General features: G+C 40.1%; 10 protein-coding genes, 1 non-coding gene and 1 pseudogene across 13 annotated transcripts; 8 read left to right on the forward strand and 4 right to left on the reverse strand.

Annotated features, from left to right (window-relative positions):
* Positions 1 to 3,695: 3,695 nt before the first annotated feature.
* Positions 3,696 to 5,020, forward strand: LOC104454844 (L10-interacting MYB domain-containing protein-like). Its single transcript, XM_010069732.2, has 3 exons — positions 3,696 to 4,052; positions 4,143 to 4,412; positions 4,952 to 5,020. Exons 1-3 carry the CDS (start codon positions 3,696 to 3,698, stop codon positions 5,018 to 5,020), a joined length of 696 nt encoding a protein of 231 aa, XP_010068034.2.
* Positions 5,021 to 7,457: 2,437 nt separating this feature from the next.
* LOC104435335 (membrane metalloprotease ARASP, chloroplastic) lies at positions 7,458 to 9,417 on the forward strand. Its single transcript, XM_010048110.3, has one exon. It carries the CDS (start codon positions 7,656 to 7,658, stop codon positions 9,021 to 9,023), a length of 1,368 nt encoding a protein of 455 aa, XP_010046412.1. The 5' UTR covers positions 7,458 to 7,655; the 3' UTR covers positions 9,024 to 9,417.
* Positions 9,418 to 12,312: 2,895 nt separating this feature from the next.
* Positions 12,313 to 14,914, forward strand: LOC104454855 (transcription factor MYB101). Its single transcript, XM_010069741.2, has 3 exons — positions 12,313 to 12,684; positions 13,154 to 13,946; positions 14,652 to 14,914. Exons 1-3 carry the CDS (start codon positions 12,313 to 12,315, stop codon positions 14,912 to 14,914), a joined length of 1,428 nt encoding a protein of 475 aa, XP_010068043.2.
* Positions 14,915 to 18,179: 3,265 nt separating this feature from the next.
* Positions 18,180 to 18,253, reverse strand: TRNAN-GUU. The gene has a single exon. It is a non-coding gene; the product is annotated as a tRNA-Asn (tRNA).
* A 9,243-nt stretch (positions 18,254 to 27,496) lies between these two features.
* Positions 27,497 to 32,718, reverse strand: LOC104435346 (probable beta-1,3-galactosyltransferase 2). Its single transcript, XM_010048115.3, has 11 exons — positions 32,281 to 32,718; positions 31,027 to 31,120; positions 30,799 to 30,872; positions 30,469 to 30,680; positions 30,307 to 30,370; positions 29,307 to 29,379; positions 29,083 to 29,203; positions 28,774 to 28,861; positions 28,533 to 28,658; positions 28,285 to 28,394; positions 27,497 to 28,023 (listed from the first exon to the last, which is right to left on the reverse strand). Exons 1-11 carry the CDS (start codon positions 32,388 to 32,390, stop codon positions 27,872 to 27,874), a joined length of 1,224 nt encoding a protein of 407 aa, XP_010046417.2. The 5' UTR covers positions 32,391 to 32,718; the 3' UTR covers positions 27,497 to 27,871.
* A 7,864-nt stretch (positions 32,719 to 40,582) lies between these two features.
* On the forward strand, positions 40,583 to 48,549 carry LOC104435356 (protein RRP6-like 3). 2 transcript variants are annotated; one of them, XM_010048123.3, is made up of 12 exons: positions 40,583 to 40,884; positions 41,657 to 41,898; positions 42,006 to 42,104; positions 42,462 to 42,545; positions 42,736 to 42,822; positions 42,952 to 43,072; positions 43,362 to 43,540; positions 43,618 to 43,662; positions 45,536 to 46,041; positions 46,123 to 46,621; positions 47,059 to 47,669; positions 48,172 to 48,549. In XM_010048123.3, exons 1-12 carry the CDS (start codon positions 40,656 to 40,658, stop codon positions 48,242 to 48,244), a joined length of 2,775 nt encoding a protein of 924 aa, XP_010046425.2. In that variant the 5' UTR covers positions 40,583 to 40,655; the 3' UTR covers positions 48,245 to 48,549. The 2 variants fall into 2 exon arrangements, with proteins under 2 accessions (XP_010046425.2, XP_039168932.1); XM_039312998.1 differs by lacking the exon at positions 43,618 to 43,662.
* Positions 48,550 to 49,212: 663 nt separating this feature from the next.
* On the reverse strand, positions 49,213 to 51,935 carry LOC104454864 (annotated as a pseudogene).
* Positions 51,936 to 52,062: 127 nt separating this feature from the next.
* LOC120286549 (aconitate hydratase, cytoplasmic-like) lies at positions 52,063 to 54,088 on the forward strand. Its single transcript, XM_039298829.1, has 6 exons — positions 52,063 to 52,191; positions 52,598 to 52,677; positions 52,816 to 52,891; positions 53,443 to 53,628; positions 53,744 to 53,811; positions 53,908 to 54,088. Exons 1-6 carry the CDS (start codon positions 52,063 to 52,065, stop codon positions 54,086 to 54,088), a joined length of 720 nt encoding a protein of 239 aa, XP_039154763.1.
* A 16,967-nt stretch (positions 54,089 to 71,055) lies between these two features.
* On the forward strand, positions 71,056 to 77,670 carry LOC104435390 (putative aconitate hydratase, cytoplasmic). Its single transcript, XM_039298832.1, is given in 12 exon segments — positions 71,056 to 71,272; positions 71,342 to 71,473; positions 71,717 to 71,775; positions 73,425 to 73,484; positions 73,566 to 73,654; positions 73,656 to 73,924; positions 73,927 to 73,980; positions 75,909 to 75,967; positions 76,713 to 76,811; positions 76,897 to 76,934; positions 76,966 to 77,170; positions 77,386 to 77,670. Coding segments are annotated over 12 exon segments (1,350 nt in total). The 3' UTR covers positions 77,455 to 77,670.
* Positions 77,671 to 81,685: 4,015 nt separating this feature from the next.
* LOC104435401 (beta-bisabolene synthase-like) lies at positions 81,686 to 85,099 on the forward strand. Its single transcript, XM_010048160.3, has 7 exons — positions 81,686 to 81,919; positions 82,490 to 82,751; positions 82,834 to 83,209; positions 83,311 to 83,526; positions 83,833 to 83,971; positions 84,152 to 84,400; positions 84,560 to 85,099. The coding sequence occupies exons 1-7, from the start codon at positions 81,686 to 81,688 to the stop codon at positions 84,860 to 84,862; spliced, it is 1,779 nt and encodes a 592-aa protein (XP_010046462.1). The 3' UTR covers positions 84,863 to 85,099.
* Positions 85,100 to 94,657: 9,558 nt separating this feature from the next.
* On the reverse strand, positions 94,658 to 103,832 carry LOC104435410 (NEDD8-activating enzyme E1 regulatory subunit AXR1). Of its 2 annotated transcripts, none has more exons than XM_010048186.3 (16): positions 103,729 to 103,832; positions 103,359 to 103,555; positions 102,626 to 102,694; positions 102,380 to 102,543; positions 102,102 to 102,212; positions 101,829 to 101,908; positions 101,491 to 101,641; positions 101,309 to 101,402; positions 100,229 to 100,317; positions 97,140 to 97,213; positions 96,884 to 97,046; positions 96,448 to 96,533; positions 95,630 to 95,713; positions 95,348 to 95,528; positions 95,087 to 95,189; positions 94,658 to 94,981 (listed from the first exon to the last, which is right to left on the reverse strand). In XM_010048186.3, the coding sequence occupies exons 3-15, from the start codon at positions 102,627 to 102,629 to the stop codon at positions 95,106 to 95,108; spliced, it is 1,365 nt and encodes a 454-aa protein (XP_010046488.1). In that variant the 5' UTR covers positions 102,630 to 102,694; positions 103,359 to 103,555; positions 103,729 to 103,832; the 3' UTR covers positions 94,658 to 94,981; positions 95,087 to 95,105. The 2 variants fall into 2 exon arrangements, with proteins under 2 accessions (XP_010046488.1, XP_010046470.1); XM_010048168.3 differs by having other exon boundaries at positions 102,626 to 102,798.
* A 6,001-nt stretch (positions 103,833 to 109,833) lies between these two features.
* On the forward strand, positions 109,834 to 118,959 carry LOC104435440 (aconitate hydratase, cytoplasmic). The gene is made up of 20 exons (XM_010048195.3): positions 109,834 to 110,401; positions 111,183 to 111,287; positions 111,643 to 111,803; positions 111,878 to 111,970; positions 112,066 to 112,251; positions 113,064 to 113,225; positions 113,731 to 113,875; positions 113,965 to 114,107; positions 114,188 to 114,244; positions 114,358 to 114,437; positions 114,577 to 114,652; positions 115,205 to 115,390; positions 115,506 to 115,573; positions 115,670 to 115,788; positions 115,922 to 116,043; positions 116,554 to 116,652; positions 116,734 to 117,213; positions 117,958 to 118,056; positions 118,141 to 118,383; positions 118,600 to 118,959. Exons 1-20 carry the CDS (start codon positions 110,104 to 110,106, stop codon positions 118,666 to 118,668), a joined length of 2,991 nt encoding a protein of 996 aa, XP_010046497.1. The 5' UTR covers positions 109,834 to 110,103; the 3' UTR covers positions 118,669 to 118,959.
* The last annotated feature ends 20,786 nt before the right edge of the window (positions 118,960 to 139,745 follow it).

A 139,745-nucleotide genomic window follows, 5' to 3' on the forward strand; every position in this document is an offset into this window, starting at 1 on the left:
ATCGAAAGGTTAAGAATTTAATTGGCAAGTTGTTAAAGGTCTAAGACTAAATTAGTATATTCGAAAGATTTAGGATTAATTAACCACCGTACACTAGATTTAGGACTTTTTGGGATAATTTTCCCATTTTATTGTATATCATTTCATACCGCCTTACCAAACATATGCACGGAGTGTGAATTTGGCAAAGATAAAGAGTACTAGAAGGCCAGCTTCTTTGGCACAACACAAAAGGCCCGTTTATGAAACAACCTTCAATCAAAATTAAGGAGTAATTTAAAATTAAAAAAAAAAATCGTGAATAGTGTGAATGAATGCAAATGACCTCAATTGTCTATGTGAAAAGGGATTTATTATAAATTCAATTTGTTCGTTATTAAATGAAATTCACATGTTAAGCATTGAAAACTTAGAGTATAACCAATTCATAAACAACCTTCATTCATGTTAAATTTATCGAGACTGGCTAATAAAATTGATTGACTTCAGTCTATGAAGAAATTTTGTAAAATATATTTGTTTCACGAAAAATATTTTCCTCATTTTCCTAAGTTTGATTTGCTTAGAAAAATGAGTTGACGAAAAATGTTTTCATATCAAAACTTAAATTCAGGAAAATGATTTATTCTTTATAAGAACTGAAAAACGATTTCTAAAATATAACTAGTTATTGATGCTTGAACCCGACATTCTACGCTTGAACATGAAAATCTCAAAGTTATTAACAAGTCATAGCATTTAGGAACAAGTCTTACAACGGCCAAGGACCCCAATACTTAGGCTTGGGCCCTTGGCACCTATGCTTGGGTCCACCAAGGTCAGGCCCAACCCCTATTGCACCCAAACTTAGGTTCATAAAAGCCATGCTTGGGTCTGCAATGTTGGCACTCTAGTCCCAACACTTAATCCTAGGTTCACAAAGATTGTGCGGGTTCTTGACACTCGGGCTCAAGTCCATGGTTAACAAAACTTTGTTCTTATAAAAATATTTTTAAAAACGATTTTGTAATCATTTTTATTTATTTATTTATTTATTTATTTATTTGTCGGTCTACTTTATTTTTACTCTACACTCATTCTCAGACTTTTGTCCTACCTCCTGCAAACCGTGGGAGTCGAAACCCACTCCTGAAACTTACGTGTCCTCACCCCATCCCCCCCTAAGGATGCGTTTGGATGGGCATTTAAAAAGCCCATCCAAGCTCGAAAGCCCTTTCACCCTAAATAGGGGTGTTTGGCAATCATTCCCAATGGGCTTTCAAGTGAAAGTTTATCCTTGGGAATGCTGAAGGCTTCCATTTAATGAAAATATTAAGTTGCCTATTCTACCCCCAAAACTTTCTTGAAAACCCACCGTTGCCCATTTTGAAAACAAAAAAACCCTAGATCTCATCCGCACTCCTCTCTTCCATCGCTCTCTCCCTTGTGACAATCTCTTCTCGCTCGACTGGCACTCTTCGCTCGACTAGGTCTTCGCTCGACTGCGCTTTTCTTTGCTCATCCTCTACAATTTGTCTCTCCTCTCTCCCCCTCGTTCCCGAAGCCCGGTGTTCCCGGTGAGAAAGGAGGGAGGTCTTGGACTAACGGCCGCAGAGCTCCCCGGTATCGCAAATCGCCGAAGAAATCCAGCGTTTCTCACGGTCCGTATGGTTTCTCCTTCATTTCTCGTGGTTTTTCTCTCCTCCCCTGTCGTTGAGAGCATTTTTTTGCCTGGGCTCCGGTGGCTGGGGACTGCAGATGCCGTGCTTCGAGTTTGCCTTTTTTTGTCTTTTGCCGTTTGTCGTGACGTTCACGGTCGCTGGAATTGCTGATTTGCGCTTAGTCTTTAGTTCCAATTTGATGCTTCGTTGCGTGCGTCGGCTTGCGCTGATAATTTTTTCCCGTTTTGGGTTGTTTGTTTTTTAACTTCTTTTCGACTTGGATCGCATGCTTGAGCGCAGAGCCTAACCGTGGATGACGGTGCGCAATTTCCTATTTTGAGAGTCTAGGCACCTTTGGACTGTTGATGCGCTGTTACTAATCCCAATTGCTGCTTACCATGTGTTTGTTGAAATGGCCGAACCAAGTTAGCGTATATGGATGGCGAGGATGGGGAGAGGGATGCGGTGGGGGAAGGATTTAAGGAAAATGTTGTTAACCGTTGAAGGAGAGGAGGGGTTGTTGGGGGCAAGGAACCGTGAAACCGCCAAACCTTTGACATAATCACTTCATGAGTCGCAACAAGAAAAAGCGTTTGTGTTTGTTTCTGTTTCTGTTCTTATTGCCCCTACCCCAATTGATTGCATCATTGTCATCATCTTCTTCTCCTTTGCACGAGAGAGAGATGGGAGTTGGGATCTAGGCAGAGATTTTGGGCAGAGGGGAGAGGAGTTATTAAACTTCCTCCAAATTTCAACTGATTCCCACTTAAGTAACGGCTAATGTAGGCAAATTACACATCACATGTTTCATGTCTCTGCAGTTGGGTTTTGGTCTGTTATCATCCTAATCTTCGTTTTTTTTTTTTTTTTTTTTTTTTTTTTTTTTTTTTTTTTTTTTTTTTTTTTCTGTCCTTCCAATATTCATTGGATTTGCACCATTTGTTTTCGGTTTCATAATTATGAGTGCGATAAAAAATATAATGATTGTTATCTAAGTTTGATCGCTTGACGACTTATCTCATTAACATTGTCTCATAATCTTTTATTACCTTCAAGCACCATGGCTGTCTCCTTACAAGCTTTTGACTTGTCTGATTCTTTGATTCTTAATTTTGTTATGGGGTTGATGCTTGCTCCTCAAATGAGTATGAGGGGAACACCTAAACTTGTCATCACCTTTGTTGCAGCATTCTCATTCTGTTCAAGATTCATTTCTTGAAATTGCATTGACCTTTACTATCCATTTTTGTCATTTAGACATCAATTTTGCCTGACTCTACTGAGTCCTACTTATTTTAGCATGATCTCCAATAATAACTATTTCACGTGGCAACACTCCCTTTCGTATCTCATAACACTGGCTCAATTGAGTTTGATGCTCTTCTGATCTTCCTTATCACCTTTATTGCTTTTCTTCTTTTGGATATTTATATTCTTCTTCCCATGGATCCTTATCATCTTTATTACTTTTATGTAGTTATTGCTAGCCCGAATACTTGTAATTTGAACTCAATTGCTTACTTTAAAAAAAAAAAAACAGATACACTGCTCAAGAGGTGGCGATAAGCTCATTTAGGGTTCTGAATAGCAATCTCTTCTTCTAGAGCCAAAAAGGTTAGTCCCAATTCGATCTTTTTCTTCTGGGGTTTCTATAGGGTTCTGAACAGCAATCTGTTGTAGTTCAAAAGTGGCATCAGTGAATGATTTTCATTATATTTAGATGCTTTTGTTCCTGAAGTTTGTTTGTTTTTTTTTTTTTGGTTTTCATGTCTGCACAACTTGTCAATTAAACATTTTCTCTCCAAATGTTGACCCATAAGTTCAAGTTGACATCTTTTAAAGCTATTTTCTCTTGACTACTCACTGATATTTATTTAAAACCAACCTTTAATAGTAAATTTCTTCATCATATTTCGTTAGTGTGTGGTGCTACAGCCACATGATCAATATATATGCTGTGTATTCACGTTCCTTGATGTTTGGTGTCGGTTTTACTTGCTGTTTGGTGATTGAAAGTTATCTTAAATGGTGAACTAAGTATGAAGTCCACACCACATGTCTCACCTGCATTTGTTTATATTGCATTTATTAGTAGATGGCAAGTTCATCAAGGAAAAGGCATTTTGGAGCCCTGAAGATGTTGAAACATTTTGTAAGTTATGCGTTGAACAAATTGACAATGACAATCGTCCTGCAAACAACAAAATAGATGGATGGACGGTTATAATTAAGAAGTTTGAGGACCTAAAGGGCAAAAAGTATGATAAAGGTCAAATGAAGAGTAAGTGGGATAATCTTAAGGAAGATTGGAAAAGATTGAGGACATTGATCCTTAAGGAAACTGGATTAGGATGGGATCCAAAAAAGAATACCATTGATGCAAGTGATGAATGGTGGGAGAGGAAAATTCAGGTTTTTTCCATTCTTTTTTTTTTTTTTTTTTTTTTTTTTTTTAAATTCATCTTTTTACTATAAAACTCATGAAAATGTTTATTACAACAGGAAAATCTTAAGGTTAGACATTTTAGAATGAAAGGCATACATCCAGATCTTCAAGTTTTATTGGATAGAATGTTTGGAGATACTGTTGCCACTGGGAGCATCACATGGAATCCTACACAAGGCTTACATATTGATGAGAATGTTGTCGCCGCACAATTTGACATCGGTGGTTCAGCAGGAGCAGGATTTACTGATGATAATATAGAGGATGATGTGGGTGAAAAGAGCAGTGAACAACATCGAAGTGATAAAAGAACGTCGCAGAGTTCGGTGAGACAATCTCAAGGAAAGAAACAAAAGAAAAGTACGGCTGATAAGTTAGCAACGCAAATGGAGAAGATTTGTTCAGCTATTGAAAGTAGAAGTTATGCCAAAGAGGTTGATCCTTACAAGGAACTCATGGAGACGTTGAAAGCTATACCTGAGATAAAGCAAAATCAAGAGTTATGTTTTTTTGCACTAGATTATTTTTCAGAAAAAAAAATAATAGGCAAATCTTTATGAACTTAGATGATGATCAAGAAAAAGTCACGTGGCTCAAGTATAAGTTCGCACAACGTAGGGCTCACTAGGATATTTGTTATTTATATTTTTCACGTGTAATGTTATTGTAATGTAATATATATTTGCACTACTTATTTGTATTAGTTGGTGAGACATATTTATGCTACGTTATCAGATTTGTTTTTAATTGGTGTTTTTTTATCGAATGGAGTTTGCATATATATGATAAGTGTTTTTTTGTTGATGAATGATTTAAATAATTCATTATATATCTTATTCTAATTCTATTTTGTTACTTTAATCAGTTATGGATGGCTCTTCTGAAAGAGAAAACCATGAAAAAGAGGAAGAAGAATATTGGCAACTTTGTGTAGCTGTACATACTTGCGGTCTTAGTGTTTATCAGGCAATATATGGTCAAAAAATACCGTGCATGACCTCATCATATACATGAAATGCATGGTTGAGAGAGTTGATGCATATAGATGCTAATCCAAAAAAGTTTTATCGAATGTTTAGAATGGATAGAATTGTGTTTAAGAATTTAATAAATGATTTAGTGACACGATATGGTTTGAAAGGAACTAGAAATATTGATATTGCAAAAATGTTATGATTATTTCTTCATATTTTAGGATATAATATAGGTAATAGGTTAGCACAAGAGCGTTTTCAGCATTCTGGGGAAACCATATACAGGCTATTTAGCTTAGTTTTGGATAAAATATGTGAAATGGGAGCAGATTTGATCAAACCATCTGATCGACAATTAAAGAAAGTTCCAAAGAAAATCAGGAATAATACAAGATTTTTTCCACAATTTAAAGTAAGTTATGATTATACAATAGAAAATATGAATTAAATATAAATAAAATAATATTCTTCTTCTTGTTTTAGGATTGTATTTGAGCTATAGATGGTACTCATATTCCAGCGGTGGTACCTACGAGTGAGCAGCTTCGTTTTATTGGTTGAAAAGGAACACCGACGCAAAATGTGATGGCCATGTGTAATTTTAACATGGAATTTACTTACGTGTAGGCCGGTTGGGAGGAAACAGCTCATGACACTTGTATCTTTTATGAAGCCATCATGAGACATGATTTACAATTTCCTCATCCTCCAAAAGGTTAGTTAATTAATAGTTTTTATGCATTAATATATGTATGTGTTATATGTTGATTAAATTTACAATTTTTTTTTTTGTGTAGGTAAATATTATTTGATCGATGCTGGATATCCAAATCCCACAGGTTATTTGGGGCCATATAAAGAAGTTAGATATCATTTACCTGAGTTTCAACGAGGTCCTCAACCGACATGATATAAAGAAGTGTTCAATTGAGCGAGCTTTTGGCGTATTGAAAAAGAAGTTGAAAATTTTAAAGGGTATGCCAAGTTATCCATATACAAAGCAAGTGAAAATTGTGATAGCAACGATGGCTTTGCACAATTATATACGAAGAAATGCCCTGAATGATACACATTTTGCTAGAGTAGATTTGGATCACAATTTATATACAATGGATCCTGATAATGTAAATGGGGAGGGTAATGCTTCAAATGATGATGTAGCATCTGATATGGCACGTTTACGTGATCAAATAACTATGAATTTATGAAGTAATTAAGGATATTTGTAATTTTTAAGGATAATGAACTTATTTCCTCAAAGCATATGTTATCATGTTTTTATTGTAATGAAAGTATTTTTATTTTAATTGAGAAAGAGAGCACGTAAATTTTTTCCATTTGATGTTTTTAGTAAAAAAATGAGTTTTAATTTTAATAAAATTGTTTACACAACATCTTTAAAATTGTTATCAAATATAAATTAAAAATGTTACAAACATTATTTTCTTAATTTTAAACAAATAAAAATAAAAACATTTAGATTAATCACCAAATGGGCTTTGCAAATGTGTTTTCTACCAAACATCATTTATCTCAAAGTTACTTTTCAAAGCAGAATTTACCAAACAGTCTTTACATTCCCTCCAAAGCCCTTTAGGCTAAACTGCTTTATATTTTCCCAATGGACTTTCCAAATGCCGAACCAAACGCACCCTAAGAAGGTGGAAATTTGAACCTCTCATCTCCCCATTCCATGTTGAAAGGGTGGCCACTGGGGCGAATCCCAATGGTTTCATTTTTATTTATTTAAAATATTGAAAATTTTATAATTTTATTTCTTTTTGTTTCTTTGTTTTTTCTTTCCTTTTCCTTTTCTTCTTTTCTCTCTTCTTTTTTTTTTTTTTTTTAATCCTTTCTCCTTCTTCCTCCTTTTCCACCGGCCCATGCCTAAGCGACGACCTGTAGCCCAACGACCACCTATGATGCAAGCCGACAAGCTTGAGTTTGCCTATGGCCGTCACTGGGTGTCACTAAGGATTAGTGACCAATGAATGGAGAAGGAAAAAGGTAAAAGAAAGAGCAAAATAAAATAAAATATAAATAATTTTTAAAAATAGAGTTTTTTAGCCTAAAATAAAATCATGAGATCGAAATTATCTTCCGAATGAGAACCAAATATCAAAAAAAAAAAAATCCGACCACACATCAACAAAAAAGAAAAAGAGAAAAACTAACAATTTTCCCAAACAAATAAAATTTTCAATCATATATTTATATACCATTGAGTTTTCCCTCGACAAGGCACCCTAATCCAAATCATATCTTCGATGTTAACACCAAAATGTGATTTGGCTGTCGACATTTGCGGTTGCAGAGCATCGACCTCAGCGGCCACCTCCTGACAAAATCACAAGCCGTGTAGCTCGAACTCACAGTTCTTGGACACGGCAGGATCCACACGGTCCCAAAAGCCCAAGTCTCTGTGAAGAGGAGTGGGGGGACACTTCGGTGGCTTCCCATCCACACAGAACCCAAAAGCCATGGATTATCCAATCACCAATCTCTCCTCTTCATTCCTTCCCTCCTCCCGCTAACCCAATCTTTTTCCCCCCCACATTAATCCTTTACCAGCAGAAGAGAAGAATCCAAGAAGCCATGCTTATAAACCTCTCGGCATGCCCGCCATCATCATCTTCCTCCTACTCCTTCACCAGATTGGTCGGCCCCAAGTCCCTCCTCTCCGAATGCCCCCTGAAGCCCAGAACCCACTTCTCAAAATCTCTTCTTGCTCCCTCCCCTCTCTGCTCTCTCTCCTGGGCGCAACCTAATTCCGACGGCAAGAACAGGGTGTCCTTCGGGAAGGGCGGGTCTCCGCGCGGGAAGAGGCTCGATTCGAGGGCGTTCGCCGCTCCCGGGTTCGATTTGGGCAACTTCGAGTCGGTCCTGGAGGCTGCTGGAGTCCTCACCGCCATTATCGTGGTACACGAGAGCGGTCATTTCTTGGCTGCTTATCTTCAGGGCATTCATGTAAGTAAGTTCGCTATCGGGTTCGGCCCGGTTTTAGCTAAGTTTAACGCGAACAATGTAGAGTACTCTGTTAGAGCTTTCCCTTTAGGTGGATTCGTAGGATTTCCGGACAATGATCCTGACTCTGAAATTCCGGTAGATGATGTGAATTTGCTCAAGAATAGGCCGATATGGGACAGGGTGCTAGTTGTTTCAGCCGGGGTGATCGCCAATATAGTTTTTGCGTATGTTATAATCTTTGTTCAAGTGTTGTCTGTTGGATTGCCTGTGCAAGAGGCTTTCCCCGGGGTGCTCGTGCCTGAGGTCCGGGCATTTTCAGCAGCCTCTCGAGATGGGTTGCTTCCTGGTGATGTGATTCTTGCTGTTAATGGAAATAAATTATCAAGACAAGGGCCAACTGCAGTTTCCGAGCTAGTAGATGTAATTAAGAAAAGTCCGAGGAGGAATGTGTTCCTTAAGGTTGAGAGAGGGAAGGAGGATTTTGACATTGGCGTGACCCCAGATGAAAACTTCGATGGGACTGGTAAAATTGGAGTGCAATTATCGCCGAATGTTAGAATATTGAAGGCCATACCGAAAGATATTTTCGAAGCCTTTAACTTTACTGGCAAGGAATTTTGGGGTCTGTCATCCAATGTGCTCGACAGCTTAAGACAGACTTTTATGAACTTCTCGCAAACTGCTGGCAAAGTTTCTGGTCCTGTAGCTATCATTGCTGTAGGGGCAGAAGTTGCTAGATCGAATATCGATGGACTTTACCAATTTGCGGCTGTGTTAAATATAAATCTGGCAGTCATAAATCTACTTCCATTGCCTGCATTGGATGGAGGCACGTTGGCCTTAATTCTCGTGGAGGCGGCAAGGGGTGGAAGGAAGCTTCCTCTGGAAGTGGAACAGCGTATCATGTCCTCAGGAATCGTGTTTGTCATATTCATCGGGCTATTTCTCATTGTTCGGGATACACTCAACCTTGACTTCATCAAAGACATGTTGTGACTGCCAACTGGACCCTTTTGCTGGAAAAAAATTCCACATGTATCTTAGCACATCGTTGACCTTCTGTTGATCATGATATCAGGAGGAACGGGAAACATGATGTGAGTGGACGTATCTGGCTCTTTTCTCTCAGGAAGTAAAAGGAAAGATGGTATTTGGCTTCTTCCTTTTCGAAGTTTGTACATCTGCCGCTGTTCTTGGTCATAGACCTGGAAGGCGTAATTCTTGTGGAATTATATTTAAAATACTTGCATGGGTTGCATACCCAACATCCTGTCTATTCCTTGATAGATTCATGTTATCTATACCTCATTCTAATGGTCCTGTCTAATTTGGCTCTTTTGAGACTTCTATTTGCGTAAGGTGATTGTTAACTATTGATCTTTTGATTTTATCTTGAAGTTTTGCATCGTAAATTTCTCATTTAAGTGGTTTTGAGAATTCGTAGAAAAAGACTTTTTTGGCTGATGTAGAATCACATAGAATATGCAACCATTAAATGCTCATTACAATATTAGGTCCCTAGTACTTGTAGTGGGGGCTTTTGCTACTCCAATCCTCCTCCATTCAATTCGTCTGTTTTGTTATTTTGAAAGTGCATTCCCTTTATAGCAGAGCTTTTGTTGATGCAAAATATAGTTTGTGTAAATAGGTTAGAATGCTTCAATTACAGCTTCTCTAAGGTCACAATGGGATATCTGGGTGATGCAATGTTGATCATGTACATTATTTCACATTTTTCGTGCCAATTTTGGAATGTATTCTGTAAACTGTTGTTGCTCTGCAGCCAATCAGCAGCCTTTCCTATTTTAGGCCTGTAGTCAGACTTAAAATTCCCTCATCAGGGCAAAATGCAGGACAGCATAGAGGGGTAGATTGGCCTGATTTTATGATCTTTAGTCTGTTGTGGTTGCTTCTGTTTAAAACCAGATGGTTACTTCTGTTTAAAACCAGAGTACGTTTACAGAAAACAGTTGAACCGCTTTGCACAGGAAAGTGACCTAAAAGAGGGGATTAATCGGAGCTGATGCCCTTCGTATGTACTTTCTATCTGTATGAAGACCTGATAAGCGCTCTTGAAGATCCCTGAGGGAGGTCTATAGGAACAAAAAAAAAAAAATTCTACATATGGCGGTTGCAATGTTTCTCCATCATCGTGTGACCTTTAACATCAGTAGCAGAACAAAAACTAAGGTGTATCGGATTCATATGAGCTCAGTACACCAAACCTTCGATTTTCATAGATTTCACGTGGGGTTTTCATGATCCGACGGGAAGTTAACTGACAATAGTTCGTTCTAGACTGTGGACGGTTATGTATTCGGAATCTTCTCTGAGTCAATGCTGTTGCAATGCGTGAGAATTCATCCCACTTTTGGGTGGTGAGTGAGCATTTGAGCCGCTTCAGAGCAATGACCTTTGAGCAAAATTTTGGTCAGAAAAGCGGGGGTAGGATGGGCGTTTATCAAGCTATTTACCGTTAGTTTCGAGCCTGCTCTAATCACTAATGGTGGATGTAATCCGTACTGCTAAGGGAAATGTGCGAAAATTCGTGCGGATAAGGGTGGAAAACAGAGAGAATCAAGCATATTCAATGTAGTGAGCAAAGTGGAGAGAATTGGAAGCCCACGCCTTGGAATTGTCCTCTAAATTGTTCGGAGCAAATGTATTCTACTCTCATTTCGCATAACAATATAAGCTGTAATCTAGCTGTGACAATGTAATTCACATTTTTAGTGCGCATAAATTTTCATGCGCTGTAAAAATACACACACACACACACACATATTTAACTTTCTCGTTAATATTTAGTGAAGTATTTCATGAGAACCCTTTAAAACCTAAAAAGTTTAGGGATTTCATTCATAGAAATTTTGCAACGAAATTGAGAACAAATAGTGTATTTCTTCTTTCGAAGTACACATTTAGAGTTTGTACGGACATATCATTTAGAAATATATCAAGCGCAGAAAATTCAAAAATTAGTCAAACGAAATTCAAGAATAGTAAAGGCGGTGTATTTGACCAAACCAATAAAGAAAATAGCAATAAAGGAAGGGGCAAATGACCCAAATCCATCGAGATATCGTATGCGAATTGCCTTTTATACCGTAAATCACGAACCCCATATTCTCAACGAAAAACAGTAAGTACAGTCAGAATCATAGTCTATTGACCAAGGTAATTATTTCATGTGCAAGAACAAATAGAGATCAATAAGAAGCGATGAATGGTAAAAGCGCAAACAGAAATTAATAAGAAAAGCAACGTCGAAACACTCAAAAATATACAGCAGTGCAATATACAAAATACACGCTAAAAGTGCGAATCGAGTGCTGGAACGGTGATACTGCAAAAGGTCTCTTATGCAGGATTATCTGTATTGTTAAGAAGCAGGAACAAAATCGTGGTTTTCCTAGCTCCTTAAGCGCGGAAATTAATTGAAGACACTAGACATGATGGAGAAGTTTTCGGGGGAGATTTATCTCGAGATTTCTTTCGCAAAAACAATTGCTGAGAGTACGCAGAATCATGCTCCAGAAAAGGCATGAAAACGCATCAAGTAAAAAATTAAAATTCGATGAATCTGTTCGACATAGGGATGGTTGGCGGTTTTACCATCGATCGCATGCACGGATAGGCACTCGTGCGGATCTCTATGCCTTCGAGGGAAACAGAGGAGTGCCAACTGCATATATTCACAAATAGAAATCCTGTTATGTTCAAGCGATTATCATCACTTTCCTAACCAGAAGGCTGAGATACGGAGGAAATGTACGGAGCATACGGCCGATCTGCGTGCGCGCAGAAATCGGGCTGCAAGGAGAGGGTGACAACGCGAGGGAGCGAAGCGCCCCCTCGCCCACGTAAGCTTGCGAGGCCGAGCGAAATGGAAGCTCGCGCCTCTAAACACTTCCTCAGTTTCCTCCACCCTCAAACCCTAGGCCCCAGCAAATAAGCATGACGCCAAAAAAGAAGCACCCGATCTGTCTGTCTGCCTGTCTCCCTCTCCCTCCCTCTCTCTCTCTCTCTCTCTGTGTCGAATTTTCCCAGTTAACCTTGGAGAGGAGAGATGAGATCCTCGTCCTGATTAGCAAAAACCCAGTTCGTGCCTAGGAGGTTTTTCCTTTTATGATTTTTCTTTTTGTCCTTGTTTCCTTCCGAAACCAGGAACATTTTGTAGGAACGCAGCCTTCTTCGTTTTGCCGTGTCTTTTCTTGTTTTTCTTTACATACGTAAACAAAAAAAACCAAAAAACATCTCCTTGCGTTGGACAGAAGCACGTCGGATGGTGATCAACACGAACTTCGATGGGGCGGAGAAAACCGGTTTGGAGGCACAGGGAGAGGGTGACGACCGCACGAGCGGTGGCGGCAGCGGCGGCAATGGAGGGCAAGGACAAGGGGCGTTGAAGAAGGGGCCGTGGTCAGCCGGGGAGGACGCGGTGCTGATCGAATACGTGAAGGCGCACGGCGAGGGTAACTGGAATGCCATCAGGAGGAAGACCGGGTTGATGCGGTGTGGGAAGAGCTGCAGGCTGAGATGGGCAAACCACCTGAGGCCGAACCTCAAGAAAGGCGCTTTCTCGCCCGAGGAAGAGGCCAAGATCATCCAGCTTCATGCCCGCCTCGGCAACAGGTGGGCTCGCATGGCCGCTCAGGTAACGATCATGCCTCTTTCATTATCGTAGCAAGAAATACATTTGTTTTGTTTGAACGTTATCATCTTTCTAATTTGCGCTTTGAGTATTTGGTTGTGCGGTGTTGTCGCAAGGAGAGGATCCTGGGGTTGATTTCTTCTGTCATTCCTGCGAATGGATTCATTTGCGTTTCGATCGTGCCCTAATCTTTCAATAGGCCTCTCTCTCTCTCTCTCTCTCTCTCTCTCTCGATCTCGACCTGGAAGCCTCTTTCCGTCTTTCTCCGACCAACCCTCTTCTCATAGAAATTGATCTGCATGATTTTAGGCCAATACTGACGCAAGGGAAAGTCGCATGAACGTCATATTAACTTCGATAAAAGCAAATAAATGAATACACATAAGGTTTAAGCTGTGATTGACTTCATCTTGGGCGAACTTTTAGCACTTTCTCCTGTCTATGATCGTTTATTCTCTCTCTTGAGATCCAGTTGCCTGGAAGGACGGACAATGAGATCAAGAACTTCTGGAACACGAGAATGAAGAGGCGCCAGAGAGCAAATGAACCTCTCTATCCTCAGCAAGTTCAACCGGAAGCCACCGTCGCCTACGATATGAATCTCCAGCCACAGCCCGTCCCTACTTCCTCTCTCCACTCTCTACTTGCCCCACCACCACAACAACAACCGACTCTCTCTGCTAATGTTTATCACTCAGTTGATCCTCTCTCATACCCCAAACCCTATCACCACCCAGAGAACATCATGAACGGCATCTTGCCCGCGCCCTCAGTCGTCCCTCCTCATTCTTTATCATCGCTGCCGCCATTCCTATTCGACTTGGGGGCTTCCGATCTGAACCTCGTCCTGGACACATTCAATAGTGGAGTTGCTTCAGTTGAGCGCAAGCCCATCATCACCGACAGGCAGAGAGAGACCAGCATGGCGGCAGCAGCAACCCCGGGGATGACGGCCTCGAGCAACTCTTCCGTGATGGGTGGCAATTACATGATGGGAGCTTCTGCTGGCGGTGCCGCCTCCAGTTGCTGCGCGAACAATTTTGAGGCTACGCCAACATCGGCAGTGCCGTCATTGACGGTACCCAAAAACAGTGTTTTACTGGGCGCGCTCTTTGAGGAAGCTAGAGCTGCGTCGTCGCAGAAAGTGAAGGGAAGTATGGTGGGTGGAGCGAATGTGGGAAGAGCTGAGAGAGGAAGCCATCAGGGCATGCAGGACAACCAGCGTTGGGAGAATATTTGCTCCGCTCCGGCATCATCTCTCAGTGGTAAGTGACTTGAGCATATTTAATACTTCTTCCTGTTCCTTTATTTCTTTATCTCTGCATTTGCTGGTTTAGAATGAATATCTGGAGGTAGTTCGAGCATCCATTTGGAGTCTTTTTGTTAGTTGATCCATACATTTCAAGAAAATTTCGGAGCCATCTACCCTCTTGTGTAACTTCTGTGAGGACCTCAGGATAGATCATAACATTCTAGTTAATAGAATAGTAAAGTTGGCAATTCTAATTTCAAAAGAACATTCACATACGATACGTCCTTAAGAGCCTGCAAAATCAGAGTGTTTTTAAGGTTGCGGATGACATGACAGTAACTTAACCATTAAATTCTGCACCTAGATTTATAGAGCTTTCTCTTTACTGGAACTTTTGACCATTTTGTGATCAGATGACAATCCATGTAGATTTATATGTTATTACATCAACCAACGATTTTAACAATAGCAGTTAAAAAGTGACGCAATTTACGTTCCAACACAACATTAGCCCATAGTTTTGGCTATTGTTATAGAACGCCCCAATATTAATTTCGTTGCCGACACTTTGATTTTACCTAATCGCTTAGGAAGTATTTTACATCAGCTTACCAGGATGCCAACACTATTTTAAGCTAAGACACCTTGTGAAATCTAACTTCATGTCTGAATCGAAACTAATAGTATACTACAGTAATCTCATCGGTGTTTTACACAGGAATGATAAGACCTTTGGAAGAGGTAGACGACGATCTCTCAAGTCTTCTCATGAACTTCCCCTCATCTGCAATCTCGGAGCCTGACTGGTTCCGGGGCGCCTACTTAACCCCGCAGTCATCTGGCCCGAACAACGGTGGTATCCTGATTGACGGCCCCAGAGGCCCGCTGCCATTGCCCTCTCAAGTTTCGACTGTGCCGGCCACTGAACTGGAATTGAACTTGTGCACGCCATGTTGGAACAACATGCCCGGCATCTGTTGACAGCCAAGGTGGACTCGAAAAGCAATCAAATCTAAAACTACTATAGTATTCTAGTGCTCCATGAAGGGCCAGATGGGGAGTTGACATGTGACTCAAGCGATGGCTGCCACCTCACTTCCTGTCGCTTTTTTTATTTTTTCCCCTTATTAATATCTAAGAAACAACTTATCATCAATAAAAATATATTTATCTATATATTATGTGGGTACAACTTCACCTCACGTGATTTTACCTTTTCTATTTCTTATTCCGCTTTGAATTTAAAAAAGAATTCTTTATCCACGATGAAGTTATATTGGTTATAATAAAATAAAAACAATATCTAGATATCATCAAAATGGTCACCATGCATGGAAATGTTCAAAACAACACAAGATATATTATCCGTTTTCCTTTTTCCTTTTATCATTTAATATGAGATATTGAATTAAAATCAATAATAAAAAAACTTAGTTAATCAAATAACTTAATGTACATGATATGTAACATGATAATCTCTTATCCTATAATCTGAGGTATATAGACATACTTTTTTTCCACATCGATATCACCTCATTCGAACATAACTTGTTAAGATAAGACTAGAAAGACTATCGGATAATCTTGAATATATACATAGAAAATATACTTCAACTCAGTCCAACTATAACTTCATAAATAATAGGACATATATCATATTCTACAAATCTTCTCTAATTTATTTCAAAAATGATATCTTTTACTATATTTACATTATCTCATACTAAATGTGTTTTAATTCATTTGATATTAAATTCATTTACTTTCCTTTTTATTTTATCGATTTCTAAAATGATTTTGGTTCAGTTTAACTAAATCATGAGATATAAAATGTATAATGTACTACAATCTAAAAATCTCCCGAGCATACTCGGCAGCAACTCCTTGGAAAAAAAAAAAAAAAAAAAAAAAAACCTTGCAAAGAGGATTTTCTATTTTTAGGGCTATGTAGAAGTCTAGAAGATCTCTCGTTTGGAATGATATTATGGAAAGAATAGCCAGCTAAAAGGGGATAATTATTCAAATGTCCTAAACCTATTGTACAGCAGTGAATTCAACCATGAACATTTTAATTATATCAATTTAATCATAAACCTTTAGACAATTTGTCAATTTATTCTCAAACTTGTCATTGGTGCCGATTAGTCTAAACATTTTGAAGATTTGCTAATTTAGCCATAAACATTTTGACAACTAACCAATTTAGTCATTTTAGCTAGTTTTGGCCAAATTTGCTGAGGTGGATATCGACTAGCTATTGGCTATCCTCCTATATGCCATGGCCAATGCTAAGATGGATAATCTTTTCATTTTTTAAATTTTTTCTTTCTCTTTTTTTTTTCCTTTTCTTTTTCCTTTGACCTACGGTCGGTGCTCGGCGTGGGCTAACAATCGATCACAAAACACAAGTGATGGCTTGACCCTCGCGGCCTGGGTGAATGCCAAGCAGCCAAGCAGGCTAGATCTGACAAGAAGTCGATACTCATGACCTAGGCAAGGGAGACCCTCAACTAGAGTTCTCGCTCACGCCACGAGAGTCAAGCCCTTGCTAGGGCCACCATTGTCCATGGTAGGTGAGGCCACAACGCCCTCATTGACTCTTGCTTGTGGCTAGTCGCCAATTATGGCCGAGTACTAGCCACACGCCAAAGGGGAAGAAAAGGAAAAAAGAGAGAAAGGATTGTAAAAAAACAAAAAAAAACAAAATGTAGAATTTGTGCATGTCAACGTTGGCCAAAACATGTTGGATAGTTGATGTCCACATTAGTGATTTTCTGTCAAATTTGGCTAGAAAAACTATACTAGCAACTTTTCAAAATGTTTAGGTTTAAATTAGCAAATCTTCAAAAGATTTAAGACTAAATAAGCAAAATTGAAAAGTTTGGAACTAAATTGACAAGTTGTTAAAAGATTTAAGACTAAAATGGCACAATTGAAAGATTTAGAACTGAATTGACTATCGTACAATAAAGGTAAGGCTTTTGGACAATTTTCCAATTTTATGTGGCTTGATAGGCAAGATTATACTTGTAGTTTGTTTTATATCCGTTGATTAGGTTTAATTCTATTTTAGCATGTAAAGCAAACGTTTGAAAGACATTTATTGTTTTGAATGTCATGATATTTGTATTAAGGGGTAGTTTAGATTTTGTGAAATTAAAGGTGTTCTCATGGTCTCTAGTACCGAGCTATGGAAGTTTTGTCCCAATTAATGTTACAAGGCTTTGAAACTTCCACTCTAAAATATAGACTTAGCATCTCTCTAGAATTTAACATAACGTGCAGTCTCTATTATATGATATGTCGCTAGTTAATTAGGCCTTCTCAAGTGACCACCATTCTCACATAGTCATGACTCGTTGACTCGTGAGGAGGTAGGAAGTTTAGAACTCCCCTCCTCCGAATAGAGAGGGTTTATGGGATTTCCCCAGGTGAGCACACTAAGCTCCTTTTTGAAGAGTTCTTAAGTTTAGGAGTGCCTTTTGTCGACCAAAAAAGAAAAATTAGCTAATTCATCGGACAACTAGATCATATAAAAAAGCAACCAATACGCAAATTTGATTGCCTAGAGTGGCTAATGTCAAATTGTGATTTTCTTGTCGAAAATATTCAGCTATATATTGACATAATTATAGGGTATAATGCAATTGCTAGGAAATGAAAAATTGGAGCCTTGGGTTATCAAATATACATAGTCGGTGCGGTTGTCTGATGGGTTAGGATTTGGAAATATTGGAATTTGTGATGAGCTTAATTATACTTTAAATTTTTTAAAATTTTCACTAGCATGATTACAATGAAAATCATTGTAGATTATGACTTAGGTTCAACTGTCAAAGAAATGAATCATGATTTGTCGCAATTGATGTCGACTTATTTCACATGTCGCAATTGATGTCGTCTTATTTCACATGGTTAATTAGAAGATTTATTCAAATGGTAATACATACATACATACATACATACATACATTGGAGAGAACAGGCACATGATTATGTAGAAGTAGGGCATGACCAAATCATCAATACTATCAATCCACCAATCACCTACTACCGATGATGTTTTGGGATGAAATTTAAAAGGAGGAGTTGAATTTTGATTTTCTTTTCAACTTTTAGGATCCTAAGGTTCTACATTTGAGTGTGCTAGACCCTGCCCTTGCTAGAAATTATACTAATAAGTCAAAAGTAGTTTACTATTATTGAAAACAAGAAAGAAAATAAAAAATAAAAAGTACAAGTCGGATCGCTAGAAGGAGGGCTTGAACCTCCGACCTTGTGGTTAACAGCCACACGCTCTAACCAACTGAGCTATTCCAGCGTTGGCACTTAACTGTTGCATTAAATTTATAAAGTCCCATTCTCTCTTTCATAGACATCTCACCACCTTTGAATCATTGACCAAGTCTATGAAGTAATCATACCAGAAGGGGCTTCCTAGACCTTTCCAGGAGAGTAGAGTCTCGCCCACTTGTGCAACTTGATTAGATAAAATAATTGTATCGGATCAGCTAATAATCTTTTGTTTGTAAAGATATATAAAAAGGGGTTTTTGAGGACTATGTGTCACCCTCTTAAGCCCTCCTTCTAATGTTATTTGTTTAACTTTACGTTGGCCTAGAGTTGGCAAATTTCACGACCCTTTTCTTTACTTAATTTCAGGGTGGGTCAGATATGGATTGCTTCAGAATTTATAAACAGCTTAAATTGGGTTCACAGCATCGAAACCCAACCACACGCGGGTTTTAGCGGGTTTGAAAACGAACTCACTTAAGCCTAAAAGGGTTAAATAGCTGAAGAAAAAAGGAACGAATAACTGTCCATGCCAAAGAAAAGAGGGCGAGAGGGCGAAGAGCTCGCTGTCGGCGATGACGTTCTCCGTCGCCGGCGCACCTCGGGAGCTGCCTGCCACTGTTGCTACTCAACAGCGATGTCCCCGAGTAGTTGCCACACGTGAACCCGTAGAAGTTCACTGTAGGTTTCTCTTCGATTCGCACGATCCTTCGCCTGGGAAAAGATCAGCCCTCCAGTGGCCTCCAACAAATTCGCCTCAGATTCCTCGGATCTGTCGAGAAGCTTCGATTCGGAGCCCTCTCCATGTCCGTCCCCGACCCTCTGCTCAGCGTTGCGGTTTCGTAGGTTGTCCGAGAGAGGAACCTCAAGCGTTCTTCCTCGTCCATGATTTGGTAAAATAGACGCCTGCATATTCGCTTATCGCTGATGTGAATTGTTAATAAATCGAATGGGGCTGGTCGAGTTTTCGTTTAATGGTGATATCCGTTGTTTTCGGTCTGTGCAGCTTCTTACGAAAGAGGGAGTGTTGGAGGTCTATGAGGACATGGTTTTCATTTCTTTTTAAAAATTTTATATCTTTTTGTTGTTTTTATTTTTCATTTTTCATTTTTCATTTAACTTTGCAGACTTCTTTTACTTTTTGTTTATTTATTTTTAGAGTTATGTTGGGCCTTTTTCTCTGTTTGTTAAGTGAGTTATGTGGGTGTGCGTAAGTTAAATTTAGGTTGAGTATGAGCCATCCAAATTATTTAGTCAATGTGAATAAAATGGATGACTTCGAGTCGAACCCATGTATGACCCGTCCGAATCCAACTTGATCTATCCATTTGTCATTCCTACATTCACCTAATTGACCTAAACCTTTTCGTTTACTCAATTTTTATTTTAAAGTGACAAGTTAATTTTATACCTTTATCACAATCTTGAATTACCATTTCTTAACATCTTTTTTCTTCAACTTAAGCATGGCTTTTTTTCTTTTTTTTTTATAAGAGCATAATAGAAATTTTATTTATCATAGAAAAGAATATCTAACTATTGAAATGTAGTAAAAGTTTCAAAGTTATTTCTGGATCTTGATGTTTATGCATCTTTATAAAATTTATGATCATAAAAATTATTGATCCCTTAGGAAATCAAATATGATGAATTTTAAGCCTAACAAATAAAATGACAGTAGTACATTGAAAGAGGGTCATGAAAAATTGCTAACCTGGTCACGTATCTAATTGGATAGTCAAATCTAAAACTTTAAGGTTTCATGTGTATATATTAGTAGATGTCAGTTCAATTGAGGTGATTATGTAGATTTCCCTCGATTAACAAGATTAAGTTTCTGATCAATTTAAGATAACAAAGAGCAATGGTACATCCAGATTGATTGCCAAAAACTTGAACCTTAGGTTTTATATACTTCAGTTTAATATTATCATGTTTAATGTACTCAATATTTATAAGTTATTATGGTATATTCATATTATTATTTTTTTTCCTTTTACAAAGAATATGATATTGTACTTATCATTTTAGTCACTTATATGTTGTCATGTTACATGAATAACAAGACAATTTATTCATTTTGGCAATTTAAATTTGGGAAGTTAATATTCCCAACTATAGATTCATAGCTTTGGTTAATCATTATAAAATGCCATAAAGAAACGTTTCAAGCAGCCTGGTGAAAGAAATGATCGGATTTTAAAAATATTCATTTATTTATAAATATATTACAAAAAAAAATCTTTAGTGTTATAACAGTTTTGTTATTTAGTAACTTACTCATTGTCTTAAAAACATGGATCAAAAGAAGTTAAGCACTCTCGAAACAAAAATTCTTTATTTATAGTACGTTTATTTCATGGAAAACTCAATATTTGAAAAAATTCTTTATAAAAAGATTAGTCATATCGGTTAGAAAAAAATAATTAACAAAAAATGTTATTATTGATCAAGGCTTAATCCTTAAGTATTTTCTTAAACGATGAAGTTCATTCATTTACTTTTGTAAACAATAAATGTCATCATTTTCCAAAAAAAATATAGATAAATTGAAACCTTGAATTTTTGTCAAAATTTTGAATTTTTCTAGAAACAAACATATTCGAATTTCATTAATTTTATCATTTTGGTTTATAGCCGGAACGACTTCATTGGATGTAATTCTTCGTGCAATTTATCCATCTCTTATCTCCCACTTTCTGATACCCCGATTTGGTGAGAGCGACAAAGCCCATGTACCTAGTGGCGGAGAAGCATAGCGAAACAGACACGTCCTCCACTTGAATGTGCTGCCAAATGAGTACGGAAGCCACCTACCATGCAATAATTGTAATAGATTTTTTCTGAACTCAGATTTTGCTCTTTTAACTGGACGTGTAAATTTTAGTCCCTTTTTTTTTTTTCTTTTCTCATGGGGTAGTTTTTCTCCATGTGACGGGTCACTAAAGTAATGAAAAATGACACGATCTAAGGCTAAATCTATATCACGAAAAATTTGACATTTCCAAAGAATATTTTTAAAAAGATCATATTTAAGAAAAATAATAATACTTTTCCATATTTTGGCTGAAATTAAAAATAAACTGAAAATTATTTTCTATCGGTTGATAATGAAAAGTTAATTTTAAAGTTTTCCAAACAGGGGATACCTAATCCCCGAGATCTTATTCACATAAGCCAAGGTTTGTCGAGCTCAACCACTACAAACCCAAGCAAAGACATTGGGGACTCAAGGCCGGCCTTGATGAACTCAGGCTCGAGTGTTAATGACTTGAGCATGGGAGCCATCCTAACATAGCTGTTGGGGACTTAGGCACAAGCACTAAGTTTTGGACCTAGCCATCGAGGAACTAAGTTCGAGAGCCAATAACTTAAGCAAGGGAGCTGAGTACTAGAGCATAGCCATCGAAGACCCTATCACAAGGAACTTGGGTCTTGAGCTTGGGTTTCGTGGACCCAAACACAAACACCAGGGTCTTAGGCCTAGCCTTTGTAGGCATCGGTGACTTGGGAAGAGCCACGTACCCCAAGCATGATCATTGGGGACCTGGCATGAACACCAAGGTCTTGAACCCAACCTCTATGGACCTAGGCCCAAGTGCTCGTGACTAGGGCATGGAAGCCGTGAATTGAGGCATGACTGTTAAGTACCCGGGCATGGCTATTGAGAACCCTAGCATGGGTATTGGTATCCTGAGCCCTACCTCCATGGCTATTGAGAACCTAGGTTTGGCCACTGTGGACCTAGTTCCCAAGCATAACCATCGAGCAAGCACAAGCATCAAGGTCCCAAGCTCAACTTATGTGGACCTAGGCTTACCTTGATGGGCCCAACCCTAAGTTCACAAAGGTCGGGACGAATGACTTGAGTGCTGAAGTTAGGTACTTAAGCACTTGACGCAGAGATCTTGGGCTCAATCTCTGAGGACATGAGCCTAAGCACTAGTGACTTGGGTGCAGAAGCTAGGTACCTAAGCATAGGAATCGAGGCTTGGGGCTCAGGCTCGAGAGACTTAAGCCTCGCTGAGGAACCGATCCTAGCCTCAATGGACTCACGACCTAGAGACAAGTACTTGAATGTGGCAGCTAGAGACCTGAGTACAAGCAACGAAATCTCAAACATTGTGGCTAGATCTGGGCACAAGCACCGAGGTCCGAAATGCGCATTGAGGAGCATTGAGATCTCTAGTCCAAGTGACCTTATCTAGTCAAGTTATGGAAAATGATTTCTAATTCTTTTAGGTCCAAGCAATGAGGTCTTATTATGTATATCATGATTTTTTATTTTTAAAAAAGGAAACATTTTCCCTGAATTAAATATTGGTTTCTCCATTGACTTTGAAAAGATTTACCGTTTAATTCATTTTTCTAAACAATCCAAATATTGGAAAATAAGAAAAGTGTTTTCCAACAGAAAATTTTTAGAGAAACAAACAGAGTCTAAGTATACTTCTATTTTCTTATAACCGGTAAAAGTCAAATTGCAACGGCGGCAAAAATGAAATGGAAAGAAAAGGATGAAGTTTAACCAAAAATAGCTAATATCTCATTTCAAATGTGTCTTCAGACAGGGAAAAAAGAACTACCAAGGAATTTACGTAGACTATCATACTCTTCACCCGAATATTCTCTCGACAATTATATCGAAGCAAGTTGACGGATGGAGGTCATCACAGTCTCCATCCAAGTCGGAAACGACCCAACCCAAAAGTTCTCGAGGGCTCTGGTAGGATTTGACTGATCCTTTTCATACTTCTTGCGTTGCTTTTTCCTTGAAGGGAATGGAAAGGCCAAACCAGACGGGGGGGAATTTGAACAGATCTCTTTTCCACCTGAAAGAGCCGGTCGGGTTAACGTGTACGGTCCTCGAAGGAGGACTCCACTTGGAAGCAAGACGTGTCGCGAGACGCCATGGACGCATTTAGCGAAATTATTACCCAGACTTAGCTCTCTGCATAGCTAAATTTGGCGGAAGTCCTGTCTAAACTCGACAAACCCCAATTGGAGAACGCCTAGTGTTGGGCTCCCTAAGGTCCAGTCAATCGTCGGACTCGACCCGTCGTTCCTGGCCCATAATGGGCCACCAGGATAGGCCCAGTGGGCCCTCACCGTGTCTGCCCACCATGCCTTGCGTGACCTTTTCCCCCTCATGTTATTTCCCCATCGAACAGGAGCCAGAGGCAGGACGTTTCAGTGAGTTTGTCCGGTTTCTCTGGACATCTCTCATTTTTCTAGAAACGTCTCAATTCGTTATATAAGCGATACGCACCATTCTAGGGAACTCGCACTACTGGCCTTTAATTCGAACTAAGAGAGAAATCAAGAGGAGGGCGAGCGGAGAAATGCGTCAGTGCGGGGCTCGGCCATTGATGAAGTGGAGTTCGAGCTTGGCTAGGCGGTGCATGGCGGTCGTGAAAGAGCAAAGGATAAGGTTATACATAGTCAGGAAGTGTGTGCTCATGTTGTTGAGTTGGGACAAGTACGGAGAGCAATAGAGAGATGTTTGTAAGCCCATAGGCAAATGCATTACCGTTGTTCATAAGGTTTGTACTCACTAGACTGTGACAGACATAGTAAACCAAAAGAGTGGCTTAGAAGAAGATGCAGGATCAGACTTAGGGTTTCGCCTTTTTTACCGAGATAAATTTCCGTGTTTCCTTGTAAGAAAAGGCATGGATCCATGTAGGTTTTACATTGGTTGTGTATCTTGCTCGACATGTATCGACTTGAAGCAGTGTCCAAACAAATGCAATGTCCGGATGAAATCACCGTTCTTTATCTTTGTACACACAAAAGATTGAAATACGAATGAATCTGATATGAAGGATCGAACATGATGATCAAAGTCCGATACTTTAAACTGGGAAAGAGGTGAGGCATGCAGTCAGTTGTTTTTTGGCGCCAGTTAGCCATAAGTAGGCAATATGCTATTTGCTCTTTGCATTTATGGAGACTGTTGCTTGCTTTACGTTCTGATCTGACAGGAGCTTTTCTACGTTTCAGAAGACAAAGCCAAGCCACATGCTCAAGACAAAGTCTCTTTTTTTGAGGGGTGAAAAAAACAGAGTCGTGCACTCAAAGCACCGGTCGAAACGCTTTGATAGGTACATTGCGTGCACCCATCATTAATGGCAAAGCTTATGGAAATTATTTAGACCAATCCAATGCCATCCCGTTTGACACTTAAAAGAGAGCATCTAGCCACAGTTTCTCGTATAGTGTATCTATAGCTCATTGACTTACCTAAAAATAGGCAATATCAAGATCGCCAAGGATTTTTGTCCTGGTAGCGACTTGTCAAAACGATGCATATGTATAATTTGAGACTCTGCTAGGCGTATCGTCATTCCATACTTGAACAGATCGGTCATGTTGCGCGTATGTTATACATGTCTGATCACCCAAATTAGCTTGAGCGGAAAGCTGTCCGGACTTTGGGCGTTGTTCGAGCATGGAGGTGCAATAAATTGGCCTGTGAAGCGTGGACTATCAAGCGGTTTGACAAGAGGACGCTAAGCTAGGATTGCGAACCCCGAAGAGACGTGAAAAGCTCAGAAGAAACAAATAAAAAAGCTTGAATTGTCACACAGCCCCTACCTCTCTCTCTCTCTCTCTCTCTCTCTCTTTCTCTGTGAGCCTTCTATTCAAATAAATTCTGAGGCTGAACAGAGGACCAACATCCCTCCAGCACCCCACCATAAATGCGATATTAAAAGCTCCAGATTTGTCTCTGCGAGGTTCCCCCGCTCACGATTCTTGTACCTTGTCGAGTTAATGTTCCAACTTCCTTTCTCGTTAGGTGGTTGAAGGAATTCAATGCCAAGAACTATGTTCAAAATGCCTTCTCGTCTATAATAACCAACATGTCTATCGACACCCCCACCATGTGTCCATCTGCTCTGCTTTCTGCTTTCTCTCATGGCCCTCTCCCTTCTTTAAAAGAGGGCAGAGTCGCCTCCTTCATTCCTCACTTTGCTCTTGACTAAAACAAACCCGGGATCGTAGCTTGCTTTCTTGAATTGGGTTTGTCAGCTTCAACCATTAATAACGTCCAGGTTTGTCCATTTCTTGATTTCCCTGAAAGTACCATGTTGTTCACTGCAAGAACCCCCGAGCGAATGGAGCCGACTCGTTCTCTGACTTGCAAGAATAGTGATTTGGGTTTCGGATCGAGTAACGCTTCTCGCTCCGGCTTCTTCGTTTTCTTCATACTAAGTCTCGTCGTTTTAGATTGGTGAGCGTTTCAGATGTCTGTCTGCGCTACCCCGTGGTTGATAATGGGTGGATCAGGTGGACGGGATATTGGTGCGGTTCAATAAGAAAGCCGCGTTTGAAGCGTCTAAAACCCTGCTTTTTTATTGAGCCGTGCCAATATCGCGTGCCATTGTCACTCCCGTTTCGGCTCCTCGGGTCCATCGCAAGACCCGCAAGGTAATTTCTTCTCTTTCTCTCTCTTAGCCTCAGGGGTTCGGCTAGGATCATGTCTAAATGTTTCGGAAGCACAAATTGCTTCGTTTACAAAGTGTTTTCCTTTAAGCTATTAGATTATGCATTCACCAGCAAGATATTGCACCTTCTTCTCATTGCTGATATCTTGAAAACCGAACCATCAGATCTGCTTTTATGTTCTACTCGATGGATAATTAATCTACTGGTTGAGCTACCATCTAAAAACATAACATGGCATTTTGAAGTCGTACTAAGTTCAAATATCTCACACAATCTATAGTAACATTTTCTAGATAACACTATCTGAATCGGATGTGAATAAGTTTAGTACTACACTATCACGAGGGAGTCATCTCTCATTTTTTTTTTTTTTTTTTTGGTAATGGGGACTCATCTCTCAGTTGATGCCTATACAGTGCAAGAAACTTGCTTGGCACTCCAAAAAGGCATGCTTTTCGGATGATTTCTACCCTCATACATTCATTTTGCTTTCCGTACGTGTCTGTTCTCAAGTTCGTTTGGTTGATCCCATGAATATAATTTTCCTTGGGCAAAGCTTTCCTAAATTCCTAACGGTGGTGTGGCCCTTATGCTATGAATTTTGGGATTTGGGTCTGATTTAGGACTCCTAATTTTGTGTGCTCTAATTGAGGAGTCCTAATTAGTTGCACTCCCATGTTATTTGTCCCTAATATGGGTAACTTTGACTCCCAAAAGATGGTTGTGACTAATTAAGCCAGAGTTTCCAATGATATGAGAAGCTGCAAGAGGAGAAGCCCTCGAATGCCGAAGATAAAAGACGAAGATAACTTGCTTGCTGAAGGCATTCCGACGGCAAAGCGACTTTGCTAGTACAAGGGATAGTCTTAGCCTATGTGGCGATTACCAACAATGCCTCCTTTTACTGTATTAATACAGCGTGACATGCTTTCGTGAAATCACCACAATCAAGATTCTTTATTTTGTTTTATATTGGAGAAACTTGATTGGATTAATCATATCATATCAAACTTCGCTAGTACAAGGGATATTCTAGCCTATGTGCGTGATTACCGACAATTCCTCCTTTTACAGTATTTTCGTTAATGCAGCGTGACATACTTTCGTGAAATCACCACAATCAAAGATTATATCTTTTGTTTTATAACGAAGAATACACAACCGCATATCCTAAAATGAGGAAACTTGATTGTTTTAATCATATCATATCAAACACGACAAGCCACATGACAAACACCATTACGCGATGGGATGTCCTTTCTCATCCTGTCGAGATTCGAATTGCAGATCCTATCATAACATCAAGAGGTTCCCCGTCACCGTGTATTTGAGGAGCTTTATTAATTGACAGAAAACCCCAGCGACATCCATGAAGAATTGAAGAAGACATACGCACCGTTAAGCATCTTGTCAAGCATTCAATTTTGGTTCAACGTTGTTGCCCCGCTCTGTTCCTTTGTTGTTTTGAGCAGCTTGATACAGTGTGTTTGGCTACGCGTCTTTACTCGTGCGATGCAATGACCATAGCGATTGTCGAGGTGAGTTACTTTTTACCTTGCAGTAAATTCATAAATTGACAGATCTCGGGTTCGATTTCCACATATTCTATATGTGATTGTATTAGAGTACAATAAAATGAAGCTAAACCACATAGCAACTAGCAAGAATGTGTCCAAAACTAACATGCCCAAGGAGCATGTTTATCCAGTCCTCAAAAATCGACACGTGGTGGAGGCAAATATTGCCCGAAACTAAAGCGTAAGAAACCCACTTCACCGTCAAGGAAGCGGGAGAGAGGTAGAGGACGGAGAAGGTAAAAAGCGAGAGAAGGCAGGCCACAAGAGCCACCACAGAAAGATTTGGTCTTTATTATGAGCTTGAGAACCAGTGGAAATGTAGATTACAAAATGGCCTTCAAGCCATCAAAGAATGAGTGGGGTGGCGACAGGCGACAGCCTCTTGCTCTCTCTTTCCTGCCATTTCGATCGCCACTTCCTTCAATAAAATGGAAGTGATCCACGAAGCAAAGCATCTCTCTCTTTCTCCAATCTACACTTGTCTGTGTAATAGGATTTTTCTATACTCACGGACACAAAAAAGAAAAGAAAAGAAACACCCTAGGAAAAGGACTCGCAAACCTGTGTATAGAACTAGCTCCACATCTTCCTGAGTTGGGAAGATGCTCAAGTCGAGCCTCTTACCGAAAAGTAGCACTCCACAAAGCATTTTCACCTTCACCGCACCGCCGATGGACTTCTTTGATCCTCTCGGCGGATCTGCAGATTCCGCTGCAGCTCCAGTCGAATGAAGCAACGCATATGTTCCCTGCCTGGGCCTTCCATTCACAATCTGCAGGAACAAGTGGCTTTTAATGATAGTTGAAAAACTAACTACACTGCGACATAACTGTGAAGGTTAAATTCCATGCCTGCACGAATAGTAAAAGAGTATTGACAGTTGTTGTAGTACACTAGAGGGCAGACTAAAATTTATGGAGAAGGTAGTAATGACTGCAAAGCATTACGCTAGTGTTGTAAAAACTGTTTTTCGTCCCAGAAGAATGAAACAGATACCATCCTAATGACTTCAGTAAAAATTATTTATTTTTACCAGGTGGAGTGCCACAACATAATCTCCTGTCGTCAATGTGCTCCACGTCAAGTCCTATGAACCAAGATCCCAGTGAAACATCCTCGTTTGCATATTTGTGCAGAACATGCCTAAAATATTGAGGTGAAAAAAATCTTTGATTAGGAATGTTTAGACATACAGTTACTGTCTAGAGGGCAAAGCAGAACTTTCCTATTTATATAATTTGTTCATCTCATATTTACACCTCAAGTATACAGGAATCTTACTGGTTTATGGATATGTATGTGGCTAAATCCTTTGAGATAGCATATAACTGTCCAGTAGCATGACGAAAGTACTTGTTTCCTGACTCGCCAAATTTCCAATGCTCAGGTTCATGGTATCTCACTCCTCTGTGCAGTGAGAGCACAGTTCTTAAGTGTCACCAAGAGGGAAAAACTTCCAAGTAGAAATACAAGAAATACATATAAAAAAAATAAAAATAAAAAAAATAAACAGAGAACTTACTTTTGAGAAAGTACCGGACCAGATTTCATGCAACCAATATATACTCTTCGTTTGGGTCGGTGTCTAACCAGAGTTTCTCCAAGTGTTGCTACAGCAGAATAAAGAGAAGACTTCAACAGTAGCATAATATAGGAAGCAGACTATCATATGCTCAGAATTATGGTACTGAAGTATTCTGCTCCTTCGTCTATCGACCATAATTTTGAGTGAAGGATTCTTTCCCTCATTTTCTCAAAATGAAGACTAAATAGATCCTCTGCCTATTTTTAGTTCTTGAACCTCTCAGACACTAATGATTAGAATATTTACCTATATTCACGTGAACATCATCATCAACTTTGACGTAAAAATCTGCATCCCATGTAGCAACAGCTGTGGCAAAATATATCTTCGTCTTGGCAGACAACTCGAGATATCCTTCAACATGTTCCTGACAAAAAGGGAATGAAGTATCATGCATTTTGTCCACAATCAGAACCATGAAATTTTTAGATGAACAAAGTGTAATGAACCAACAGAAGATCAATGTTTACCAGTCTCAAGAAATCTCCATGTTTTCTGTCCTCCGCTTCAACAGCTCTGTCTAGGATACCCCCTGGCGTAGCACTAGATGGGACAAGGGTTATGTTAAGAATTATTTACTGCATGTTCCTTCTGTAATGTAACCATAATAGCACATTTCACCAAAGCAATATTTATGCAAATTAATGTTCCTATACGGAAACCTACCATTCATAGTATTAGGTATTCCTATGCTGACATCTTACATATACTCATGTCAATATAATGTACTGGCAACACTTTTATGCATGAAAACAAAGACATCATTGGCAATTTACTTTTGCAGTTCATTAACTTCATAAATACAATAATGGCCTGCAGCAGTGCCTCTGAAAACAGTATCCAACTTATGTTGGTGAGTGTGTAGAGAGTAAAGACCTCTTGATAATTGGCTACACCAAATATTTTGTATCTGAGATTCCATAAGAAGGCTAAACCACACATAGAATTAGTTACAGAGCATGTTTCCTTCAGATGTTATCTGACTATATCACAATATTTGCAAGAAAGGTGACAGATTGGCAAGGCACCAGAACACACACACACACACACAAAAGTGCCCCGTAGAGCTAATGCTGCATGGATAAGTAATTGCATTTGTTAGCTATATGCTTCTGTGTATTGCAGAAGGAAAAACCAACTGCTTTCTTGATATCAACTACAGGTGCAATCATAGCATCCACAAAAGTTTACATTTACAAGCTTGCACTCATCAATTAAACACACACACACACAAAAGTGCCCCATGGAGCTAATGCTGCATGCATAAGTAATTGCATTTGTTAGCTATATGCTTCTGTGGATTGCAGAAGGAAAAACCAACTGCTTTCTTAATATCAACTATAGGTGCAATCATAGCATTCATAAAAGTTTACATGTACAAGCTTGCACTCATCAACCAAAAACTAAAAAGTAGACATCATTGAGCATGCTTATCTAGATTATAAGTGCTAAATGAAGACAATTTCCAACCTGTGACCAATGACAAAGCGCGCAATGATTCCCTTCTCTTCTTCCAGCTTTTTCCTTTTCTCACCTGTGATCCCATGTTTTGCAAAAGTATTCAGTCACGTGAAATATCCAGTAATGGTCATGAAGATTAGCCAGGCACGAATAGACAGGAATTGTACCAACCTTGAGGCATCCATGTAGCACGAACTGAATCTCTTCTTTTCCTGCTGCTAAAAGCAGTATTTATTCCTATAACCATAAGATACTTTCTCCTACGGGTGGGTTCATCCATTTTAATGTCTTCCGACAGAGGAGCCCCACTGACAATAGACTCCTGTGCAGCCCTTGCAGCTGCTAATTCCATCTCCAGATTAGAAATGGTCTTGTCCAAAGTGCTAAACACAGAACAGAACATTGTCAAAATAAAAGATATTAGGATGACCTAGGACCCCATCAAATATCAATTACTGATAGCACCAATAAAAAGCTAATAAAATAGTAGGCGGGCCTTACTGTATGGCATTGTGAGTTCTAAAAACTTCCCCAATAATGTCCTTTGAGTCTCGCTTCACGTCCTTCTGATGCAGCTAAAAAAAATATACCGGAAAATCAGGAAATGAACAAAAAGATTAAAAAAACGGACCAGATGAGAGAGACAAAAAAACATTATGATTGGAGCGCTCTGGCCAAAATGTGAAAATTGTGAACTATGAACTGCTAGTCCAAGTTGTGGATACTCACAATTTTGGGATTACAACCTTCAGAAACCAGTTTCAATTTTTCGGCTTCCACAGCAGTGGTCCGTGCAATGCCTTTAGATTCAGGTACCGTCCACCTGTTATCAATTTACACTTGTCATCAGAATTGCAAAATCCTGAGCTGCATGGCTTCCATTCACAAGTTCTATCGAAACGTTGCAAACTATTCTTAAGGCATAATGAATCAGGGTAAAAAAAAAAATCAACAAGACAATTACTTGCTCAAATCGGGTCTCTTCGGCAATGGGAAAAAAAATCCAGTAATAACTCTTCCTAGAATTTTTCCTTCTTTTATGTTAATGCCGTAAGTTTTAGTTTGCCGACAGTTAGTATTCAAACATCGATTTTAAGGTATCCAAGATTAACCATTCAAACTATGGTGGAAGAGAAAATGAAACTGGATCAGAAAAAAGCGATGAAGTTTCACCTAACAGTTGCACTTCCAACTACCGAAGAAACGATAATGAGCATTAAGTTACATCAGATGAGTCCCTTCTGCTCATTAAATGGGGGGTGGGGCAAATTCAGAAGGCCATGAAAGCGTCGGTGGGCCAGAGATCCAAATCACCAACTAAAACAACGAGCATCATTGAACTTGAAAAGCAAATGGCAATTATGCCAAAACTGAGGAGAAAAATTAAGCAATCAGTGCAACAACGAACGTCCGAAAATCATCAGACTTTAGCCATTGGAAGCCATAAAAACATCTCCAGATTGGGAGAGAGATTACAGGGGTGTAAATCCTAAGTTGGATCTACCTCACCCTGTCAATTAATGAGGAAGTCACAAAGTCAATTGAAGCAACCAAAAAAAAAAAAAAAAAAAAAAACAAAAGAACCGAAAAAGAAAGAAAAAGAGGAGAAGTCCAACAGTAGGAACTGCAAAGAAACCCAATTACGATTGCGCAGCCTCAAAACGATTCCAAAAGAACCTCACAATAAAGAAAAACGCATTGAACTTGCATATCTTCAACACTCTCAGAACAGGAAAACGCCAGAATCAGCAAAGAACGAATCTCCCAACAACTGCAAAATTATTCAAAACAAGCCTCCCTCAGTCGAAACAAAACCGAAAATCGGCTCCAAACCCTCTGGCTGAAAACGCGCAAACCGAACCCGTGATCGTTAGCCCCGAGAAACAAGCTACCGAAAAGGCAAAAACAGAAAAGAACAAAAAACCAGCACCGGACGCATCTGAAGATGAAGCAGAATTGTCACATCGGAGCAAAGGGCATCACCTGCTCGTGATGAGCATCCCGGCGCAGAAGCAACCCACGCAGAGCAGCAGGGTCCACTTCCTGGACACGGCGCTCTTGGGAGCTAGCTCTCCCCTGATCTTCATCGACATCCTTCTTTCTCCCTTCCAATTCCGCCCTCTGTTTTTTTCTTTTTTTCTTTTTTTTTTTTTGCTGCCTTTCAGCTCTCCCCCATGCTCAGCGCATACCCACTTGCAGCGGCGGCGAGAGAGAAAGAAGAATCGAATAAAGACCCAGCAAAGGAAGAGCTTCGGGGGGGAATCGGCAGAAGAATGGTATCTTTCCGGAGAGAGATAGGGAGGGAGGGGAATGTGTCTTAACAGAGAGGCTTTCTCTGTTTTTAAATTTGGGTTCTCATTCGTTCTCTCTCTCCCCTTCCATATCTGTCTCTCTCTCCCCTTCTGTTTCTAGTCTCTGCTTCGCAGGCAAGGGAAGTTGAACAGAAGTGAGAAGACCCACTAACTGCTGGAGCTCCCGAACCCGAATTTACCAAACCGTCCCTGTCGACCCAAGCCTTTTTATTTCAATGTCCTCGGCCTTTTTTTTTTTTCCTTTTGTTTTTGCCCCCATTTCCACCGTCATTTTTCTCGTCTTCTTCTTGTCCGAAAAGATTCTTTTTTCTATTTGTTTATTTCTTTTTTCTTTTCCGAAGCTTGTTGCTGATACTAATATTTTTCATTAAGTTATGCTTTTCTTAAGGATTGATATCGTGAAAAACTTTAAATTGGCAAATTTACCCAAAACCGATATGCATATGATGAATTTCTCATTTATTAGTTTTTGTTAAATCCTACTAAGTTTAGTGATATGTGATAGTTGACGAGTATATTTATTTAGTTTTACTCTCTATTTGTCACAAGTGTATTAATTTGCGATTTTTCGTTATATTAATTGAATTTAATGAAAATTAACATATAGTAAATTTATCACTTACGAATGTATTAATTTATGATTTTTTTGTGATCAAAAAATTATTTTTGGTAAATTTAATATAAATATATCAGTTTGAAGTTTTTCATAATATTAATTATTTTCTTAACATTGCAAGAATATTGTATTCAATCAGTTTATGATTTTAGGCAGAACAGAGGTTCGCCATGAAAATTCAATGAGAAAACACAAACACAACTTAACATAAGTAAATGCCAAACTCAACATGGTTCATAGTTTTCAACATGCATTTTAATGGGGTCAAGATATTGGTACACTAAAGAAAGATAAGAAAATGACAAGACATTTATACACACACACACACACATCGGAAACATGCAGCATCTTTCTTTTTCTTTTTTTTTCTTTTTTTTTTTCTTTTTGAACTTGTATAAAACTAGATCGGACAACCAAACGGCCCTATCTAGACCTACCGTCATGTGTTTTTGGGCTTGCCCGTGCCAGTTCTGGAACCAGGGATATTGTCTATTTCAGAGCATGATAAACTCGAATTCAACTTAAATGTTTTGTAATGTAGTTTGCCATGAAGGCATACAACTTTTTTCACTCTAAAAAATATGAACACGGTCTACGAATTTGTGATACTATTATATCTCATGTGAAAGTTTGATGCCTTCATCATTATATAATGTTGTGCATTAAGGTAAACTCAAATTCATTTGTTGTCATTATTTTTTCTATTCGTCTACTATATTGATCTTTTGTATCCTCATCGTATGAATTTCCAATTCTATGGGAAACTTGCAAAGAGATTAGACAACAACATTTTCTAACCAAGATGATGTTCATTTAGTAATTATGGCCCTAATCCATAAGATGGCAACGAAATTAGGTTGTATGTTTCCTCAACTGTTATATTTTGTTTGGTACGCCACATCTACACAAAGTTTGATAGGAGGTATTAGAAAGAGAGGGAAAGGTTTATGAGAATGCGATCTCATTTGGACAAAGAGAAAGGGTTTGGAGGGATTGAAAGAAATTATGAGGCATTGGTAAATTATCTTCACGATCATTTTAAATCCCTTTAAATCTATCCAAATACCAAGAAATTAGAAGGAATTTGTGCATCGATAAACGAAATATGTCATTTTTTTTTTCTCATACCCTTTTCTCTATCTATTTTTCATTACGCAAAAGCAAATTTACGTTATAGTTTGTATTTTCCCCATTCTTTCCCCTAAGTAAGGATCCAAACAATGTGAGAATTCAATCCGTTCAAATCATATCTCTTCCTTTCTCTCATTATTACTCGGACCCCTTTCTTGTCAAATCATTTCAACTCTATTTTCTTAAATCATTTTTCTTCTTTTTCACTGGTAATTATTCAAAATCCCTTCTTCTTCTTTTATCTTTTCAATCGCCCCTACCGAACGTACATTTGATCTTTCATGGGATCTTTAATGCTGGCAGGGCATGTCCCTGGATCAGCACATGAACCTCATGTGGCTAGGGAATAATCCCCAACGTTTACCTCTAATCCTGATCACATGACATGGATTTAAACTAAGGATGTCTTCTGCTGGAACATGCACTGCACTTGAGTAGCACCCGAAAGGGGTTGACATACAAGCATTGTGCATGTGCAACCTGCAACGTACCCCAAAAGAGGAACCGCTGTTTATCAAATTGTAGACCCCAAAAAAAGGCAAAAGAATCGTTAAATAAGCAAAAGTAAAAGGGGAAAAAAGGAAAACAAAAAAAAAAGATGATGTGGAGTCGACTGTCTAGGAGGTCTACGGTCAACGTTCAAGAATGCGATTTGCAATTATTAGATCCCTAGGCATTAGAGGGGTGTCATCCAGGCTAAGGGCTTGAGGCGGTCAGCCATAGAAAATCCCCTGATGCTTTCGGGATTCCACGACAGTGTAGGGAGCAAATCAAATGCTGTGATTAGGGTTGAGACGTTGACCAAAAATATATATTTACGCAACGTAATTTAATGGTGAATTGTCAACGTCCTGAAAGTCTACCTATGGAAAGCTACCGAGATCTTTAAAAAAATTTAATACATGTAAATGTCATATGTGGCAGATGTGAATTTCACCTTAAGTGCAACCACTCTTTTCGTGCATTTACTAATGGGTTTGACATTCTTGTTAACTTGTTGGAATAATGCCTGATAAACTGTCAATGTAGCACTACATAGACGGACTAAAGAATGATCCAAAGATGCTTTCAACTTCTTGATTTTGCCAATAATTAACTTAAGGCTTTTCTCCTTATACGAGTATTCAATCTTGATTGCTAACAAAATTTCCACCAAACTACCCTATGATTCTTTTTATGACAATATCGAAGGTGTGTTTATTTCGCAGAAAAATCTCACAATAAAAGAAAATACTTTTCATGGAAATTATTTTTAAGGAAATTGTTTTCTCATTTTCAAATTTTATTTTCCACCAAACTACTCTTTGTTTTTTATTCGAAAATGATTTTCTGTTAATTATCTTTTCAACAAATCAAATGTATGAATAAAGCTGGAAAGTTAATTCTCAAAAAATTCTTTCATTTAAACAAATACATCCTAACCCTACACTCAATTGAATTCATTAACACTCAAATAAATTAAATTTCGACGTCACTAGAATCATTTTTAGGATATTTTCCAAACGGAATCTCTTAACCATTTCCAAATTTCGAGCAGAGTTCCTCATCATCGAACTGAAATTTTTATAGTTATCCCTAGATTTTCCCCCGCCGGACACTGTGGGTGTGGGGTTAATCCATGTTTAGTAAGGCTCTCGAATTCCGGAAACTAGGCGGCACGTGATCAGATCCAGCAGGCCCAAGACGTGGCGCGTCCCCATTCGCCGCCCTTCTCGGTAGACCCCAAGCCTGTCCATTAATCACGTGACCGGTCACATACCGGCTCACGTGGACGCGCTGCCACAGCCTGCATTCCCGTCGGGCCCCACCTCACGAGCCGACCCGACACGTGCCATGATTTCGCCGACTGCAATTTCATCTTGATCCCTTTTCTTCCTCTCGTTCGATGTCTCTGCAGCCACATGAGGTCCTGACTGGCTTCGGCACCGGCAGCGTCGGACATTCCGCGCGGCCCCCGGAGGGCAACATCGTCATTCGGGTCGCGAAATTAATGCCGAGATTATAAAATGTTGAGGATCAAAAGTTCCCTTGGGAGCATGCGCCTTGGATTAACGTCCAATTGATTTCTTGAAGTTTAGGGTCGTTATAGTGCATGGATATCGACAGAAGCGATTATTAAAAAAAAGAAAAAGAAAAAAGAAGGAAATTTAAGGAAAATAGTTGAGAATTCCAGATCAGGCCTGGAAAATCACGCTCGAACGGGTCGGTTTGTACGGATTGGGATGAATCCAGGCTTTGGAAGAAGGGAATTGATTATTTGATACGGGCTCGTAAACCAGACATTAGGAACAAAATTTGAATATCTGGGAATTATAAGCTGAGATGCTGATCAGCAAGTTGAGGTACTACCATCATCACGGCTTGATCTCAATACAAATGGTGAGTGCGATGAATGCCTAGTGTGTACAGCGGAGATTTTAAGAAGATGTCTTTACTTAGGGCGCATTTGTTCTGGCAAAAATTTATTTAGTGAATTCATTTTATAAATTTTCGTTTGTTTAGTTTGTTGAAAATAATTGGTCAATAAAAAGTCAATTATGGTAAAAAAAAATATAAGTGCTTAAAATTAAGAGGAAAAAGAAAAATATTTTTTCTCAAAATGAATCATCATTTATTATAAATTTTTTCGAAAAACAAAGGCGCCCTTAATATTATATTCTCCCTTGGTGGAGGAGAAAATAATCTTGGGTCGGATATATTTTGCCAAGTAACCGGTTTATGCAGCGAAAGTGACCAAAGGCGTTGCCAAAATAAAACAAAAACTCGATATAAGTGTATAAAGTGGTGGGCAATATTTTTACGGGGGTTATTCTAATTTAATGGGATATAATATGACATAAGGGCATTTTCGATAAAAGTGGCACTTCAGTAAATTTCACGATCACAACAGATGCAGCAAAGGGAACTTTTTTCCAATCAGCAAAGGGGGAACTTGAGGTGCACATTGTTGGATTTGAAAAGTCTGGATGCAAGTTGATACGAGGGTGCGTCTGTTTGGTTGAGCGTATTTTTGATATATTAATTTTTCAGATTTTCACCCATATGGTTTATCGAAATTATCTAGTCAACTAAAAGCACATTCTGATTAATATATTTGCGCATATAATTAGGAAAATAAATTCCTAAATTTTAAAAGATCGAAATGCTTTTTGAATTTTTTTCCTTTTTATTTTCTTTTTCCTTCTCCCTCCATTGAATGCAGGCCTCGATGATGGCGGGCGACAAATCACAAGCGAGGCTCAACCTCACTAGACCGGTTGTCACAGAGGTTCGATGACTAGCAAATAAAGAAGGAAAAAAGGAATTTTTTTTCATAAATAAATTATCATTTTTTAAGCTAAGAGAAAATCATGAGATCGAAATCAATTTTTAAATGAAATTGTTTTTGGTCACACATCACTATACAAAGGAAAATTATAAATTTTCTAAGAAAAAGGATTTTTCGAAAAATATTTTGTTTATGATTAAGTTTTTCCCACCCTAAGAATAGAAATTTGACGAAGACGTTTTAAAATATTCCCCAAATGTCTTCAAAGCCGGCTCAACCGACGGCGCGGACATGGTGAAGCGCGATGTGCACGTACGTGTATTGCAAGCATAGACAGAAGTTATCAAACGTTCGATCCCCAACGAGACCAGCGGGTGGCGACGGATGCATGCGGTTGAGTGCGGTGCGGGGCGATCGAAATTTGGTCGTGGAGATGCGTTGCTTGCAAATAAGTCTCAGCTTCCAAAAGTCGTCCCCGTCGCTTTACTGCACAGGGCAACTTGTCGTCTGTTCAAGCAAGCTCCCGCACCAGCCCTCCCTGCAAAGCTGCCACCGCACACCACTCCCTCCCCCCCTCTCATGGACTCTCTCTCCTGTGCAGCTACAGCTGCAGTTGCAGTTGCGCCTTCCTTTTCAGGCAATTCAAGAATCATGTGGGAAGCCTCCAGAGAATATCTCGCGAAATCAAAATTAGGTGGGGGAGATCTCGCCTTTGCCTCGTGGGGGAAAGCCAGGGGGCGTTTCCGTCCTTTGGGCCACAACCTCTCCAAAATAAGTCTGGCTTTCCAAAGCGTCGGCCATCCGGTAACTATATGTATGGGTGAGCAATCGGGCCAGTTCAACTCGGGAATTTGCGTGAACGAGAATTGTCCGATATGTTCAAGGCCAATTTGCAAGGAGACCGGCCAAGTTCCCAGCTCCAAAAATTGAGAAGCGACCTTGGGCTGGTTCGGTTCCTTGTTCTATAAGTTCTTTTGCTACTTTTTTTTTTTTTTTTGAAATAGAGAATATTTATTGAAATTTAATATGTTTGACATGTCATCCTCAAGCAGAAAACTGTATTTATATATGCCTCATGCATATTTTATATATAATAAAATAAAAAAAGGCCCCAGTTCCTCATTGACCCTGAAACCAATTAATTTGGCTATAGGCCAATTGTGGCCAATTGTAGGGTCTATTCCAAGTTTGGAACCTAAATATAAAAAACATATAAAACTCGTCTCAAAAGGAAAAATATTAACTCTAATACCATGTTAGAAAGTCTATCCTAAAAACTTAGACTGTAATGTGAAGAGAAACCACATGAATATAAAAAATATATAAATACCCGTTTAAGTAATGTGGGACAGTACTTCAACGGAATGAATTACCCCTAACCGCATATTATTTTAACGGGGGGAAAATATTACGCAAAATAGATTCATTTTATATAGATCAATACCATCATCGCCATCCCATGTGTGAACCACGCAACGGGACCCGCATCAATGGCTATAAGCGACGTCGGTCTGCGCGGACTGAACTCGTGTGTAGTGACTAATCCATCGACCCCCCCCTCCAATAAATATTTGCGTCGACATCTGCCGTTCTTCGTCTCTACCTTTCGTTTCTGGGTCTATGCTGGTGCGAAGGAGCTTTTACTTTTAGGGGAGGGGGTCATGATACGAGCATGATTGAGGCTGTGGGTTCCCCCTCTTTTTGTCGACCGGTTCTCTTTCACATGACGCGGGGCCTACAGAAGGGGTTGTGTTTCTACTTCATTCACACGGCCAAACACCAAAATGATAATATATATACCAAGATATATAAAGTATATATATGAAAAAAAAAAAGAAGGAAGGAAAAAAAAAAAGAAGGAAGAAAAGAGAAAGAAGGGGGACAAAAAGCGATGCTTGTTTGAACGTTGAACCATCCTAAGATTCAGATTTAGATAGATCTTGATATTGCCCAGCCCCAGCTACGCTTCGGGCTCCAAAGTGCTTGGGACGCCACCCGTCATGTGGCTTATAAGCAAAGAGGCTGACCAGATAGGGACTTAGGAAGGGGCAGGTGTGGGACCCACTACAGCCACTTGACAACTTCCTTCTTTTCTCCTCTTTTTTCTTTTTTTTTAATTATAATTTTCCCGTTTATTGCATCACGTTCTTAAATATATATATAAAAAAATTTCAATTACCCAATTGACTTCCGGCTCTTGTAATGAAAAAAAAAAAAACCAAATCAGTAAATTTTATCAGAGTGATGAGGTGCAGGTTCCAAAATTTTACCCTCTTAAAATTCAACAGTACAAATAATAAGGGGTGCGTTCTAATAACTTGATTCTTCCTATTTTATTTTATTCTTTTTAAGAATTTCATGTTTTTCATGAGATCTCTCTTGAAAAATTTATGCTTTTGATTTCCCATATCACCAAGAATAATTTCAATTTCAATATATTGGCTTGGGTGTTTTGCTCAAGCCATACATGGTGTTTCATTGATCAACCTAAACTTTTCTGCTTCAGGTGGATTCTCTCATCAACATGGCAAGGAACAAAAATGCAAAAGAAGCGTTGATCACCTTCAATATCATTTTCTTCATAGCGTGCGTAGGGCGCGAAACCATTTTTTGAAACATGACGATATTTTTTCATTTTGTCAAATTCTTTCTTTCTTTCTTAGGAGTAATTTAATCATATATCTAGTGACCAACGCTATAAATTTAGTTTAGAGACAAAAAGAAAATTGCAATACCTAGCTGGACAAAAGATGTATACATTGAAATTTCATTGATTACGGCATCTATCCGATGAAAATTGCCCCAATCATCAAATGGGCCGAGAAGGCGACGGCCCATTACCCTTGTTTTTCTCTACGCCGTCGTCTATCTGGTGGGGGACTCAGGCCCAGCCCAAACTGGGCTGAAGCCCTCTCTTTCTCTCTTTCTCTCTCTCTCTCAAACTCGGCATGTAGCAAATTGACCGACCGAACCTGCAGAGAACGACGAACTTAGAAGAAGAAAGCTCGAGCGTAGGGAAACCGAAAGGAAGATGGAGAGGGATCGGAAGCTGCGAATGGCGATCGCCTTCGCTTCCGTCGCGGCGCTCTCGGCGTTCCTCGCCGTGCATTACCACCGGAGACGGAGGAAGCAGAGGAGCCGCGGCGGCGGCGCGTGTTACCTGCGAGCCGAGTCGAAGCCGCAGCACGGCTTCAGGCGAGTCCTGGCGGATAATTCCTACTCCCCGTTCAAGCACCTGAAGCTCGGGGGCTCCGATGACGGTACGTTCTCTGGAGCTGAGCTCGAACCATTTCTTCTTCGCTTTTGTCATTGCTGTCTCGCCGGTCGGTTGGCGGCGGGGGATTTCGCTTTGGAGTTTAGCGGTAGCGATGATCCGGAAATTTCGAACCTGTGCAAATGCTAGAAATTTTGGAAACAGTTCGAGTCAGATACGCCTTTGTGATGAAACTAAGGTGATCAGATCGTTGTGTTTGTTTAGTGAGAGAATGTACGGGATTCGGTCCTTTGTCGATGGAAGCCGTTAGTAAGATAATCCAGAACCTTCGAGCTTGTGCAAATGCTGAGAAAATTTGGAGTAGTTCGAGTCAGACACGCCTTTATGATGAAACTGAGGTGATCAGGCGGTTGTGTTTGTTTACCGAGAGAACTTATGAGCTGTGTTTTTTCGATTCGTGCCTGTGGTTACTGACGTACGTTATCTGGTCCTTTGTCGATGGAAGACGTTGTAAGATAATCGAACTTTTGACCTGCATTAAGAAGAGAAGCTTGTCTTTGTTGCGTTGTGTGTTGTTTCTGACTGTTAGGATGCTCATTAAAAAGAATCTTACATGAGGTATTGACATGTCATCTACTTAATTGATGGAAAGCTTTCTGCATTTATGTTTATTTGTTAGTAATCAGGATAGAAAAGCCAACTAACTGTGCGATATCTTAGGGTTGGTCATTTTGCTTGGAAGCATTTCTTTGCGTATTTTTCTGATACCTGCACGGAAAGATCTATGAAGCATGGCTTAATATGCTAAAACTTGACAGTGGATTCTTCAAACTCGCATCCATATGAGGCGGAGATTACGGCTCTGTTAGATAGTCCGCGACTAGAATCCACATTTTATCCTGATGATAAGATTCCAATGACTAGTGATGTCTATACTTGGGTGGAAACTGAGCAACAACTGGAGGAACTTGCCAATGTATTGATCAAGGAGAGAGTCTTTGCCGTTGATACAGAACAGCACAGTTTATGTTCATTTTTAGGTTTTACCGCCCTTATGCAGGTGAGTAGACATTTATCACCAGAATGTGCTATTCAATATGCGGCGAGCGCAGCTTGATAATGCTCGTGTCTTTTGCCTCCTCCTTTACTCCTTCCAAAATTTGATAGATCTCCACACAAGATGAGGACTATTTGATTGACACAATAAAGCTGCATGATGCTATGGGAATTCTTCGTCCAGTTTTCAGTGAGCCTAGTATTTGCAAGGTAATTTTTTCCCTCAGCCTGTCACATCATGGGCCCCTTCATTTGGATAAATTTGAATCTTGTTTGCCTTATCTGCTTGTGCTCTTCCACTGCAAATGATTGACGTGTACTTCCACTGCAAATGATTGACGTGTATCTGCATACATGTCTGGGAGCATATACCCATCAATTTCCTTGAGTGTTAAGTTGCTGGCTGATGATATTAATGATAATTAAAAACTAGACTTAATAGACAGCTTTAGTTTCATTTGTTATAAACTTCCTTGAAAATTACGCATTAGTCTTCTTCTTTTCAATCCAAAGTTCCCTTATAGTGAATAACTGCAATACATCAATGCTGATTCAATCTTTATGTAGGTGTTTCATGGAGCTGATAATGACGTTCTCTGGTTGCAAAGGGACTTCCACATTTACGTTGTCAATCTATTTGATACTGCAAAGGTGGACCTGTCTCTATTGAATGCCTTCTTCATGAACTGTATACATAGTAACTTTTCTTGCTTTCTTTTTTCTTTTCTGCCTTTATTGGGAAGAAAAGAGATTTGAGCGGTGGGGAAAGGAGGGGAGAGAGAGTGGTTGGGTGATAAAAACAGTCTTAATGGAAATGTATTTTCATGTCATCCAACTGCAGGCGTGCGACATTCTATCAAAGCCACAGAGATCACTGGCATACTTACTTGAAACTTATTGTGGTGTAACCACCAATAAATTGCTACAGGTTAGAACTGGGCCCATTTTTATGTATATTTTTGAAAGTCATGCAGAGAGCTTCTCAGTTGTTATTACTCATAGGTTATCTTTGAAATAAGCGACATGTCTTTCCTTATATTTTTGAAAAAAAATGCAGCGTGAAGACTGGAGACAACGTCCATTGCCACAAGATATGTTGCGATATGCCAGGACAGATGCGTGCTATCTGCTATATGTTGCTCGCTGTTTGGTTGGAGAGCTAAAACAAAAGGATAATGGTATGATATTTTCAATTGCATTGGTTTTGCCCAAAATAGTTCATTTCCTTCTTTCTTCCTTTTGTGGGGGGAGAATTCTGGCGAAATAAGGAAGTCATGATTTGTCAGAGTATTTCTTTGCAACATAAAGTTCATTAGGATGGCCAGATAGGCGGCATGAACGTTTACTTGTTGCATCTAGTTGTCTGCATGAGGTTTTGGTATTAGAGATCAAAGGTGATGAATGTTTGTTTTGAATTGAGCCAACAATTGCACCAGCACTTTCTGAAAAAAAAAAAAATTGCACCAGAATCTTGTTTCGATGATGAATTGCATTTTGTCCTGGAGGCATGTCGCCGTTCAAATATGATTTGCTTGCAACGATACACGAAAGATATTGAAGCTGCGCCGGGGGAGTCTGCTGCATCATCGATAATTTCCCGACATTCAAATGGTCAAGGAGGTGAATCAGATGCCTACAAAGCCCAGGTGCACCGTCTTTTATGTATCTGCATCCTCCTGCTTCTTTTTGTTGCGGTATATTCTGATGCCATTCCAATCATCAGTTTCAGGATATTGTGAGAAGAGTGTGCGCTTGGAGGGAGTTAATGGTTAGTGTTAGTTTTACAGCAACTTTTTGGTAATGAAAGTTTATCTGTTTTAATAGGAGTGTTTTAGATAGATGAAAAATTCTGGATAGTCATATTAGTTATTATACTTCCAAGATAATAATAAGTGGTACCACTTCACTTGTTACCTTACAACGAAAGCTTGCAGACTTCTCTGTCTGTTCCTAACGTACCTTTCTCACTTGGGTAGGGTCAAAATAAATCGCCAAGGCTCAGAATAATTTGATTTAACTTCTCTATGTCTGTTCTCAGCCTGTTTGGTTACAAGCAATGCTTCCAGGCACCTCTAAGTATCAGTTGAAAGGTCCTTTTTGTTATCTGCACTGATATTTAAAGTACTGGGCCTTTTTGTATTTTGCTTCTTTGCCTTGGTTAGGCCACGGTCTTCTTGATTGCTGTAATTAAATGCGTGTCAGCTCATGAGAAAGTACAATTTTACTAGTCTAAAGTGGAAGATCCCGTCAACTTGCAGCAGAATAAAATCATTCTTGGATCGCATGCTGACACGTGAACCTGCTTGGAATTGCAGTTCAGATTGTTGCTGATTGACAAACTTCACAGGAGCTTTTTTCAAAGACACTTGGCTTGAAAGAAGCCCATGATTTAATATAATGATAACCAGCCCATTTGGTATAGGAAAAATATGTCTATAAGAATAGGAACAAGAAAACAAAACGAATAAAGCAAACCTCAAGGATCAATGATAAAATGAAAACAGATTAGTCACAGCAAAACAAAAATATCATTAAAAAGGAAAAGGAAAAAAAATATCAATCTGAAAATTCAATGGACATGACTTCTCTGCAACCTCATGTACGATGGGAAAGCATCATTGAGGTGTATTCAACGTAAAAAAAATTGGTCTGAAATATTTCCTTTTGTTATTGTTTCCAGATTATATGAAATGTCCTCCCTCCATTAGTATTATGAATGGAAAATGTGGTGACTCAATAGGGCCTATTATTTCCGTTATTATCTACTGCAAATTGATGATTATTTAGAAACTTGATGAGTTTCTAGTCAATTCATATTGTTTTGAATTAACAATTAGATATTCAATGGTTTTGTTATTTGTCAAGTTGAAACTATGGTTTACTAGTTGTGAATCTGTAATCAAACTTACTGTCTTATTTATAGATGTCTTACTTATATAAATGACCTAATGACCTTGTTTTTGTTGATTTTTAGTTATAGTAGCCTTGTTGTGTTAGACTGGACCTTGACCATGCATTTTTAGAGTTATTTTTTAACATTTGAAGATTTCACAAATAAATCTTACTGTCCGATTTCACGACAACCTCACTGATCCTAGACGAAAAAGGGATCTTGACTACCTTATTCTTGTGTGTGTCTGCAATAATCTTTACTTGATAATGTTGTTACTGATTGGAGGGGCGATTGGATAGTTCTGCACCAAACATTCTTTTTTATGGATTTAGTCGCTAGATTTGGAGCTAAACATTGCTGGTTGATGCCATTGTCATGTGGGTTGAACAGGTTCAAGTATTGAGCCGGCTGTTGTATTGTCATTCGGCAATACTGTGCAAACATTGCTAAATTTCATCTAAACTAAACTGCATGAATTGAGTACCATGGTCACTTGCCTTGTCAAACAAGAGAAAGTGGTCAAGGTTTCCAATTTGCCTTCTTATGTCTCCTTTTCTGCTTGTATGTCTTCCTCACAATTCATCAAAGAAACCTAGGCAGAATTCTGATCTTTACTGATGTGTAACTTCCACGTGGGATACTGTATGGTCCTTTATCATGTTTGCCTTCATTCTTTGCTTTTGTTTGGGCAGGTAGTCTGCTTCTTTATAGCTATCTCTACTTACCATGGCTTACGCATTTCTTTCAGGCCCGTGTGCATGATGAAAGCTTAAGATTTGTATTGTCAGATCAAGCTATTGTTGCTCTCGCGAGCAAAGTTCCAACTAATCCAACAGATATATTTGACATCCTAAGGCAGGCTGATTCTAATACAGATGCCCTGAGTTCTTCCATGCCATCTCCATCACCTGTTGTTTGCGGCCACATGGACAGTTTCTGTGATCTATTAGAGGAGAGGATGGACAACCTCGATGAAATCTCTCTGGTTGTTCTTCAAAAGTGCCTTGGTCAAGATGGAACTTGTCCATTATCTGTCTTTAATTATTCTATTCTGGTCAATTTTACTATGAGATCAACTAACAAGGTAGTCTCCAGACAAAATGGTACTAAAAGTTTGAAACAAGTTTCTCGAAAGGCTTCTCGAGAGCTATTTGTTAAAAAGTTCTCTTGCAAATCTCCAGTGTACCATAATTGTAGGATCTACGCAAATGATGGACGCTTGCTTTGTTACTGCGATCGTAGAAAGCTTGAATGGTTCGGAGCTTTCTCAATCAGTTACCTTTTCTTTGTTTACATATTTATGTAAGTGTTGTCATGAATATTCACATGTGACAGGTATCTTCGCCGTGATCTTGCAAAACTTGTTGACAATGATCCTCCTGCTATTATGCTTCTTTTTGAGCCTAAAGGTCGTCCAGAAGATGAAGATAATGAATTTTACATTCAGAGAAAGAAAAATATTTGTGTTGGCTGCGGTGAAGGTAATCATTACTTGCGTTACCGGATTATTCCTTCGTGCTACAGAATGCACTTCCCTGAGCATTTGAAAAGTCATCGTTCTCATGATATAGTCCTCCTTTGCGTGGACTGTCATGAGGTTGCTCATGCTGCGGCTGAGAAGTACAAAAGGAAAATTGCGGAGGAATTTGGTATTCCGCTCTTTGTTCGAAATATTGTTGAACTGAGAGATGATCAAGTTGCATCAGAAACATGTGCAATGGGGATAAATTTTGAACAAGCTGGTATATCTCCTCTAGAATTACGAACGGCTGCAATGGCTCTACTACGCCATGGACAAAGAATGCCTCAGAAGCGCCGTGAAGAACTGACACAGGTCTTGAAGTCTTTTAACTCCGGTGTTTTGACTCACAATTGAACAGCACATTGTTTTCTTTTTTGTCCTCATATTTGCTGTTATCTTGGATCCAACCTAAACTAATTCTACAGATTCAGTTATAAGTCATTCTGGAGTTTCGGCTGAATCAAGTCAGAAGGCTAGTTTGTTCTTTTGGATATTTGAAATTTGATTTTGATCTTCCAGTACATGCACAAAATTCATAGGACAATTTTCTTCATCATTTTGACATGGAAAAACTATATACGTGTGTTCTGAATAAGAATACACTAATGGGGGCCCTCGATTTGTATACTCTTAATCTTTCTGCCATGCAGCTTTGTGTTGGGTATAGATATTCACTTTTTTCATCTGCTTTGACCTCCTAACTCCTTTAAAAGGTGTTGGCTATTAATTCGACTGTCATTAATTTGCAGATTGTGATGAGGTTTTATGGAGGAAGAGATATATCTGATACGGATCTGGAAAGAGCCTTGTTAGTTGGAATGAGTTCTCATGAGAAAAGACGGCTTGAGAAGAAGAGAGGGCTGTCTTCAAAACATTCCAAAGGTGGCGGTATTCCAGATAAAGAGCAAATTGGAAGTACTGAGAAAAGGCTGATATCAAGTACAGTGAATCCATCAAAATTTGAAACAGTTGATGTCTCATTGTCTGAAAAAGATCAGCAATATGTCAATGATGAGATCACGGACCAAGTGAAGACAGAGCCAATCAATTCAGGGATGGAACCAGAAGCTGCTGCTCATGATAGCAACAACGAAAACACAGATTTCTATAATTTGCAAAATGGCAACCTACAAAATGAAGGGTCAGACCTTGGTGATTCTAGAAATGATGAAACACAGCCAATGCACAACTCCAAATTATCGCTATTAGGACATGGACCCCATGGGAAACAAGTTGTCGATCACATATTGAAGGAGTATGGGGAGGATGGCATTAGTGTCTTTTGTCAAAGATGGAGACAAGTATTTATCGAAGCTCTTAAACCTCGTTTCCTTCCTGCTGGATGGGATATAAAGCACAGGTATTCTGCCAAGCACACAGGCTATATAGATATTGTTCATTCTTTGCAAATGGATAATCTGCTTTATATCAACAATTTTATTTTTTTGGTTCTTTTATGCCTCACCCACTTTGAACTAATGGTAGAACAAGTATTTAATAATGATTTTGTGACACATTTGATGATGACTGAATATGCTTGCGTTGATCACTCTATCTCAACATGTGATTTTGGCTCCTGAAACGACTCATGGGTCGCATACACAACTAGCCAATCAGGATTATCTGTTTTCCCTTTGGCACTGCAAGGGCATGATACTGCATGTTAGATCATCTCTCTCTCTCTCTCTCGCTCTGTGTTTGTGTGTGACGCTGTTTCATGGGTGTCGATGGGCAAACTGATTTCTCTGGCATTGCAAGAGCTTGATGTTGCATCTTATTCATTCTCTCTCTCTCTCTCTCTCTCTCTGTTTGCATGTGTGTGGCTGTTCCATTGGTCTGACTTGGCGTGCTGATTTTGCCAGTGGTCGGAGGGACTTTGGGGAATTTAGCGTGTACAATCCAATCAAGAAGGCATTGGCAGATGCTAAGAGTTGAAATCTGCTGTGGTGATGCTATTGCTAGCCACCACAAGGCACAGAACACCAGTGACTCCGGTTGGAACTGTTACTTCATTGGCAGATGCTAAGAGTTGATATCTGCTGTGGTAATGCTGTTGCTAGCCGCTACAAGGCACAGAGCACTAGTGACTCCGGTTAGAACTCTTACCTCAAAGGACTGTCACAGTCGTAGTGGTCCTCGGAATTTTGATTTGGCCAGTAATGTTCTTTACATTATTGAACACTTTAGGGTTTTGATGAAGACTTTGTTATTTATTGGATCGGCTCTGGTTTACCCTTGCACCATCAGTTGGTTAGGGTCCTCTTATTTATTTTTATTTTTTTGGGGGGGGTGTTCCTCGTAAAGATTCCAATGACATCTTCCTCTTACCCGGTTACAAATTATATCGAGTCAAGGCAGTTACTTCTGTTTGATCGACCTGTAATCAGCAATATTGAAGAAAAAACCAAACAAAACAAATGACAAAAAAACTGAGTTTTGGGACACAAACGGCTTAATTCATTTTAAAAAAATCAAATTTAGAACCCAAAACTTCTTTTTCTTAGAAAAAGGGGAAAACTGACACATATGACCTTAGTATTTCAGCCTATTATGCAATTATTGTGCCTAAAGTTAAGAGACCATTTGTATAACTATTCCCATAAAAAAAAAAACACCAACTCTCTCAATTGTAAACTTGTAAACTTTTCAGCCAGTATCCCAATATTAATTGAAAAGTACACATGGAATGGAATGTCGCATCTTTAACGGCATTATCGGATGGAATCATGAGTGGGGCCAGATTTGAGTACCTACTGAAAATTTATGTTTCTTTTTAGACAAAAACAATTAGAGCCAAAATTAGAACCTGAGCTAAAGTTGGTATTTTTTTTTTTATAAGAAAAATTATTTAGGACAGAATTAGGACTTAAGATAAAGGTGATTTTCTTTTTTTGGACCATAAGTAAAACCTGAACTAAAGTTGGTGCCTTTTAAGATAATTGGATCGACACAACGAGATACAAGTCCTCGGAATAAATTAATTCAACAAAACCGGCAGTGATCGCAGGGATTACAAATTCATTTTGAGGGGAGTAGGTCTTATGTTGATTTGGCATCTCTCTTTGTTGCCGTAATTCATCTTCGTACCATCGCACATCAATCCTCTCGAACCAGTTCCCTCTTTTTAATCCCATAAGGGCTTTCACACAAAACTTCTGCTTCTCCACCTTGGCATGTCGTTGGCCCCCACCAGACAATTCTACCGTGCTCTTCTCAAGAAGCGAGGATCTGCAACAACCCAAACGGAGGAAACTGAGTTTCCCTCTAGAAACTGTCGATTGTGTGGAAAAGAATACAGAGGCGAGTGCGACAATTTAGAGCATCAGAAATTACCAGTTCGACGTTGTAATCGCTAAAGGGACAACAATTGAGACTTCTGGTCAATGCCGTTGAAGATGAACGTCCCGGACATGGGAACAAATTGTTTCGTTATGAGCTACAACAAACAGAGAACGTGGCTTTAAAGCAAAATATAGCATCTCGGTTCCGATATATAACCAAAAGAAGAGCTGAGTAATAGCCCGAGCTATTTGGAGCACTCGACATCAACGAATTAACTAACGAAGCTATGGTGAACAGAGATGATGATGCAACCTTGATCACTTCCTGAGACGCAACTCCTCCAATGAAAGCAGCAACAGCGTGAAGCTCTGCAGCACCAAACCGGCACATTTCACTAATAAGATCCTCAGTCAAGGTTTGGCCATTGCAGCCCAAGTCGCTGAGAAGACTGACTGCTGCTGTCTTCAACCGAGATATATCCTCGTCCATCTCACTGCAGTGCATTCACCATGCAGAGAAATGCAGTGATCAGGTAATGACTTTTAAAAAGCTTGCTGGAGGAAAAATGGTAGATTCAATATCGGCAATACTTACCCATCAAACTCTCCAGGAAAGCTGTTATAATTAGCAGCAAACCGGTCAACAGCTCGAAGCAGTATATAGAACCCCACAGCAACACTGATTGACAAGAACCACAGATTTTCAGATGACAGGCAAAAATGATAGTCTTTTCCAGCAATAAAATTTATTTGCTAGTCAACTTGAAAAAATTAGTGGAAGATTGAAACAAGCCATGTGGTTGAGCCAAGATTAACATGGATCAAACCTGCACTAGCCAAGTCCAATTTGATCCAGAAGATACATGAACTTTGACTCAAGCAAGTGTCAGCAGAAAAAGAAAAAAAATTAAAGCCTAATAATGGGAAATAAAATGAATCGTCCGGGGTTAAGAACAGCCCGTGCTGTCAAGGATTAATTCCAAAAGAATAAATGCCATTCCATGTGACTGGTACCAGCTTTACCAATGTACTTTTCTAAGCACACTGACCATTCCATGTCATAACGAAGCATTCACCACATCCCAACAAAGTAACAATAAAAATGTATTTAAGGGAAAAGCTGTTATCATGGAAAAAGATAAGTTAGTGAGGATAATTTTATGATGAGTATCTTCAGAATTTCTGGTAGAACAGATGGACTCTTGAATTTATCTTTCAAGGATGAGGTCCATGACTGATTGATGAGCACCCCAAAAGAGTGCTTAGAAGACCTTGAAGAAATTGTGAACTTATAATTCTTTGTTGGAGAGAGGGGCTCTAGGTCTCACGATCTAAGCATGCGTATGAAGCATTTGCAACTGCATATTTCAGCAGGAAAATAATTTAAGGGATATAAGCTAAAACCTATCTTACATGTATTCTTCATCTGCTAAATACTTCTGAAGTTCTGATGGGACTGGAGAATTAAACTCGTCCTCGACTAGGCGATACCTGCATACCTACAGCTGAAAAATGTTATCTATTCTTTTTCAGGAAAGGAAAAGAAGAGACTTAAGAGAAGTGATAAACAAAAACGAAAAAAACGGATTCTAATAATGCTACATAATTGAATCCAGGATGGAAAAAATCTGAACTAGGCAACAATTTTAGCTTATATGTAGAAACTTACAACAGGAGTCAACAGCAAAACAGTTAAGGAGCACACAAGCAAACTCAGCAGCATCACTAATCTCAATGGACACCAAAGTGACTTTGATACACCATCCTACTCTGAATTTGCTATTTAATGCGGTACGCCAATTTTAAGCATGAACTAAATCATGTAAAAAATAACTCACTTTGAGTTTTCGTGCATTTCTACAGAAGCTTCAAATAGTTTGTTTTGAAATCGTCTTTGTCTCTCTACCAATCTTCTTCAAATGATTCGTCACTCGTTGCTCCATAACAAGAAAGTCAGCCTCTGCCTTAGCTTGGTAGATCTTCTGCAGGTTTACATAATGTCTGCAAAAGAGAAATGATACGGAAGATATGTCACCAAATTCTTCTCACACAATGGAGAACAAAAACAGCATCATTCATTCCCCACTAACTCTGTTGAAGATGTCATATCTGGTATCAAACTCTCAAGGGGTGCCTCTCCAGCACCTTCATTTGCAATAAATTCCTGCAAAGATAAAGCAACATGATACTTGAAATTCCATCTTAGGAATAAAATATATCTTGCTGGAAAGTCATAAGTCAACTAGAAGTTCTACAGGCAGATCAGCACAAATAGCAATTGAAATTTTCCTCAAACAAGGGTAGTAGGAAATGGAACCTAATTATAAATCTAAAACTATTTCCATTGTATTGTAAACATTGTGCTTCTAATTGATGAGGTTCTATTGAACTTCTAATCATAGATCTCAAATCACAGCAACTCAAAGAGACCTGGAAAAGGAAGATCTCTTTTCAGTGTCTACCCACTGAGAGATGATGCAAGCATTCTCCGAAGAAATAAATAACAAGAACGTATCCTCTGGAAATGGAAGAAAGACATGCACGGGTTTAAATGAACAAGTTCCGGGGTTCAGTTCAAACCCTTATGGCATCCTGTTTAATGTATTTGCACTATAATTGTCATTTACGCCATTCAAAGACATGTCAAGTACGATACAACAAGAAATCCATGCGAATTACCAGCTCAGTAAAGATAACTTCCCCCCTCCCCAACTCAAAAGCAGGATCTATTTATATATATATTTGTGATCCCATATTTTCGGACCCACATTTTCTCTTTAAAGTGGCTGTTAACCGACATGTAGTTTTTCCACATTTCATATATTTTCGTGACAACCGCCCATTTGGTAACTGTCTTAATGGGAGACATTATATAAAAGGAACGATATATAATTCCTACGTGCAAATAAGTTGTTTGTTGATTATGATGAGGTAAATCTACGAACTTGCATTCTCAGTGAGTGGAAGTTGTTAGAATTAACAGCTTACTTCCTATTCCCAATTGCAGCGTCGACAAGAACGAGTTTACTCATCTTACCTGGAGCTGAATCTTGAGGATGTTGAACCTTGTATCTCAGGACCTAAGAGGTATAAGTTTCCTGCCGAGGGTCTCCATATCTTGGTTCCACAAATTCATGCCATTTGCATGGTTTAATGATTTTAACCTGCAATCCACATTAGCTTCAGTGTGCAACATCCTTAACTTTCGTCACCTTTTCTTGCCAGACCTCATGATCGGGTTCCTTTGAAGGAAATGAAGGCTGATTGGCATTCTTGTCTTGATAACAAAGTTGGCTTCAAGGTTAGTTTTCTTTTGAACAGCTACCTTTGATTTCATAATCACACGAGGTCATACTAGTTCTTTCTTCTAATTTTGCCTTGACTGGATCATTGACATGGAAAGCTTCCACAATGGTAGAATACGTAGGAAAATAAATTCTCTTGCTGTCAGACCAAGTTAGAGATTTGCTTTGCAGTTCATGTTGCATTTTTTCTTTTTCTGATGAAGTAGAATCTACTATCTTCAATTGAGCGCAGTCATTTTAATCTTATTCTGCAACGTCCTGTGACATCTTGATTAAAAGCCCTTGTCATTTCGTCCACAATAAATTTTGTAGATATAGGCAATAGGCTCTTCTTCCTAATTCACTTTTTTCTGGGAGGCATTATTTTCTCTAATTACAGCCCGCCTAAGTTGTTATCCTGCAGAATCAAACTGATGCAAAATCTTTTTGAATTTCTTTAAAGCTGGGTGAAAATACATAGGATATGATATTATGTTTATTTATTTGAAGCATGGGTGGGAATAGATAGACTATAATATAACGTTGGTTTGTTTTTGTGGTCATACAGGGTTTTGCTGTACCCAAAGAATCACAAGATAAGGTGGCAAAATTTTCATTCCATGGGCAGCCGGCTGAATTCAAGCATGGGAGTGTTGTGATTGCTGCCATTACTAGCTGCACCAACACATCGAATCCCAGCGTCATGCTTGGAGCTGCTCTAGTAGCGAAAAAGGCTTGTGAACTTGGATTACAGGTTCGCTGTGATTATAATCACTGTCCATCTCTATACTCTATACTCTTTCCAGGATCAAGCTTCTTTTTACTGTTACATTGATAATTCTTGTCGGTGACCTGAATTGTGACACCAGGTCAAGCCATGGATCAAAACAAGTCTTGCACCTGGCTCCGGTGTTGTCACTAAGTATCTACTTCAGAGGTACAATTTTGGGATAAGTTAGCATAGTGTAGTAGAATATCTTTATGTTGGCAATGAGGAGGCAACCTGATAACTGTATCTTTGATGTTGATGCAGTGGGCTGCAGAAGTACTTAAATCAGCAGGGATTTAACATTGTGGGATACGGATGCACTACTTGTATTGGAAATTCTGGGGACTTGGATGAATCAGTTGGCTCTGCCATCTCAGAAAATGGCACTGTTAAATGTTCTCTAGCACGGAGACATACTGCCTTGTGTTGGGCTTCCTTTGTTTAACCATTTGCATAAGCAATCGCTTGTGGACGTGTTGACACCTAAAATTTTAAATTAGGTTATTAATTTGGCCTTAGTTTCTTTATTTATGTATTTTTCCCTTTTTTTCGGATAATAAACAAAACAAAAACAAACAAAAAAAGAAGCAGCCCTCGAATGGGCCCTTACGGCCCATTTCCCCTTTCCGCCCGGCCCCACCGGTCGTCTTCTTCCTCGCGCCTCTGCAGCACACGCGCAAAGGACCCGACGCCAGAGAGGCAGGCGGACGGCGACCCACGTGGGAGGGGCAACTGGCGTCGGATGGGACGCCGGTTCAGCCGGCGGAGGCCGCTTGGCGCACGGGGACCGGCGGTTGAAGCTCCGTCGACCGGCTGCCCCTCGCCTATAAATAGGCCCTCGTTTCCGTCGTTGAGAGGCCACGCCGAGAAGGATCGAAGGCCACAGATCCTCGAAACCTCCCACCGAGAGACTTCAGAACGGGGGGCCGAGGATGAGCACGCCGAGATCCAAGGTCGGCCGGAGAAGCGAGCGCAGAGACGCGCGGAGGAAGGAGAAAGGGAGAGGGATCGAGGTCGCGACCCTTGGACACCCCACTGAGAGACTTTAGGAGGGCCGAGGGCTTGCAGCTTCGGATCTGGGCTTTGCCGGAGTAGAGAGAGAGAGGGACGCCGGAGAGAGGGGTTCGCGTAAGGTCTCGCCGTCGCCATCTTCGCCCGTGTCACGCCGTTGCCAAGCAGGTATCGCTCTGTCGCCGTCGCCGTTGCCATCGCCATAGTTTCCCCCCTCCGCAGTCCAACCCTCGTCACTACCGTTGCTATCACCGCCGTCGTTGCCGTTGCCGCCGCCGTCGCCGTCGCCGTCGTCCCCGCTGTTGTGCCTCGGCGCCGCGATTAGGGAACCCTAGGGTTCCCGATTTTCCGGGTCGCGACCCCGGGTTGTCGGGTCGGACCCGGATCGGGAACCGGGTAGGGATTTCGCAAATTGCGGGCGCGGCAGAAGACCGGGTTGCGATTCGGGTCGGATCCGGGTAGGGTTTCGTCGCGGAGCGGGTCGTGGACCCGGTCGTCGGGCCGGGCCGGGCGTCCCCAAACGCCCGGCCACGGCATCGTTTTTAAAATAAAAAGCCCGTTATGCGGGCCCGTTTGCGTTTTAGGGTTGACCGGGTCGGAACCAACCGGCGGATCCGACCCGGGTCGATTTTATTTTATTATCTTAATATATTATAAAAAATAAAAAATAAATATTTTATTTAAAAAAAAATCAAAAAGTGTTTTATTTTCAAAAAAATATAAAAAAATGTTTTAATTTCCAGAAAATCAAAAAATATTAAAAATTGTTGAAAAATGTTTTATTTTCTAAAAAAATCGAGAAAAATCAAAAAATAATTTATTTTCCAAAAATATCAAAAATATTAAAAAATATTTTATTTTTCGAAAAATAAAAAAATAAAATGTATTTTATATTTTCCAAAAAAAGCCAAAAATTCAGAAAAAGCCAAAAAGACTTGTATTTTCCCAAAAATACCAAAAATACCAAAAAATCCCTTTTATGTCCAAAAATGAGAAAAATACTCAAAAATGTTTTTCCTCCAAAAAATGCATGGAAAATCCCTCGAACATCCAAAAAATCTCGGGGTTTAAACAAGATTAGGTACCGAAAGGGCATTAGTGATTAACTAGTGTAATCAAGTCCCCGATCCTAATTTCTCTCGGTTGCGCAGAGTGAGTATTTTTCCCGATACTTCACTTGGGTTTCTAATCAACCCACCCCAAATCGATTAGTGGCGACTCCATTTTAAAAATTGATTTATAGGTTAAAAACTTAAACTATTAAAGTCGTGAATTGGTAGACTTGGGAGAGTCCGGGCTTAATAAATTCAGCCGAGCCATTAGCCTCCTTAGGCGCTCGTACCCGATTGCGAGCGCCGAAAAAAAAAAAGAGGTCGCGACGGCTTGGCGACTCCGCCGGGACTTTTGAGGACTTAGGCCATTTTATCTTTGTTTAAATGCTTTGCTGACTTGGTTTTTTTTTTCTTTTATACAGGGTAATAGCTTAAAGTTTTTTTTATTCTGTTAAAATAAAATGTTTTTGTGATTATAAACTGTTGTGCATGCTTTACTGTTTTAAACACTACACATGGCACACACAACCCGGCCGTCGGACCTGGGCCGCTATAGGATTTCTAGGATGGTGTTAAGAAAGATACGACCTCGAACGCGAGACTGTGATGTAGAGGTTGCCTTTCTTTTCCCCGAATTTCTTAGCCGAGGTTAGGAGGATATGCTGCTAACGCGAGACTACGACGGGCGGATATCCTTTTAATCTCACCAAGCCTTCTGAGTTAGAAATCGAGCCGCACGTCTCACGCACATGTCTCTGTGCTTGCCATTTTTCTTTAAAAAGCAAAAGTAATCCCTTTACTTTTACTCATTCTTTTTATTTGGCCCATGGCAATTTAGGATAAGCTTTTTCAAGTCCCAGTTTATATGCGATGGGGAAAGACGATATCCAGTTCATTCCTGCTCCCAAGGCGGAGCTCTTCAGATGGTGGGGTCAATTAGATCAGTTTGCCCAAGAGCGCGTGAAGGCCAAAGTCGGTCATCTCCTATCGTTGATTCAAATCACTGTTCGTCCCGAAGTCATACAGGCCATGGCACATTTCTAGTGCTTGAAGACGACTACTTTTATGTTTGGTGGGTTTGAGCTAACCCCAACTCTGGAAGAATACAACATCATCACTGGAATGCCTCTCGAGAAAAAGCTTGTTAAGCCATCGACAGGCTTCCTCCCGTGGCAAGGGTTAGCGCGACTTTTAGGAACTGAAATCCATGTCATGAGACAAATTCTTGAAGGCAACCATAATACCTCGCCCACTAGAATTCATGAATGCCTGTTTTCAAAATCAGCCTATGACCCAAAAAAAGCGAGATTTTCCTCCTGGGTTTTTTTGGGTTCATCATTTTCCCCCATCAAAGAAATGTCATAAGTCCTAAGATGGCATGGATAGTTGACCGAATCTTGAGGGGGCAAAATTATGTCAATATGATTTTAACTGAAACATTCTTATCCTTTAATCGTTTTAAAAACAACACGGAGAAAATCATGCGAGCCTCTCCTGAAATTTTACAAGTCTGGTTCTTTTCTCACCTAAGCGAATTCCAAGGCTTCATGCGATCATCCGGAATGAATGACTTCGAAAATCCATTACAAAAATTTATGGTTTTAGGACCATACATTCCCAATCAAAGCTGTTTAAATTGGATAAATTTCCTAAGAGACCCGGCTCCTGAGGCATTCCAATGGTGTGCTGGTTGGTTCTATGAAAAGAGAGCTCGCTTTGCTTTCAAGCGCTGCCATCCAATTCCGTTGCTCGGCCTCACCGATGCTTTTTCCTATTTCCCACAACGGGTGGCACGACAGTATGGAGCCCTTCAGGAGATCCCGCCATCTTTCAAGAAGAGGACCCCTCCACTTCTCTTCACTCATCAAAATTTTGAATACATGGTTGACATTTATGAAGAAGCATGGAACAAGTGCCATCGTAAAAGGATCGTGGTACCTGAAGGGCTTGAGGGAGAAGAAAAAGCCCACCACGCCTCCATGTCCTACATCCACAACCATCGCATCCCGACAAAATGGAAGCCATCGGTCCCTCACTCAATCGGCGAGAGCACCAGCACGAGCAAGCAGAGCTCATGGAGAGGGATTTGGGAATGGACTGGATGCACACCTCAGAGCCAGCCCAAGGAAGCAGGCGTCCTCACAAGAACAAGGCTCCCCGTCGCATATAAATTAGCAATCATGTGCCCCTTAGTGTTAATATTGTGAAGGTTTTGTCCCATTGTTTAGGGACTTTTGTTTAATGTCTAGTATTTCATTCTCGTCTTTTCAATTGCAAGTTCTAGATGTCGAAGTCTGCGGTCTATAAAATCCTCTTTTGATAAATAAGAAAGCGGTTAGACCACCGCCATGGGTCACTCTTTGTTTACTTTCATTGTGCTCATTCATTGTTTTCAACACGAGTAGGTAATTATGAATCGCCGACCACCAATTGCTCGTGAATGGCCTCATGCAATAGGACCCGATCAGAATGATGTACAAAATCGCCTTATTAACATTGAAGACGGCGTAGGACAGATGTCCATTGTCCTTCAACAACTCTCAAGACAAATGAAATCCACTCAAGCTGAGCCCAACTCTATAGTTGCCTCAAACACCGTCATGACACCCGCAAATTTGCTAGAAAATAGCCGATACCATAAACAGTTTGAAAAGATCATGAAAAAGTTAAGCCGGTTGCGGAGCAAATCCCATGGACCTGTCCAATTACACCGGCATTGAGATCCCCGAAAACTCAAAGCACTCCGAATGCGAAAGGTATACTGATATCTCCCGCCCGAGACCTACTTGCGGCCTACCTCGGTTCGAAGGATGATTCAATCATACCAATTGAGCTTGACTAGCCCTGCCTTGCGATGGTACATTGTCAGGAAGATTAGTCTCCTTAAAATCTGGAGGGAACTAATTCATGTTTTTCACCAAGAATATGATATTGACATCAACCCTGACATAGCCTTGCCTTACGAAAAACTGATGATTGCGGAGCATGAGGAACCGTTAGTCGCTGAGATAGGAGAAGATCATGTTAATGAAGCCTTGCATGATAAATGGGCAGCTGAACAACACCCTGTTATTGGAAAATTTCCCACTAGGAAAGGCAAGGAGCCTTTGTACGAGATCAAAGACAAAGAGCCTGTTCAAGACCGGGGCACGACTGGACGACTCCCCAAGCTTACTCCAAGAGCTAGGGTCCAAAGAATACCAACCCCTATCAACTTGGGAAGTGAATCAGATAGTGAAACTCCAATGTCTCTCACTTCCTTTGACAGAATCGAGCTGGCAAAACGAAGGGCCTTACTCAAAAGGTCTGGACCAGAAGCCAAGAAAAGAAAGCCTAAGCAAATCAATGCAGCGTCTGTCGATGAGCCATCACACCCAAGCTTCGAGCATTCCCAAGAATACAACCCCAAGGACTTCCAGCGTTATTTCGACAATGAAACTGGCGATTCATCGTATAACTGTTTCCTAGTCTCATCCGGGGATGAAGGCTCGTCAGAAGAGGAAGCATACGTCTTTATCCGCCACGATCCTAACGAAGTACTAAGCTCTTCCTCTGACCATGAGGATAGCTTCAATACTTTATCCTCATTCGGAAATTTTGACCAAGAAGAAAGCAATGGGATAATCTCGGTAGAATCCAACTTCCCTGAAACAGAAAAATTCACCACTACAACAGATATGTAGTGGGAAAACCAGTGGCCTAACCAAGATACATCAAGCCCGTCTTGCCCCCGTAGGATCATGAGCCCCATAGAAATGTGGATACCCAATCTCCGCAAGTATAACGGCACAGCTTGTCCCGTGGCCCACTTGCAGTATCTCCATGCGGAAATGAGTCGGTACTATGGCCCGATGTCGTTCACAACTCGGGCATTCAAAGAAACTCTTACGGGTCTGCATTGCAATGGTTTATCACAGCAAACATTTATCTTCTAAAGGATTGGAATGAGCTGACTTCCACATTCTTGCATCGGTACCAAAGCCGATCGGGCCGAACGCCTTGTGAGAGCTTGGCTCACTTCACAAGAAAACCAAAGGAAGATTTCCGAGCATACGCAGGGAGGTGGAGGGCTTTCATGATGCAAACCCACCCTCAACTGGCTGAAGAGGAGTTAATGAAGCAGTTCATAGAAGTTTTGTCCTGCAAGCAGCGCTGTTGGCTGCGTGGGTTACACTTCCGTAACTTCAACGAGGTAGTCATCGCATGCGAATACTTCGAGTCTACTGAAGGCGAGGAATTCAAAGACGCTTAGCTTCAAGACCAGTACTATCAAAGCGCTCCTTTACACAGGGGTTTTCATGAGTTTTACTTGTTTTTATAATTTTATGTTTCTCATCTTATCTAGTGTGCTACAGTTGTATTTTCCATTCCAAGTACTCTATTGTACAGTTGTAATATTTTGTTTTAAGAACATGAGGCGGTACTCCAAACCAGCCCGGTGATGTTATCCAACCATGAAAAGAAAATATCATCCAAGGAGAATACTGAGGGCTGGGCTTCCTCATGCTTTTTCTCCCCCAAATACATATTTTGAAAATAAAAATATTTCATCACCCAAAAGCTTTTGTTAAAACAAGATGATCAATGTTTGTCTTTCTGACTCACTCACTTCATGATCATTCCCGTCCCCTTTGACTTAGTGTGACAGGGGGCATTTGAAGCAAGCACATTAGGTGGACTCGCCAAATTCAAAAACACCCTGCCAAGAAGACAGTGGGGCAAATAAAAGATCATCCCACTTCAAAGGAGGTAAGTCTTATTCTCTGAACATAATTTGGAAATGATGTCCTATCTCTTCTATTTACAGGAAACGGAAGATAAGACATAATAGGTGCATGCATACGGTTGAAAATCAAGCCGTCCCTAAGAGCTTTGTGCACTCCACCTCGCTCCTGCCCAACTCCTCCTCAAGCCGGAGCAGCATCTTCTTCCCTCAACGTGCCCGAGCAACTAAATGATACGGTTTCATCAATGGGATTTCCGGCTTTGACAAGCCAAGAAGCGCAGAAAAGGAATTTCTTCTCTTCCTTTGAAGTGACCACTGTCAACAGGGAGGAAATCTAGACAGATGAGACAGTCTCTAGCCCCTTATTTCAAATGATGACTAAGGGCTTAGAAACCTCACTTCGTGCTCTAGACGCATGCTCTCCCAAGAAATAATTTCCTTAAAGACAGAAGGAGAAATTCCACAGAAAGAAGGCGTTGAAGATGAATCAACGACCAGCAATCATGCATACATGGTCACAAGTGAGGAAGGCCAATCGAAAGAAATGTCAAACTATGCCAAGACGAAAAGGCTGTCATCGACATTCAAACATCATCAGGAGTCAGCAAATACAAACTTTGGAGAAGAGTAATTTGGCATCATTTCCAATACTCCCCCTTCTTTGAATTCACTTTTGACATATTCCCCCTATTGACAAGGAGCATCACAACTCAAGAACCAAACTCAATGGTTAGGCAAATCAATATTGGCCAAGCTAGTACGTGGAAATGACCCACATCAAATTCACCTGGCTTCGTGTAAAAAGACATGTCATCCAGAGCTAATTCAAAGAATAATTGACCTAATGAAGCAAGGGACATAGGACTTCATGTCCCCCTCTCACTTCAGTTCACCCAATCATCTGCAAACCAAAGTGAATGGTAAAGTTGTATCGATTCCAGTTATTTGACTCTTGAAAGAGTTCATGACTAACACATTCCCTCTTGTTTGTTGCGGGATCACCGACCGTCAAAAGCAAGGATAACGAATCAATGAGAAGCATGTCTTGTTTGTTGCGGGATTAACTGATCGTAAAAAACAAAGATAACAAATCAATGAGAAGCATGACAAACTCTCCCAAGCAAAATGGCGCCTCAAGTATTGCCAAAGCAAATGACAGAAAATCTTCAGGCCTCAACTCACATTTAATTTTGGCCAAACTAATTGATCTACTTGTACATCTTCTCTTCTACAGGGGCAAAAGCAGAGATGCCCGTTTGATGTTCAAAATCTAACATATTTGGAAACACCATTATGTTAGCCCCTAAAGTTGTCAATAGGGTCTTTTGCGAGTCAAAACCATTCACTTGTTTTGAAGAGTTCAAACTCCATCATATTCAAAATGTTGCATGTCATTTCCGATGAATTATGCATGATGATTTCGTCTGTCTAAGTCACCGATTCCACCGAGGATTATCGAATAGACAGCTAAGTGAAGAATACAAGATTAATTGAGCATGCTGGATGAGGCGTGTCGAATGATGACAGGCAAGCCATATCCTACACACGCTTCCCCCATCTATACACTTGTGAGATGAGTGCAGAAGATTCCATGGCTGCAGGGTAAAGAGTTCTCTCGCGAATGGTACGATAACCAAAATAGTGAGAGGCATTCCATTGCTCACCCCATTGAGCCCCATACATTGGTGAAGCTTCTCTCATACCCCCGTCAAGAGCAACCCCTACACCGGGCGGATTAGAAGCGAAGCAAAGATCACAAGGTGAGAAGAGAGATAGAAATTTTCTTGCTTGCACTTGCATCAATCTTTGGGTGTCTTTATTGCATATGAACACTCACGTTAATTTAAGTGCCCTAGAATGACGAAGAGCAATTCTTTCTCTATGCACTTGTATTCATTGTACAACCCAATTGAGTCTGTAATTTCACCCTCACATGGAGGCAAAACATAAGTTACTGCCATTTAAGCAGCATAGCCCAGAGCGCCTACTGAAGATGAAGACTCAAGAGTCTAATAACGGTGCTTCGATTGAGCTTGTCTAGGCCAGTTCCTCTAATGACAAGAATGAAAAAATAGGGGCATAAAAAAGCAGTGTACCTGGTAAAAGCAAGGTCAATGCCCATAAAAGAAGAACTGGAATAAAAAAATAGGGGCATGAAAAAGCAGTGTGCCTGGTAAAAGCAAGGCCAATGCCCCCCAATCAAAAACGCAGCCAAGAAAAGTTGTTGTTGTGGTCCATAGAACCTCCGTTCGACAAGAAAGACTAGTAACAAATGCCGAGACAGTCACCAACTCTCACCCTCTTACATGTGAATCAAGCCTACTTTGCATCCCATCGTAAAAGTCTCTTCAGACTAGGGGCACTTCAATTAACGTAGGATTTCATGTCTATAAGCATCACTCGAAGAAGTACGAGCAAGAGTACTCTATCTCTTTTCGCAGGATTCTTGACTTGTAAACCCGGAGATGATCGTGCAGCATTTTCGTCCATCAGCTTTAACCTTGATGGTCCCCTTCGATGAGTCACTGACCAAGACTTCATCACAGTTTCAACAAAGACCTCTCACATTGGTAAAGTCGTATCGTTTGCGAGAATACTCGGACCCCTGCTGACATGATGACAGTGAGATAGTGTGGTCCTTATAAATCCTGCATCAATGGTCAGGATAGCCTTTTCCATGAGAGTGAGCGGAAAGTCCTTTCGGATGAAGTCCCTCATCTAGCATGCTCAAGACATCTACATTCTAAATGAAGGTTGTCTTTCAAAATCTTCCCAAAGTGGAAATCAAAAGATGCGGAAATCCGACAAAATTATCATGCATGAATCTCATTTGAACTCATGAATTTATAGCATATACAATCATGTGTGCATATTGTGCAAATAGCGAGATATACTCTCGAGATTAGAGATATTGCTAGGTAAGCATATCCCTATTCGTCTTAAGGTACCTATCACTGTCCAGGTACTCTCCCCTTGACACTCGACTTATTCGAATTGTCTCTTGAGTTTCGATGCTTGCAACTGTCTTAGCATCCCATTGTCTTCGAGTACCGGCCATCGTCCGGATACTCCTTTTTCCTGACACTCGACCTATTCGAGTTGTCCTCGGAGTATTGATACTTGTGATTGACTAAGTATCCCTTTATCGTTAAATACCTACTGCTGTCTAGGTATCCCTATCGTCTTTGAGTACCAGCCACCGTTCGGATACTCCCTTTTTCTGACACTCAACCCGTTTGAGTTGTCCCCAGAGTATTGATACTTATGACTAACCAAGTATCTCTTGGAATACCTACTGCTGTCTAGGTATCCCCATATCGTCAAGTACCCACCGTTGTCTAGGTACTTCCTTTTCATTACACTCAACTTGCCCGAGTTGTCCCCAAATAATAGCAGTCGTTCAAGCATTACATTGCTTTGTGTGCTTGCGCCTACCCAGGTATGCTTTCTTACACTTGGACCAACTGAGTGGTCTCAGGTTGTATCATTAAATACTTGTGTTCATCCAAGTATTCTCGTACTTTGTACACTCGTGGCTATCCAGGTGTTCCACCCCTTTTGAGTGCCTACGGCCATCCAGGTAAGCCTCGTGCTACATTCAAATTCCCAATTACCAGGAGGTGAGAGACCTTCACGAATATCTCAGGCACGTCCTCGATATTCCCATTTACCAGGAGGTGAGAGACTTTCATGAATATCTCAGGTACGTCCTCGATATTCCCCTTTACCAAGAGGTGAGAGACCTTTATGAATAAGTGGGGCATGCCCTCGACATTCCCATACCAAGAGGTGAGAGACCTTCACAAATATCCAGGTATCCCCAAAGAGTTTGTACTTGTGATCATCCAGGTACCCCTTCGATACTTGTGATCATCCAGGTATCCCCAAAGAGTTTGTACCTATGATCGTCCAGGTACCCTTTCGATACTTGTGATCATCCAGGTATCCTCAAAGAGTTTGTACCTGTGATTGTCCAGGTACCCCTCCGATGCTTGTGATCATCCAGGTATCCCCCAAGAATTCATAATTGGGATCATCCAAATACCCTTTCAGTGCCTATGGTCAGCCAAATACACATTTCGACGCTTGCAAAGGCCCAAATATCCTTCATGTTAGTACTTGTGAATATCCAGGTACTCTTTGATATGCTTGTGAATGTCCAGGTATCTTCCAGAATTGATGCCCTGAAAAAGGTCGGCGCATCCTCCCGAGAAGGTTGGGTTCCAACTGGTGTCTTTGACAGAAGTCAGACGCCCCACAAATCGATGCCCTGAAAAAGGTCGGCGCATCCTCCCGAGAAAGGTCGGGTTCCAACTGGTGTCTTCGACAGAAGTCAGACGCCCCACAAATAGATGCCCTGAGAAAGGTCGGCGCATCCTCCCAAGAAAGGTCGGGTTCCAACTGGTGTCTTTGACAGAAGTCAGACGCCCCACAAATCGATGCCCTGAAAAAGGTCGGCGCATCCTCCCGAGAAGGTTGGGTTCCAACTGGTGTCTTTGAGAGAAGTCAGACGCCCCACAAATCGATGCCCTGAAAAAGGTCGTCGCATCCTCCCGAGAAGGTTGGGTTCCAACTGGTGTCTTCGACAGAAGTCAGACGCCCCACAAATCGATGCCCTAAAAAGGTCGGTGCATCCTCTCGAGAAAGGTCGGGTTCCAATTGGTGTCTTTGACAGAAGTCAAACGCCCCACAAATTGATGCCCTGAGAAAGGTCGGTGCATCCTCCCGAGAAAGGTCGGGTTCCAACCAGTGTCTTTGACAGAAGTCAGACACCCCAACAAAATAGATGCTCTAAGAAAGGTCGGCGCATCTCCCGAGAAAGGTCGGGTACCAATTGGTGTCCTCGATACAAATCAGGCACCCACAAATGAGATGCCCTGAGAAAGGTTGGTGCATCTCCCGTCAAGGCGACCGAAGAAAGGTTCGGGTCCTAGACAAATCATGGATTGTTTTAACAGGCGACCGAAGAATGGTTCGGGTCCTGGAAGAGCAGTCTCCCATCACGGCGACCGAAGAATGGTTCGGGTCCTGGAAGAGCAGTCTCCCGTCAAGGCGACCGAAGAAAAGTTCGGGTCCTAGACAAATCATTGATTGTTTTAACAGGTGACCGAAGAATGGTTCGAGCCCTGGAAAAGCAACCTCCTCATATCACCAGGTAAGATGACGCCTTGATACTTGCCAAAACTCGGGGTTCACACCCTATCTCACTCACTCCCAGTAAGTAACTACATGTATCTTCTTATTTATCTTAGTATATGTAAAGTTATATTGCTCTTTTCCTACATAAAATAATAGATCCCAAATAAAATATAATCTACTGCATATGAACGGACAAAATTTAGGTATCAGGTTTGTCTTTGAATGAAACCTCTACGAACTCACCTTCAAAGAGGGGCAACTGTTGACACCTAAAATTTTAAATTATGTTATTAATTTGGCCTTAGTTTCTTTATTTATGTATTTTTCCCTTTTTTTCTGATAATAAACAAAACAAAAAAAACAAAAAAAGAAGCAGCCCTCGAATGGGCCCTTACGGCCCATTTCCCCTTTCGGCCCGGCCCCACCAGTCGTCTTCTTCCTCGCGCCTCTACAGCACACGCGCAGAGGACGCGACGCCGGAGAGGCAGGTGGACGGCGACCCACGTGGGAGGGGCAGCTGGCATCGGATGGGACGCCGGTTCGGCCGGCGGAGGCCGCTTGGCGCACGGGGACCGGCGGTCGAAGCTCCGTCGACCGGCTGCCCCTCACCTATAAATAGGCCCTCGTTTCCGTCATTGAGAGGCCACGTCGAGAAGGATCGAAGGCCGCAGATCCTCGAAACCTCCCACTGAGAGACTTCAGAACGGGGGGCCGAGGACGAGCACGCCGAGATCCAAGGTCGGCCGGAGAAGCGAGCGCAGAGATGCGCGGAGGAAGGAGAAAGGGAGAGGGATCGAGGTCGCGACCCTTGGACACCCCACTGAGAGACTTCAGGGGGGCCGAGGGCTCGCGGCTTCGGATCTGGGCTTCGCCGGAGTAGAGAGAGAGGGACGTCGGAGAGAGGGGTTCGCGTAAGGTCTCGCCGTCGCCATCTTCGCCCGTGTCGCGCCGTTGCCGAGCAGGTATCGCTCTGTCGCCGTCGCCGTTGCCATCGCCATAGTTTCCCCCCTCCGCAGTCCAACCCTCGTCACTACCGTCGCTGTCGCCGCCGTCGTCGCCGTTGCCGCCGCCGTCGCCGTCGCCGTCGTCCCCGCTGTTGTGCCTCGGCGCCGCGATTCGGGAACCCTAGGGTTCCCGATTTTCCGGGTCGCGACCCCGGGTTGTCGGGTCGGACCTGGATCGGGAACCGGGTAAGGATTCCGCAAATTGCGGGCGCGGCGGAAGACCGGGTCGCGATTCGGGTCGGATCCGGGTAGGGTTTCGTCGCGGAGCGGGTCGTGGACCCGGGTCGTCGGGCCGGGCCGGGCGACCCTAAACGCCCGGCCACGGCGTCGTTTTTAAAATAAAAAAAGTCGGGCCCGTTTGCGTTTTAGGGTTGACCCGGGTCGGAACCAACCCGCGGATTCGACCCGAGTCGATTTTATTTTATTATCTTAATATATTATAAAAATAAAAAATAAATATTTTATTTAAAAAAAAATCAAAAAGTGTTTTATTTTCAAAAAAATATAAAAAAAATGTTTTAATTTCCAGAAAATCAAAAAATATTAAAAATTGTTGAAAAATGTTTTATTTTCTAAAAAAATCGAGAAAAATCAAAAAATATTAAAAAATATTTTATTTTTCGAAAAATAAAAAAAAAAAAAATATTTATATTTTCCAAAAAAAGCCAAAAATTCAGAAAAAGCCAAAAAGACTTGTATTTTCCCAAAAAATACCAAAAATACCAAAAAATCCATTTTATGTCCAAAAAATGAGAAAAATACTCAAAAATGTTTTTCCTCCCAAAAATGCATGGAAAATCCCTCGAACATCCAAAAAACCTCGGGGTTTAAACAAGATAAGGTACCGAAAGGGCATTAGTGATTAACTAGTGTAATCAAGTCCCCGATCCTAATTTCTCTAGTTGCGCAGGAGTGAGTATTTCTCCCGATACTTCACTTGGGTTTCTAATCAACCCACCCCAAATCAATTAGTGGAGACTCCATTTTAAAAATTGATTTATAGGTTAAAAACTTAAACTATTAAAGTCGTGAATTGGTGGACTTGGGAGAGTCCGGGCTTAATAAATTCAGCCGAGCCATTAGCCTCCTTAGGCGCTCGTACCCGATTGCGAGCGCCAGAAAAAAAGAGGTCGCGATAGGACGTCATTGATTAGATTATCCAAAACGGCTTATTTACCTGTCATGCAGATATCATTGCTGCTGCCGTGCTCTCTGGAATCGAAACTTTGAAGGGCGTGTTCACCCACTGACTAGGGCTAATTATCTAGCTTCACCTCCTTTAGTAGTTGCCTATGCTCTCGCTGGCACGGTATGAATGATAATTGATGGCAATGTGGAATTTATTAATTTCATGTATATAATGAATAATAACTTGTTAGGGTTTTTGAGTTTATGACATTCTCTGTTTTAATTCGAGAAGGTATATATACCCAATTCTAGTATTTTGCAAATGTTTACAAATAAAATAGGTAAAACTGTTTTCAGGATTGAAGTTATAAATCAAAGTCTTTTTTTTTTCTTTTTGTAAATATTTATTATCTCAAATAAAAACAAGGGAAAATCCTCTTTTAATGTGATTTTTCAGTGTGGAGATCTCTTGCTGGTTTCGGAAATGTTAACACTTGTGCAAATTCTTTTTTTCATTGTCATAATTTTTAGTGTGGATACTACCAGGCACCTTGATTTTCTTCTTAGGTGATTATAGGCCATTATTAGTCCGAATTCTGATCCTAGTTATGATTCTTTGACTGATCATTGACGTGATCCTCTTAAGGATATTTGTACACTGCCAACATTTGATTTTATATCTTGATGCCAGGTTGATATTGACTTCGACAAAGGCCAATTGGAATAGGGAAGGTGTTATAGATGAAGCAAAATATTTGTTTTTAGGGGCTTTTTTTGGTCTTTTCTATCAAATTTGCTTTTAAGTCAAAAGTGATATCTTTATATTAGCGATGGCAAGATGCTAGTCATAAAGACGCTGAAAAAGAAAATAGAGAGGCAAGAAAAAGAGAGAAGAAAAAAGTGAGTTTTTTTCTTTACGAGGGTTCTAAATCTCTTTGTGCCCTGATCTTGAGAGAATATTATCATTGTATTTCAACTTTTTTCGAAGTTTAATGGATTCACAGAGTGCCTCTGCGCGGAGACGTATCCCAGGTTTGGGTGAACTTCGTTAACAAATTTTTTGGCGTGTTCTTCTGATTATATTCTTTTATTATTATATTATGCTCGGTAAATTGTTTGCGAGCATTATTTTTCTAGAATCGACGTGCGATTTCATAACAACTGGTATCAGAGCATGGTTTGGCTAATTGTGAACATCGAGGGTTTTTTCGGTGATGTTCGATTAAAAGCAAACAGCATGGCAAAAGATAAAATCATAATCGATAAGTTCAATGGACAGGATTTCGGATGGTGGAAACTACAAATCGAGGATTATTTTTATAAAAAAGATCTCTATGCACCACTTGAGGGTTGGAAACCCGAGATGGTGGAAGTGGATCCGATAGTAGAAGCCTAATGGAAAATTCTTGATCGAAAGGCATTAGGTGCGATTCGTCTAGGGTTGACGAAAAAGATAGGGTACCACATCACAAAAGCAAAAACTACAAAAGAAGTCATGGATATTCTAACGAATATTTATGAGAAGCCATCCACATCAAATCAAGTATTTTTGCTGAAGAAATTGGTTAATATGAAATTATCTGATAGATGTTTTGTGGCAAAACATATTAATAGTTTCACGCAGGTCACGGGTCAATTGGAATCCGCAGGCATAATTTTAGATATGAAGCTTCAAGCTTTATTGTTTTTATGTTCTTTTCCAGAAAACTACAATATCGTAGTGCAGGGAATTTCGAGCACCGTGAAAGATGATTTAACTGTTGATGATGCTGTGAGTAGTATCATGGATGAAGAGATGCGAAGGAAAGTCTCAGGTGGAGATAATTTTTCCACATCTACATCTTCAACAGCACTCGCAATGGAGAACCGTGGAAGAAGTAAAAGTAGAGGAAAATTTAGCGGGCGTGATAGATCGCAATCAAGGGGTAAGAGACAAGTTGCAAAGATGAGTGTTGGTTTTGTTACAAAATCAGACACCGGAGGTTTCGGTGTGAAGCCTACAAAAAGAAGCAGCAAGATGAGAATCAAGAAGCTAATGTGGTTAGTGATGAATCTTTGCTAGATAACTTGTGTTTGTCAGTAGGGTTTGACTTGACGACAGATAAATGGTTTATTGATTCCAGTACTTCTTTTCATTGCATCTCGCAAAGAGACATTTTTTATGATTATGCCAGTGGAGATTTCGGACAAGTGGTTATGGGAAATAGCCACAGGTGTCCCATTGTTAGGAAATGAACTGTGACTGTGAACATCTCAGGTGGATGACGTTTAGTTTTGCGTGAAACTAGGCATATTTCGGAATTAAAGAAAAATCCGATTTCAACCAGTAAACTTGACCAAGAAGGTTTGGTAATAACCTTTGGCTAGGGAGAGTAGAAGATAACCTCAGGGGCAAGAGTAGTAGCAAAGGGAAAGCGTACGGGTACACTTTACCTTCTCCAAGGAGACAATATTAGTGATATGGTTGTAACTACAATAGCTACAGGTAATTTGTCTACTCTTTGGCATTATCGTTTGAAACATCTTGGCGAAAAAGTGTAAAGCAGTTACACTCGAGGAAATTACTTCCGGGTTTGCAAAAAGTTGAGTTAGATTTTTGTGAGAGTTGCATTTATGAAAAACAGATTGTTAGTTTTCAATTGAATGTGCGACAAAATAAAAGCCATAAACTAGAGTTGGTTCATATTGATATATGAGGACCTGCTTAGGAACTCTCTTATGGCGGTAAGAGATATTTTGTCATTTCATTGATGATGCAACAAGGAAAACTTGGGTCTATGCTCTTAGAGAAAAGTCAGCAGTATTCGGGATGTTCAGAATGTGGAAGACCATGGTAAAAAAAAGAGACAGGTTATCAGATTAAAGCTTTGAAGTCTAATGATGGTGGTGAATACACGAGTAAGGAATTTGCAAAATATTTGAGTTGAGAAGGCATACACGAGTTAAAGACTGTTTCTAGAACTCTTCAAGAGAATGGTGTAGCTAAAAGGATGAACAGAACTATTTTAGAACGTGCGAGATGCATGAGGCTACACATGGGTCTCTTGCTATACTTATGGGCTACCACAGTTGATACAGCTGTTTATCTTAGCAACATAAGCCCATCTAGTGTGTTGGATTGAGAATACCACAAGAACGGAGGTCAGGTAAAAAGATTAATTGTTCACATCTAAAGGTATTTGATTGTATTGCATATGCTTTGATTGACACGGAAGATAAGAAAAAGTTTGATGCTAAGTCCTAGAAGTGTGTCTTTATCAAATACGGTGACGACAAATATGGCTATAGGCTTTGGGATTATGAGAATAACAAAGTCATCCGCAGTCGGAATGTGGTATTCCATGAAGAAAAGATGTATAAGGATTGTCAGACAGAAAATGAGAAGGTAGTAGAACCTGAATATGTTGAATTAGACACAAGGCCCGTGAAAATGTTTTCAGTAGATCAAAGTGCACTTGAAAGAGAGGTTCAAGATGAGCCTATTATCAGTGAAGAGATAGTTCAAGAGGAACGCAGTGATTCGGAGCAAACTAACGACCCTGGAGTACCTGTATTGAGGAGGTCTACACGTGTGAGAAAGCCAAAGGTAATTTTTGATCCATCAGCTAATACTATTATGAGCCATGTCTTATATACAGATTCAGGAGAACCGAAGACTTATGATGAGGCAAAGATAGATACGTCTCACTTGCAATGGGAGTGTGCTATGAAAGATGAGATGAGCTTGTTACTTCATAACAAAACTTGGGAGTTGGCCAAGTTGCCCGCAGGTAAAAATGCTTTATTAAACAAATGGGTGTACATGATTAAGAATGAAGCAAATGGTATTATTAGATACAAGACGGGACTCGTAGTCAATGGCTTTTCTCAAAAAGAAGGGATCGACTACTCCGAGATATTTTCACCTGTAGTGGAATTGACATCAATTAGAGTTCTGCTAAGTATAGTTGCAGTGGAGGATCTTCATCTTGAACAGTTAGACATAAAAACAACGTTTTTACATGATGACTTAGATGAAGAACTGTACATGAAACAACCTAAGGGTTTTGAAGTCAAAGGTAAGGAGCACATGGTATGTTGCTTTGGTTTGAAATAAGCTTCGCGGCAATGGTATCTAAAATTTGATGGTTTCATGAATGAAAAAAGGATTTGCGCACTGTGAATCTAATAACCGCGTTTATTTTTGCAAGTATGATGATGGCAATATCGTGTATCTCTCTTTATATGTGGATGATATGCTGGGGGCTACTTTCAATATGAAGAGAATCGTAGAAGTGAAGAAGATGTTATCATCACAATTTGCTATGAAAGACTTAGGAGAGGTCAACAATATTTTAGGCATAAAAATCATCAGAGATAGGAAAAATAAGAAATTATGGTTGTCGCAGGAAGACTATGTGAACAAGGTGTTAAAGAGATTTAACATGGACAATGCAAAACCAATTGCAACTCCTCTAGCTAATCACTTCAAACTTTCAAACGATATGTGTCCAAGCACTCAAGTTTTGAAAGATGAGATGGCGGTATTTACATATGCATCAGCAATAGGGAGTTTGATATATGTCATGGTGAGCACGAAACCAGACATTGCACAGATAGTGGGAGTTGTGAGTCGATATATGCAGAACCTAGGCAGAGAACATTGGAATGCAGTAAAATGGATATTGAGATATCTAGCAGGTACTTTTAATTACTCACTTTGTTATGGTGGTACATCTCTAAAGTCGTAGGGTTATGTAGATGCAGATCATTCAGGTGATTGAAATAGTGGTAAGAGTACCATTGGATATATCTTTACAGTTGGAGGTACAGCAGTGAGCTGGGTATTTCAACTACAAAAAATAGTGGCTTTATCAATGACAGAGATAGAATATGTGGCAATCACAGAAGCCTCCAAGGAAATCATATGGTTACAAGATTACATGGAGGAGTTAAATCGAAAATAGCCAGTCAGTACACTGTGGAGTGATAGTCAAAGTGCAGTGCACTTAGCAAAGAATACAGCTTATCACTCAAGGACTAAACATATCAAGAAGCGTTATTACTTTATTAGATCAGCATTGAAAGATAATGAGTTAAAGTTACAGAAAATTGATGGCTCGAAGAATCCAGCTGACATGTTGACTAAGGTAGTAGACAGAGAGAAGCATATTTTCTGTACTACTACCATTGGTATTACTCAATGTTAATTGATGAGGAGTATCGCAGAAGCACATGTTTTTCAACTACTAGTTTTTCAAGAAGATGGATGCAAAGTTGCTTGGTGCTTTGGTATATTTGTCTTCAAGTGGGAGATTGTTATAGATGAAGCCAAATATTTGTTTTAGGAGTTTTTTTGTCTTTTCTATCAAATTTGCTTTTAGGTTAAAAGTGATATCTTTATATTAGCGATGGCAAGACTCTAGCCGTAAAGACCCTGAAAAAGAAAATAGAGAGGCAATAAAAAGAGAGAAGAAACGAAGTGAGTTTTTTCTTTACGAGGGTTCTAAATCTCTTTGTGCCCTGATCTTGAGAGAAGATTATTGTTGCATTCCAACTTTTTTCGAAGTCTAGTGGATTCGTAGAGCGCTTCTGTGCGGAGACGTAGCCTAGGTTTGGGTGAACTTCAATAACAAATTTTCTAACGTGTTCTTCTGATTCTGTTTTTTTATTATTATATTATGTCCGACAAATTGTTTGCAAGTGTTATTTTTTTGGAATCGACGTGCGATTTCGTAACAGAAGGATGATAAGAGTGTTTACTTCAAAGATATCTGGCCATCGACAGAGGAAATTGCACAGGTAGATAGTGTGTTATAATTTTGAGTTTGCAAGTAATGTTGGGGTTTGATTGAGTCTAACTAAGGTGTCCCTTGTTATCAGGTTGTCCAATCAAGTGTTTTGCCGGAAATGTTTAAAAGCACTTATGAAGCTATCACAAAGGGCAATCCCATGTGGAACCAGCTCTCTCCTCGCTACGACCATGTAGAAATGGGACCCCAACTCTACCTACGTTCTTGAGCCTCCATACTTTAAGAACATGACCATGTATCCTCCTGGAGCCCATGGAGTGAAAGATGCATATTGCTTGCTGAACTTTGGCGACAAGATACGATCGACCATATTTCCCCAGGGAAGCATCCACAAGGACAGTCCTGCAGCTAAATATCTACTTGAGCGTGGGGTGGATCGCAAAGACTTCAACTCATACGGAAGTCGACGTGGGAACGACGAAGTGATGGCAAGGGAACTTTTGCCAATATTCGTATCGTTAATAAGCTTTTAAATGGCGAAGTGGGTCCCAAGTAGAGGTGAGCGTGGTTCCGGGTAGAACCGGGAACCGGAACCGAACCGGAGGAGGTTCCGGTTCGGTTCCCGGTTCTAAGGGGACCGGTTCCGTTCCCGGTTCTCTTTTCCGGGAACCGGGCGGTTCCGGTTCCGGTTCCGGTTCCCATAGGAACCGGAACCCGAGGAACCGGAACCGGCAAAGTTACAAAATAAAAAACCCTAATTCTTTCCATGCGATTCCCCCTTCCGTTCAACTTTCCCCCTTTCCCTTTCTTTTTCCCTCTCTTTTTCTCCACCTTTTCCTCCTCACGTCACTTCCTGCCCCCACTTTTTTTTTCTTTTCCTCTCTCTCTCTCTCTCTCTCTATTTCCCCCTCTCTCGGCCGAAACCCCCCCCACCTCTTCTTCTTCTTCTTCTTCTTCCTTCCTCTCGCCGGTTGCTGCTTCACCCACCACCACACCGCCGCCCCACGCCCTACTCACCACCACCTCTTGGCCACCAAACCCCCACCACCCACTGCTCGTCCAACAAGCCGTCTCTCCGTTGAGCCCGACGAGCTGTCTTGCCGTCCGCGCCACCGTGAGGCACCGCCGCCGTCCCCAAGCCACCATCACCACCTCTTGCTGCCGCTTGCTCGGCCGTCCGAGCCGTCGTTGCTCCGAACCGTCACCACCTCCGCCCGAACTGAGCTCTTCCCCCCTTGGCCGTGGGTTGAGCCACGGCTGCCGCCGTCTTCAGTGCGCCGTTCATGCAGCTGTTGGTGCCGTGAGTCTCGTGCCTTCGTCGCCGTCGCGCCACCGTCGCCGCGTGCTCGCCGTCTCCGGATCAAGAAGAAGTTGGTGAAGAAGAACCGAACCGAACAGGCCCATCCCACCGGATTCGCATGCGAACCGACAACACTTTCCTTCACGTTTTGTCCAAAAAAAGCCGTCTTTTTATTTTATTTTATTTTTTTGTGGCCTAATTTTTGTCGCCGAAATCGTTCGGTACAACGCGAAGCGTAGGCACCGGCGCCGCACCAAGCTAGGGTTCTGAGGTGTTTTCATGGGAGGAGTTGCTTTTGCTTTGGGTTAGAGCTTTTTAGTTGTTGCGAAAGAGACCTTGATGCTTTTCTGATTATTGCTTTTAAGCGAATTGAAGACTTATGGAAGCAAATAGCTGCTTAGATACAATGCTGCTTTGTTACTCTCGAGCACAAGCATTTTTTATATCCGATGATCTGCGAATTGTGGTAGTTTCTGTTGCTTCATGTGGTTTTGATAGTATCGTAGATGGGATTTTAGTGAATTTTAATGTTGCTTCAACTTTATGTCTTGTTAAGCTTGTTGCTGTTACAACACATTGTGTTCAACGTTCAAAGCCTTTGATCGGTTCTGCTAATGATTGGCCTGATCTTCTTATTTAGATGAGACTTATAGGCTTGTGTTGGACCTGCTTTTCCTGTTCGGTGCTTGTTGAGGTCACGGTGGTGCTTGTTCTCATAGTGTGGTAGTGATTATTAGTGGTCGTCCTTCCAGACATTGGGGAGCTTTTAGTTGTGTCAATTCTGAGGAATTTCAACTTATGTGGTATTGTTTTGCTATCTGCAATGTCTAAATAAGAGTAACATCAGTTTATTGGGCATCTTCAATAGCTTCAAGTCGGTTTAGCATGTGAAGTGTGTTCTAGCATCAGTTGCGGGATTCATGGCTATGTCGTTATTATTGCTGCATTATTTTCCATTTTTTTTTATCTAAAAATGAAAAAAAAATAAAAATAAAGAACCTGTTGGAACCTGTTGGAACCTGGAACCGACCCCGGAACCTCGTGACGGGTAGGTTCCAGTTCTTGGTTCTGACGGGTAGGTTCCAGGTTCCAAAAAATGAGGAACCTGTACCCGAGGGTAGGTTCCAGGTTCCAAGCGGAACCTGTAAGGAACCGGGAACCGCTCACCCCTAGCTCCCAAGAGAGTTCATATCCCTACAGGAGAGAAGCTTTATGTGTTCGACGCAGCAATGGTAAGTTTCTGGGAGTTCTCTGTGCCTTGTAATCTCTTATTTCCTTCATTTGCTTGTGCTTATTTAAGACTATTTTAAAATATGATTGACTATTTGCTTGTAGGTGTTGCTATTTAAATGAAGGGAAAATACCAAACGCGCATCTCATTTTTGATCATTTACATACCTTAAGCAAAACCCTACAATAGAAAGACCAAATTGCCTCTGGCAAACTCATTGTAGGATCTGGGTGGTTTAGTTTTCAGTTGGTTGAGTATTTAAGGTGGCTGTGAGAATTTAGGAATTGGGGTTGAGCATTTTTGGAAAGAAATGGGTGTGTCTAAAAAAGGGGCAGAAATAATTGATTGATGTGAAGATGCAAAATGGTCTCCAAAGGTAAAACTCAGTGAAATATGTGTTGGGTATTTTGAAAAATAGAGATATGGAAATGGTCATTGGGCGAAAAGAAGATATGTTTTTGATATTTTCCCTAAAATGAAATGTCAATGCTTGTGTGTGTCATCCCCAAAAGGATAATATTTTCGCTTCGTATCACAGAGTCATCAGATATTTTGCGACATCTGTAATGAAAAGAAGATGCTGTGCTGCTGTGATTTTGATAGTTGCTGGTAAAATAAGTTCTTTAAGTGCAAAGTGTGAAAACAAGTGAACATATATATCTCGGAATTGTTTGAAATACTTTTGGGCGATTCTGTTCTCAGAATGATGGAAATCTCTTAACCTGTCTTATCTGGTGTAATTTTAGAAATACAAATCTGCCGGACACGATACCATTGTTCTGGCTGGAGCAGAGTATGGTAGCGGGAGCTCCCGAGATTGGGCTGCCAAAGGGCCCATGCTACTGGTGAGGTCACTCGCAGTGTAACAAGCCTATTTCATTTTTCCACTGGCACTGTCTTATCCTCGAGACGTAATTTAATATGCAACAGGGAGTCAAAGCAGTGATTGCAAAAAGTTTCGAGAGAATTTTTTTTTTTGGTCGAAAGTTTCGAGAGAATTCACCGGAGTAATTTGGTGGGTATGGGTATCATTCCACTCTGCTTCAAGGCTGGTGAGGACGCGGACACATTAGGATTGACTGGTCACGAGCGTTACAGTATTGACCTCCCGAGCAATATTAGTGAGATTAGACCTGGCCAAGACGTGACTGTCACAACCGACACAGGCAAATCTTTCATTTGCACTGCCCGCTTCGAGACTGAGGTATTTCCCGCTTCATCTCCTTAATATGTTCTGGTCATTCCTCAGAGGCAGTATTTTGGCCACAAATTAGAAAAGAATATGGAGAGGTAGTGTTTTAACTATATTCTGTACGGAGCTATATAGCCTCTCTAGGTACTTGCCAAGCGAATTCGAAATAGAGAATTTCGGAAACTACTACTGTGTGGTTAAAGCTTCAAAATTTGATCATGTTTCAGGTGGAGCTGGCGTATTTCAACCATGGAGGAATTCTTCCGTACGTCATTAGGAATCTTTTTAACCAATAAGTCAGAATTGTCGGCAGGCGGCTTGCTCCAGCATGGGAGCTGTTTCACTTTGTAAAATTTGAGAAGAAAATAATGTCTCGAATACAAAGAAAAATCCCTGTCACGGGACAATTTTTTGAGAACTTCCGCTTATGCAGGCTTTATTTGATATGCGTTTGGAGTAAGAATTGCGTTTCCCTTTTCTACTTGGGTTAATGGTTTGCCCATGTTCTTAAATGGTGGAGCCCTTGTTGGTTTTCCATTATTGAAAGCCACATCAATTTAAATCTAAGTTATAGATTTGCAATTATAGTTGAGGTCTCTGTATTTGGAGTGCAGATCAGCAATATCAGGTAATTTTAGCAATAAAATAGGCTTTTCGGCAAGTGACGTGACTCATGAGAGCAAGCAGAATCGAAAAGCTTAGCTGATTAGTTCTGTTTTGCCGTCTAGTTCTTGCGACTCGCAAAAGTTTGCCCGCATATATCCTTCCACGTAAAAGCGCGGGAAAATTCAGCTCAATTTTGAAAATCTGGATAGGCGAGAACAGGTAAATTTTATAATGCCAGCCAACACGAGAGAACTTAGTGGGGATAAGAATGGTAGGAATGTCAAACTTTTTGTACGACGCTTATTTGAGTGTAAAGGCTTTCTTTTCTCTCACTTAAGTGTTATATTAGAGTAAAATCAATCATTTGAGTGTCAATTCTGAAAAATCATCATACGTGAAATTTTTTAGATTTTTTTTTAAAAGGCTGGCAAGGGTCATTGGCAACCCTCACTGGCCATGAAACCCTCACTTAGGCCACCTTGCCCTCCCTCATGAAGGCCCTAGGCAAGGCTATTGGGGCCTTGCCGACTCATGGCGAGGTTGTGAGGGCCCTTGTTGGCTCTGGGTGGTTGCGGGCGAGGGCCCTCATAGCCTCGTCCATTGCTAGCAAGGGCCTAAGGCAAACTTTGTGTTCTTTTATGAGATGTTTGAAAGTTTGGAAAGAATCTGATTTTATCATCAGTAAATGTAATTTCACTAAATTGACAATAACAATGGTTGTAGATCTATCCCATTAAAATTGTGACTTAGGTATAGGACCCCTCATTCAACGAATTAATAATGAAGGGAGAGATAGCAAGGAGAGAGAGAAGAGAGGAAATTATGAAAACTCTAATGAGTAGAACTCATTTTTGACATGTGATAATCAATGAGTGGAGTTGGCACGGAAAGCCACAACTATCCAATAGTTTCTCACTTTTATTAAATAATTTATTGAGTGACACAACATCGTTTCGTTTATCCTCAATGCATGTCACCTAAATTTGAGAGGTGTAAGCACATGTAGGCTGACATGCCAAATCTCTAACAACTCCTATGGGTGGATGCTAGAAGGGCAGACTTTTTTGGGTCGAAAGCCAAACTTTGTATTTTTTTGCGAGATGTTTGAAAGTTTGGATGGAATCCGACTTTATCATTAGTAGATGTAATTTAACTAAATTGACAATAACAATGGTTGTAGATCTATCCCCTCAAAATAGTGACTTAGGCATAGGATCCTACGTTCAACGAATTAATAATGGAGGGAGAGATAGTAAAGAGAGAGAAGAGATGAAATTTTGAAAACTCTAATGAGCAGGACTCATTTAGACAAGTCATAATCAGCAAGTGGAGCTGGTGTGGAAAGCCACAACTATCAATAGTTTCTCACTTTTATTAAATAATTTATTGAGTGACACAACATGTCACCTGAATCTAAGAGGTGCAAACACCTTTCAATTGACATGTCGAATCTCTAACAGCTACTATGGATGGATGCTAGAAGGGGGACTTTTTGGGTTGGAAGCCAAATTTCGTGTTCTTTTGTGAGACATTTGAAAGTTCTCAAATAGAATATGACTTTATCATTAGTACATGTAATTTCACTAGATTAACAATAACTACGCTCCTAATTCGTGCTATTAAGATGGTGACTTTTGTGTAGGACCCCTTCCTTAAGCTTCAATTGGAGCTCATCCATGGACAACGACTATGCATTTTGATCATGATTTCTTAGTCTCTATTTGTGGGCGCTATACGACACCACATCCGATGGAGAGGGAGTCTGGTGGAGTCCTAGTTTGAATGGGAGACATATCCTATTATTTGAAGCCACCCTAACCAAACTTGATTTTGTACTAGCGACGCCCCATTTGATTTGGAGCGGTTGAATTTTGGGGGCATTAGTTTTCGCTTCTTCAGGGGATTTCGTGACATTTGCAATTGACAGCAAATGACCTTCAGCTTTGAGAGCGGAGACATGAAAGCATGAGATTGTATTTATTCATGACCTGATGTCACAAAAATGTTCCCTTACCCGACGTCGCAAAAACGTTCTATTATGTTTTTCTTACTGTTTCTTCTTGAAATTTGGCTAATCCTCACTCATTTTCTTTCATATTTTTGCTTTATTTTTTTGTTTATATTTGATGGTCTCCGGGAGAATGTTTTATAATTTGAGATACTGATTTTTTTGAAAAGGAAAATAAAAAGTTAAAGGCTTCTCATTATATTTGGCCTTCAAATTATTTCTACTTTGTCTACTATTGCTAATACTTTTATTAGTTTATCTTAAAGGAGACAAAATTCTTTAATGACTTTTCTTTAAAGAAAAAATTAGAGTCGGAAGATGCGTAGTTGGGGATAATCGGTATAGGACCCCTTCGTTAAGCTTCAATCAGAGCTTCTCCATGGACAACGACTTCGCGTTTTGATTATGATTTGTCAGTATCAAAACAACATCCATCAAAAGTTACATGTGAATAGCATATTTTCTATCTGTGGGCGTTGTACGAGACTACGTACGATAGAAAGGGGGTTTGGTGGAGTCCTACTTTAAGTGGGAAACATGTCCTATTAGTTAAAGCCACTCTAACCAAACTTAAATGGATTTTGTACTAGCGACAACCTATTGATTAGGAGCGGCTGGATTTTGGGGCATTAGTCTTCGCTTCTTCAGGGGATTTTGTGACATTTGCAATCGACAACAAACGACCTTTGGCTTCGAGAGTGGAGATCTGAAAGCATAGAATTGCATTTATTCTTGATCTACCGTCACAAAGACGTTCTATGATGTGTTTTGAGGTGTGAACATCAAGAGTATCAAAACTTGACATAGAAGATACTTAAGTGCTAAAAATTTCAAATTTTATATTTAAATACCAAAATCAGAAAAAAAAATGTAATGCTTTCGTGCCAATGACAAAAAAATCAGCCAAATTGTTGACATGACATTTTTCTGGCAAGATAAGTAGAAAACAACGTTGTTTTTGACGTTGGCATGGCTAGATAAATGCAAAACAATGTCTTTTAGCACCGACGTGGCTAGATAAGTCTAAAACGACGTCGTTTTGACGCTGATGTTGCCTCAAAATTGAATTTTAATATAAATATTAATGAAGATAAATTAAAAAAACTATAAAAAGAAGAAGAAAAGGGAACAAGTTTGAAAAGGGTTGAGGCCCTCGCCACCGCCACCCCACGGTCATGGGAAAGGGCCGATGCTGGTGGGGTGAGGGTCGGCTAGAGTCACTAGCCATTGGGCAATGGCCGGTGACCTTGTCCAAAAGTCGACGAGGGCCTATAGGCCCTCACCTAGATCTAGGGTGGAACGGTTGTTGGGTCGCCCTAGCTAATGATAGCTTGCCGGATCTTGGGGTTGTGAGCTGTTGCCGGTCGTTGGCAAGGGCCACGGTCCCTCACCTAGGCAGCAAGGCTTCTCCAGCCACAATGAAAAAAAAAAAAAGGAGTAAAAATAGTAAAAACTTAGAAAAAATTTAAAAAATTGTTCATGTCAAGTTCGATTGATCACATAAAATGGTGCCCAATGTCAATGTTATTGATTTCTGCAAAAATTGATCGAATAGAGTCAATTGACACATATGCAAAATGTTACCGTATTAGAATTTTCATGAAATTTGGCCATTAAACTATTTCTCTTTTGTCTACTAATGCTGATTTCCTTTTATTAGGAGACAACAGGTTTTATCGACTCATTTTAAAAAAAAAGATTTAGTCGAAAGACGCATAGAGATTTCTAATCACGATGATATTTGAATGCATGCGTGGGATCCTTCGAGAAATTCTGAACAGATCCTAAGCACGAGATCCTTATCATTTCCAAGGCTATAGACTTTTTTCCATGACCGGTGCTTAACAACACCACCATGATCCATCTATATAAAGCGGGGTTAGCATACTAAGAGATTCGCTACGACTTTCGCAATGGCTCTTCCTGCTTTGTTCACAAGCTTCGTCCCCTCCTCAATCAGCCATAACCAACCCTCTCTCTTGTCCTTCAGACACCCTCGCTGCTCCTCCTCCTCCTTCTCCTCAGGCGCTAAATCGGTGACATGCGCCGTGACGATCGAGAATCCAGAGATCGTGAGACGTTCGGCAAATTGGAAACCTACTGTGTGGGACTACGAGTTTCTCCAGTCACTCAAAGTTGATTACACGGTAATGATCCTTTTTGGTTCGGCACAATACCCAGCCTGGCTATGTTCTATGGAAAATGTTCACATCTCGGTCCTGAACTTTGTATTCCTTTTTTTCAATCTTGTCCTTGAACTTGTGGGAATTCCCTATCCAATTTCTGGGTCTATGGTTCTGGAAAATTGAAGCTCATGCGCGTGTCAATGCTAGCGGAAAGTATGATGCAGAAAACTCGGTACAAGTTTTAAGTTCAAGGATCATGTTGAGAAGGGGAAAAAAACAACATAAGTTGAGGATCGTATTATTGCTTTTCCCTACTTTCTTTTTACTTTGATGAGATAGAGTCCACAACACCCAAAATGGCATAGAAACAAAAACGAAACTGTATTCTGAATTAGATATAAGGATGTATACTACTCGAGTACTTTTGTTTACGACCGACCACTGCCACTCTATCAAATACGACCGACATAACAATATTCCATAGAGATACTAATAAACTTGATCAAAATGGCATATTCTCAACAATGCTTACTCTGCTTATGTATTACTTTTGATTAAGATCTCATTTTTCTGAATGGTTTACGTGCCTAGGAGGATAAATATGCCGAGCAAGTCCAAAGGTTGAAGGAAGAAATCAGGGGTCTATTCAACAGGGAGATGAACCAGGTGGCCAAGCTCGAGTTCATTGACGCGGTTCAAAGACTCGGACTAGGATACCATTTTGAGATGGAGACAAAAAATGCTCTTAGTTCCATCTATGACAACACTGGATATGCTCAGCTTTTGAACGATCTCCATGCAGTTTCCCTTGGATTCCGGTTACTCAGACAACATGGATACAAAATACCGCAAGGTATTCGCCATATGGTTACCCTTTTGTAAATCGTGTTGATGCATCAAAAGTTACCTTACCATTCCTTTTTTTGGACATATAGATGTGTTTCAACAATTTATGAACAAGACGGGCACGTTCAATGAATCACTCAATAAGGATGTGAGGGGGCTTCTTAGTCTTTATGAAGCTTCTTTCCATGGATTGGAAGGTGAAACCATACTTGATGAAGCAAGGAACTTTGCTTCTAAGCATCTAAAGGATCTAAACCTAGACAAAGTTCCCACTATGTTAGCGAGCTACGTGAGACATGCATTAGATATGCCGATCCACTGGAGGCCAAATAGGTTGGAGGCTCGGTGGTTCATGGACATGTACGAGAAACAGCAAGACATGATCCCTTCCTTGCTGCGATTGGCTAAATTAGACTTCAATCTAGTGCAATCAGTCCACAAGAAGGAAGTTAGCAATATGGCAAGGTATGTGCATGCACTTTATATATATATATATATTCATGCAAACACCAAACCTGTAGGAGCGCATTTAGATCGACTTAGTTGTTGCATGGTAAATTTCTCAGGTGGTGGGTTGAACTTGGCGCGAACAAGATGACCTTCTTCAGAGACAGATTGGTGGAACACTATTTTTGGTGCTGCGCCATGGTTTTTGAACCTCAATATACAGCTTACAGGGAAATGACGACGAAGCTCACTTGTATGGTGACACTTATCGATGACGTTTATGATGTATATGGGACACAGGAAGAACTTGAGCTCTTAACAGATTTTCTTGTGAGGTTAGTGTAATATGATTACTATCATCATTTTCCCTTGTAACTATTGTTGCCCAGAGAAACGATAAGCAATTAAATAGTCCCTGAATGACACAAGGGATACAACAAATTTTGATAGTTCTATGATATAAATTCTCTGATGTATTTTGAACATATCACTTTTTAAGCTAGATTGTTTTTTTCCTCTATATAATTGATTGGTCTGGGCAATTAAAGTAGTAGTAAGTACTAACCTTCATTGTTATTACTAAAAGTGTATCCGGTGCTGGTAAAATTTACAAAATGTTGAAATGTCGATATCTTATCCAGGTGGGACATCACAGAAATCGACAAGCTTCCTCCAATAATAAGGGATAGTTACATGGCCTTGTACAACACGACCAACGAAATTGGGTATTGGACGATGAGAGAGCTAGGAATCAACACCATTCCTTACATGCAAAAAGTGGTAATCTCGCTGAATCTTTCACCTGATAATTTCTAGCCCGTGCAAGGCAACTCACTTTTCTACTTCTGACTTTCGTAATGAAACTTCTATTTAAACATCTGAGAATTCGAAAAATGTACGAGAGAAGAATGTCCCTCGGCTTTGTCATTGACACACTTTTTTCGAATTTCAATCCTCTAGTGGGCGGATGAATGCAAGGCGTACATAAAGGAGGTCCATTGGTACAACAAGGGCATCAAACCGACACTGAAGGAGTACATGGACAATGCGGTGGATTCAATCGGAGGGCTGATTATGCTGTTGGGCAGCTACTTCCTAACCACGGACAAATTGACAGAAGAGGGGCTTGATTACGTGTCGAAAATTCCGAGTGTCATGCATTGCTCTGCCAAGATCCTTCGACTCAACAATGATCTCAGTACCTCATCGGTAAATTACTTTGACGTTTACCTTTCTCCTTTTATATAATCGCTTATGAAGAGAAAGCACATCATTGATGGATTCAAAAATACGTGCTATTCTTTTTAATATATTCGATGAGAATCCTGAGACTTATGTTTGTGAAACATCAATCTCATTCATGGTCAGTATGAATTGGCACGAGGAGACAACTTCAAGGCTCTAGAATGCTACATGAATGAAACCGGCGCCTCGGAACAGGCCACACGCGAGCATGTCAAGCAAATGGTGCACGAGACCTGGAAGAGGATGAACAAAGACGTGTTTGAGGACTACCCATATTCTGGGTTCGGGCCTTTTCTCGGCGCTTGTCTGAACTTGGCACGAGCTTCTCAGTGCTTTTACCAGTACGGAGACGGACACGGCCTTCCCGACAACGAAACAAAGGACCACCTTGTGAGGGCACTATTCGACCCTGTGCCCCTCGATTAGGGATGCATATTACCGACGGAGGTGTCGTTGTTGGAGAGAGCCTATCGACTTACGTGTTATTATTAGCTTTTGGGGTGGGTGGCTCTGGAAGCCCTGAGACTTTGAAACTGTTGTAATTGAAGCCTATACGATAGATGGGCATTGTACGAGCTCCATAAAATTTGCCGGGGAACCTCATGCTATTCGGGGGTTTGAGTTCTGGTTGATATACATAATTGATATTAAAATTTGTGGTGACTGTTGATGCTTAATTTTTAGTTAACGCGTCAAAAAGGTAAAAAAATCGAGATTTAGATTTCCGATTACGATGGAGCCCGTTTCTCACTAAAAAAATATCGTTTCTCATTTCTTTATTTTGTATTGTTACTTTTAAGCAATTTCCAATTTATTTTCGAGAAAAATCAAAAAGTCGAATGGTTGACTTTCGAGTTGACTTTTAGATCAATTCTTTGATCAAAAGTCAATCCCGAGTTGAAAATCGACTTTTCACCTAAATTTCACTTTCATCAAATCAATTTTTCAAAAATTCAAAGATTTGACCAAAAAATCAACATTTAAAAAAAACCAATCAAGTAAATGGTTGACTTTTGGTGAAATCTTTGATTAAAAAATAAAAAATCCATTAAAGCACTTCTTTTAGCGTCAATTTGATTTGTATGTCGAAAATTTCACAAAATTCAACTTGTTTTCCAAACTTTTCAATTTTAGGTTCTAAATTGTCCAAAAATGAAATTACTTTTATTCTAGTCACGGTTAGGTGTAGTTCCTTTTATGACATGGACTATTTTAAACCTATTTGTTCACTTGATTTTGCAAATTACCACATTGAAAGGCAAGTCGCCATTTTAAGCCCTACTTAGAGAGCTAAAATCTATTCTTCATGATATACGAACAGATAATCGATTTTCACTCACTTTCTTAAGATAGGTTCGAATCCGAGACTAATTTTGAGAAATTCACATTAGAACTCACCGATTTGAGGAATTTTACTCTCTTGAGTATAAGAAAATCAAGCAATTGAGTTTCAATTAGAGAAATTCAAGTTGACCCAGTCAAGTCTATGGTCCAATTGTATGGACCAAGGTCCAATTTTAATATTGGATCTAAGTTCATTTTTGACATGAGCTTAAACACTTCAATTTAAAGCCAATTTGAATACATTAGATGATTCTACACATGGGTAATTAGTCAAATAGGTTTATTGCAACGTTAATTGAAACCAATTTCAAATAATTTGCAATTTTGACCATTAAATGGCAAAATTGTTCATTTTAGCCCTTAAGGCTCAATCTAACGAACCCATAGTCTTAGTTCATTTTTTTTTTTTTTTACAATAATCGCTTAGTTAAGTCAATAGAGGGTCCATAGGTCATATTAATAAAATTTAATTGACTTATTGAAATGAAATTGGAAAATTTCTCCTCAAATCGTGCAAATTTCCTCTCCAATTTGGTCCTTGAGAGACCAAATTCATAAATTTTGAACCCATAAGAGCCACTAATGCATGAACTAGCTAGAACCAGTTTGAACCGATCAAGTACCGGTCAAACTAGCATGACGGTTGCCATACCGGACCCTCCAATGTGTTTTTGCATCTGCCATTCCGGCATTGCAACTAAGAAGCAGCAGAGAGGAGCAGTCTTTCGTTTCGTAACCTCTGAAGCCTTGATAGTTGCTTATATGATGTTCACTCAGCTAGATGCTTATTTCCATCGTGACCCTTGCGCCATCAGTTGGTTAGGGTCCTCTTCTTTTTCTTCTTTTTTGGGGGGGCTTTCCCGGGAGTGTGCTAAGGGTAAATATATATCTCCTCGTAAAGATTCCAATGACATCTTCCTCGTACCCGGTTCCAAATTATATCGAGTCAAGGCAATTACTTCTGTTTGATCGACCTGTAATCAGCAATATTGAAGAAAAAACCAAACAAAACAAATGACAAAAAAACTGAGTTTTGGGACACAAACGGCTTAATTCATTTAAAAAAATCAAATTTAGAACCCAAAACTTCTTTTTCTTAGAAAAAGGGGAAAACTGACACATATGACCTTAGTATTTCAGCCTATTATGCAATTATTGTGCCTAAAGTTAAGAGACCATTTGTATAACTATTCCCATAAAAAAAAACACCAACTCTCTCAATTGTAAACTTTTCAGCCAGTATCCCAATTGATGGATTTTTTCTTTATTGATGGGCCTGAGTTGGCCCGTCCGCCCAAGTTGGGCCCAAAAAGCCCGGCCCACGGGAATAGGGCCCGTGGATGGGGGAAGGTATAAAAGGGAGGAGAGAGAGAGAGAAGACACCCTTTTGGCCATTTTAACGTACGCTTCTCACTCTCTCTTTCCCTCCAAATGCTTAAGGCATGTTGTTTCCCTTTTCAAGGCGAATTGACATCATCGGATCAGAATTTCTTCCTCGATCTTCAACATTGGTGTTTAATCTGTGGCTAACAAGGTACGCTCGAATCCGTGGTGTGCTTTACGATCGGTGATACGTGTTATTCCCGGGCTTCGTCTTCCGCATTGATTTAGGGGTTTGATTTAGTGTCGAATCCGTTTTTCGGGGATCCGTTATTCCCTACATTGGTATCAGAGCCCTAGTTCACGTTTTCCCGATCAATTTGATGTTTTTTGATTGATTTTTCGCAAAAAAAATTTCGGCCGTACGGATCGGGGTGAGAAATCCCGACACCCGAGCGTTGTTCGGCCATTTTTCTGAGTTTTCGTAAGTCGAAATCCTTTTCTGAAAACATGGGGAGAAAGGCGACGTCGAGACGAGTCCGGCGACATGTCGCACGCCGCCGGGAGATGCCGCACGCGCGGCTAGAAGCCGCTGCACGTGGGCGCGACGCGCCCGAAGCGCTGGCAATGGCCAGCGCGTGCGTCACACGCGTCGGTGACGAACCGGCACGTGCGCGCCGGCTACCGGCGAAACAGCACGCGCCGGTCAGTGAACCGACGCGTGCTGACGTCACTCGCTGACGTCGCCCAACAGTCGGTAACCGTCGGGATGACGTCAGCGCCGACAACGGTTGGCCGGCCGGTCACCAGCCGGCAACCCGACCCGACGGCGACCGACCCGACCCGATCAGCCTGGCGCATGCCGCACACGTGTCGGCTGACGTCTGCGTGACGTCAGCCAGCGCACGCGCGCGACATGTGCGGTCGGTTCGTCCGACCGGCCCGACCGGTCCACCGACCCGCGCGCCCTTTGACCGTTGACTTTGACCGTTGACCGTTGACCGTTAACCAAAAAAAAAAAAGGGAATTTGTTTCTTTTTCATGTATGCCTATGTGGTTTATATGTAATCAATTATTTATTCTGCATTTGTTGCATGAATCATAGAAAATTATGTATTTTCCATTTTGTTAATTGTGGATTATAAGTGATCAATTTAAGTTCTGCATTCGTTGCAGGAGCTATGATGCGTTATGCACGGATGCCTGCAATCCCGATAATGAACGAGGGAAATGCAAGACTTAAAAGGCTGATGTTAGATTTAGCTAAATATCGGTGGCATAACGGTGATTTAGTATCACATGTGGTCAAGGTCAATCAGATGATACAGGAAATCATCTGGAATGGTTATCTTATGCCGGATTTTGAGAAGGTGCCGGCTTTGATGAACACTTTTCCACCTGAATGGCAAGCGGTGTTGGATCGGCTATGGGAGGTCAACGTGGTCCCGGGTTATAGGAGGCTGGTGGAAGCTTTTGTAAGAGAGCACTATAGGATTGAGTTGGCCAAAACTTCAACCCTTAGATTGAGCGCCACATGGCGTAGAGTAAATGCGCCTTGGTGGCGACATGAATGCTCTCCAAAAGTTTTTCCATGGTTGACAAATGTAATTTCAGTTTTCTCAGATGTTTTGACTGATAGATTAGAAGGGACATTCCCTATTTATTTCTTTGATTAATTATGTAATGTTTACTACCTGATTGTTGTTGATGTAGCAACCGATATGTTAGTTGTATCATGTGAAAGCATTGTTATTTTATTCGATGTTAAGATTTTATTTGCTTTCTGCTATTGCTGGTTGCTGTGGGTAATTAGCTGTGGGTAGTTTAGAAGTTTTTGTAGCTTCATAGAATTGATTTTGCATATGACAATCATATTAATGATAGTTTTAAGTTAGGATTTTGGAGGATGATTGGAAACGTAGTGACCTTTTGATTCTAAAACCTTACTTGAAATTGTTCATTAATATGATGGGTCTGTGCAAAAGGGATGCATAAATGATAGGCATTAATTATTCGTGCATGTATGTCTGATGTATTCAGATCGATGTTTTCAGCAACTAAGAACGTAATTGCTGATATGAACGGCAACAATTGTGAAATATTGAATATGAAGATTCAATATGTGCTGGAAAAGCAAGAAGCACTAGAAGCTCTTGACCATGTTATGGAAGATCTTGAGGATGTTGTGCGCCACCTTGAGCTGGTAGAGGACCACTTAACGGCATGTGAGCTGAAAATAAATATTTGCAATGCTGGTTTTAGCTCAGAAAGGGCTTTGAGCTCTAAGCGCAAGCGTATTGATTCGTTCAATATGTGGGAATGCAAAGGATCAAGTCCTTATTGCAAGAGATCAAGAGTTAACCAACACAAGAGAGGAAAACGTCATCAAGTGAAGAAAATGTCAAGGGTGAGGTGTTACAATTGTGACAAGAAGGGTCACTATGCTCGCGATTGTTGTGAGCCGAAAAAGGTAAACACCTCTTGTACATTTGAGAACTTTGATTATGTGTCAAGTTCTGAATTATTAGCTGAATCCAATTCTTTGTGGACTGTAGATTCAGGAAAGACAGACCATGTAGCGAAGGATAGAGAATCCTTCGTGGAATTCCGACGAATACCAACTGGAACTAAGTGGATCTATGTGGGAAACAACTCCAGAGCTGAAGTTAAAGGGATTGGCACCTGCCAACTGAACATGTGTGGTGGATGCACCTTGTTCCTACATGATGTTCTAAATGCTCTGGAGATTCGTCAAAATTTAAGTGTTTGTTTTGATGTTGGTTAAACTTGGTTTTAGTATGAACTTCCGTAATAACAGTGTAGATTTGTATTTGGATACAAACTACTATGATTGTGGTCACCTTCTAGATGGTTTTATTGTACTAAATGTTGATTGTGGTGATGTCAATATATGTTATTCCCTTGTTTCACGTCTCCTACTTCATATGATAATGATGTGAATGTGTGGCATGCTAGACTTGGTCATATTGGCCAACAACATATGAATAGACTAGCCAAAGAGGGCTTGTTGGGCAATATTGAATAAGTCGATTTGTCCATATGTAAGCATTGCCTAGAAGGGAAAACGACAAGGAAACCATTTGGAAAAGGAAAAAGAGCTGACGTTCCTCTGCATTTAATCCATTCTGATGTTTGTGGTTCAATGAATGTGAGAGGAAGGCATGGGACTGTTTACTTCATCACTTTTAATAGATGATTATACTCGATTCGGATGTGTCTACTTGATTTCTCATAAATCTGAAGCATAAGTTGTTTCAAAAGGTTTATGAACTTGGTTGAAAATCAATTAGACAAGAAAATAAAAGTATTTAGATCCGATCGAGGTCAAGAATATTTATCTGATAAGTTCAGAAAATTATGTGATGAAAAAGGAATAGAAAGACAGTTGTCTATTCCATATACTCCTCAACAAAATGGTGTTGCAGAGAGAAGAAACAGAACCCTACTGGAAATGGTTAGGTCCATGATGGCGCATGCTAACTTACCTATCACCTTTTGGAGTGATGCGTTGTTAACTGCTGCTTATATACTTAACCGGGTGCCTTCCAAATCAGTTAGTTCCACTCCATATGAGTTATGGACAGGTAGAAAACCGGACTTAAGTTTACTTAAGCCATGAGGTTATGCTGCCTATACTCATATGTCCTCTCACAAGTTTGGGAAATTGAGTCCCAGATAAAAGTAGAGTATTTTAATGAGATACTCCGAACACTCGAAAGGGTATGTGTTCATAGGTGAGTAGGAAAGTGGGAGAATAACTGAATTTTGAATCACGGGATGTCACATTCTTAGTGGATGAATTTCTTAAGAAGGGCGAAATAGGGGAAGATTACTTCCTATTTGAAACCTTGGATCAAGATAATGATATTAATGGAGTTCATCCAAGTGGGAGTAATATGAGAAGTGATGAATTGAATTCAACTCATTCTCAATTACAACCATATGATGAGATGATATCGTCATTATCTAATCCGAGTGGGAGCATGATGGGGAATGATGTGCTAAGTGTACAATCTCCCATACGGTGAACAAGTCGCCAAAGTATTCCCCGTCAATGTTTTGACATTGAAAGGGAAACTTTAATGGTTGCTCCACAAAATGAGGATGAGCCAAGAAATATTAATGAGGCTCTGAATTGCCCTAATAAGAAAAAATGGATTCATGCAATGAAAGAGGAAATGGAGTCAATGAAATCAAACCAAGTCTAGGAACTGGTTGATCTTCCAAAAGGACGCAAAGCTATTTGGAACAAGTGGGTTCTCAAAATAAAGCAAAAGGCTGATGGCTCGATAGAAAGGCATAAGGCTCGCCTCGTGGCGAAGGGGTATAATCAACAGGAAGAAATTGATTATAAAGATACATTTTCTCTTGTAGTGAAATTTACCTTGATTCGCATTATTCTGGCAATAGTAACTAGTATGGATCTTGAGTTACATCAAATTGATGTAAAGACTGCTTTCCTCAATGAAGAATTAGAGGAAGGAACATATATGGAACAACCTGATGGTTTCATAGTAAAAGACCAAGAAGAAAAAGTATGTCGACTTTTGAGGTCGATATATGGTCTTAAGCAGTCATCAAGACAATGGTATATACGTTTTCATAATGCCATAATGGCATATGATTTTAAAATGATTGATGAGGATCATTGTGTATATATCAAAAGATCCAATAATCAATTTGTGATCATATCATTATATGTTGATGATATACTGATTGCCGGAAGCAATATGGAGTTGGTTAATACTGTCAAGAGATGGTTGTCTTCCAACTTTGAGATGAAGGATATGGGTAAAGCTGCATACATTCTTGGAGTTAAGATTTTGAGAGATCATTCGAAGAGATCGTTGTCTCTTTCGCAAGAAATCTATATAAATAAGGTTCTTGAACGATTTCGTATGCAAGACTGTAAACCCATAGACACTCCTATTGCAAAAGGTGAAGGATTGAGCCATAGACTGTGCCCAGGGACTCCACAAGAGAAGGAACAAATGAAACATGTTCCTTATGCTAGTGCTGTTGGAAGCTTGATGTACGTTATGAAGTGTACAAGACTTGGCGTATGTTTTATAGTTGGAATGGTGAGCAGATACCAATCCAATCCAGGTCAAGCACAATGGAAAGCCGTTAAAAGAATACTAAGGTATCTAAAGATGACTGCTGATTATACGTTGAGTTATTAAGGAAATGATCTGCAACTCAAAGGCTATTCTGATACTGATTGGAGAGGAGATTTAGATGAAAGAAAATCTATCTCTGGATTTGTTTTCTTACCGAATAATGGCACCATATGTTGGAGCAGTAAGAAACAAAAGAGTATAGCCTTGTCCACGATGTAAGTTGAGTTCGTGGCATTATCAGCAGCAGTGTAAAAAGGTATTTGGCTTAAGAGATTTTTGGATCATTTAGGTGTTATTGGAAGTGCTGCAGATTCATTGTTGGTTAACTGTGATAGCCAAGCAGCAAAAGTGTACACCAAATATCAAAAATATCATGGCAAGACCGAACGCATAGATACCAAGTATAATTTTGTAAAGGATATGGTTGCACGAAAAGACGTGAACTTAGAGTACATACTACGCATAGAATGGTAGCATATCCTATGACAAAGCCAATACCTAGAGATGTGTTTTGTGGCCATATGAAATTTCTAGGATTGCGTAGAGGCTAATGTACTTAATGTTGTAATTTCCCTAAGTGTTCACATTTGATGAATTTATGTTTTCATCATTAATGCCTATGAATCTTTGTTTGATCTTTATGCATCTTAATGCTTAGTGCATTATTTTAAGTTGAAAAAGTATGTCGAACAGATATGAGATTAGCCCACTCACACGAGTAATCGCCTCTATTTACTGTGCGATAAATAGAGATGAGACTGTTTTTAAGCTTATTATCTAGGTGATAATCGAGAGCTCAAGCTTAAAACACGTATGTCGCCTTAACTAGGTGTTAAGATGAGGATATAATGCTTACTATGTCCGAAAGTAAAATACCCCACATATTTTACTTTATCTGTCTACGATGCCAGATGTGAGTTCTGATAAATTTTGTGAATGAGTAAATACGTGAACTCAAGTTAGACATTGGGTATGTCTGAACTATCATATGTACGGTATTGAAAGGTGTAGACATACGCTCCATGGGAAATGAGTTAATACCGTAATACGTATTTCATACTACGTATGCATGAGACGACCAATAAGAGTGGCAAAAAGTTTGATCTCAACTTTTATGCCGTGTGAGACTCTTGAGGAATAGAGTTTCTCAGTTTTAGTCCCCTCATGACTCTTACTTATTCTCAAAATTTCTATTTAGTGTTTGCTATCTTAGGATGTTGCCAATGGTCATAAGTGATTCGATCTAATGGGACATTTCTAGAAAAGCAAGCTGAACTGAAATTGAGAGTTTGAAGGAAGGAGGAAGATCGAATTTGGAGAATCACATTATAGTTTTGTATTCACCGGTTAACCAATTATAACTGTCTTTGGGATAATCATAATTGTGAATACAATATATATATATATATATATATATATATATATATATATATATATATATCATTGTTTAAAAGAGATCAAGAGAGATATAAATGTGATCGATTGATCTAGGGTGCTGCATACTAAATCTACTCGGGATGTGATGCCCATTATGAGCCGCTATATATTCCTAACGAGATGTATGGCAACAAGCTCTCAAAGTATGCTTTGCCGCACGGATTATTCACCGGTATGAATGTTGAAGAGAGGAAAAGAGGATTACTGTTTGGCCCACCATGTTAAGTGAGAGTCTACATGATGGATTTTTCTCGATGGGGTTGAGTAGGGCATCGTCCGCCCATGTTGGTTTTGGACCACCATGTGCGAGTGGGAGATGATGGATTTTTTTCTTTATTGATGGGCCTAAGTTGGCCGGTCCGCCCAAGTTGGGCCCAAAAAGCCCGGCCCATGGGAATAGGGCCCGTGGATGGGGGAAGGTATAAAAGGGAGGAGAGAGAGAGAGAGAGAAGACACCCTTTTGGCCATTCTAACGTGCGCTTCTCACTCTCTCTTTCCCTCCAAACGCTTAAGGCACGTTGTTTCCCTTTTCAAGGCGAATTGACATCATCGGATCGAAATTTCTTCCTCGTTCTTCAAAGATTGGTGTTTAATCTGTGGCTAACAAGGCACGCTCCAATCCGTGGTGTCTTTACGATCGGTGATACATGTTATTCCCGGACTTCATCTTCCGCATTGATTTGGGGGTTCGATTTAGTGTCGAATCCGTTTTTCGGGAATCCGTTATTCCCTACACCAATATTAATTGAAAAGTACACATGGAATGGAATGTCGCATCTTTAACGGCATTATCGGATGGAATCATGAGTGGGGCCAGATTTGAGTACCTACTGAAAATTTATGTTTCTTTTTAGACAAAAACAATTAGAGCCAAAATTAGAACCTGAGCTAAAGTTGGTATTTTTTTTTTTATAAGAAAAATTATTTAGGACAGAATTAGGACTTAAGATAAAGGTGATTTTCTTTTTTGGACCATAAGTAAAACCTGAACTAAAGTTGGTGCCTTTTAAGATAATTGGATCGACACAACGAGATACAAGTCCTCGGAATAAATTAATTCAACAAAACCGGCAGTGATCGCAGGGATTACAAATTCATTTTGAGGGGAGTAGGTCTTATGTTGATTTGGCATCTCTTTTGTTGCCGTAATTCATCTTCGTACCATCGCACATCAATCCTCTCGAACCAGTTCCCTCTTTTTAATCCCATAAGGGCTTTCACACAAAACTTCTGCTTCTCCACCTTGGCATGTCGTTGGCCCCCACCAGACAATTCTACCGTGCTCTTCTCAAGAAGCGAGGATCTGCAACAACCCAAACGGAGGAAACTGAGTTTCCCTCTAGAAACTGTCGATTGTGTGGAAAAGAATACAGAGGCGAGTGCGACAATTTAGAGCATCAGAAATTACCAGTTCGACGTTGTAATCGCTAAAGGGACAACAATTGAGACTTCTGGTCAATGCCGTTGAAGATGAACGTCCCGGACATGGGAACAAATTGTTTCGTTATGAGCTACAACAAACAGAGAACGTGGCTTTAAAGCAAAATATAGCATCTCGGTTCCGATATATAACCAAAAGAAGAGCTGAGTAATAGCCCGAGCTATTTGGAGCACTCGACATCAACGAATTAACTAACGAAGCTATGGTGAACAGAGATGATGATGCAACCTTGATCACTTCCTGAGACGCAACTCCTCCAATGAAAGCAGCAACAGCGTGAAGCTCTGCAGCACCAAACCGGCACATTTCACTAATAAGATCCTCAGTCAAGGTTTGGCCATTGCAGCCCAAGTCGCTGAGAAGACTGACTGCTGCTGTCTTCAACCGAGATATATCCTCGTCCATCTCACTGCAGTGCATTCACCATGCAGAGAAATGCAGTGATCAGGTAATGACTTTTAAAAAGCTTGCTGGAGGAAAAATGGTAGATTCAATATCGGCAATACTTACCCATCAAACTCTCCAGGAAAGCTGTTATAATTAGCAGCAAACCGGTCAACAGCTCGAAGCAGTATATAGAACCCCACAGCAACACTGATTGACAAGAACCACAGATTTTCAGATGACAGGCAAAAATGATAGTCTTTTCCAGCAATAAAATTTATTTGCTAGTCAACTTGAAAAAATTAGTGGAAGATTGAAACAAGCCATGTGGTTGAGCCAAGATTAACATGGATCAAACCTGCACTAGCCAAGTCCAATTTGATCCAGAAGATACATGAACTTTGACTCAAGCAAGTGTCAGCAGAAAAAGAAAAAAAATTAAAGCCTAATAATGGGAAATAAAATGAATCGTCCGGGGTTAAGAACAGCCCGTGCTGTCAAGGATTAATTCCAAAAGAATAAATGCCATTCCATGTGACTGGTACCAGCTTTACCAATGTACTTTTCTAAGCACACTGACCATTCCATGTCATAACGAAGCATTCACCACATCCCAACAAAGTAACAATAAAAATGTATTTAAGGGAAAAGCTGTTATCATGGAAAAAGATAAGTTAGTGAGGATAATTTTATGATGAGTATCTTCAGAATTTCTGGTAGAACAGATGGACTCTTGAATTTATCTTTCAAGGATGAGGTCCATGACTGATTGATGAGCACCCCAAAAGAGTGCTTAGAAGACCTTGAATAAATTGTGAACTTCTAATTCTTTGTTGGAGAGAGGGGCTCTAGGTCTCACGATCTAAGCATGCCTATGAAGCATTTGCAACTGCATATTTCAGCAGGAAAATAATTTAAGGGATATAAGCTAAAACCTATCTTACATGTATTCTTCATCTGCTAAATACTTCTGAAGTTCTGATAGGACTGGAGAATTAAACTCGTCCTCGACTAGGCGATACCTGCATACCTACAGCTGAAAAATGTTATCTCTTCATTTTCGGGAAAGGAAAAGAAGAGACTTAAGAGAAGTGATAAACAAAAACGAAAAAAATGGATTCTAATAATGCTACATAATTGAATCCAGGAGGGAAAAAATCTGAACTAGGCAGCAATTTTAGCTTATATGTAGAAACTTACAACAGGAGTCAACAGCAAAACAGTTAAGGAGCACACAAGCAAACTCAGCAGCATCACTAATCTCAATGGACTCCAAAGCGGCTTTGATAAGCTTACCTTACACCATTCTACTCTGAATTTACTATTTAATGCAGTACACCAATTTTAAGCATGAACTAAATCATGTAAAAAATAACTCACTTTGAGTTTTCGTGCATTTCTGCAGAAGCTTCGAATAGTTTGTTTTGAAATCATCTTTGTCTCTCTACCAATTTTCTTCAAATGATTCCTCACTCGTTGCTCCATAACAAGAAAGTCAGCCTCTGCCTTAGCTTGGTAGATCTTCTGCAGGTTTACATAATGTCTGCAAAATAGAAATGATACAGAAGACATGTCACCAAATTCTTCTCACACAATGGAGAACAAAAACAGCATCATTCATTCCTAAGCCACTAACTCTGTTGAAGATGTCATATCTGGTATTGAACCCTCAAGGGGTGCCTCTCCAGCACCTTCATTTGCAATAAATTCCTGCAAAGATAAAGCAACATGATGCATGAAATTCCATCTTAGGAACAAAATATATCTTGCTGGAAAGTCATAAGTCAGCCAGAAGTTCTACAGGCAGATCAGCACAAATAGCAATTGAAATTTTCCACAAACAAGGGTAGTAGGAAATGGAACCTAATTATAAATCTAAAACTCCATTGTATTGTAAACATTGTGCTTCTAATTGATGAGGTTCTATTGAACTTCTACTCGTAGATCTCAAATCACAGCAACTCAAAGAGACCTGGAAAAGGAAGATCTCTTTTCAGTGTCTACCCACTGAGAGATGATGCAAGCATTCTCCTAAGAAATAAATAACAAGAACATGTCCTCTGAAATGGAAGAAAGACATGCACGGGTTTAAATGAACAAGTTCCGGGGTTCAGTTCAAACCCTTATCGCATCCTGTTAAATGTATTTGCACTATACTTGTCATTTAAACCATTCAAAGACATGTCAAGTACGATACAACAAGAAATCCATGCGAATTACCAGTTCAGTAAAGATAACTTCCCCCCTCCCCAACCCAAAAGCAGGATCAATGGAAAAACAAAGCAGAGATCAAGGGAGTGATCATGTTCATTTCATAAGGGGGCAAACATAAGGAACTGGGACAATTTGTCATTTACCAAATTTCCAGTAGAGTGATCCTGTAACGAGTCATATTGAAAGGGAAAATTACTCAATCAATCCTAAACCCTTTGTGTAGACGCTATTTCAGTCCCAACTTTCCAATTATGTCAATGTAGTCCTAAACTAATTTAGAAAATTCCAATGTAATCATTCCAGTCAATTTTGTTCTAATATTGCTAATTTGGTATTTGGTCATCGCTAGAAGTCCTTAATGGCATGGCTGGTGATTTGACATGGACAAGCATAGACAAACTATGCCATTTTGCTTAATCTTTTGAATTTTCTTTCTTCTTTGTTTTTAATTTCTCCTTTCCCTTCTACAATTCTTTTGTGGCACTGTTCATCTTCACCTTCTTCGTATTAACAATACCACCATCTTCATCTTCCCATTACTATTCATCTTCAAAACAAGCCACTAACCCATTTGGACCTAGGATAGACCTAGAGCCAAGGCCGACTAGCCCCCTGAGCTAAGCCTTAGACCTTGACTGTCCCCAATGCCACGTGTCCTCATCCTCACCTGTCCCGTTGCCGCTTAAAGGCCATTGATCTCACTTGTCCCTCGAGCCAAGCCTTGGTAGCTGTTATTTGAAGATCTCTTGTCAACAATCATCTGGAATCCGATTCTTAATAACTTTGACTATTACTGCTTTTCCGATTCTGGGTGCAATATGAGATGGTGTATCTCCATAGCTCAACCATTCATCATCTTCAACCCAAGATTCATTGTCTTCAACCCATGATTCATCCTCTTCGAGATTGCTTCAAGCTATGGAACGAAAATTGAAAGTAAATGGAACTTCTCGCACATTGTCTTCAACCTAAGATTCCTCATTTTTTGTCCTTTTTCCTTTGGGAAAATGTTACAAATGGTCCCTGAACTTTCATCTAATGTTTAATTTCATTTATGAGCTTTCGATTTGATCAATTTAGTCCCTCAACTATTAACAAATGTTCCATCTAGTCCTTTCGTGTATTCAAATTGTTAAGTGATAACGTGGAGCATTAATTGATGATGTGGAACTAAGTTGAATTACTAGAATTAGGAGTCAATATATATCTTAAAAAAGGAAAACAAATTAAGGGTCAACTAGAAATGAGAGCACTAATCACAAAAGCAGAGAGAAAAAGTGGTATGTATCTCTTTGTTGGATGGTGGCCACAATTTGACCTGTTTTAAAGGTAATTTCCACGTGGATATTCCACATGTCATTTTTTATTTTATATTTAAGAGACTAAAAGCCATGTAAGCCAATTCCGTTAACTTTAACTAATGGAGGGACGAAATTGGTCAATTTTCAAATAGTCAGGGACTAGATCGGACATTTATCCATAATTCAATGACCAAATTGAACAAATTAAAAGTCTAGGGACAAGATTGCACATTAAGTAGAAGTTTAGAGACTGTTTGAGACATTTTCCCTTTTTCTTTTAAGGCATTTCAGGGGTTTCTTGTAATCTTGAGGAGCTGATTCAGGAGATATCCTTGACCAAGAAAAGCATACTAATTCCATTTTGTGCCAAATTTTTCCCCTCTAATTCTATGTAAATGCTTCGCTTCATGATTTTTTTTCTCACCCCCATAGGATTCAAGGTCACTGAGCCCCCACGACCTCAATTCGAGGTCGTCGTCCATGGCGGCTCAACCTTAGATTCAAGTTCGCTGAACCCCCACAACCTCAAAAGCCATGGACAACCTTGACCAAGGTTGTCATCCATGGTGTCTTGACCTTAGATTCGAGGTCGTCTAACCCTCACAACCTCAATCCAAGATCAAAGAAGCCATGAACTACCTCGACCAAGGTTGTTGAGTCGTCTCAATGGTGGCTCAACCTTCTCTTGTGAAGCTCATAGGCTGCAAGTCTCGTTTGTGCAGATTTCCCTTGTCCTCACCCTTTTAGCTTCACTCGTGAAGATTTCCCTCCATCTTCAGAAAAGCAACATAGAAAAGAAGAAGATGAACAGTAGTGCGGAAAAGGGGAAAAAATCAGAAAAATAAAGAAAACAACATAGTTTTGATTGAGTTGCACATGCCAGATCACTCGCTATGCTACGTAGGACAGCTGACAAAGACTATACCACCTCGTCCGCAATTTCCAACGGCAATTAACCACAAGGGCAACATTGGAATTTAACATAAAGGTTTAAGACTACATTGGAAAATTTAAGACTGGATTGGCATCAGTACAATAGGCTTAGGACTAATTAGGTAATTTTTCCAATTGAAAAGCATCACTCCAAAAGACTCCACAACCCATCCACCAGGACCTCCAATCCAAATTGATTGGTATAAAGTACCAGCTAAACCATGTCAAAATTGAACGAATAGCTATAAATGTTACAGACAAGACTTGGGATAACTACCTTCAAAGCTGCCACCATCACCCAAAAATCTGATGAATTATGATGAAGTTCTGCAGCACTATCGTCTATTATCTGCTTCAATTCTTGACCTGGTAAAGAAACAAGATTGACTAAGTCACTGTTCACATGCAGCAGCAACAGCTCGATTTTATTACAAGAAAACTGCTTATAAATAATACATGGAGCAAGCATTACTTTTCCACTCACAAAGATCCATCCATATTGAAGATGCCATGGGAAGGCACTTGAAAATGGGAACAAGAAAGTCAGGCATCGAACAATTAATATATATGAGGGGCCTATAGGCAAATGCTATATCCATACGTGGAACAGTGAGCTTTAGGATTTAGATGGCAATTGAAACATATAAAAGTTCATCACGAAATAATAGCTAGGGGAATAGAGCAAAGAAATAAAATCATATATGCGCTTTTTGGGGGGAAAAAAAGAATTTAAATGGGAAAAATAATGTATGGAAGGTATCTATGCCAACGGAACAAGAAAGGACCCTTACTAACAAAAGAGGATGGATGGGCAGCAAGAACCTTTTAATGAGAAATGTAGGGCATATTAAGACCGATCCACAAAATTTGTTTACCACATACTACAATAAAGTGTAAGTAGATATATCTGAATAAGTGAACCATATTGAAGCATGGACAATGCCACTTGTAAATTAATTATGTAAATCAATCTTTGTATCTCTAATATTATTTTTAAGAAGTATAGAGGTGACATATCATCTCAGACAAAGTGCACGTCTAACCTTGTGTGTAAGGTTTAAGATGGCATAATCAACCATATGAGCAATTTAACAAAATTTGCCACCAAAAAAATAGTCAAAGCAATTGGATCCATTAAGACCAATATAATTAGAAAAACTCTGTTCTTGCTTGGATAGAAATAGAACAAAGAACTTCTACCCAGCTCCCCACAGTAACTGCAAGCAAGCCCTATTAAGAAATATTGCTTATCAGGAATATAGCTATGCATGAGGTTGTTTAACCCGTCACCGAAAGAGGTCTCGATGAATGTCGCTTCTATCCTCATAATAACAATATGCTTACTTCTACAACTTACTAATTCCTTGAGGAGCAAAGACCTTAAAGGATGCCTCGACAGCTTCCCTGTAGTTGTCTTCGTCCAATGCAATCATCCTGGATTTCAGAAGCTCCTGAAATGTTCAATATCATTAATATCTTCTGTTACAGCCTATCATGAGCAAAGTGATTCAGTATAAAACATCAAAACTGAATACAAACCTTAAATTCTTTCTTCTCTTCTCTAGTTGATGGAAGCCTGCCGTTGTGAGAGTCTGCCCATTCATTTGCCATCTTAACAAGAATGACAACATAAGGTATGTGCTTGTGAGCAACTGGATCTGCAGTGGTCAGATCAATGCCTTCTGCAAACCTGACATGGTATATTTTAGTCATAAATGATGACCTTATCTACATGCACTGCTTGTATGATGTATGGAAGAACAGAATGGACTATGTTTATGACATAGCATGAAGCAGAAGAAGTTTTCTAGTTAGTTGAAGCATTTTGACATTTATGAAACCAAAGAGTCATGTGTCTTCAGTAATAAAATGCAAACCTCTTCAATTCGGGCCATGGATTATTTAAACGAAGGTCATCCAGAAAATGATCTGGCTTTGACTCAATTATCATATGCTCCTGCTACAAAAAGGGATGTTAGATATAGCGCATATTTGTAACAGTATATGCACAGATTTCTGTCTGACTCAATACACGTTTCTCAGTTCAACATTATAAAGAAATCTGCAATTCTAATTCGAGCAAATCACATCACTTGATAACAAACCAGTGTTATTTTAGAAGTCAAAAGTTGGGATTACAAGAACATTACTTTTACACTGATCCGCACAAGTCCCGTAAGTCCATAGGAACGAGCAAATATCAACTTCACATTTGCCTCTCTACAAATTCTATCGAGCTTGATCATAGAGTCTTCTACCAGCTGAAAGAGCAATTACGAGGATTCAATTGTGCACTCAGAAGAATAAAAAACAAGTATCTACTGCAAGAATAGTACAGTTCTTAATGCTACAATCAAGCAAAATGGATTTTGAAAATTTACATGGAACAACTAAAGAGAGCATACAACAGTAGCTTACAACTTCATACCTGAGTAGCCACCACCAAAGTAAACTGAGAGAAGAATGAAGAGTTTGTCTCAATTAGAGCCTGAGGATACTCCTCAATAAACTTTGCTTTAACTGCATCATTCAACTCTTGAAGGAAAGAGCACACACACTTTGCCTTGGATTCCCCAACGCTCGATTCATCCACTAAAGTTTGCAGAGCCATTGAGAATGTAGGAAAAAAAAATCCCAAAAGAAACTGGAAGGATAGCACAGTTAAGGCACAAACCCATGAAGTTATTCCCAAGGTCCCCGACTTCAACTTTCGATCCATCAACCACAGTGATGCTCCCGACCCCTCCAAGAACAAGATTTTTTAACGTCTCAGAGCCAGTAGGACCACAATTAAGCAAACATATACTGGCTTTCTCGAGAGCAGCCTGACCTTGCTCACCCCAGATCCTGAGGTATCAATATATTCACATAAAAACATGTGGAAACACGACAGAGTACTTTACAGTGACCAAAGGATCTACATGCAAGTTAAAGACCATCGACATTTAACAAAGAAATGGCAAAGGTTTCTCTATCAAGTTGACCTCCACCTCTTTAAGCGAACCATGTTGCATTAAGTCGATCAATACCGAAAAAACTAAACTCCTCTTTCAATGAACACTTCAGCACTCTCAGGCAAACTGTAATGCAATTCCAACAAAATGAAGTAATCGATAAAATGTGAATTTCTCCGTATCTAAGGCCCTAGGTGCAATCGAATGGATGAATTGCCAATATCAGAAGCGTAGCTAAAAACTTCAAACACACAGAACTTTCCACTCAACGCGTTGCCAAGTGCAACCTCGGACTCTCGTCAAAACAAAATTAGGTCTGCGAAAGTTCTCTTCCACTCTCGCTAAATCAAATCTGCCATATTCTAATTTTTATCGAGTCAGGACGGGAATAATCCAGGAAACATCGAGCTACAACAAAAGCACTCGATAGACAGGAAGCTGCAAGCGGAGTACCGGAGCTGGCGATCGTATTTGATTTTCGGCTCGGCCATCGCGGTCCGATCGTCCGGTGACTAACAAGCGGAGAAGCTTCGGTCACTTGCGACGAACCGACGCCTCAGCATAAAAAACAGCGAGTGTCCTACTCAGCTCCGGAGAACCGCCTCGTCCGAAAACCCGTCGCTCGAGCCTGCGAGTGAAGCGGAAAGGACCTGCGAGCACCGCGAAAGCTTCAGTCGCCGGCCAGGAGGCACGAACGTCCGGAGACCGCGCTCAGGCGCGAGATCTCTCGCCGGCGAACGAACGATCGATCGATCGCCGGCGCATGGCGCTGGAGGAGAAGAAAGAGAGAGAGAGAGAGAGAGAGAGAGAGAGAGAGATTTACCTGGGAAGGGGATCGATAGCTGCGCGCGCTCGAGCGGGCGAGCAGAGCTCGCAGCGAGGAGGGAAGTGAGGGGAGGCGTTCGGCTGCTTAGAGCCTAGGCTATGTTTCGGCCGAGCGGAGTCGAGTCGAACAGTGAGAGTACGGTGGGCCCGTATCGGCATGGGCCTCCCTCAGGGCCCATCTTTTCCCTGTATGCATTCCCTTTTTCCATTTCGAGGAACTTTGCAAGGAAAAATGATATAAATTATTCATGAGCTTAGCCTCTGTTTATAATATAATCTCTCAAATTTTAATTTATTAAATAAGGGTTCCTGAAATTTTGGTGCATGAAAAATGTTCAATGTTATCATTTCATTAATTCAAATTCTGAGAAAATACTGAATATTTTTGTATAGTTTATGGATTAAATTGAGCATATCCTATGATCATATTGAACAAATTAAAAGTTCATGTACCACATTAAACATCATGTTAAAGTTCATGAACCAAGTTGAATGAATCAAAAGCTCATGAATTGCTTACACATTGTATCAAAGTTTAGAAATCATTGTGTTATTATCCCAACTTGAAAATACAATTGCTTCACTCATCCAAGTATATGACATGTTGGATCATTGCATTCGTGTATTTTCTCTCGTGCCAAATAGGCATCAGCTAATACATGCGTGGGCAAGTGATTTTGGATTATACAGATTTTTGCGGTTAAGTGCATGGGATAGTGTATGGAAATGGAAGTCGAAGGATAAAATACAAAATAAAAGATAGATTACAATCCCACCAAGGTCTAAAGAATGTGCCACTAACCAAAATGAAGATCATGATAAATGAAGTTAATTGCCAAGGCTTAAAGGACAAACCACCTAGCAATTGTAAAGGACTTCAGGACAAGAGGAGCTCATCATCAAGACCCAAAGGAAAATCCACCAACTCAGGATAATCCACTCTCCAAGGATAAATAGATCAAAATAAGAGTTATCCATTCTCCAAAGATATTTACTCAAGTAGAGAAAATCCCATGTATTTTCATTCATCAAATCTTGCCTAGTTACAATTGAGAGATTTGCTCTATTTATAGGAGGAAGACAACTTAAGAAATAGAAAAACAATAAATAGGCATGGGAACTAGCCTATCCTTAAAGACCTAGGAACTTAAAACTTTTACTCTTGGAACTTACATAAAATTAAAGACTCCTATGAAAATAGCGATGCATTTAATGACTTGGGAACTTGCATTCTTGATTCTTCAACCTTGCAAAATTCGTGCTCCCAAACTTCATCCAATAACCAAGGAAGTTGGTTGGCCTCCCATTAATATGTTGTAAATAAACTTCGAGATCAGCAACTAATAAATCATACTGAGAAATCAGTGACTAATATATCATACCGAGAATTCGGTAACTCATTAACCATTGGTGTCGATAACTTCGGTGACTCATTAATCATTAGTACTGATAACTTTAGCATAATAGTTTGGTACCGCTTTAGTTTGAAATTTCAATCTCAACCCATTGAAGCACGTTATACTCAAATTCTAACTTGACTAGCAATGATGGTGCTAAGTGGGCTGATGGAGTCAAGTTGGATGCTTTCGCATCATCGGCAACTAGACAACCAGGTATTTCACTAGACAGTCGTCGTAGGACACAGCACATTACGTTGAAGAGAATTCATAGAACTTGATAATACTCATTTTGGAGCTAGCAAGTGAGGTGTTGATCGTATTGATATGTCGTCACTCAGGTTGTTATCTATTATCGAATTCGCTAGCTCGACAAGGTTGACATATGGCAAAAGGTGAGATGCTTAGGCGGCAATCTCTCGACTAGAATATTAGGACCGGCCTAGTGAGATCAATAAACATGAGGGCTTTTAAAACCTCAGAGACAATGACAACGTCAAAGTGACCAATTTGAAGCAAACGTGCTAGAACAAAGTCAATGACAGAGTAGAGGCGTCGTTTCGGATGACAAAAAGGATCCCATGCCAATAGGCGTGACACTCGATGGTGCCATCGCTCCTCCAAAATTATCAGGTCAGCATATATTCTTCTGCGGCGGCTTCCTAGGAAAGCCTTAGGCCACCAAGGCCAACTATGTTTCACCACGTCCAAACTGAACCTTTGCTTGTGTGATGCGATTAGTAACTTCTAGCGATGATCGGAATCATATATTTCACTTAGAGGATTGGCGTAATGTTCGTATCAGCCTCGGGTAAGTAGATGTTTGAGTCTTCGTTTACTTGTTTAGAGGCATTTAATCTCTCATTTCGCTGTGGAGTAATTTGATCCGGGCCTTCTAAGTTTCAAGAGTCCGTTCGAGATCCGGGAACCTCTCTGTCCGCAAGAAAATAGCCTGCCAGGGACAGGGCACGAGCTAGCTTTAATTGCCGCTGTCATGAACAATCTTCATGGGCAAGATTGGCGAGCTACATATGGTTCAATAGCGATCGAATTCCATGAGATGGTTCTCTCTAGCTCAAGTGAAGGCAAAATTGCTCAATTGGCGAAAAGTACACAAAATATGCTCATAAGGATATAGACGAATACACTTAGGGTGCGTTTGGCACCAGCTTTGCCAAATACCTTTGGGTACCCAAAGTCCATTTGCCCAAATATTGGGTGTTTGGGAAAAAATTTTAGACCTGCCTTGAAGAAATGCTGGCCTTCCAAAGGCTGAAAGCCCAAGGTAGGTTCTAGGCTGCCTTGGGCTTTCAGCATTTTCAGAAGGCCCGATGCACTGTTCATCTTCCCCTTCGTTGAATTCTCAGATGTCGGCAGGCGAGGTGGCGAATCGGCCGGCGAGGTGGCGATGGGTCGGCGATGGGTTAGAGAGAGGCCGACAACCGTCGCCACACCCGGCGACCATCATCGACCCGGTCGCGCGACCCGGATCGGGTCGCGGAGGTCGCCCGTGTCGCGGCGAGGTCGTCGCCACGACCTCCGTGACCCACGACCTCGCCGCGACACGGATCTGGTCGCGGAGGTCGCGGCGACCCGGCGACCTAGATCCGAGTCGCGGAGGTCGCCGCGCTAGGCGACCTAGATCTCGGGTCGCGGAGGTCGCGGAGGTCGCGGCGACCCGGACCTCGCCGCGACCCGGATCCTCTGCGCGACCTCGTGGTGACTGCGCGCGGCGTGGTGGGTTGCGCGACGGCGCGGCGAGGGTCGCCGCGACCCTCGCCGGATCGCCTACCCTTGGCCGGTGCGAAGCCTTGGCCGGCGGTCCACGACGAAGCCTTGGCCGGCCAACTTTCCTTTTTTAAATAATAAAAGTATTTTGCAAATTTAATTTATCCAAATACTATTTTGCACAAGTATACTTCACAATGGACTTTCACAAATAAATTTACTAAATACACTTTGCATTTTGGAAAACACCCTTGACTCAAAAGCCTTTACATTTTCTCAGTAACTTTCCCCAAAAGTCTTCCCAAACGCATCGTTATAATTCTTGGTTCTGGCAATATAGCCAACCTTAAAATTGAGGCGAATAAATCAATTCCATCCTACATGCTATATTTACAGTTATATATATCTGCCATCTATGGCGGCAATTGTCAATTCGTGATAGGGCAATTAAGTTCCTATAAGATTGATGTTAGCAATTTTAGGATATTTACGAAATAATAGATTACGTCTTTATCTATCGGTTAAAACTTTTAGAATAATCAACGGTGATTTCATAAAATCTCATAATTACCATGTTAAGCTCGTATCAATGACAATCGCTACACATGATTTTATAAGCGCACGAAATAATTACCTAAACTGAATCCAAGTTCGAATGAACTTTTTGATTTGCCGGAGCTTCCGTGGAGCATAAACGTGCTCCATGGAAAGCAGCGGGAAGTGAGGTGACGCCGGAGGTTGAAGCCAAGGCGCACTTTTGCACTGCAGATTCGCCCTTGGAGAAGTTCGAATTGGCCTACTCCAACTTGCCAACATGCTTTTATTCAAATGCCGTGGAAAGTGCGTGCCCCATTCCCTGTCATCGTCCCTTTGCGATCGGTAAAGGCCAGAGAATCGTCAACGTGATCGCCGGCCCCACGGCCCCACACCGGGGCGGCTTTTCTTCTGCATCCGGCCGTTCGTTGGGGACCACCTCCCCATCTCCCTATTTCTCGGCGAAACCCGGCTTTCCGATGCTTTCCACGGCGTAGCCGCTTTTAAAAAATATCCAGGAGCCTCTTGGCAACGGGCCACTTCCACCACACTAAATCCATTAAAATCGGTCATAAATCCATACTAGTGTTAGTTGAGTTAGTTATATTGAATAAATGTATTAAAAATGAGTATAAGTTAAATCACTCTCACTTCGATTTGGTTATAAATTTTTGTAAGTTATGTTAAATATGGAAGTATTTTAATAATATAGATCGAATAAGGTATTGGTCATTAAATGTGTATTATGTGAAACAAAACGGGAGGACTAGATCTATTTGGATTGGATGACTTGTGATCGAGTTCGTTCGTTTGACGGGTCTAAATCATACTTACTCTCTGAAGCTATTATTTAGGTAACGATCAAACTCAATTCAAATGCAAGAATTCGATTGAAATTGATTCCCGATTTCGAGGCTGGAGCCAGCCTGATGAATCAAGTTCTTGGGTTGCGGTGATTTTTTTGAATGATTTCTTCTTTTCCTTTTTGTTATTTATTATTATTATTATTTTTGTAAAAGAAAGTTTGTGACGTAACCTTATCTAGAAAAGGAAAGTTATTGTTGCCCCCAAAAAGATTGAAGCATGGGCTCTAACATGCCGAGCACCCACTTGTCAAAGAGCATATTCTTCGTATAAAAGAAAACACATTTGATTATGCAGCAATCCCTTTAATTTATTGTAGCAAATAAAATAAAGAACTCGTTGAACGTTCTTGGTTTCATACTTCTATAATCAAGGAAATGCAGATGCACTAGAAATCAACTCGCTCGAGCACCAATGGCCGCCGTTGGTTGCGTAACCGAAATGGTAGAATCTTTAGTAGTCTAAAAACATGACCGCCAGTCCGAGTTTCGGTAAATACAATATCTCTCTTTCATAAAAATTACATGACATCTAAACTAGTTCTCGCGTGGCAAATGCAAATGACGTGACGTTCTCGAGCTCACCTCAAAAGACTGATGATTGCCATGCCATGAAAATTTTTTCCACCATAAATGACCTCTTAACTTATCTGTCACAAGTTTAACATTTATTTTTTGTTATTCGATTCCCTATCACGCAAAAATTATCCGGAGAATCTTTAATACGTAGAAATTACATAATATTTCGACTTTTAAATAAATCTTACAACTAAAATCTAGATGCAATTTTTTTTTTGTCGATCTTATTTTATTTTTACTCTAGCTCCTACTCTCAAATTTTTGTTACGATTTCTTGTTGGGTATCGGTCTACACTTAAAACCAAATTATTTCCATTTCAGCTCCCTAAGAAGAGGGAATTTAAACTCTCCATCTCTCTCTTTTCATATGAGAAGGGTGACTACAAGTAAATCTCAGTGATTATCTAGATGCATATTTATTTAGCAGTTTTACGTCAGCTCCTCGACCATCAGCTTTGACTGCCAAATAAAATATATTCTTACATTCGTCGGAAAGTTATTATAAATATCACGAGAGTCATCTTTTCTTCTTTCTACTTTGGCCAACAAATCAGGAAAAATTAGCCTGAGACAAAGCGTGAAACGTAATTAAAAAAACATCATTATCTTTTACAAAACAAACTAAAGGCGCTGTCCTACAGACTATTCACAGCGGGGGGAGAAAAGTCGCCTCCAGCGAAACTTCCAAAATATCCCCCGTTCGCGCCGTTCGCTCACCGCAGCCTCCAGTGCAAAACGCCCAAATTTTCATTTCTCGCCGCAGCCGTCCGATCCTCATCGCACGGCCCGACGGAGCCCCTGCGGCGATTCAACGGGCCGTCAAACCCTCACGGACCATCGACGGCGCGACGAGATCCTCGATTCGATGCGGACGTTGCGCTCCCGCCACCCCTACGTGGCGACGCTCCATTGCTGGTAAGCACGGGGGGGCGAATAAATCAGGGCGCAGGGGAACATGGCCCTCCCCCGCAATAATCTCACCATTTGCAGCTGGGTCGTCGGCTCACATACTCTTCTAGAAGAGTGGGGCACGCAGCTCTAGGTCACCACGCGCATCTCTCTCTTCTGTCGTTCTCTGCAAATCGCCTACGCAGAAGAAGCCGTGAACGCTAGCTCCTCCTCCTCCTCCTCCTCCATAACCACTTTAGCTTCGTCTTCGCATCGGGATTCGACGTGGTCTTCTCTCTCCTCTGCAACGACCCTTATCTCCATCCCCAGAATTATTGGCCCGATCATTTATGTGATTTTGCTGCCGGGGGTGGGGTCGCCGCCATGTATATAACGAGCGCCTCGGCTTCGGCCTCCTCGTTCCTCCGAGCTTCTAGGGCGCGCCTCTCCGGTTCGCTGTCGTCCGCCGCCTCCCGCGCCTTGGTCGCTCAGGGCCCGTGCCCCTCGCCCTCGGCCGGCCAGTGCCGATCGCTCAGCTTCTCCTCCGCTTTCCGATCCCTCCGGAGCTCGGTGCCGCGGTGGAGCCACGGCGTCGATTGGAGGTCGCCCGCGAGCCTCCGCCCTCAGATCAGGGCCGTCGCCCCCGTGATCGAGCGCCTCCAGCGGAAGTTCGCCACCATGGGTAACTTTTACTCTCTGTTGATCTCCGATGATCTTGGAGTTAGCTTGTGAGTCGCGTTGGTCGGGCGGAGTTTGTTCGGGGCTCGATCTGTGCCGCCGTCCTCGCGTTGGGTATGGCGGCTGCTGAAGCTGTCATTGATTCGCGAGTCACGCGAGAGTCCGAAAGTACCGTTCACCTCCCGAGCTGTTCCTGAGTAGATGACGAAAATGAAATCGAACCATCTGTCCGTGTCGGTTTTTTGGGTTTGTTCTTTGGGTAATCATGCTGTGAAAAGTTATCTGTCCCTTTCGCTTTATTTGTTGGATATGTCTGCGAAGCAGTTCTCATGTCTCAGTCATAGCGAACATTGAGCTTGGTGATTAGCCCGATAAAGAATGGTATCAAAGGGAAAACGTGACTGTGGATCTCCAAGTTGACTCTCGGCTGTCTTAACTAAAAGAGTAAACGTTGGAGTCCTCATGCTCGCGTAGTCTAATCTGATCGCCCCAAAATAAGAATGATGCTAAAGGAAAAGCTGCTTAGAAGTGTTCAATGCCTTGCATTACTTTGAAAAATGCTAGCGGGTTCTCACGGTCGAGTTCCTTCTGTATACGTTCATTGGTTGGATATTTAGGGAAGTCCAAGTTTAAGAAATGTTCTTGTAGACTCCATCCAGAATAGCTTTCACATGAGTCAGGGTTGATCACTTTTTCTTCTCATCGTGGAATTACACATGCTACCTTGTTCTAAAGTTTTATCTATTGTGGGGATGTAACTCTGCTGTTCGTCTGCTTGTTTGCAGCTTCAGAGAATCCTTTCAAGGAGATCTTAACTACTTTACCGAAGGCAGGAGGTGGCCATTTTGGAAAATTTTACAGCCTTCCTGCTCTAAATGATCCGAGGATAGGTATTATTCTTGAGCGTGCTCTTACCAGCATAGGAATTGCATTTCTTCTTATGCTCCTTTTGTATCAAATTCTGCGTAATTATTAGCTGATTTACATTGCTATCCTGTTGTAGACTTTTCCTTGTTAATTCTCCTTTCCAGCTTTTCCATTCGTTCTTTCTTTATCCTTCTGTTTTTCCTTTTTAACTTTTGGTTGTCACATAGTTTTCATTGACTTGGCTGGACCAGAAAATCCAATATTACATGTGATTGGAAATTACTGGAGACTCATGATTTTAAATCATTTTGAGTACCCATTTATTATGAGTGGCAAGACTGATGACGTGCCTTGCATTTTGTTCTGATGGTGCAACAGACAAGTTGCCATACTCTATCAGGATCCTTCTTGAATCTGCTATCCGTAATTGCGACAACTTCCAAGTTAAAAAAGGGGATGTTGAGAAAATTTTAGATTGGGAAAATACTTCTCCAAAGCAAGTTGAAATTCCTTTCAAGCCAGCTCGTGTTCTCTTGCAGGTAGTCCTTGATTCAATCGATCTACTTGTTGCACGATAATTTAATTGTTCTTTACAAGAATTTTCTTTTTCCAGGATTTTACTGGCGTGCCTGCAGTCGTGGATCTGGCATGCATGCGTGATGCCATGAACAGACTTGGCAGCGATTCAAATAAGATTAACCCCTTGGTGCGTGTGATCTCTCTCATTTTCCTATTAAGTTATGTTTCCAGCATCAACGGCACCGAGAATTTAGCTGAAGGACAGTGTTGTTCTTTGTGCAGGTTCCTGTGGACCTCGTGATTGATCATTCAGTCCAAGTTGATGTTGCAAGGTCAGAAAACGCTGTTCAGGCAAACATGGAGCTTGAATTCCAGAGAAACAACGAGAGATTTGCTTTCCTGAAATGGGGGTCGACTGCTTTTCACAACATGCTTGTTGTTCCTCCTGGCTCTGGTATTGTGCATCAGGTATGTGATTCGTACAGGAGGTCCTTCACGTGTTATTTTGACATTTCAATCATCCAGAATTCACGGTGTTCTGTCCTTTACAGTCTTTCTTTAACTGGCAGTATGTGATTTGAATGGGAGGTACTTCACATGGACACTGACAGTTTCCGTTTTCTTAGATCTGTTCACTCTGCATTTCTGGTCATTGTGCATATTAGCTTACCACGTGACTCTGATAGGGCCTCTGACTAACTTATGCCCTCCTAACTTTTGGAAACAGTTCCTTTAAAATTTTGCTCTTAACATTGTGGCCTCTATTTTCAATGTCTTAATTCATGTAGCATGTTTAAAATGAGAAAACGAATTTAGGATTGAATGCGTATGGTTTTATGATGCAATGTACTTTTATAAGTTTCTATGTCAATTGTTTAGATCTTCAACTTTCCATAATTTAAGTTGTTACTTTGTTGCCTGCCACAACGTCTTAAGAAGTTCTAATCGATCTTTAATGAGTTTAGTTTTCAAAGCCATAATAAATGCTCCTTTTTATTATTATTTTTAATTTTTTTTTAAATTACATCTATGGGTACTTCCTTGATGTGAGAGATCAGTATATCGTGCATAATCTGGAAATGATGCTGGCGGCTCTCAAAAGATCGTAGGTTGATGTCGTACTGCACAATTGACCTTAGCAATTGGATTGTATATTTCTTTTGACATCTGTTTGGATTGAGGTGGACCCATACTGATTTGGTTGCTTGTAAGGATGTCATTGAAGTGTCTTGGATTTATCTCTTTTTTAACCCCAATATGACGGTAACTTGAAATTTCAGGTCAACCTTGAATATCTTGGAAGGGTTGTTTTCAACACAGATGGCATGCTTTATCCCGATAGTGTTGTTGGAACTGATTCCCATACAACCATGATTGATGGGTTAGGAGTTGCTGGTTGGGGAGTTGGAGGTATCGAGGCTGAGGCAGCAATGCTTGGCCAGGTATGATATTGATGGACCTAAGCAATCCCATTCTCTGCAAATGCATGATTTCTGACCTTGGGAATGTTTCATTTAAAGTGAAATCTAAACGACAGTGTGATATTGAGTCGTAGTGATGGTTCACTCCTCTTGTGGCCTCCTAATTGTGGTGATGACCATCATGTGTGTGAATGTGCCACTTATTACTTTCCAGTGACTATCAAGAGTTGATCATTGATTTACACACCATTTAGTTACCATTTTCTCACGAGTTTCCCTCAAGTACTTAAAAGGATGTTTTTCCTAGACTGTTGTGCAGACTTTGTGAAATTTTTCCGGCATTTTCTGTGTTTCCTGTTGTTCTTAGCTTTTGCAAAATTCTAAATTTCTATCTATGTCGAATTCAATGCAGTGTATTGCTCTAGCCATTATAATGTGTTTATGGTTATAGTTTCCCTAGTTCTTTTATGTGTTGAGGACATAATCGTTTCTAATACGTTTTGCGTAATATTTGTTACCTTTGCAGCCTATGAGCATGGTGTTGCCTGGCGTTGTTGGGTTCAAATTATCTGGGAAGTTGTGTGATGGTGTCACAGCCACTGACTTGGTCCTAACTGTGACACAAATGTTGAGGAAGCATGGAGTTGTTGGCAAATTTGTTGAATTTTATGGTAACTTGATAGTTGCCATAGCTTCATCCTAGCTTGGTTTGTCTCCCCTTTAGTTGTATACATGGTCTTAGATTGAATGTGCTTTGCAGGGGATGGTATGGGAGAGCTATCATTAGCTGACAGGGCTACCATTGCAAACATGTCTCCTGAGTATGGGGCAACCATGGGATTCTTCCCCGTTGACCATGTAACTCTGCAGTATCTGAAGTTGACCGGAAGAAGTGATGAGACCGTGAGTCATTGACTTCACTGACTGAAGCTTGTGTCCTGAAAGTATCACCAGTGCTTAATTATTTCTTATGGTCCCTGCAGGTGGCGATGATAGAGGCTTACCTACGTGCAAATAAGTTGTTTATTGATTATGATGAGGTAAATCTACGAACTTGCTTTTTACCAAAAAAAAGAAAAAAATCTACGAACTTGCATTCTCAGTGAGTGGAAGCTGTTAGAAGTAACTGCTTACTTCCTATTATCAATTGCAGCCTCAACAAGAACGAGTTTACTCATCTTACCTGGAGCTGAATCTTGAGGATGTTGAACCTTGTATCTCAGGACCTAAGAGGTATAAGTTTCCTGCCAAGGGTCTCCATATCTTGGTTCCACAAATTCATGCCATTTGCATGGTTTAATGATTTTAATCGGTAATCCACATTTAGCTTCAGTGTGCAACATCCTTAATTTTCGTCACCTTTTCTTCCCAGACCTCATGATCGGGTTCCTTTGAAGGAAATGAAGGCTGATTGGCATTCTTGTCTTGATAACAAAGTCGGCTTCAAGGTTAGTTTTCTTTTGAACAGCTACCTTTGATTTCATAATCACGCGAGGTCATACTAGTTCTTTCTTCTAATTTTGCCTTGACTGGATCATTGACATGGAAAGCTGCCACAATGGTACAATACACAGGAAAATAAATTCTCTTGCTATCAGACTAAGTGAGAGATTTGCTTTGCAGTTCATGTTGCATTTTTTCTTTTTCTGATGAAGTAGGATCTACTATCTTCAATTGAGCGCAGTCATTTTAATCTTATTCTGCAATGTCCTGTGACATCTTGATTAAAAGCCCTTGTCATTTCGTCCACAATAAATTTTGTAGATATAGGCAATAGGCTCTTCTTCCTAATTCACTTTTTTCTGGGAGGCATTATTTTCTCTAATTACAGCCTGCCTAAGTTGTTATCCTGCAGAATCAAACTGATGCAAAATCTTTTTGGAATTTCTTTAAAGCTGGGTGAAAATACTTAGGATATGATATTATGTTTATTTATTTGAAGCGTGGGTGGGAGTAGATAGCCTATAATATAATGTTGGTTTGTTTTTGTTGTAATACAGGGTTTTGCTGTACCCAAAGAATCACAAGATAAGGTGGCAAAATTTTCATTCCATGGGCAGCCGGCTGAACTCAAGCATGGGAGTGTTGTGATTGCTGCCATTACTAGCTGCACCAACACATCGAATCCCAGTGTCATGCTCGGAGCTGCTCTAGTAGCGAAAAAGGCTTGTGAACTTGGATTACAGGTTCGCTGTGATTATAATCACTGTCCATCTCTATACCCTGTACTCTTTCCAGGATCAAGCTTCTTTTTACTGTTACATTGATAATTCTTGTTGGTGACCTGAATTGTGACACCAGGTCAAGCCATGGATCAAAACAAGTCTTGCACCTGGCTCGGGTGTTGTCACTAAGTATCTACTTCAGAGGTACAATTTTGGGATAAGTTAGCATAGTGTAGTAGAATATCTTTATGTTGGCAATGAGGAGGCAACCTGATAACTGTATTTTTGATGTTGATGCAGTGGGCTGCAGAAGTACTTAAACCAGCAGGGATTTAACATTGTGGGATACGGATGCACTACTTGTATTGGAAATTCTGGGGACTTGGATGAATCAGTTGGCTCTGCCATCTCAGAAAATGGTACTGTTAAATATTGTCTAGCATGGAGACATACTGCTGTGTGTGCTTCCTTTGTTTAAGCATTTGCATAAGCAATTGCTTCTGGACATCATTGATCAGATTATCTAAAACGGCTTATTTACCTGTCACGCAGATATTATTGCTGCTGCCGTACTCTCGGGTAATCGAAACTTTGAAGGGCGTGTTCACCCACTGACTAGGGCTAATTATCTAGCTTCACCTCCTTTAGTAGTTGCCTATGCTCTCGCTGGCACGGTATGTAATGATAATTGATGGCAATGTGGAATTTATTAATTTCAAGTATATAATGAATAATAACTTGTTAGGGTTTTTGAGTTTATGACATTCTCTGTTTTAATTCGAGAAGGTAAATATACCCAATCTAGTATTTTGCAAAAAGTTTACAAATAAAATAGGTAAAACTGTTTTCAGGATCGAAGTTATAAATCAAAGTTTTTTTTTTTTTTTTTTTTAAAAATTTATTATCTCAAATAAAAACAAGGGAAAATCCTCTTTTATGTGATTTTTCAGTGTGGAGATCTCTTGCTGGTTTCAGAAATGTTAACACTTGTGCAAATTCTTTTTTTCATTATCATAATTTTTAGTGTGGATACTACCAGGCACCTTGATTTTCTTCTAAGGTGATTATAGGCCATTATTAGTCCGAATTCTGATCCTAGTTATGATTCTTTGACTGATCATTGACGTGATCCTCTTAGGGATATTTGTACACTGCCAACATTTGATTTTATATCTTGATGCCAGGTTGATATTGACTTCGACAAAGAGCCAATTGGAATGGGGAAGGATGGTAAGAGTGTTTACTTCAAAGATATCTGGCCATCGACAGAGGAAATTGCACAGGTAGACAATGTGTTATAATTTTGATTTAGCAAGTAATGTTGGGGTTTGGTTGAGTCTAACTATGGTGTCCCTTGTTATCAGGTTGTCCAATCAAGTGTTTTGCCGGAAATGTTCAAAAGCACTTATGAAGCTATCACAAAGGGCAATCCCATGTGGAACCAGCTCTCTGTTCCTGCTACGACCATGTACAAATGGGACGCCAACTCTACCTACATTCATGAGCCTCCATACTTTAAGGACATGACCATGGATCCTCCTGGAGCCCATGGAGTGAAAGATGCATATTGCTTGCTGAACTTTGGTGACAGTATTACGACTGACCATATTTCCCCAGCAGGAAGCATCCACAAGGACAGTCCCGCAGCTAAATATCTACTTGAGCGTGGGGTGGATCGCAAAGACTTCAACTCATATGGAAGTCGACGTGGGAACGACGAAGTGATGGCAAGGGGAACTTTTGCCAATATTCGTATTGTTAATAAGCTTTTAAATGGCGAAGTGGGTCCCAAGACAGTTCATATCCCTACAGGAGAGAAGCTTTATGTGTTTGACGCAGCAATGGTAAGTTTCTGGGAGTTCTCTGTGCTTTCTAATCTCTTATTTCCTTAATTTGCTTGTGCTTATTTAAGACTATTTTAAAATATGATCGACTATTTGCTTGTAGGTGTTGCTATTTAAATGAAGGGAAAATACCAAACGCACATTTCATTTTTGATCATTTACATACCTTAAGCAAAACCCTACAATAGAAAGACCAAATTGCTTCTGGCAAACTCATTGTAGGATCTGGGTGGTTTAGTTTTCAGTTGGTTTGAGTATTTAAGGTGGCTGTCAGAATTTAGGAATTGGGGATGAGCATTTTTGGAAAGAAATCGGTGTGTCTAAAAAAGGGGCAGAAATAATTGATTGATGGGAAGATGCGAAATGGTCTCCAAAGGTAAAACTCAGTGAAATATGTGTTGGGTATTTTGAAAAATAGAGATATGGAAATGGTCATTGGGTGAAAAGAAGAAATGTTTTTGATATTTTCCTTAAAATGAAATGTCAATGCTTGTGTGTGTCATCCCCAAAAGGATAAATATTTTCGCGTCATATCACAGTCATCAGATATTTTGCGACATCTGTAATGAAAAGAAGATGCTTTGCTGCTGTGATTTTGATAATTGCTGGTAAAATAAGTTCTTTAAGTGGAAAGTGTGAAAAAAGTGAACATATATATCTCGGAATTGTTTGAAATACTTTTGGGCGATTCTGTTCTCAGAATGATGGGAATCTCTTAACCTGTCTTATCTGGTGTAATTTTAGAAATACAAATCTGCTGGACACGATACCATTGTTCTGGCTGGAGCAGAGTATGGTAGCGGGAGCTCCCGAGATTGGGCAGCCAAAGGGCCCATGCTACTGGTGAGGTCACTTGCAGTGTAACAAGCCTATTTCATTTTCCACTGGCACTGTCTTATCCTCGAGACTTATTTTAATATGCAACAGGGAGTCAAAGCAGTGATTGCAAAAAGTTTCGAGAGAATTCACCGGAGTAATTTGGTGGGTATGGGTATCATTCCACTCTGCTTCAAGGCTGGTGAGGACACGGACACATTAGGATTGACTGGTCACGAGCGTTACAGTATTGACCTCCCGAGCAATATTAGTGAGATTAGGCCTGGCCAAGACGTGACTGTCACAACCGACACAGGCAAATCTTTCACCTGCACTGCCCGCTTCGATACTGAGGTATTTCCTGCATCATCTCCTTAATATGTTCTGGTCATTCCTGAGAGGTAGTATTTTGGCCACAAATTAGAAAAAAAATATGCAGAGGTAGTGTTTTAACTATATTCTGTACGGAGCTATATAGCCTCTCTAGGTACGTACCAAGTGAATTCGAAATAGAGAATTTCGGAAACTACTACTGTGTGGTTAAAGCTTCAAAATTTGATCATGTTTCAGGTGGAGCTGGCGTATTTCAACCATGGAGGAATTCTTCCGTACGTCATTAGGAATCTTATTAACCAATAAGTCAGAAATGTCGGCAGGCGGCTTTCTCCAGCATGGGAGCTGTTTCACTTTGTAAAATTTGAGAAGAAAATAATGTCTCGAATACAAAGAAAAATCCCTGTCATGGGACAATTTTTTGAGAACTTCCGCTTATGCAGGCTTTATTTGATATGCGTTTGGAGTAAGAATTGCGTTTCCCTTTTCTACTTGTGTTAATGGTCTGCCCATGTTCTTAAATGGTGGAGCCCTTGTTGGTTTTCCATTATTGAAAGCCACATCAATTTGAATGTAAGTTATAGATTTGCAATTATAGCTGCGGTCTCTGTATTTGTAGTGCAAATCAGCAATAACAGGTACTTTTAGCAATAAAATAGGCTTTTCGGCAAGTGACGTGACTCATGAGAGCAAGCAGAATCGAAAAGCTTAGCTGATTAGTTCAGTTTTGCCGTCTAGTTCTTGCGAATGGAAAAAGTTTGCCTGCATATATTCTTCCATGTAAAAGCGCGGGAAAATTCAACTCAATTTTGAGAATCTGGATTGGCGAGAACAGGTAAATTTTATAGTGCCATCCAACACGAGAGAACTTAGTGGGGATAAGAACGGTAGGAATGTCAAAATTTTTTGTACTTGAATGTAAAGGCTTTCTTTTCTCTCACTTAAGTGTCACATTAGAGTAAAATCGATCATTTGAGTGTCAGTTCTGCAAAATCATTGTATGTGAAATTTTTTAGATTTTCTTTTTTGGAAGGCTAGCAAGAGTTATTGGTGACCCTCATTGGCCATGCATCCCTCACCTAGTCCACCTTACCCTCTGTCATGAAGGCCCTAGGTGAGGCTATTGGGGCCTTGCTGACTGTTGGTGAGATTGTGAGGACCCTTGTTGGCTCTAGGCGGTTGCGGGCGAGGGCCCTCATAGCCTCGTCCATTGCTAGCAAGGACCTAAGGCCGAGGAGGTGAGGGCCTTTGCCAACAGCCTCACCGAAGACCTTCGTAGTTGAGGTTGAGGTGGCCTTCGTCCAAATTTGGCAAGGATTTTGCAGCCGGTGAGGGTTGTCGGTCACCCTCGCCACGACCCTCAATGGCATTAAAGAAAAAGGAAAAAAAATTACTAAAATCATATAAAAAAATTATCCACGTTAGTGCCAGCAAAACCACATGAGATGATTGACATTTACGTTAGATTTTTCTGGCAAGGTAAATCATAATTGATACTTAAGTGGTCGATCTTTCAAATATATGGCATTCAACTAAGCTAAAAAAAAAAAAAAAGTTTTGGCACTTAAGTTGGTGCCGTACAAAAGTTTTGGTGCTTCTAGTATTTCTTATCCCAAAATTAGTATGAAGCACAACCAAGTATAACTCCAGGATAATTGATTTTAGAAGTGTAAGGAACCACCAATTGAAATAAAACAAATAATACTAAATTAACACAATTGTCTAAATTGGTACAAATTTCAATAAATTCAAGGATGTGTTTTTTGGGGAAAGTGTTTTTCAGGAAATGATTTTTCGAACTTTTAGAGCCTATTTGATAATCATTATGTTTTCTAGAATAATTTTTGCTTAGAAATAGATTTTTTTGATATTGTTCTCGAGACAAGTTTCTGAGTATAGTAATTGTATAAAATTTATATTCCTGAAATAGGGATGCATTTGGTAAGATTTCAATTTTTTTTTTTCTGTAACTTATAATTTCTTTAAAATTTTAAATAATTTTATTACATTTTTCCCTTCTTCCTCTAGCCGATTGCTAGCCTCGGGGTAGTTTCATTGGCCCTCGGCAAGGTTGCCAGCTCTTGTTTGGTTGGTAATCGGCTATAGTCAAGGCCATTGATTGGCTAGAGGAAGAAGACTAAGAAGAAACAAGGAAAAAAAGAAAAGAAAAAAAAAAAAAGGAAAGAAAATTACTTGATTCTCGATGTGTTCCAAAAATAAAGAAGTATTTTTTTTCAAGAATAAATCTATCTCCGGGAATAGAAAAATTAGTTGACATTATCAAATGGATTTCTGTTTTTTTTTGTTCTTTTTGTTTTGAGGAACAAAATAATAAAAATATTCATTGTTTACCAAATAGGGCATTACTCGTTTGGTTTGCAAAGAATAAGTATTCAAGTGAAAACACTTTTTAGTAAACGAAAACATTCATACATAAATTTATGAAAGAGAATCCTTAAATCTAACGAAATGAAACATCGGAATTGCCCATCTCGAATATTTTAATATTGTTTAATTTATTTTACTTTATAACTTATTTGAATATTTACTATTTATTTTTTAATTTTTTTCAATTTTCTTCTTCTTTAGCTAGTTGTTGGTGATTGCCAATCGGCACAAGTGAGCTTGAGCCTCACTAGCTAGCGCCTGTTGCTGGTAATTGGTTATCGCTGTGGCCCATCAACTAATGGAGAGAAAGAAAAAAGAAAAAAGAAAGAGAAAAAAAAGAAAAGACTAAAGAAAAGAAAAGAAAAGAAAAAATATTTAAACGTTTGACTTTGCTTTTGCTATGAGATAAAGTCACGGGATTAAAATCACTTTTCGAAAGAGATGCAAACATCAAAAAATGTTTTTGCTCATATATCACCAAATAAAAGAAGGGCACAAAAATGATTACCTAATAGATTTAATCTATTGTAAAATAACATTTTATTTTGGATTACAAAAATCAATTAATAAATAATTATAAATTGTTGTAAGGTTTACTTTTGAAAATTTATAGCTCATAATAAGCTGTTATTCTCGTAGTAGTCAAAAGACTCTTATGCTAGTAAAGCCTTAAAGGAAAATTATCCATTTTCTTGAAAAATGATTTTTCAAAAAGTATTTTCTTTTATCATGTAATTTTCCCTAAACAAACGCATTTTTGGGTACTTTTCATCAATTGGATTATGAGGAAATAACATGAATGATCGTTCTAAGTTGAGTAATCCTTTGGTATGAATCAGCTCTATTGCATCAAACCAATGTAATCTTATCTCATGCCCAAGAGAATTTATTCACCTTACAAGTTTCGACATGCTATCTGAAATCAGGGTGGATTTGATCGACATTCGACAGGCAGTCGCTTTGGGGGGAAAGACCGTTCCTGCCTGGTCGTAGCAGCAACGTTGTTACAAAACGACACCATGTGCATGGCCAAGCCACAGGGCATCCTCGAATTCGTATAACAGACCAGTGACATCTTGGAGGTTCTTTCAACTTTTGACAGCCGTACCATGTACGCTAGCCAATACAGCTATAGAGGGGGCAGAAAATGCGCAATGCCCTTCTAGTCTCTACTTCTAGCGATTGAACTACCGTAGACTACAATTGCTTTTATGTTTACATGGACTAATTCAATACAGAGCCTAACAAGTCAAATTCATATTGCTTTACAGCCGATGCTGCAGAAGTCATGAACAGCATCGAAAACAAGAGGAGCGCATCAGCACAGACCAGGGTTAAATCAATCGACTCATCATTGATTAGCCTCAGCGGTTGTACAAAGCGCCAACTCACAAACTAATCCAAGTATTTCCATGGTTCTGTTTCTGTCAAGTCCTAGACTAAGAACTAAGGAGACGACATAGCCTAGACCCGGCTTAGATCACAGAGACACATCAGCAAGACGACTATGGCTTGCGAGATAAACACTGACGAGCTAAAACTTTAACGACCCTCCAGAATGCTCTCCAAATGCAGCCTCCGGTTGTTGCCATCGAACCCTCTGTCACCTATTCTCACTTCCGATATGCTTCTGTTTCTCAGCTTCGACGCACTCAGCAGTTGCTCCACAGATGAAAACTTGCGATCTTGTGTGTGCTTGAGTATTTGCTTCAGCTCCTCCTTTGTGACCAATACCCTCACTCTCAGGACCCCACTTTTGCTGGATTCACCGATATGGGGTCGGTTGTCTCTGACGACTTCATCGACGTTATCCTTCAATTTGAAGCTCACGCTCTTCTTCATCTTCTCGTTCTTGTTCTTGCCTCCATGCACACGTATTGCTGGCTCCAACTTGGATTGCGAAATCTCATCCTCATGATCTCGAGCAATGACTTTGTTACTCACCAAGCAATTTCCCATTTTGCTTTCTTCTCCCTTTTTCTTTCTCAAGAGCTAAATGTGTGAAAGAATCAAGAATGCTATTCGGACGCAGGGAATATAGGAGAGGCTGAAGGGCAAGAGCACATGAGCAGTCCCCTTTTTGCGCCGGTTCTTTGGATGAAAGGCAAGTGGACAGATTCCTTTGCTTGTTCCAACCACCTACCCACGTACTCCGAATTTGACGTCCCATTTGTTATTGTCTGTCTGATTGTTTTTGGCTTTTTTTTTTATCCTTCCGTGTACTTTAAGTCAGCATGGCCGTCTCCTACCTTTATATATCTATATAATATCTGAGACCCGTTTGGACGTCCGACTAATTCTTATCGGGCGTGGCTGTTCCCTCGTTCTACTTAACTATAGATAAATTGATCTGTATTTCTAATAATAATCTCCCAAAAAATGCGTAAATCTGATGATTCAAATCTACATATCTAATGAGAAAGACGATCACGCTTAACACTTGAGCAACCATCAGGTTCCGCAGCTTTTATATCATTTTACTTGTTCTTGGTCAACTGTATAGAGTAGAGTATGCGCAAGTAGTTGCTGCAAGATTCATAATATTTTATTTACTTTACCAGGATGGGGCGGCAGATACTCTTTCTAAGTCGGCCCAAATTTCAGTTTAACGTTTTGCATAATGACAAACGAGGATCTCGCGTATTATGAGTGTATCCAGTTCGATGTAATTGGTGCAGACCTCTACTATTATTTTTACGTAAAATACACGTAAATACGAGATTGTCAATAAAATTTTCATCTTCCGAACATTTACTGCACTTACACAAATGGAGTAAAACTCATTATACACGTAGGGAATAGAGATCTACAGATAGGCGAGCAAAGCATCAAGCTTCTTCTATCTTTAAGAAGAGATCCTGGCTCAACATCTCCGCCACGATGGTCAAGTTCATCTCGTTCGGCGGTTAAGAAAATCCACGAAGGCTTTAGGGATGTAAAATGTCTATTATTATATGTACTGAAAAAACAATTGTATCATGTCATGTTCACTATATAAATATAGATTTCTTTTGATTTATCATTAAATAGCACAAATAAATAATGATTTCCAATTATTTAACGTGATACTTTATGAGAAACTGCAAAACATAGGTATATATTTATATGCAAATTTCAAGTAATTAATGTAAACCAATGATTATAACATTTTTATACTTTCTTATAATAGGGTCGAATATTTTCCACATAATTTTAAGAAAAAATGACGAGAGATACCCTTTCATGTCGCGTATCGTCAAACTTTGTTGTTGTACATTTCTAATAGAGGTAGTAATAAAGGTGTAAGCTAACTCAACTTAGAAGTCTCAGGCAATTCCTGCAATTTTATTTGGAGAGACATTTCGGATTCGAATAATAATTAAGAATCTTAGTTCCATAGAAAAGGTGATGAAGTATATTTATGAAGATTAGAGATTTTCTTGTTAGAGAATATTTTTATAGATATTATTATATATTAGGGATATTATTTAATATTTCGTGATTATCTAAGATAACTAATTTCGTTTCCTATGCATATTGTTCGGGTATAAATACCCTCCTCTAATAATTTGTAAAGACAAGTGATGAGTAAAAATGTAGTCTTTATTGATTATCTCTCCCTCTCTTGAAGATCCTAGAATATTTGCATGGTATTAGAGCCATCAAGAGGGAAGGAATTAAATCAAACCTTACCTTTTTCTTCCTTTATGCTGTCTTTAGTTGTCTCATCTTCACTAACTTCTTGATTTTGTCGACACTCAACAACGCTACTATGGACATTATTCGTTGTGGTACTCTCTTCTAATTGCGAGCAATATCGACGAGTGAAGTCTTCATCAAATATTCAAGTAGCTGTGAGCATCAGAGTCAAGTACACTTTATTGGGCAGCCAAACATGAGCGCCATGAGTTGATGTCATCAAATATCTAGGTTGCTATGAGTGCCGGAGTCAAGCACACATTGTCAAAGTAGCCAAAGATCATTGTGGGGTGATGCGGTTTGGTTTGCCACAATTCATGATTCTATCAACGTTGTATGAGAAAGATATAACAACCTAGGCCTTATTGTGTAATATTGTCCGCTTTGAACACTGAGTCTTCACGGCTTTAAAATACGTCACACAGATTAGAGGGACTTAAGCCTTATAAACTAGCCCCAAGACTTCCCCCTAAGCGATGTGGGACAGGAGATGTGCCCTTGCGCTTGGGCCGTCACACTCTCCCCCCTTGGGAGAACAACGTCCTTGTTGTGGAGCCACATGCGGTTGGGAGTCGGCTCTAATACCATTTGTAACGACCCGGGCCCTATTGTGTAATATTGTCCGCTTTGGACACTGAGTCCTCACGGCTTTAAAATGCGACACACAGATTAGAGGGACCTAAGCCTTATAAACTAGCCCTAGGATTCCCTCCTAAGTGATGTGAGATAGGAGACGCACCCTCATGCTTGGGCCGTCACAAAAGATATGTCAATTTTCTAGGGAAAATTACCAAAAAGTTATAAACCTATTGCAATTGTGTCAATTCAGTCTGAACCAATTTTTTTTTGACTAATAGAGTCCTAAACCTTTTACAATTATTCCCAATCAATTCATCTGGCCAAAATTGGCCGGGCTGGTGCCCGGCAAGCTTTTTTAATAATATTTTATTTTGAAATATTTTATTAATTTTTATCCATTTTCCCTTTTTTTTTTTCCCTTCTCCCTCTCCCTCCTCCCTCCTTCTTCCTTTGGCTCCGGAGACTAGGCTAGCTCGCCTTGGTGTCGCTGGGGGAGCCCTCACCAGATCCAGCGAGTCGAGCCCTGTCGGATCTGGCGAGGGGAGCCTTGCTGGTTGGTGAGCTTACGCCTAGCAACGGCGGGGCGAAACCCTGCCGGATCTGGCAAGGCGATCTGTGGCGCAAGCCCTCGCTGGATCTGGTGAGGGCTTGCCTTGCGGTCACCGTGCAAGGCGAGCCCTCGCCAAATTTGGCGAGCGCCCCTTTGTTGGATCTAGTGAGGGCTCGCCTTGCGGTTGTGAGGCGAAACTTTGCTGGATCTGGTGAGGCAATTCAGCGGGCGAGGCGAGCCCTCACCAAATCTAGTGAGGAGGGCCTCACCACCTCGTTTGGCGGCTGCAAGGCGAGCCCTTGCCGGTCGGTGGGGCTCGCCTTGCCATCGGCGGGTGTGAGCTTGGCGGCGGCGAGGCGAGCTTGCTAAATGAAGGAAGAGGGAGGAGGGAGGAGGGAGGAAGAGGGAGAAGGAAAAAAGAAGAAGAGGAAAAATGAAAAAAAAAAGATAAAAAATTAATAAAATATTTCAAAAAAGAAAATATTATTAAAAAAAGCTTGCTGACGTTGGTTGGCTGCCATGTCGGTATCGGCCACCCAATTTTGGCCGGATGGACTGATCGGGAATAATTATAAAAGGTTTAGGACTCAATTAATAAAAAAAATAAGTTTAGGGCTGAATTGACACAATTGCAATAGGTTTAAGACTTTTTTGGTAATTTTCCCCAATTTTCTAAGCATGTGTTGCTTTAACGCTTGTCAAATCCGGTTTTTTTAGTGTAAGGTCTGACTTACATGGTGCTTGATCACAGACTTTTGAAGAAATTTGCACCATACTACAAGTTGGATGCTCTAGTTTAAGGCGGAGTGATGAAGTATATTATGGAGATAAGAGATTTTCTTGTTAGAGATATCATCATATATTAGGATATTAGTTAATATTTCGTGATTCTCTAAGATAGCTAATTTCTAATCCTATGCATATCATTCGAGTATAAATACCCTCCTCTAATAACTTGTAAAGACAAACGATGAATAAAGATATGGACTTTACCGATCTTTCCTCCTTCTCTCTTGAAGATCTAAGAATCCTTGGCATTTACACCCAAACAATATGTATAGGAAAAGAAATTAGCTATCTTAGAGAATTACAAAATATTAAATAATATCCTATTCTCTAATAAGGAAATATCTAGTTATCATAAATATACTTCATCACTCCCCCTCAAGTTGGAGCATCCGGTTTGCATATAATTGGTGCAACTTTCTTCGAAAGTCTGTGATCAAGCATCGTGTAAGCCGGACCTTACATTAAACAAATTGGATTTGACAAGCGCTGAAGTAACACATGCTTAGAAAGTTGACATATCTTTGTCATACAACCTTTATAGAATTGTGTGAAAACCCATCTTGAATTGCAACAAGCTAAACCGCATCACTCCACAGTGCTTATTTTTGGCTACTTGATGAAGTGTGCTTAACTCCAACGCTCACAACTAATTGGATACTTGATGACATCACCCCATGGTGCTCATGTTTGGCTGCCCAATGGAGGTATGCTTGACTCTGGTGCTCATAGCTAACTGGATATTTGACTGCAACTTCGCTCGTTGATGTTGCTCGCAATTAGAAGAGAGTACCACAATGAATAACATCAATAGTAGTATTGTTGAGTGTCAACAAAATTGGGAAGTTACTGAAAATGAGACCACTAAAGATAGATAAAGGAAAAAAAAAAAACAGCTAATATTTGTTTAAATTCCAGCTCTCTTGGTAGCTTTGACATCATGTAAATATTCTAGGATTTTCAAGAGAGAGGGAGAGACAATTAGTAAAGACTACATCTTTACTTAATTGGCTTAACTTTACAAGTTATTAGAGAAGGGCATTTATACTCAAATAATATGCATAAGAAAGGAAATTAGCAATCTTAGACCATCACGAAATGTTAAATAATATCCCTAATATCTAATAATATCTCTAACGATATTCTCTAACAAGAAAAGCTCTAATTTGCATAAATATACTTCATCGAAAGGTTTGAATAATGAGATGCATGTGGTTTTACTTTCAGTAATTCCATCCAGTCAATTGATAGATGAATTTTCCCATCTTATAAGATCGCATGTGAGACATTCACATTAGGCCGACCTTGGCCCTCCCATTGCTCTTCATGAGCAGGGTCCGACTTATGATGTTCGACTCAAGAAGCACCATGTCTTCGGCTACCTCGGTTGGATGGACCTGGGGAAAAAAAAAAAGAAGAATTTCTAAATGACCCGAGTTGAGGCCGAGGCTGTAAGGCTCGCGGTTTCGGAAGTGGAGGCCGGTTTCGAATGTGGAGGCGTGGAAGCATGGGCCATGGTTGGCGGGTCACGAGAGAGGACGGATCTTGAGAGGGAGCTAGAAAAGTGGGGCATTTGAGATGGCCGATGTAAGGGTTGAAGAAGAGGAAGTGTAGAGTAAAGAGGCCATTTGGAAGTGTAATCACCATTGTCAGAGAGAGATGATTTGCTTTGCCTAAAGGGGCAGGCTAAGGAAACAAAGAAAAAGAGACGAAGTGAAGAGGGGTAGAGAGAGTGTGTGTCAGTAAGGAAGCCTGCTTTAAAGAGAGAGGAGAGAAATTTTATAAAGAGAAAATGACATAAATGATTTCAGAATTCTGGTTTAAATTGCAATGTGGTCCTTAAACTTTTAATTTGTCCAATGTGGTCCTTGAACTTTAGTTCATTATACAATGTCATTCATGAACTTTAGATATATCAAATTTAGTCCATAAACTATATAAAAATATTCAATATTGTCCATGAATTTGAATGAATGGAAAAACAATATTAAACACTTCATATAGCTTGAGAACTAAATTGAACACGTATATAAAATTTAAGGACTACATTGAACAAATTAAAAGTGCAAGAACCACATTGGACATTGGGATAAATTTTAAAAACTGCATTGAACAAATTTAAATTTTATGGATTATATTACACATTGGGTCAAAATTAATGAATCATTTACTTCATTATCTTTTTGAAAACTTTGACAAGTGGAACCTCTAAACATGTGTCGATTAGTGAGTGGAGTGGTCTATGACTAACGTGGAAACCATGACTATTCAATATTTTCTCACTTTCATGAAGTAATTTATGGAGTGATACGACATCTTTTCGGTTGTCCTCAATTTGAGAGGCGTATGGTACACTTTGTCAACAGCAACTATAGATAAAGCTAAAAGAAGCTCCTGGTTGGGGGCGGGACCTTTTGGGTTGGAAGCCAAACTTTGTGTTCTTTTATGAGATGTTTGAAAGTTTGGAAAGAATATGATTTTATCATTAGTAGATGTAATTTCACTAAATTGACAATAACAATAGTTGTAGATCTATCCCATTTAAATTGTGACTTAGATATAGGACCCCTTGTTCAATGAATTAATAATGAAGGGAGAGATAGCAAGGAGAGAGAGTAGAGAGGAAATTATGAAAACTCTAATGAGTAGAACTCATTTCTGACAAGTGATAATCAATAAGTGGAGTTGGTGCGAAAAGCCACAACTATCTAATAGTTTCTCACTTTTATTAAATAATTTATTGAGTGATACAACATCGTTTCGTTTATCCTCAATGCCTATCACCTAAATTCAAGAGGTGTAAACACATGTAAGCCGACATGCAAATCTCTAACAACTCCTATGGATGGATGCTAGAAGGGCAGACTTTTTTGGGTCAAAAGCCAAACATTTTATTTTTTTGTGAGATGTTTGAAAGTTTGGATAGAATCCGACTTTATCATTAGTAGATATAATTTAACTAAATTGACAATAACAATGGTTGTAGATCTATCCCCTCAAAATAGTGACTTAGGTATAGGACCTTTCGTTCAACGAATTAATAATGGAGGGAGAGATAGTAAAGAGAGAGAAGAGATGAAATTTTGAAAACTCTAATGAGTAGGACACATTTTGGACACGTTATAATAAGCGGGTGGAGCTAGTGTGGAAAGCCACAACTATCAATAGTTTCTCACTTTTATTAAATAATTTATTGAGTGACACAACATGTCACCTGAATCCGAGAGGTGCAAACACTTTTCGATTGACATGTTGAATCTTTAACAGCTAATATGTATGGATGCTAGAAGGGGGGACTTTTTTGATTTGAAAGCCAAATTTTGTGTTCTTTTGTGAGACATTTGAAAGTTCTCAAATAGGATCTGACTTTGTCATTAGTAAATGTAATTTCACTAGTTTAGCAATAACTACACTACTAAATTCGTGCTATTAAGATGGTGACTTTTGTATAGGACCCCTTCCTTAAGCTTCAATTGGAGCTCATCCATGGACAACGACTATACATTTTGATCATGTTTCTCAGTAAATGTAATTTCACCAAATTAACAATAACTACGCTCCTAAATTCATGCTATTAAGATGGTGACTTTTGTATAGGATCCCTTCCTTAAGCTTCAATTGGAGCTCATCCACGGATAACGACTATGCATTTTGATCATGATTTCTCCGTCTCTATCTGTGGGTGCTGTACGACACCACGTCCGATGAAGAGGGAGTCTGGTGGAGTCCTAGTTTGAATGGGAGACATATCCTATTATTCAGAGCCACCCTAACCAAACATGATTTTGTACTAGCGACGCCCCATTTGATTTGGAGCGGCTGGATTTTTGGGGCATTAGTTTTCGCTTCTTCAGGGGGATTTTGTGACATTTGCAATTGACAGCAATTGACCTTCAGCTTCGAGAGCGGAGACATGAAAGCACGAGATCGTATTTATTCCTGACCTGATGTCGCAAAAATGTTCCCTTACCTGATGTCGCAAAAACGTTCTATTACGTTTTTCTTATTGTTTCTTCTTGAAATTTGGCTAGTCCTCACTCATTTTCCTTCATATTTTTGCTTTATTTTTTTGTTTATATTTAACGGTCTCCGGGAGAATGTATTTTAATTTGACATACTGATTTTTATGAAAAGGAAAATAAAAAGTTAAAGGTTTTTCATTATATTTGGCCTTCAAATTATTTCTACTTTATCTACCATTGCTAATACTTTTATTAGTTTATCTTAAAGGAGACAACATTTTTTAATGACTTTTTTTTTAGAAAAAATTAAAGTCGGAAGATGCGTAGCTGGGGATAATCGGTATAGGACCCTTTCGTTAAGCTTCAATAAGAGCTTCTCCATGGACAACGACTTTGCGTTTTAATTATGATTTGTCAGTATCAACAAACAACAACCATCAAAAGTTACATGTGAATAGCAGTTTTTATCTGTGGGCGTTGTACGACACTACGTACAATGGAAAGGTGGTTTGGTGGAGTCTTTGTTTGAGTGGGAGACATGTCGTATTAGTCAAAGCCACTATAACCAAACTTAAATCGATTTTGTACTAGCGACGTCCTATTGATTAGGAGCGGCTGTATTTTAGGGCATTGGTTTTCGCTTCTTCAGGGGGATTTTGTGACATTTGCAATCGACAGCAAACAACCTTTGGCTTCGGTAACGGAGATCTGAAAGCAGGGGATTGCATTTATTCCTAATTTGACGTTGCAAAGACATTATATGACGTGTTTCGAGGTGTGAACATCAAAAGTATAAAAACATGCTATAGAGAGACACTTAAGTACCAAAAGTTTCAAATTTAAGTACCAAAAGTAGAAAAAAAATCTAATACTTAAGTGCCAATGGCAAGAAATTTCGGCCAAATTGTTGACATGACATTTTTCTAGTGAGATAAGTGGAAAATAATGTTGTTTTTAGCATTGGCGTGGCTAGATAAGTGCAAAACAATGTTTTTTTTTTTTTAGCGCTAACATGGCTAGATAAATCTAAAACAATGTTATTTTGATGTTGATGTTGCCTCAAAATTGAATTTTAATATAAATATTAATGAAGATAAATTAAAAAAAAATAAAAAAGAAGAGGAAAAGGGAACACGTTTGGCAAGGGTTGAGGCCCTTGCCACCGCCACCCCACCATCATCGGAAAGGGCCGATGATAGTGGGGTGAGGGTCGGCTAGGGTCGTTGGCCACTGGGTAATGGCCGGCGACCTTGTCCCACTGTTGGTGAGGGCCTATAGGCCCTCGCCTAGATCTGGGGTGGAATGGTCATTAAGTCGCCCTAGCTAATGATAGCCCTTGGCCTTATTGGGCGAGGTGACCCTCACTGGATCTTGGGGTTGTGAGCCCTTGCCAGTCACTGGCAAGGGCCACGGCCCCTCGCCTAGGTAGCAAGGCTTCTCCAGCCACAATGAAAAAAAATAAAAAAGATGAGTAAAAATAGTAAAAATTTAGAAAAAATATTAAAAAATTGTCTATGTCAACTTCGATTGTGCCACATAAAACGGCGGCTAATGTCAATGTTAGCGATTTTTGGCGAAAATTGATTGAATTGACTCAATTGATACATATGCAAAATATTACAATACTAGAAAGAAATCAGTTCAAGGGTCTTTGGGAAATTGTGTTACAATACTAGAAATAGTTTTTGAGTGATAATTATCCAAAGAGTTCTAAACCTATTTAACAACCAATATTGTCTTAAACTTTCAATTTTATCAATTTAGTTCTAAACATTTTGGCGATTTTCTAATGTAGTTCATATGGTTAATTTTGGCCAGCAACAGCTAATGTGATCCTCTAATTAGTGCTGGCTGTCCTACATGGTAGCCCTAACGTGGAATATTTTTGCAATCTTTTTAAATTTTTGATTTTTTATTCTTTTGTTGGGTTTTTGATGGTAAAAAAATTAGTTTAGGGTAAATTTATCGCATATGTATCAATTTCGGGTTTTTCGTGGTATTAACCTAAAGCATTTTGATGGTGAACATAACAATATGCTGACTAACGAACAACACCTTTTACATGAAATAAATCAATTCCAGGGTCTTCGGGAAATTGTGTTACAATACTAGAAACAGTTTTTGAGTGATCATTGTCCAAAAAGTTTTAAACCTATTTAATGGCTAATATTGTCCTAAATTTTCAGTTTTATCATTTTTTTTAAAACATTTTGACGATTTTTCAATGTAGTCCATATGGCTAATTTTGGCTAGCAATAGCAAATGTGACCCTCCAGTTAGTGCAGGTTGTCCTACATGGTAGTGCTAATGTGGAAGTTTTTACAAATTTTAAATTTCTTGAATTTTTTCTTCTTTTTCTTTGTTTTTCCATTGTCCATCTTCCTGAAAGGGCTAGTGGAGGCCTATAGGGCCTTGAAGATGGCCCGCACAAAATAAAAAAAAATAAAATAAAAAAGATCAAATATTTTTAAAAAATTACAAATGTAGGACAATCGATGTCAACGTCAGCGATTTCCAACCCATATTGACTCGGAGGATTATATTAAAAAAAGTATTAAAATGTTTAGGACTAAATTAATCAAATTAAAAAATTTAATACTGAAATAGCATCATATAGCAGGTTTAGGACTCTTTAGATAATTTTGCCCTATTTTTTGGTAGATAAAAAATGGATAAGTGTATTAGAAGTTCTAGAACTTATCACGAAAGTGCGATTAAGTTCTAGAAATTTCAAAAAGTGCAATCAAATCTTATAATTTGTCACCAAAGTGTAATCGAGTTCTAAAACTTTCAAAAAGTCTAATTAATGAAAGAATTTGATTGGACCAATTTGATAAGTTCTAGGATTCAATTGTATTTTTTGAAAGTTTTAAGATTGGATTGTACTTTCTTGACAAGTTTTGGGACTTAATTGCACTTTTTGAAATTTTTAGGACTCAATTACACTTTTATGACAAATTTTAGGACTTTTAGGGCACTTATTCGGATAAAGGAAGTCAAAAGTTATAGGATTTTCATGATATTTGGCCATCAAACTATTTCTCTTTTGTCTACTAATGCTGATTTCCTTTTATTAGGAGACAATAGGTTTTATCGACTCATTTTAGAAAAAAAATTTAGTCGAAAGATGCATAGAGATTTCTAATCACGATAATATTTGAATGCATGCATGGGATCCTTCGAGAAATTTTGAACAGATCTTAAGCACGAGATTCTTATTTATGCAAATCGATAATCGCATTTCCAAGGCTATAGACTTTTTTCCATGACCGGTTGTTGCGACCAAATTTTCGGGTGAACCACCTAGGGTTTGGCTAATGGATTGTTAAGCCTAGACTTAACTCGGGCTCTCCCAATCCATACCAATTCGCGACTTAGGTTTAAATTTTTAACATGCAGATAGATTTTATCTAGGAGTCGCCACTAATCTATTTTTGGTGGGTCGATTAGAAACCCAAGTAAAGTAACGGGAGATTTACTTTACTCCTACGAACCAGAGACTATGGGTATGGGGACTTAGTTACACTAGATTTCTCTAATGCCCTTTCGGTATCATTTTTTTATTTTCAAAAATGTTTTTGCAGGCAACTTGAATTAATTTAAATTTATCTCCCTAACATGTGAGGTTATCATGCGGGTGCACAAACCACCAATTTAACACCCAAGTAAAGCAATAAATAAATTGCAGGACTTACCTCATAGCAACGAAAGCATCTGCGTTGTTAGTTCAGAATTCACATCAACAGTCCTAGACATGATTTTTAGTTAACACGCAATTTTTTTTTTTTTTTTTTTTTTTATACTTATTTAGTGAAAATCATGCAATATGCAATGCATGCTATTAATCTAACATGAAATGATATGACATGGCAGTATAACTTAAATTATATGACATGAGTAAAAAATGCAATAATTACATATGCAATCTAAATTAACCAAAATGACCTAATCTTAATGACGGACAATTTCTAATTAAATGATCCTAACAAAAATCACTAAATGACGTGCATTTCATGAACCTAATTCTATATGACGTGCGCATGATATTTCTATTCTAAATAAGCATGCAATTTATTCTAATATGCAATGACGTGTAAAGAATGCCCTAATTCTAATTTTTTTCTTTTTTCATTATTATGAAATTCGAAATTAAAAATTGCCAAATAACTAAACGTGCAATTCAAATTTAAAACTAACATCCTAAATGAATGCATTTTTTTTTATTATTTTATTTTTTTAAACAAATTCGAAGTAAAATCCCTATTCTAAATATGCAAGATAACAAGAGATATTCTAAAACCAACCTAATTCTAATTCAAATATTTTTTGGATTTTTCCTTTTACAAAATTAAAATTGACTCAACTAACAGGACGGCAGATCAAATAAGATAGGATCGATATCCACAAATTGGCGAACCATATCTTGCGCATGAGATCGGGTTGGCTAATTTTAAATAAATCACGAATCGAATCTCAAGCGTGAGATCGGATTGGCAATTTTTCAAACGATTGTGATTGCGAGTCGGATTTCGCGCGAAAATCGGATTGTCAATCCCAAATTTCAGAGGCAATTTCATGTCGGAATCTCAATCAAACATTAAAGAATAATTCCACTAAAAGAAAAATAAAACAATAATAAAATAAAATAAACTACCTAGATTAGATGATTCTCGGCGGCAAAGGACTCACGAACGGCGGCGATTACACGGCTCACGGTGTCGGCGAGCTCGCGGAGATGGAGCTTGCGGATAGAGATTTCGCGGACGTTGGCAGAGGACGCGAGCTGAAGTCAATGGTCAAGGATGACTTTCGTTTGGCCTCAACCAAAAATAGCGTATCCCACCAGGTGGTGTTCCGCATGCCTCTTCTCTTCACTACTCAACTATATGAATTATGTTATCCCCACGTGAAAACTCAACCTGCATGAAAAAACATTTAAAAGAAATGGTTGAAGAATCACGTTGCAACCCACGATAAAGGCAAGTTGGGTGTTAATAGCAGCTGGCTTCGTCGTTGACGCGGATTGATGATCGTGGGTCAGTGTTGGCGCTTGGGGCAGCAACGGCGTTGCTGGACTACTCGCGGCATTGAAAGGCTAAGACACGTGGCCATTAGAATTGAGCGTCGTCGGGGTTGCTCGTGGCGTTGGGATGATAAGCTTCGTGCCCGAAAACTGCAAGAGCTAATCCGTGCGTTCGCTGGAACTTCAACGCTGGGGCAGGCCGAGGCGGCAAACGGTAGGGACGAGACGTCTACTGCCACCGGGAGGATGTGGGTTTGGCATTGAGCTAAGGTGACTAGCGGCTTCATGTCTGGATGGGGACGCCATGGGATAACAATTCGGTCATGGCTTAGGGATTTACGGCGAGGGCAGTGCTCGGCCCATGATATTGAGGCATGGCAGCGACAGTGGGAGCCTCGGAGTGGTTTGTTAATGATTGATAACCTGCAAAACAGAGAAACGACTCCACAACAAGGTGAAAGATCAGCAACGGTAACGGCAGATCGTCGTGCAGTGTAGGCTGGGAGACGGCAGATTCTTGGTGTTGAAGCTTGGTGATGACGGTGTTCGCTGGATGTTCACCAGAGTTGCTGGGAACTTGCTGCGAGAAGAGTTGAAGGCTTTATTTGATTTGGGCTTAAGGCCCGTCCGCCCAAGTTGGGCCCAGAAATCCCGGCCCACGGGAATAGGGCCCGTGGAAAGAAGGGGGTATAAAAGGGAGGAGAGAGAGAGAAAAACACACCGTTTGTTTTGCAATTCAACGTACGTCTTTTCTCTTCTCACGCTCTCTCTCTCCCAAAAGGAAAGAACAGTAAGCATACGGCGCGCTTTTCTTCCCTTCAAGGCCTCCTCGGATTGAACAGAGTCTGATTTCTCTTCCTCCATTGGCGTCGGTGCTTAATCTGTGGCTAACAAGGTACGCTCGAATCCGTGGTGTGCTTTACGATCGGTGATACGTGTTTTCCCGGGCTTTGTCTTCCGCATTGATTTAGGGGTTTGATTTAGTGTCGAATCCGGTTTTTCGGGGATCAGTCATTCCCAACATTGGTATCAGAGCCCTAGTTCACGTTTTCCCGACTTGTTTGACGATTTTTGATTGATTTTTCGCGAAAGTGTTTCGGCCGTATGGATCGGGGCGAGAAATCCCGACACCCGAGCGTTCTTCGGCCATTTTACTGAGTTTTCGTAAGTTGAAACTGTTTTCTGAATACATGGGAAGAAAGACGACGTCGAGACGAGTCTGGCAATGCGTCGTGCGCCGCCGGGAGACGCCGCACGCGCCCACACGCGCGGCCAGAAGCGGCGGCGTGTGGGCGCGACGCGCCCGGAAGTGCTGGCTCGCCCAGTGCGTGCGGCGCACACGCCGGTCGGCGAACCGGCGCGTGCGCACCGCCGGTCGGCGAGCCGGCACGCGCCGGTCCGCGGACCGACGCGTGCTGACGTCACCCAATGGTCAATAACCGCTAGGGTGACGTCAGCACGGCGACGATTCGCCGAGCGGTCACCGGCCGGCAACCCGACCGGCGACCCGACCCGCGCGAGACCCGGCACGCGCGCGGCGCGTGCCGGATGACGTCTGCGTGACGTCAGCCCGCGCACGCGCGCGGCACGTGCCGTCGATTCGCCCGAGCAGGGCCCGCCGGCCCGACCGTTGACCGTTGACGACCGTGGACCGTTGACCGTTGACCGAAAAAAAAAAAAAAAAAAAAAGAATATGTTTCTTTTTCAATTAAGTCTATGTGGATTATAATGTGATCTCTTATTTGTTCTGCATTTGTTGTAGGAACAATGCCTCCCTTGAGGTTGCGCACACCTATTCGCGCAATTACCGATGAACAAAAGGATAGGCTGTCTAAGTTGATAGCTGAGCTGACTGATCATCGATGGGAGAGAGGTGACTTAATTGATCATGTCCTTGAAGTCAACGGGAAAATTCAACAGGTCATATGGAATGGTCGTCCTATGTCACAATCGAGAGATGGTGCGATTTTTCATAAACACTCTTCCACCGATTGGCAAGATGTGTTGAATCGCATATGGGATGTCAACGGAGCTGCTTCCTATAAGAAAATTGTGATGGATTTTGTAAATGAATATTGTTGTATTGTTTCAAGGGAAAAGATCAAGAAATTGAACAAAAGAGGATTTTTCTCAGTTCGTGTGCTGACTTGGTGTTAGTTGTATTGGCTGATATATGTTAAGTGTGATTTGTGGACATATTATGTAATGATTACCACCTAATTGTGTTAATTGAAAGCATTATTGTTTTTATTGGATGTTCTATTATATATTGCTTTTTGTTATTGCTGGTTACTGTGGGTAATTAGCTATTGGTAGTTTTAGAAGTTTTTGTAGCTTCATAGAATTGATTTTGCATAAGACAATTATATTGATGATAGTTTTAAGTTAGGATTTTGGAGGATGATTGGAAACATAGTGATCTTTTAATTCTGAAATCTTACTTGAAATTATTCATTAATATGATGGGTCTATGTAAATAGGGATGCATAAATGATAGGCATTAATAATTCGTGCATATTTGTCTGATTTGTTCAGATCAATGGCTTCGGCCACAAAGAGCATAGTTGCCGAGCTGAACAAAGGTGAAAAGCTCAATGGAGACAACTATGAAATTTGGCAAATGAAAATCCAGTATGTGCTGGAAGAGCAAGAAGCACTTGAGGCTCTTGTCATGACCATGGTAGAACCTGAAGAGGGAACCACTGCACAGCACAAAAGAGACAAAGAAGCTTTTTCTGCGTGGAAAAGAATGAACTCTCTAGCTCGATCACGTTACTGAGCAGCATGGAAAATGACGTCATGCGAGAGTTTCGGCATTTTGACAATGCTAAGGAAATGTGGGAGGCATTGGCAGCTAGATTTGGTCATACTTCGATGACTAGACTGACTCAGCTCAGTTATCATGTTTGACATCTTTCTAAGATGTTGCTTCATGGTCTGACTCTTATAAGAAAGATGTCAAACATGATAACTGAGCTGAGAGATGCTAGCCATGTCCTCACAGATGAGCAGCAAGTGCAAGCAGTGATTCGTTCCTTGCCTCAGAGTTGGGAGCATATGAAGGTGTACTTGACTCATAATGAAAATATCAAAACCTTTGAGGATGCAATGCGTCATCTTGAGCTGGAAGAGAACCGCTTATTGGCGGCTAAGCCGGATGCTGAACTTTATCATGCTAGTTCTAGCTTAAATGGAGCTTCGAGCTCCAAGCGCAAGCGCCCTAACTGGTTTGATAAGGGAAAAGGCAAGGAAGAAGCAGGTCCTTCAGGGAAGAAACCCAAGTTTAACCAACATGAAAGAGGGAAGCGTCCCCGCATGAAAAAGCTTGCAAGGGTGAAATGCTACAACTGTGACAAGAAGGGTCACTATGCTCGCGACTATCGTGAGCCAAAAAAGGTATGCACCCCTTGTACTTTTCAGAACTTCACTTTTGTGTCGAGTTCTGTATTCTTAACTGAGTCTAATCCTTTGTGGACTGTGGATTCAGGAGCGACGGACCATGTAGCGAAGGATAGAGGATCCTTCGTGGAATTCCGACGAGTACCAACTGGAACTAAGTGGATCTATGTGGGAAACAACTCCAGAGCTGAAGTGAAAGGAATTGGCACATGCCAACTGAATATGCGTGGTGGACGCACTTTGTTCCTTCATGATGTGCTGTATGCTCCGGAGATTCGTCGAATTTAGTGTCTCGTATTAGTGTTGGTTAAATTAGGTTTTAATATGAACTTCGTAATAGAGGTGTGAATTTGTTTTTGGATATAAATTACTATGGTTGTGGTTATTTTCTGGATGGTTTTATTGTATTAGATATTGATTATGTTAATACTAATGTTTGTTATTCCCTTCTCACGTCTCCTAATAAATATGATAATGATGTGAATGTGTGGCATGCTAGACTTGGTCACATTAGCCAACAGCGTATGAATAGACTAGCCAAAGAGGGCTTGTTGGGCAATATTGAAAAAGTCGATTTGTCCATATGTAAGCATTGCCTAGAAAGGAAAACGACAAGAAAACCATTTGGAAAAGGAAAAAGAGCTGAATTTCCTCTGCATTTAATCCATTCTGATGTCTGTGGTCCAATGAATGTGAAAGGAAGGCATGGGGCTATTTATTTCATCACTTTTATTGATGATTATACTCGATTCGGATATGTCTATTTGATTTCTTACAAATCTGAAGCAATAAGTTGTTTTAAAAGGTTTATGAACCTGGTAGAGAATCAATTAGACAAGAAAATAAAAGCATTGAGATCCGATTGAGGTCGAGAATATTTATCTGATGAGTTCAGAAAATTATGTGATGAAAAAGGAATAGAAAAACAGTTGTCTATTCCATATACTCCTCAACAAAATGGTGTTGCGGAGAGAAGAAACAAAACCCTACTGGAAATGGTTAGGTCCATGATGGCGCA

Source organism: Eucalyptus grandis, chromosome 1 (genome assembly GCF_016545825.1).
Source record: "Eucalyptus grandis isolate ANBG69807.140 chromosome 1, ASM1654582v1, whole genome shotgun sequence".
Taxonomy (NCBI): domain Eukaryota; kingdom Viridiplantae; phylum Streptophyta; class Magnoliopsida; order Myrtales; family Myrtaceae; genus Eucalyptus; species Eucalyptus grandis.

What these genes read in the sequence shown, in the direction of transcription:
- LOC120286549 (XM_039298829.1), top strand. Translation starts at nt 52,063, where the DNA reads ATGATGCAAGCATTCTCCGAAGAAATAAATAACAAGAACGTATCCTCT. An exon ending in ATAACAAAGTTGGCTTCAAG is followed by an intron (nt 52,892 to 53,442) that starts GTTAGTTTTCTT and finishes GTGGTCATACAG; the next exon opens with GGTTTTGCTGTACCCAAAGA. An exon ending in CTTGTGAACTTGGATTACAG is followed by an intron (nt 53,629 to 53,743) that starts GTTCGCTGTGAT and finishes TTGTGACACCAG; the next exon opens with GTCAAGCCATGGATCAAAAC.
- LOC104435440 (XM_010048195.3), top strand. Translation starts at nt 110,104, where the DNA reads ATGTATATAACGAGCGCCTCGGCTTCGGCCTCCTCGTTCCTCCGAGCT. An exon ending in GCGGAAGTTCGCCACCATGG is followed by an intron (nt 110,402 to 111,182) that starts GTAACTTTTACT and finishes GCTTGTTTGCAG; the next exon opens with CTTCAGAGAATCCTTTCAAG. An exon ending in ATAACAAAGTCGGCTTCAAG is followed by an intron (nt 114,653 to 115,204) that starts GTTAGTTTTCTT and finishes GTTGTAATACAG; the next exon opens with GGTTTTGCTGTACCCAAAGA.
- LOC104454844 (XM_010069732.2), top strand. Translation starts at nt 3,696, where the DNA reads ATGTCTCACCTGCATTTGTTTATATTGCATTTATTAGTAGATGGCAAG. An exon ending in GGTGGGAGAGGAAAATTCAG is followed by an intron (nt 4,053 to 4,142) that starts GTTTTTTCCATT and finishes TTATTACAACAG; the next exon opens with GAAAATCTTAAGGTTAGACA. An exon ending in AAAGAACGTCGCAGAGTTCG is followed by an intron (nt 4,413 to 4,951) that starts GTGAGACAATCT and finishes TACTTTAATCAG; the next exon opens with TTATGGATGGCTCTTCTGAA.
- LOC104454855 (XM_010069741.2), top strand. Translation starts at nt 12,313, where the DNA reads ATGGTGATCAACACGAACTTCGATGGGGCGGAGAAAACCGGTTTGGAG. An exon ending in GGGCTCGCATGGCCGCTCAG is followed by an intron (nt 12,685 to 13,153) that starts GTAACGATCATG and finishes CTTGAGATCCAG; the next exon opens with TTGCCTGGAAGGACGGACAA. An exon ending in TCCGGCATCATCTCTCAGTG is followed by an intron (nt 13,947 to 14,651) that starts GTAAGTGACTTG and finishes TGTTTTACACAG; the next exon opens with GAATGATAAGACCTTTGGAA.
- LOC104435410 (XM_010048168.3), bottom strand. Translation starts at nt 103,396, where the DNA reads ATGGCCGAGCCGAAAATCAAATACGATCGCCAGCTCCG. An exon ending in CTTTGCTCCTCAAGGAATTA is followed by an intron (nt 100,318 to 101,308) that starts GTAAGTTGTAGA and finishes TTTCTTTACCAG; the next exon opens with GTCAAGAATTGAAGCAGATA. An exon ending in GATATGACATCTTCAACAGA is followed by an intron (nt 97,047 to 97,139) that starts GTTAGTGGCTTA and finishes TCTATTTTGCAG; the next exon opens with ACATTATGTAAACCTGCAGA.
- LOC104435346 (XM_010048115.3), bottom strand. Translation starts at nt 32,390, where the DNA reads ATGTCGATGAAGATCAGGGGAGAGCTAGCTCCCAAGAGCGCCGTGTCC. An exon ending in AGAACTCACAATGCCATACA is followed by an intron (nt 30,681 to 30,798) that starts GTAAGGCCCGCC and finishes TTCTGTGTTTAG; the next exon opens with CACTTTGGACAAGACCATTT. An exon ending in TGATGTTCACGTGAATATAG is followed by an intron (nt 28,862 to 29,082) that starts GTAAATATTCTA and finishes ATTCTGCTGTAG; the next exon opens with CAACACTTGGAGAAACTCTG.
- LOC104435335 (XM_010048110.3), top strand. Translation starts at nt 7,656, where the DNA reads ATGCTTATAAACCTCTCGGCATGCCCGCCATCATCATCTTCCTCCTAC.
- LOC104435356 (XM_010048123.3), top strand. Translation starts at nt 40,656, where the DNA reads ATGGAGAGGGATCGGAAGCTGCGAATGGCGATCGCCTTCGCTTCCGTC. An exon ending in CAGATGCCTACAAAGCCCAG is followed by an intron (nt 43,541 to 43,617) that starts GTGCACCGTCTT and finishes TCCAATCATCAG; the next exon opens with TTTCAGGATATTGTGAGAAG. An exon ending in GCGCTTGGAGGGAGTTAATG is followed by an intron (nt 43,663 to 45,535) that starts GTTAGTGTTAGT and finishes CATTTCTTTCAG; the next exon opens with GCCCGTGTGCATGATGAAAG.
- LOC104435401 (XM_010048160.3), top strand. Translation starts at nt 81,686, where the DNA reads ATGGCTCTTCCTGCTTTGTTCACAAGCTTCGTCCCCTCCTCAATCAGC. An exon ending in CACTCAAAGTTGATTACACG is followed by an intron (nt 81,920 to 82,489) that starts GTAATGATCCTT and finishes TTACGTGCCTAG; the next exon opens with GAGGATAAATATGCCGAGCA. An exon ending in GAAGTTAGCAATATGGCAAG is followed by an intron (nt 83,210 to 83,310) that starts GTATGTGCATGC and finishes TAAATTTCTCAG; the next exon opens with GTGGTGGGTTGAACTTGGCG.